General features: G+C 44.8%; 3 protein-coding genes across 6 annotated transcripts; 1 reads left to right on the top strand and 2 right to left on the bottom strand.

The window, feature by feature from the left end:
- Positions 1-14,755: 14,755 nt before the first annotated feature.
- On the top strand, positions 14,756-51,778 carry GYG1 (glycogenin 1). Of its 2 annotated transcripts, XM_036243407.1 has the most exons (8): positions 14,756-14,823; positions 16,753-16,888; positions 19,044-19,218; positions 19,452-19,614; positions 33,765-33,891; positions 48,555-48,774; positions 50,667-50,717; positions 50,985-51,778. In XM_036243407.1, the coding sequence occupies exons 1-8, from the start codon at positions 14,817-14,819 to the stop codon at positions 51,156-51,158; spliced, it is 1,053 nt and encodes a 350-aa protein (XP_036099300.1). In that variant the 5' UTR covers positions 14,756-14,816; the 3' UTR covers positions 51,159-51,778. The 2 variants fall into 2 exon arrangements, with proteins under 2 accessions (XP_036099300.1, XP_036099299.1); XM_036243406.1 differs by lacking the exon at positions 50,667-50,717.
- Positions 51,779-59,494: 7,716 nt separating this feature from the next.
- On the bottom strand, positions 59,495-118,965 carry HLTF (helicase like transcription factor). 3 transcript variants are annotated; one of them, XM_036242739.1, is made up of 25 exons: positions 118,765-118,965; positions 117,210-117,420; positions 109,253-109,419; positions 107,777-107,910; positions 106,882-106,979; positions 105,062-105,136; positions 104,693-104,884; positions 101,796-101,891; positions 98,496-98,571; positions 96,889-96,979; positions 95,082-95,161; positions 94,953-94,997; positions 93,001-93,087; positions 90,413-90,507; positions 80,915-81,058; positions 79,339-79,477; positions 78,124-78,259; positions 76,059-76,238; positions 73,033-73,157; positions 72,393-72,571; positions 70,047-70,172; positions 69,613-69,725; positions 69,098-69,278; positions 63,853-63,933; positions 59,495-61,475 (listed from the first exon to the last, which is right to left on the bottom strand). In XM_036242739.1, the coding sequence occupies exons 1-25, from the start codon at positions 118,782-118,784 to the stop codon at positions 61,323-61,325; spliced, it is 3,024 nt and encodes a 1,007-aa protein (XP_036098632.1). In that variant the 5' UTR covers positions 118,785-118,965; the 3' UTR covers positions 59,495-61,322. The 3 variants fall into 3 exon arrangements, with proteins under 3 accessions (XP_036098632.1, XP_036098631.1, XP_036098633.1); XM_036242738.1 differs by having other exon boundaries at positions 93,001-93,090; XM_036242740.1 differs by lacking the exon at positions 76,059-76,238 and having other exon boundaries at positions 93,001-93,090.
- Positions 100,368-101,558, bottom strand: LOC118617118 (small glutamine-rich tetratricopeptide repeat-containing protein alpha-like). Its single transcript, XM_036242742.1, is given in 3 exon segments — positions 100,368-101,035; positions 101,038-101,379; positions 101,382-101,558. Coding segments are annotated over 3 exon segments (939 nt in total). The 5' UTR covers positions 101,461-101,558; the 3' UTR covers positions 100,368-100,517.
- Positions 118,966-121,896: the final 2,931 nt, after the last annotated feature.

Raw genomic sequence — 121,896 nt, forward strand, 5'->3', positions numbered from 1 at the left:
GACAAAGAGATAATTTCCATAATAGGTAAGATGCTACCATACCCCACTAAGAAAAAGATCAAAAGTCCAATAGAAAAATGAGCAAAAGATAGAGAAATAAAAGAAATATAATTATTAAATATAAAAAGATAGATGGTATATTCAACTTCATTATAGTAAGAGAAATGCAAATCAAAACTACACTGAGATACAACTTTTCAAATATTTCATATATACTTATATGAGTATAAATTGGTATAAATTGTTAATTTAATAATCAAAGTAACCCGTGTGTGTGTGTGTGTGTGTGTATGTGTGCGCGCGCGCGCGTGCGCTTTACTCACTACTTCAACTTTTAGGAATTTTCACACATGCAAAATGTTCTATATACTGTATATGGTTTAAAAGATGTGGAAATACCTAAATACCCAAATACCCCATCAACAGTGGTCAGGTTAAATACACTATGGTATATCCATGCAATAAAGTACTATGCAGCTGCAAGTGATGATGATGATGATGATGATGATGTAGCTCTTACTGTTCACAACATAAAGTTCTCCAAACCATATTAAGAAAAAAAATAAGGTACCCTCAGCAAACCAGGAGCTGAGGAGAACTTCCTCCACTTGATAATAAACAATACAAAAAACTACACCTACCATTATCCTTAGTGGTGAGAAACTTGAAGATTTCCCATTAAGATCAGAAACCACAGAAGGATGTCCCCTCTTACTACTATTTTTCAACATCATATTAGAAGTCCTAGCTAATGCAATAAGATAATAAAAGGAAATAAGAGATTTACAGATGGAAAGGGAGAAATAAACTGTCTTTGTTTATAGATGACATAATCATTTATGTAGAAAACAAATAAAAAAAGACTCAAAAACTCCAGAATTAATAACCAATTATATCCCTGGCCAGCGTGGCTCAGTTGGTTGGAGTGTCACCCCATGCACCAGAAGATTACAAGTTGGATTCCTGTCAGGGCACATACCTGGGTTGCGTGTTCAATCCCCTGCGATCCCTGGTCAGGGTATGTACAGGAGGCAACTAATTGACGTATCTGTCTCACATCACTGTTTCTTTCTTTGTCTCTCTCTCTCTCTCTCTCTCTCTCTGTCTCTCTCTCTGTCTCCCCCCCTCCCATCCTCCCTCTCTAAAATCAATTTTTTCAAAAGCAATTATAAGGTTTCAGAATACAAAGTTAATTATACAAAAGTTGATCACTTCACTATATACTATCAATGAACAAATAAAATTTTAAATTAGAAAACATATTACTATTTACATTTGCACCCCCAAAAATGATATAATTAGGTATAAATCTAATAAAATATGTACAAGATCTATAGGAGGAAAACTACAAAATTCTAATGAAAGATATCAAAGAAAAGCTAAATAGATAGAGGTATTTCATGTTCGTGGATATAAGGAACACTCAGTATTGTCAAGATGTCAGTTCTTGCCAACATTATAGATTCGCCGCACCTGAATCAAAATCCCAGCAAGCTATTTTGTGAATATTGGCAAACTGAACATAAAGTCTAGATGGAGAGGCAAAAGACCCAGATAGCAAACTCGGTATTAAAAGAGAAGAACAAAGTTGGAGGTCTGACCCACCTGACTTCAAGACTTACTATAAAGCTACAACAATCAGCCCTGGCTGGTTTGGCTCAGGGTAAGAGTGTCGGCCCACAGGCCAAAGAGTCACATGTTCGATTCCGGTCAAGGGCATGTACCTCGGTTGAGGTTTGGTCCCCAGCCCTGGTCAGGGTCGTGTGGGAGGCAACCTCCCTCCCACTCTATCTGAAGATAAATGGGGAAAAAATATCCCCTGGTGAGGATTAAAAAAAAAAAAAAGCAACAGTAATTAAAACAGTGTGGTATTAGCAAAAGAATAAACCAACAGATCAATGGAATATAACTGAGTCCAGAAATAGAGCCACATAAAAATACAGTCAATTTATATTTGACAAAGGGGCAAAGGCATTACAATGCAGAAAAAGTAGTATTTTCAACAAATGTGCTGAAATAACTGAATATCCATATGCAAAAAAAAAAAGATTCTGTATACAGATCTTGCACCTTTCACAAATATTAACTCAAAATAAATCATAGACCTAAATGTAAAACACAAAACTAAACCTCTACCATAGGTGAAAAGCTGGATGACCTTGGGTTTGGCAATGACTTTTTAGATAAAACACCAAAGGCACAATTCATTAAAGAAAGAACGGATAAGCTGGACTTCATTAAAATTAAATATTTTTGCTCTATGAAAGACACTGCCAAGAGAATGAAATGATAAGCCACAGCCCTGGGCACTGTGATTCAGTTGGTTGGAGCATTGTCCCATGCAGCAAAGGGTTGCAAGTTTGATTCCCAGTCAGGGCACATACTCGAGTTGCAGGTTTGATCTCTGGTCAAGGTATATACAGGAGGCAACCAATCAATGTTGCTCTCTCCACATCGGTGTTTTTCTCTCTCTCCCTCTCCCTTCCATTCTGTCTAAAATCAATAAAAAACATATCCTTGGGTGAGGATTAAAAAAAAAAAGATAAGTCATAGACTGGGAGAGACTATTTGCATAAGACATATTTGGTAAAGGACTTATCCAAAATATATAAAGAACTCTTAAAACTAAACAGAAGAAAATAAACAAACCAATAAATAAATGGCCAAAGACCTTAACAGAGAGGTGGCCACAGAAGATACACTGATGCTAAATAAGAATGTGAAAAGATGTTCCATATCGTGTCATCAGAGAGGTAATTAGAAGAACATGACATGCACATGTATTGGAATGGCCGCCACCCGGAACACTAACACCACCAAATGCTGGCGAGCATGTGGGACAACAGGACTTGGACTCATCCCAGGGGGAACGCAGAACGGCACGGGCATGCTGGAAGACAGTTGGGCAATTTCCTACAAAACAAACATCCTCTTTTCTATTTTTTCTCTACTGGCCGCCTCCTGCGTGCCCCCCACTAGGGATCAGGCCCGCAACCTGGGCATGTGCCCTGACCGGGAATCGAACTGGCGACCTCTTGGTGCAGGGTCGACGCTCAACCACTGAGCCACACCAGCCGGGCACTAAACATACTCTTAACATAAAATCCAACAATTGCTTGCCTTGGTATTTACCCAAAGGAATTAAAAACTTATGTCCAGCCCAGCCGGTATGGCTCAGTGATTGAGCGTCTCTCTCATCATTGTTTCTATCTCTCTCTCCCTCTCCCTTCCTCTCTTTCTCAAATCAATAAAGAAAAAAAAATTGTTAAAAAAAACAAAGTATGGATGTGCAGACCAAAGAGTCCCGGGTTCGATTCTGGTCAAGGGCATGTACCTTGGTTGCAGTTAGTTCTCGGCCCTGGTTGGGGTTGTGCGGGAAGCAGCCAATCAATGTGTCTCTCTCAGATCGATGTTTCTCTCTCTTCCCTCCCACTCTGTCTGAAGATAAATGTAAAAATATCCTTGGGTGAGGATTAAAATAAAAAGTGTGGATTCTTGTATTAACCTCTGCCCTCCATTTTTCTTATTTAATCTTCACCTTGAACGTCCGTCATTAGTCTTGGCTTTTCTATCTGCCCTTTAAGGCCTTCACCAGTCTGCCTCCAAGACAGAAGGCGTGCAGGCTGGGGACGGCCTCCTGTCGGGTCAAGGCCGTGGCGGAGGCTCTGCCCTGGGACCTGCGACTGCGCGGCCTCAGGACCTTCTGGCGTTTTCCTCCTGACTTCAAAATGCATCCACATACCTTCTGTGGACAAATGCTAGGTCTTCAGAACCGACGTGTGCAGGTCTGTTGGACACTGTTAAAGGCGATTCCTCTGCTCGTCCCTGGGTACTTGGCACCTGTCTTACAGACATCCCCTGGTGAGTTTCGCGTCCGGTGGGCCAACACCTTCCAGATGAATTCAGTTCTAGCCCAGTAGCCCGGAATCGCTAATGAGTATCACTCAGGGCAGGTGGCTGGGCTTGGCCTCACCTCCCCCGAGAACGCGCTGGCGTCCAGAAAGGGCTGCCCTCAGCTGACACCCACAAAACCTGCCAAAGAGTTCACATGCTGCTTTTTAGATACTATCACCCTCCTGGGCGTGGGCCTGGCCAGAGCTGGGTGTGTCCTAAGGGTGCCCCGCCATGGGACGGGCTGGGCTGCAGCACTGTGTTGGCAGCCGGACACTGCAGGATCAAATTCTGGGGACAAATTTCAGCTCTGCAGTATTCCAGGGACCTCCTGGGCTGCACCAGGGGTTTTCCTGATGCACACTGGCCGAGAAGAATCCTCAGGCCACAGTCAGTCTGTGCTGCTCGGGTCGGTCTGGCGAAAGCCTTTAAACTGGTGACTGCAAATCTGTCTCCAGAACAGCTGTTCCCAGACCGGAACCCCTGCCTCTTGCCGGCCGGTCAAGGTCAACATGGTGGACACTTTAGTACAGCTCTAAGCTGCTTAAATGGAAATAAAAAAGCATCTCAATCATCCAACGAAAGAAAACCTGAACTATTTGGGAACCGAATGCTTATGGGGTCATCACAAGAAGATGCAAAGCTAATTAACTTGAGGGCTCCCCAGAAGCAGAAGTGAATGCAACCTGAAGCATGAGGGGTGAGCGCAGTCAGGGTCACGGTTGAGAACACGGGAAAGAGTTGATGCTTGTGTTATTATTTAGTATTATTTATTTGTATTACAACTGTAAATTGTATTGAAGCTTCTGCCCACCCCCGTATATTTAAGAGCCACGTAGGCAAATCAGAAGTGAGGAAGTAGCCTCAAGGACCATACTGATCGGTGTGGAATAATAAAAAATCACCTGTTCTCTAACATTTACCTTTAAAAAATGCTTCAAATACATATGCGGGGAAAAAACTTAAATATCCCTCAAAAACTCTAAGTACTAGGACTAAATAAATGTCTACTTCTATGTAAATACCTCTTCGGTTCGTGGATGATAACAGCTCGAGGTGTTCACAGCTCCGAGAACTACACGTCACCATCGCTGCCCAGTGTGCAAGATCGTGATGCTCAGTCGGTACCTCTCCTGAGAACATGCTGCTTCATTGCGAAGTGTGTTTTCAGAAATCGTCAGTCGTTATGTGAAGGAACACTGTGTGTACACACGAATGACAAAAATACCTCTGCACACAGAGCCATTTCCTGGCTCATAAAAGGCATGTTCACACACTGAAGGTAAACCGTTCCTGGCCCTCTCCGTCACTTCGTGTCCACGATGGAGCCAGCCCTCCTGCACACGGCTCTGGAAGGAGTAGATGACATCATGTGCACAGCACCTACTCCTTACTGGGCCTGATACTCATACGCTCTTAAAGTAAGTGTCTCTTCTCCTTCAACCAGAACTTATTTTCTCTCTACTTGGAGGTGAGATATTTTGTCCTCTGTAAAAGGAATCTCACACGGGTGGAGATTATTTTAGGAGTTTAGGACAGTCCAAGGGATGGGTAACCCTTTGTCAGATGACCCCGCCCTGCACCCAGGAGTCCAGGGCAGGACCTGTTCCCGGAGGGAAGCAACTCTGACACCAGATTCTCCAGGCACTTGGAGCGGTCTCTGCTCTATTTCACTCCCTCCCTGTGCTGCCTCCCGTGGCCACAAGTCTCTCAGCTCCTTCCCTTGGTCTCCCTTCTACTTGCTGCCCCTTTTCCTCCTTAGATACCCTCCTCCTTCAGCAATCCAATTCTCACCCCCATTTCCTCTGTATCACGAGAAGGGACTGGCATACTACTGCCCACACTCGCAATAAGGATCTCTGAGGTCCTAAACTCTGGGGCGCCCTGGGCTGCCCACTCAGACTTCAGTGAGGCAGCACCGCGTAAGGAGACCCAGGCACGCTCTCTAGCAAAATGACACGCGTGGTTTTCCAGCTTCTCCGAGGCTCAGTTACCCCACCTGTAACATAAGGACAACAATTGTGCATGAACTAAAGAAAGTCCTTTCCGCCTGGCCGTCAAGGGAAAATAAGTTATTTTTGTTTCCAAACACTGTGCTCGATAGACATCCCTCAGCCTCACCTTGGAGGTTCGGGGCTGGGGTTGGACTCATCAATGTGATGAGCCTGAGGGACGGGGTGGGGTTTAGTGACGTGAAGAGGGCTCAGGGTTGGGTGAAGGTCTCTGCTTCAGTTTTTTGTTATTCTTTAGCTGTAAGTTGAATGCGAGGAGGAGGAGGAGGAGGAGGAGGAGGAGGAGGAGGAGGAAGAGAAGAAAGGAGGAGGAGGAGGAAGGAAGAAGAAGAAAGAAGAGTAAGATCACACCTAGAGTCCCAGTGGCCCTGTGAAACTACCATGAATCCATCTGGATTACCTGATAGGCTGTTTTAAGGATCACATGAGATAATCCACAGAAGAGTGCTTTCGATGACACATGTATCGTGACCTAGAGATTTGGTGGCAATGATGTTTTCTGCTCTTCAGGCCAAACCCCTGCAAGCCTTAGATGGCTACGACTCGGGACTGGAACGAACCTTGGGGTCCTCTTGTCCAGTCCTTCTGAAAGGAGGCCCGAGAGCAACCGTGCTGGAGCCAGGCGGCGGGCACCGGCGGCCAGGGGAAGCGATGCCCAGCAACGCTCTCCAGCACGTACGTCCCTTCTCTCTCAACGCACAGTGAACGGACTCAGATCATCCCGGGCCATAACTGATTTTATATCAAAACTCTTAACTTCCATTCTTAGTGATCGCATCCAAATGTGGCAATGAACTTTGAAAGTTAACGGCCATCCTTATAAAGTTAAATAGACCATACTATACAATCCAGCAATACTGCTCCTTGTACCTACATATTCAGGCGGCTCGATCCATGACACCCAAAAGTAGAAGCGACCCACATGCCCGCTGCTAGGGAGTGGAGAAAGACATTGTAGCACCCGCGTGCAAAATAGTTCTGCTCAGCAACAAAAAGGAATGGACCACTGACACTCAACAACATGCGTAAATCTCAAAAGCATTATGCTAAAAGAAGCCAGACAGAAAGACTACATAGTACATGATTGCATGTATATAAAATTCTGGAGAAGGAACTCTATACGGACAGAAATCAGAGCTGTGGTTGCCAGGAGCCAGGGAAAGGGGATGGGACTGACCACAAAGGCACAAGAGAGAAGTTTTCAGGAGATTGTGGTGATGGTTATGTGACTGTATATATTTGTCAAAACTCACTTTTCTTAAAGAATTTTTTTTCCCTTTATTAATTTAGAGAGAGAGGAAGTGAGAGGGAAAAAGAAATGGAAACATCCACAAGAGAAAACACTGATTGGCCGCCTCCTGCATGCCCTCCACTGGGGATCGGGCCCACAACCTGGGCAGGTGCCCTGACTGGGTATCGAACCGGCCACCTCCTGGTACATGGGTCGTCGCTCAACCACTGAGCCACACCGGCCGGACAAGAACTATATACTTTTTACAAGTGAGTTATGTCATATACAAATTATGCCCAATAAAGCTGATTTTAAAGAAAAAGTAACTGCCAAAAACACTCTCTTGATTTTCAGTCCTACAATTAGCTAATTTAACCCATCAACTAAAAGATCACAAATATGTAAGTAACCTTTGAAAGGTTCAGAGTTAGAGGCCCCAGACAGCTTCCTTTTTGGCTGCTATCAGGTTGTTATTATGTAGAATAAATAACAAAAGTAAGATTGAAAGATCAAGCAATTACTTGGTCTTTTCAAGACTTTAAACTAATTACAGAAAGTTATTCCCATGTCTGGATCAGTCACCCTGCCTCTCTAATTTATGAAATCTTCATTCTACTGACAAATCACTACAAAAATCTCCAGAGTCACCCAAATTGAGCTGAAATTTCATCTTCCATGTTGTACTCCCACTAGAAACGTCCTCTCATTTAATTATTTACTAATTAATTCACATTCCTTCCCCACTTCCAAAGGATCTCAAACAATTTCATAAGTAAATTCGGCAAGGGTAATAATGGGGTACCCAGCTAAAACACAAGTAAACACAGAGTGGAGAGCCTAAATAACTACGGCTGCACATTCTGTTCTAAGGTTCTAAGTGGCCCAATTAATACACAACTCTATAAGATAAAGAAAAAATCAAATATTAAGGAGATGCAACCTTTCTGATACCAAGGCCAATATGGAAAATTTCTCATGGATCCTTCAAATACCTTGAACAGCATCTAGGAAAAGCCACAACAGTAAGTTTTCTGCGGCAGTCTTAAAGCCACAGAAAAAGTCAAAAACATAATGCATCTAGGGAGGGGAACGTGGTAGCTGGGGGAAGAGGTGGCAGGGAAGAGTTACTTTTCACTCTACATACATCCTCGCAACCTACACACATCACCAAACAGTGCTTAGTGTGTTGACTGGGGGGCAGTCAATTCCTAGCTCCACAAATTACGAGCTGTATAATGTTGGGCAAGCTTTGTGCCTCACCTTTGAAGTGGAGATTACAGACTATCTACCTCTTGATATTATTGGAAAAGTTCAATGATTTTATAGATATATTTATACACACACACACACAGAGCTTAACATCTGGTAAAGTGTTAGCTATTATTAATTACAATGCCAAAGTACAGTTTTGTAAAGGTTGCCCTGTGATGGGGCAAAACAATGTTGTTCCAAGTGTAAAGCTCAGTGATAATCATATTTTGGTCCAGAATATAAATTTAGAGTATCCAGCAGATATGAAAATCAGCTGCCCTGCCTGTGGTGCTGATGGAGCTAACAGACCTAATTGGTCTGAGTTTCACGTGTTTTAAATGGCAAAGCAGTTTTCAACTACTAAGCATTGTTGAAAGAAATTAAAGATCTACATCAGTGAGAAGACATACCATGTTCATGGATCAGAAGGCTTAAGCTGTTAAATTGTCAATATTCCCCAAATTCACATACAGTGGAATAGCAAACATCGAGAATCACTTCGTTCAGTATTTGTGCGCATTCTCTTTCAATAGTTGCCCTCAAATGTTCAACTCTTTCTGGTTTTGTACTGTAAACTTTATCCTTTATGTATCCCCATTAAAGAAGTCCAGTGGATACATTTTCTTTGTTCAAAGCTTAGTCTGGCTTCACCTGTTATTTCAAATCAGTTAAATGTGAAAAGGAGTGAGAATTAAGTGACTTATCAGCTGTTAAAATGTGTATCCATTTTGGAGGGACACCCTATATATCAATGGAATAGAATTGAGTCCAGAAATAGAATTGTTACGTTTACAGTCAAGTAATTTTCAACAAAGGTGCCAAGATAAGTCAATGGGCAAACAATAGTCTTTTCGACAAATGGTGCAGGAACAACTCGATGTTCACATGCAAAAGGAGGAAGTTGGAGCTCTCCTTCACACCATCCACAAAATCAGCTTACAGTGAATTATAGCTTTAAATGTAAGAGCTAGAACTACAGAACTCCTAGAAGAAAAGATCTTGTGTTAAGCAATGGTTTCTTATATGACACAAAAAGCACAAGGAACAAAAGAAAATAAATAAATAAATTAGACAATGTAGAAATTTAAAACTTTGGTGCTGAAAAAAAATTCTATCAATAAAGTGAAAAGTCAGCCCACAGAATGGGAGGATATATTTACAAAACATATATATATATATATATATATGCATGTCATATTTATCTAATAAGGGACTTTTTTCAGCAATATAAAGAACTTTTACAACTCAGTAATAAAAAACACCAGCCAAATTAAAAAATGAATAAAGGGTTTGAATAGACATTTCTCCAAAGAGGATAAGATATTCAAATGGCAAATGAGCAAGCACATGAAAAGATGTTCAACATCATCCGTCATCAGGGAAATGCAAATCAAAACCACAATTAGCTATCACTCCAAGCCCATTAGGATGGCTATTATGAAAAAGACAATAACAATATTGGCCAAGAAGTGAGGAAATTGGAAACCTTATACTAGTGGGAACACAAAATGATACAGATACTTTGAAAAACAGTCTGACAGTTCTTGAATTGTTAAACATAGAGTAACCATATGATCTAGCGATTCCACTCTTGGTGTATAGTAGGAGAAAGAAAAGTATATAGCCATGTAAAACTTGGACACAAATGCTCATTGCAATATTATTCATAATAACTAAAAAGTAGAAACTACCCAAATGTCCATTAATATGTTTACCCATGAGATGGATAACCAAAATGTGGTATATGTGTCTACTGTAATAAAATGTTATTTGGCAATTAAAAAGGAATGAAATACTGATACATGCCACAACGTGAAGGAGCATGAAAACATCATGTTAAGTGAAAGAAGCCAATCACAAAAGACCACACATAGGCTAATCTCTGCAGACCTCTCCAGAGACAGAACGTAGATTGCAGTTGCTGAGGGAAGGGAGAGAATGAGGGACTGCTGATGGGTACAGGTTTCTTTAGGGGTGATGTAAATGTTAAACTTAGATTGTGGTAATACTTGTATGACTCTGTGAACGTACTACAGAGCATTTAATGGTATACTTTAAATGTGTGAATTTTAAGGTATGTTAATTATGTCTCAATAAATATTTTTAAGGCAATATAACTAGTCACCAGGCTATTTGTGGAGCTTGTGAGTCAATGGAAGAATGAGCTACGTTAGGCCTCCCAGGATAGTATTTCTTGAAACTAAACTTCTGATTAGGTTGGACAGGGCTGTGATCCCTGGGAACCATTATGGGTACAGATTTTGTGTATTATCAATTAAGAGTAAACTTTTAAGTCATTAGTGAACTAGTTAGGTCCTGTGTCTGGCCAGATGTGTTTCACCTGTTTCAGGAACTGTCCGTGGGAACTGGTTGTGTCTTCGGCGGCAGGTTGCCCTGGGCTCTGGAATCTTTTCCAGGTCAGTTGCTCCCCCGTCCATTAGCGAGTGTGCTCAAGGGAATGCAAACTGATTTCAGCACTATCCTAAACAAGCCACGATTAGGGAGGTAAGTACCCTGCCAAAAAATTACATAATGCATTCCAACGCCAATTAAAAATTAATTTGGGACCAACCGTGCTGAATATACCCATTTAGCACAGGTTTAAAGGGTTAATAGTTATATGTACTCATGTAGAGTTGTTTGTTTTTAACATCAATCTTTTCTTTTTTAGACTCAGAAATTCTGATAGTTCCAATTTCATGGGGAAAATGAATGTCTCAAACGTTTGTCTCACTACAACATGTATGTCTATCCACTATTTTCGAAGCCTTAAAATCCAGAATGTTCGAACACCTCACTATTCAAAGTTGGTCCACAGCCTGGGCATCACCTGAGGGTCCACCCCCGAAAACCTGCATTTTAACAAGATTCCGCAGGCAAGCTGTGTGCATTACATTTTCAGAGACCTTGCTCTTATACCTAACTGGAGCTCAATGGAGAGCAGGCTCAGGAGCACTGGGCAGTGGGTCACTGCTGGTAATGTCGATTAAGACAACATGTAAGATGATTCCTAGACGTGACGATCAAGCTCCTGGATGGGTGGTACGTAATTCACTCAGACAGGGAATATGAAATGAAGACGACGAATAAAAAATGATAATGTAAGAAATATAGGAGAATATTCAGATTTTGGCAATCATGTATAATTATTATTACTTGGCACTTGACATCAAGACAATTTTTCCAATTTAGAGTAGAATGTTTTTATTTCTGTTTCTGAAACCCAAATATTTTAGTTTCAATATGAATCTTTCGTAATATATTGTTATGAGTGCATTGATTCTCTTTTGCATTTACTTGATAGATATCTCACATCTGCCCTACTGGTAGTATTGGTAAATTTCATTTAAAAACCAAGTTGAGCCCGGCTGGTGTGGCTCAGTGGTTGAGCATCGACCCATGCACCAGGGGGTCGCCGGTTCGATTCCCAGTCAGGACACATGCCCAGGTTGTGGGCCCGATCCCCAGTGGGGGGAATGCAGGAGGCGGCCAGTCGATGTTCTCTCTTTCTGATATTTCTATCTCTCTCGCCCTCTTACTTCCTCTCTCTCTAAAATAAAGGGAGGGGGGGGATATAGTGCTGCACAGCGTATACGTCTTCCTGTAAAGACTTCTGAACAATATGCTTTAAAGTTATTTGAATTTATTTTCTGTTAGAAAGCTTTAGATTACAAGTTTTCATCTTCCTCTTGGTTCCCAGTCATCCATAAGATTTTCTGTCTGGTTATGGATTAATGAAAGATGGCGATATTATAAGATATTATGAAAAGTTAGGGAACAGAATCTTTTGCCTAAACATTGCTGATTCACGTGCTCTGATAAGACCACTATTCGTGAATCGGTTTCTACAATTCATTCATGTTCTCTGACATGATTCTTTGGAAAATAATGCCAGTCTTCTGTTCAATTATTAAACATGTAACAGAATCACTGCACTTCAATTTGGGTTGGCATTTCAATATGTTATTTGTGATAGTCCAACCTATTTTATTTAGTTAAAAATATTATAAGCATACTCAACTGTCCTGAAAATAAAAACAAAATACACTAAAAAAAAAAAAAAAAGGAAAAAAAGACAACCCGTAAGAGTAGACTGTAGCAACCCCAAAATGTTCTTAATTGATTCAAAGTGGTAAAAGCTATAACCTTTTTGTTTCTGTGAATATGCATGAAACACGGGCATTCCAGAAGGCTGTGTCAACTGCTTTTATTCAAACACTCTGGGCGTGGAAAAGACAGGACCTTGTTCCTAAGGGAAGCTTCTGCTGTCCAGGCTGTCTTCACCTCTTAGCTTTGACCTTTTGACTCCAGCACCACACCCTGTGGAAGTCCAGCCCTGGCACTTAGGCTTCGAGTAGCAGGTGGTTAAGGGTCACTGATGGCAAAGAGGGCTCCTGGGTGAAAGATGGAAACCTTATTCTTCCAGGTCCACCTAAAAGGAGCAAATCAGACCTGGAGGCACCTTCCTTCTCTCCAGGCAGGTACCATTCAAGCACAGCCCTGATGTTCCTTGCAGAGCTCCAACTCTCGAAGCCTTTGGGGTTGAATAAGTGGAATCCCATCCATTGCATCTTTGCCCTCACATTCCCACTTCCTGCAAAGGTGGTTTATAATCCAAGTAACCAGGAGGTCTTCCCAAATAAATCAGTGTTCCCCATGTTATGGTGGAGTCGTCGGGAGGAAAGGGAAGGAAGGACAAGACAGTCTCCTGGGGAGTGATATTTAAAATACTGATGATTCTTGGGTTCCTTAAGATTCTGATTCAAGAGGTTTGAGCTTCAGACCAAATTTTTTTGCATTTTAGAAGGTGCCCCAAGCAATTTTGATGTAGGAAACAGTGATACAATTGGTTTGAGACCAGCAATACTGTCTTTGCGATAAATCACTTATTCTTAAGCACCTATTTCATGTTTTGTTTTGTTTTTTCTTTATTGATTTGAGGGAGAGAGGAAGGGAGAGGGAGAGAGAGAGAGATGGAAACATCGATGAGAGAGAACATCTACCTGCTGCCTCCTGCATGCCCCCCGCTGGGGACCAGGCCCACAACCTGGGCATGTGCCCTGACCAGGAATCGAACTGGTGACCTCTTGCTGCATGGGTCAACGCTCAACCACTGAGCCACAAGGGCTGGGGCTATTTCCTGATGTTGTCAATTTCCTGTTTGGCTTCCATTCAGCATTTACTGAGCAACTAGGGTTTGTGGAGAAGTGAACTACTGGCTGCTCCCGGTGCCTCTGGGCGATGCGAGAGCAGGGTGTGATCACATTAGAGAGCTATTTCTCAACTTCCTGGGGGGAAAGACAGATTCACCATCCTATGATTTGTGAAATAAATTAACCTAAAATGTACATTACCCAACCACAGTGACCAGCCTTCACTAACCTCCTTAGGACACCAGTGTCCAGAGATGTCTCAGTCTTGCCAGTGGGCAGGTCCGTTCTGTAACCAAACTGCCACCGTTCAAATTCAACCTTTTCCACTGACCTGAGCGGACCAGATAATTGTTCTGGCTCTGTTCTCATCTGTAAAAATAAGGATATAGCATCTACTTCAGTGAGTTCTACGAGGATTCAGCAAACACTTAAATATGTCATTGAGGTAGAGGGCCCCAGGAATCTAAGGAATCCACTTAAAATTCAACCCGCTTTTCTGCCAGAGCCACAGAACCATTGCGAGAACAGTAAGAAACGCTTCCAGGGGCTGAGTTGGGATCCTGGATGGAAAGAGCGGCATTCAACTTCGAGGTCATTCAGGTGAACTGCTGTCACTAGAGTGATTCGGGATTTGTCCGTCTGTTTGGTGTTTTAGTTCCCCTGGCCCTCGGCTTCCTTGGGAGTTGATCCAGCTGCTGCCACCCGCAAGTCGCCACCCAAACCCCGGCTCTGGGGGGGCGCGGCCCCAGGCAGGTGCCCCGCGGAAGGTGCGACCATGGGCCCCGCAGCCTGAGCCCAGGGGCGGAGGGCGCAGGAGGGCGGGGGCGCGAGGGGGCGGGGGCGCGAGGGGGCGGGGGCGGGGCGGAGGACGCAGCGGCCGCGAGGGGGACGGAGGGCACGGGACCCGAGGGGGGCGGGGCAGGGGGGCGCAGGAGGGCGAGGGCGGGGGCGCGAGGGCGTGGCGGGTGGGGCAGGGGGCGGGGGCGGGGCGGGGGACTGGGCGGGGGGGGGGGGTGCGGGGGCGGGGGGGGTGCGGGGGCGGGGGGGGTGCGGGGGCGGGGGGGGGGGACTGGGAGGGGGGCGCGGTCCCGCAGCCGCAGGGCGCCCTCCCCGGGCCGGCCGCGGCCGGCTGCCTGCGGGCCCGGGAGCGTGCGCGGCCACGTGACGGCCGCTATAAGAGCGCTCGGGGCGCACGCTCCGCTCCCGCCGCGCCTCCTCCTGGCCGCGCTCCCCGCGCGCCCGGCGTCTCCCTGCACCTACCTGCGGCCCCCGGGCACCATGGCAGGTAGGCGCCGCCCCCGCCCGCGCCCCGCGAGTCCCCGGCGGGGGGACCGCGCCGAGCTGCGGAGGCTGCAGCCGGGCGGGGCGTTTCCTGCGTCAGCGGCGCCCGCCGCCCGGGGACGCGCTGTGGGGCCGAGCGGGGCCCGCGGAGCCCCGGCCCCGCTTCCGCGCCCTTCCCCGCGCTCGGGAGGCCGCCGGCGGAGCCGCTGCGGGCCGGGGGGTGGGGCCGGCCCGGCTCCTGTCCCTCCCGGGGCAGCGGCCTGGGGAGCCGCCCTCCCGCCCGCGGGTGGCCCCTCCGCGGCGGGGACGCGGGCCCGCCGCTCCCTCCTGGTGGCCGCCCGGCGCTGGCGGTCAGGCCGAGCCTATTTTTAGGCCTCCGGGCCGGGCGTCGGGAAGCCGGGGCCGGGCGGGAGGGCGCCGGCCCACTTGTTGCCGGGAGCCGGGGCCGCGGGCCGTCTGCCGCGGGACGGAGGCCCAGGTAACCCCCCTCCCCGGGGCCGCGGAGGCTCGCGGGGTTCCTTTCCCCGGACCTGCGAGGACACGGCAGGTGGGGCCCGTCGGGGAAGGGACCGCGCCCCGCCCCTGCGTGGGGCCGACCCGGCCCGGTTTGCGAGGACCGGGGTCCCGTCCCGTGCCGCAGCCTGGAGAGCATCACCCTGCTCCCCAGCCCTGGAACCCCGCTTCACTCCCCAAACTTGTCTTCCCGACCTCGGAGTCCGCACGCTTGGAGCGGAAACACCCGTCCTGCCCCACGTTAGGACCCTTGGGGCGGACTGACATGGTTGGAGCCAGCACAGAGGGCGACGGGCTTGTCAGGTGACAGGTGTCCCGGGCCGGGGAGCTGGTGGCCCCCCAGGGGTGGGGAACACCGTCTCTGCAACCGAGGAGTGGGCTTGCCGGGAAGAAAGCCCCACCCTGTGTGTGAACCTGGCCCTCAGGTCAGGCTGGGGGCCCACTGGCCCAGCTGACAGCCTCCACTTTCCTGTCACCCCCCAGTGGAAATCCCGCTGCCTCCACGCTGGAAAATGGGCAAAGGGAGAATGAGGAAACCTAAGACAGTGACTTTGCAACAAAATGTCCCAACTCCCTGTGACCCCAAGTGACCCCTGCCAGAGCTTGATCCTCAGTATCCTCTACACTTGGATGCCCACCGATTTATGTTAAAACGCCCTCAGAAACAGAGTGTGCCCCAGAATAATGCCAGGGAAGGATGGGAAATCCTAACAGTGGGGCTGGTGGTCTTGGCAGGGTGGTTTGTCCAGCAGGAAGAATAATAATTCAGTTTGCCTTTGGTCCTGGCAATTAAGCGATTATTGGAGACAGGTGAGAGAGAGAATTCGCGTGAAATGTTAGGGGGCAGGGTGGGGGGTAGGTACCGCTTGTTTCTCCAAGGAAAACAAGGCATATCCCTTAGAGCTTGTGGGGTGATTCCCAAGTCCATTGGACAGCGATTGGCCACTATTTAGATAGAAGCGTTTAGGAGGCAAGTCCTGAGGAGGTGACATTTGAGCAGACGCTCACAGTGACTTTGAGGGGTGGTGGGTGGCCTTTGCTCAAGGTTGAGAAACTGGTATCAGAAGCCCAGGGCTTGGCAGAAATGTGAGCACCAGGATGAAGACTGTGGCCTCTGCCTCAGACGCTTGCGATTGGGGTTGCTCATTGGGTTTGCACTTGGCTGAAAACATTGTCGTGGTGCCCTGTGGGAGAAATAGAAATTGCGCCTCTTGATGTCTTCATTGCCGCCTGTTAATTGCCTCAGGTTCAGCCTCTGAGTGTTAAGCTAGTCTGAGTATTTAGCTTGTCTGGATTCTAAATTAGGGCAGACAGAGAGGAGCTGATTTTTGCCAATTTATTGGTTACAAAGGGACCTGGGGTAGCTCTTTCAAGGTAGGACATTGTAATGTGTTGTCTTGTTTTTTTTCTTTGTATTAAGATCAGGCCTTTGTGACACTGACCACAAATGATTCCTACGCCAAAGGCGCCCTGGTGCTAGGCTCATCTCTGAAACAGCACAGGACCACCCGGAGGCTGGCGGTGCTCACCACCCCACAGGTCTCGGACTCCATGAGGTGAGGACTCCCTGCCAGTGTGGAGCGTGGACATCCCTCCCATTCTGGCACCAGTGGGCACTGAGCTATACCCTCTTCAGGGGTGGAGCGCTGGGGGAGAAAGACGAGTTGCTGAAGGAAGGAGTCCAGGGTCTGAGACCTCTGTCTAGCTTTCGGGAGCTGTTCCACCCAAGCCCCCCTGTGCTGTGGTGGTCTGCCCCCTGCTCTCGCTGCTTCTAAGAGGAACGGACTGTCCCTTAGCAAGTCCTCTCGGTGGTCTGTGTGGGTTCCGTCTAGGCGGTCCCTTCCTGTGGTCACACTGCACATGCTCTCCTTTCCCGAAATGCAGCGGGGGCTGCTCGGTTTCCTGTTTCAAACCAGGGAAACCTCAGGTGACTTTGAAAGGAAATAGCAGGAAGGGGGATGGGGGGTGGGAAGAGATAAACCAAAGAACTTGTGTGCATATTTGTATAACCAGTGGGCACAGACAATGTGGGGAAGGCGGGGGGGGGGGGGGGGGGGGGGGGGAGGGGAGCGGGCAGGAGGGGGTCAGTGGGGCAAAAAGGGGGAACATCTGTAATACTTTCAACAATAAAGATAAATAAATTTTTTTCAATAAAGAAAATAGCAGTTTTCTCTACTGCCAGTTGACATTTGTAACCTTAAAGATCTTTATTTACGAACGAATGGATTAGTATATTTGCCAAAGCTCTTTCTGAATTTGGGATTGTGCTAGGAGAGTACCCTGAAGGGCACTAGCTGCATGTCCATTGGGTTAGTTCACTTTGATTCGTTGGAATTAAATTTTGAAGAATTTGAATGAACTACCTAGTTCCTAATACCAACTTTAAAAGTATCTGGGCACACTAGCAGCTACGATTGGGTTTATTTTTGCATTCTTTTTATCCCTCTTAGATTTGAAAACACCTTTTTTGTGACTTTTTCCAAGATGTGAGCACATGCCAAGGACCTCTGAAAAGGAGAATACATATGTATATAGCTCTCTCTACATACATATATGTGCACAAGCAACCTTGTTTCTAAAGGGTAATTTAGGAAAATGCCAGAAACTTTATCTCCTAGCCCTGGTCAGGAGGCTCAGTTGATTGGATTATCACCCTGTACACCAGAAGGTTGCAGGTTTGATTCCCAATCAGGGCACATACCTAGATTGCGGGTTCAGTCCCTGGTTGGGGTGTGTATAGGAGGCAACCGATTGATTTTTCTCTTTCACATTAACGTTTCTCCTCACTCTAAAAATCAAATTAAAGAAAAAAACAAACACATATCCTTGGGTGAAGATATTTTAAAAAGTGTATCTCCTACTGTGTATGTCCTAATTTGTAGAATGTTTAGTGAGGATGTCTATAAGAAGACAGATGTACTCATAGTTTCCTTGCTCTCCCCCACCCCATCCCCACATTTCCCTGCTAACCCCCCCCCCCACGCACCTTTACTAAGGTTAATGGTGACATCGGCCATTTCTTCCCAAAAAGATCAAGTGTACTGTGCGAGCTGGAACGTAGAAGTTTTGTCCTCCTTGTCTGAGATGATAAACGTTCAGCGATGATCTGTCTTTAGCAAATGTTTTAACTTAGGCTGAGTTTAGTGTCTTACCTAAGTATACTCCCCTGACCTCAGGGTGGCTTTCTGAAACAAACCTCTAGTTAACTTGGGGCATGGAGCGGTGTTGTATTTTACAACCCGAAGTGATCTCTTTGCCAGGAGTGCCAGGCTCACACAGATGCCGGTTAAACTGAGCCCTTTCACTTCTTTGGGACACACGAATTCCGGTAGTTCTCTGTCAAGTTCTTGAGCAGAAATGGTTAGTGACAGGCTTCATTGCAGACAGTCCATGTGCTGATTCAGCATCACTTGTGAACACCTGTGGCATCAGGAGGAATCCGTTCGAATGAGATACCACGGTTGAAAATAAGGGCTGTACTCTCGCCACAACTTTATTCAGCTTTGTGTTCTTTTGGTGAAGTTAGCTGCCCATGCAAATCAGCCTAATTTGTCCTGGAGTAAATTAGGACATAACTCAGAGATTGTTCTGTGCCAAGGTAACAGCTTGTTCTGCTAACGCATGGGTAGGTTCATAAGAATGCAGTCTTACGTTAGATGTCACTGGTTCTGAACAGATGCCAAGTGCCGGTTTTGAATTTTATTTTGACAGGAAGGTGTTAGAGACTGTCTTTGACGAAGTCATCCTGGTCGACGTTCTGGACAGTGGCGATTCTGCGCATCTGACCTTGCTGGAGAGGCCTGAGTTGGGCGTTACGTTAACTAAACTCCACTGCTGGTCACTCACACAGTATTCCAAGTGTGTGTTCATGGATGCAGATACTCTGGTGAGTGGCTCTGATGGCTAAAGGATGGACATGGTAGCCGTGACCAGCTGGGCGCCGGAGGGACGCGGCCAGGACTTGACAGTCAAGTTCAGATACAACAAGTGTGGGGTGATGAGGGAGAGCAGCTGTTATCTGGACGGTTCTGACCAGCGCAGACTGCACCCTTTGTGATGACGGCGCAGGGGGAGCTCGGGACATTCCTCTAATGCTTTGCTCCCTCCTCTTTGAATCAGGTCCTAGCAAATATCGATGATCTTTTTGAGAGAGAAGAGTTGTCGGCGGCCCCAGACCCAGGGTGGCCCGACTGCTTCAATTCCGGGGTCTTCGTGTACCGGCCTTCAGTGGAGACGTACGGCCAGCTGCTGCGCGTCGCTGCGGAGCAAGGCAGTTTCGACGGTCAGTGTCCGTTCCCTTCGTATCTGGCTCTCTCCTGGGGGACAGAGTTGCTTGTGCCTGGGACACAGCATCCCATGAGCACTCTGCTGTGCACTTTGGGAAATACCGTTGCGTACACACGCTCTTTTCCCTCTGGGTACATGAGAGGCACCTAACCTGGAGCAGGCAGTCTGCAGACTGGCCTTCACTGGTTTTCTCGCGTCTGAATTAGAGGATGATAACGGAACCGTGATTATTCCAGAACTTAGAGGACTGTGAGACAAATATAAAAAAACTTTAACAACTATCTTTAAACTCGAGTAGACTTACGTGCAAGACCTAACAGGACCAAGTATTGTCTCCATGGAACTTGGAGGAAGAAACCTAATAATTTGGCTCTGTCCTCTCGGGAGACGTTAAAAAAGGAGGTAGAACGTGTACGTGAATAATATTTGTGTCCACGTTCTCATTCTCTGTAATTACGGCTTTGCATCAGGTAGAGAGGTGTGTGCAAGGCCGAAGGGCAGACCGCTGGCAAAGTCAGCATCCATGTTCCGGAATGCAAACGTGTCTGTGGCGATATGGATACACAGGAAGGTTCTGACTACTTGTGATTTAGGACTTCACATCCTGTGGCGAATTTTGATCAAATGAATTAATAGGTATGCGTCCATTTCAGGACAGTCTCTAAAACAATAAAAAAAATAAAATTTTTTTTTTTTAACAAAACCATATACAACAAGACAAAACTAGTAGTTAAAATGCAAAAGCAGCTTTTAAAAAATTAGTGTTGATGAACCATTCAAATAAAAGGAAGATCCAGGGGGTCTAAGAAGAAGGACACACCCCAGGAGAAGCCCTCTCGCAGTGACTCATGTCAGATACTGGACATTGTGGCAAGGGGCCAGGCCAGGAATGCGGCTGGGCCAGAGCCAAGCTCTGCCGCAGACCAGGCCCCTCCCCCGCCCCCAGCAGACCTGAGATTTTCTGTGAGTACGTCTGTTGAAACCAGCAGAGACCGCCTTCCCCAGTGGCCATGAGGCTCAGGCCTGGGGGCAGATATGAGGATTCATTTTTATTATAAATCTAAACATCAAAATTTCAAATACAAGCTTTCTAAATTAAAAGATTAAATCTAAAGTTTGTGTGACGTTAAGAGATTGGAAGTTAAAGCATGTTAGTTCCACATAACACTGAAATCGGGCTTTTGGTGTTGCTCTTCACTGAAATTGAATTCTGTTCAGACACGAGGGTTTGAAATGTGCAGCTATGTGAAATGTTACTGAAAAGACTGAGGAAGTTTCAGCCTCACTGTGTGGCTAGTTTATGTTTGTTCTAGTTCACAGCCTGGGGTGATCCCCCTGCTAGGGGACGTTGGGAACGTCTGGAGCCGGTTGTGGTTGTCACAGCCCAGTGGGGAGGATGCCGCTGACATCTGGGGAGTGGAGGTGGGGGGCGCTGCTGGGTGTGCTGAACGGCGGGACAGCCCGCGCGGCACGGAGTTGTTGTCTGACCTAAAGTGCCAGCAGTCCTGAGGCTGAGGAACTGCTCTGTGCCAGGACGTTCCATGCTCCACAACAGGGAGCAGAAGTGTCTGGACCATAATAAATGGCAGCATCTGACATTCATCAGTCTAAGTAAGAAATGATGTGCTGAGTGTTCATTGTGGTCGGGGCCAAATGTAACTTCCTTCACTTTACTGACTTATTTTTTAACTCATACTCTTTTCCTTTCATATAAGAAGTGAAAGCCGTGTTAGTATGTGAACTCAGAACATGTATTCCTTATTTCTGCCCCTTACACTAGAAGCCACCGTTGCATAAAAGGAAGATGAGAGTACTTTTAGCAGAAGTCCCCTGTGTGTCTCAACCTCCCTGTGTGAGTGTAGCTTTCTTCACCTCCTCTCACTGAATTTGAAGGAAACAGTAGTCCTGCCAGAAGTTCAGTGTCAGGTCTCAGTTCCAGTTGCAAGTCACATTCCAAAGCAGGCCCAGTGGCCGGGCGTTCACGTGGTTGTGAGAGCGTGGAGAGAATTCCGATTCTGATGTAGAAGAGTATGAGACTGTGCTGTTGGGCGAGGAGAGTATGGATACCAGACAGCGGTGTGCCGTGGTGAGACTTTTAGAATGTAAATTAATTAACTGGTGGAGACCACCCTGGGTGACCTGCCTTGTTCTGAAATCAAGAGGTGCTAGAGTAGATGAATATGTGGTTAGGAAGCAGGGGCGTGTAAAAATGTTCAAGCAGACAGCACTTGCTGCTCTTGCAGCCAGAGGCAGACCCCACGGAGAGGTTTCCTCTGTAGCAGCAGGTTTCCAGACCTGGCCTTTCGGAGGCCGTCCGTATCCTCGCTCTTCGGTGGTGACGGGCTGAATTTTCACTGTTCCTAGAACCGCTTAATTGACAGAGTTGAAAATGTGTGCAGATGGGAACTTACAGTTCTTCTCGATGTGTCGTTTAAATCCCACAGAATAGAACAGGAGCTCCTGAATGAAGGGTGGTTTTCGCTTGATGTGTTGATAAGCTTTACTCATCCAAGAAAGTGAACTTTGTGGGAGCCCGCTCCTCTCGGGATGGGTTATAGGAGTCCCCCCTTATCCACAGTCTTGCTTCTGTGGTTTTAGTTATCTGTGGTCAACCACAGTCCAGAAATGTAGACCATGGAAAATTCCAGAAGTAAGCAGGGTATGTGTTGTGAGCTGCATGCCACGCTGAGCAGCGTGATGAAATACGCTGTCCTGCTCAGCTGAGTCACCCTTGCTCCAGCGTCGCCACGTCATGTGCATGACCCACCTTCAGTCACTTCGTGGCCTTCTTGGCTCTCAGAGCCCCGTGCTTCTGTTCACGTCACCCTTATTTTACTTCATAAAAGCCCCAAAGTATAAGAGTGGTGATACTGGCAATTGAGACATGGCAAAGAGAAGCCATTAAGTGTATGTGTGTGTATGCATGTACATATGCATATGTGTGTGTGTACGTACAGGAAAAAACAGTGTATAGGGTTTGGTACTATTTTTAGTTTCGGGCATCCACTGGGGTCTTGGAGCGTATCCCCTGCAGATAAGGGGGAACCACTGTACTATTTTATTGAATCCATACCTGTGTAACATAACGACTTACTGGACTTAATATTACTGAAGTATTTCTTTGTGAGCTACATCCTTTTTTTAAAAAAAAAAAATGTTTTTATTGACTTTTTAGGGAGAGAGAAACATCGACGTGAGAGAGAAACGTCGACCGGCCGCCTCTTGCAGGCCCCTGCTAGGTATCGAGCCTGCACCCGGGGCATGTGCCCCGACCCGGAGCCACACCAGCTGGGCGGCTGCACCCGTGTTAATGCGGCGACCTCGCCGCGCCTCAGGCTTACCATGCGGTGCCCGTTGTCTGGGTGTCATGCCACAGCGAGGTAAACGTCGTCAGACGTTTCCTTTCCCCGTCCCCTCCATTTCCTAACGTCCACAGGTATCTGCGCCCCAGTTTTCCTGACCGGAGGCTTCAGCCCCAGCATCGTAGACTGGCGTTAACGAAGGCTGGTTTGTGCATGACTGTGCCTGTCTGAATACCTTGCAGGTCTTGCTTAATTTCTTGCGTACATCAGGGAAGCTGAGGGCTGATGGGCCTGCTGGCCGCCCAGTGTGTGCAGCTGCGCTCGGGCTCTTCAACGGGAAAGAACGCGGCGGGCACGCTCCCAACCGCCGGTCCTCAGTCACCCCTGCCGTCAGCACCTCTGGCCAGGAGGACGCTCCCGACACAGCCAATCGTGCCGGGTGCCTTCACTTCCATCTGGTTCGGGTTTAGAGCCAGTGACTGCGTACCTGGTTTGAGGCTGGCATCTCATTTCCCATAGTGAAGGGTCTAAGTCCCTGTCCTGTTTGTATTTGTGAACTGTCTTCACAACTGCCACCTCACAGCTGAAGCTGCACATTTCCTGAAAGTCGAACAATAGCTGTTGTGAAATAGATGTAAACTAACATTTTACAAAATGTGACAAGATAAGGTTAACTTCAGGACTTGTTAACTGAGAGGGAGAGAGAGGTCATGACATAGACACCAATCAGCAGCTCTGTCTCCACACTCAGGTGCAGTGACACGGATGCACTTGATGCTTAATTGGAAGGATTCAGTCTGACTGTAAGTGGAGTCTACCTTTTCCCCTACGGCTCTGAAGTATCTAAATTAAGGAGCTTGTACAGTTGAAAACAGGAGTTTAGTGCTGAGAATTGCTGTCAAATTTCTGTATGTGTTATTTTCCTTTTTTATCCTCACCCGAGGACATTTTTCCATTTTTTGTACAGATAGAGTGGGAGGGAGAGAGAGGAAGAGATAGAGAGAGAAACATAGATGTGAAAGGGACACATCGAATGGCTGCCACCGCACGACCAACCAGGGCTGGGGACAAACTGCAACCGAAGTACGTGCCCTTAGCGGGAACTGAACCCGGGTCTCTCCGGACCGCAGGCCGACGCTCTAACCGCTGAGCCAAACCGGCCAGGGCTGTATGTGTTATTTTCAAAAACCTACGTTAAAAAGAGTAATTCATATTTTCCAATTTGTTTTTTTAATATTTTTTCTTTATTGATTTCAGAGAGAGAGGAAGGGAGAGGCAAAGAGATAGAAACATCGATGAGAGAGAACATCAATTGGCCGCCTCCTGCATGCCCCCCACTGGGGATCGGGCCCACAACCTGGGCATGTGCCCTGACCGGGAATCGAACTGGTGACCTCCTGGTGCATGGTCAACGCTCGACCACTGAGCCACACCAGCCAGGCCAATTTGTTGTTTTCTTTTTTTTTAAAAAGTCTTGGGATTCATTTTAGTCACCATAATCTAAGTACCCTAACTTTTTATTAGAGTAATAAAATTTTGGTCTGTGGTTGAATTTTCAAAAAGTAGAGGAGAAAGCAAGTCGGTGATAGAATATGAGATACAGTTTTGCTTTAAGCAGAATCCAAGCTCTGCCGTGAGTTCATGACACCCGTGTGCGCCATGCTCTGATTCTAAGTGGTCACTGAGACTCGAAAACTGTCTGCTGTTTGTTCTGTGCTTGGAGATGTTGAAAGCGAGGAGAGTATGGGAGGGCTTTGAAATGATTTTTAACAGAAAAGATTTGGTGCTAAGTTCACTTTAGTTCAAACTTGACTCCAGTGCCATTCCCTGATCTTTATGGTCAGTTAGGCTTCAAGCTGGACCTGCCCAAAACCGGAATGAAGGGCAGAGGTATTTCTAGAAATTACTGGTCCAAATAAATGAGCTCAGAAATTGAAGTCCGCCTCACTTGGTTTTCTGCCTTGATAGATTCGACCTTGATAGCTGCCTGTAGTAGTCTTGGCCCGGCTGCCCAATGCTAGGCTTCCTGTGGCCCTCAGGGTGTGTCATCAGTTGCTTTGAAAATTACTCTGTTGTCTTGCATTGATGTCATTTAGTCGATAATTTGGCTAATAAGTATCTTCAAGATGAGAAACAAAAGTTATAACATGTAACAGCAAAATAAAAGAGCATACACAAGTTTTTTTCCTTAAGAGCTATTTTTATCCCATTGTACCCAGGAGCATTTTTTCAACTTAGCCATCTGTTTGTCTAGCCTTGTAACCAGCAGAGATGGTGACCCCGGTGAGAAACAGGGAGGAAGGGACTAACGTGTTACATGTGTACGGGCTCTTCCGCTCATCACTTTACCTGCTTTTCCACGTACCTCTGGGCAGTCCTGGGAGGTAGTCATCCATTCCTTCCCTCGGGGGATCAGTCAGCAGGTATTTATCGAGGGCCTGCTGTGTAGCTTCAGCTGAGAACAGCAGCCCAGTGCCTGGGGCTCTTCCTGATCGTCCCCGCTGGGTGGTGTGTGTAGTCCTTTCTTCTTTCTTCTCTCCCACTTATCCCATGCTGCAGCATCCACGAACACATGTCCTTGAATGCTAGACAATGGAGGGAAATTTCTGTTACACTGGCCTTTTCAAAAATGAATTGCTTAAAACTCATTTCTCTGAGAGAGCAGCCGATGTGTTTCATATTCTGCAGATGAAGAAGCGGAGGCTAGCTCTTCTGTCTCTAAAGCCACAATAAATTAAATCTTTCCCTCTGAGCCACAGGATCTGGCAATACTTTATCTTTTAAAAGCAGTAGCACAGTTGATAGTCTTGCATTTTTTTATGGGTCTGGAAGTATTCTTGGAAATACCACTCTTTCCTGCATTTCTGTAGTCCACTTATTCAGTATTTCGAAAGTTATTTTAGCTTCTAATCTGGGGAAGATGCTAATTTTAAGGGCCAGGAATAGTCTGGCAAAAAATATGTAGACTTTATGTCTCGAATGCTTGCAGTTTTTGAGATCTTACAGTTAACTGCTAATTACACGATTATGTAATTATGATTCTGATAATTTAAGAGTGCTAAGGAAATATAGACCAGAAAGACCTGCCTTAGATTGAGAAAGTGGAAAATAAGCCAAGAATAAATGTTTCCTTGAATGTATATAATTAATTATAACTTGATAATTAAGAATCCTTTTTTTGCCCTGGCCAGGTGGCCCAGTTGGTTAGAGTGTTGTCCTGTGCACCAAAAAGGTTTCAGGTTCTATTCCCAGTCAGGGCACATACCTAGGTTGGGGTTCAATCTCTGGGGTGCATACAGGAGGCAACTGATTGATGTTTCTATCTCACATCAATGTTTCTCTCTCTCGTCTCCCTTCCTTCCTCTCTCTCTCTAAAATCAATAAACATATCTTTGGTGAGGATTTTTTTAAATCTTTTTTTTATCTTTATTGTTGAATGTATTACAGATGTCCCTCATTTTTCCCCCATTGACCCCCTCCTCCCCACTCCCGCCCTCCTTCTGCCTTTTCCCACACTGTTGTCTGTGTCCATTGGTTATGCATATAAGTTCTTTGGTTTATTTATTCCCATCCCCCTAACCCCCTTCCCTTTGAGGCTTGTCAGTCTAGCAGCCAATTTGTACTTCTTAATCCCTCCACCTTTTTCACCCATTCCCCCAACCCCCCTCCCATCTGGCAACCAACAAAATGTTCTCTGTATCTATGAGAATGTTTCTGTTCTGCTTGTTCATTTTGCTTGTAGATTCAATTGTCGATAGATATGTATTCATTGCCATTTTGTTTGTTCATATATTTTATCTTTTTCTTCAAAAAGACCCTTCAACATTCTATATAACAGTTTGGTGGTGATGAACTCCTTTAACTTTTTCTTGTCTGGAAAACTCTTTATATGGCCATCGATTCTAAACGACAGCTTTGCAGGATAGAGTAATCTTGGTTGTAGGTTCTTGCTTTTCATCACTGTGAATATTTCTTGCCACTCCCTTCTGGCCTGCAAAGTTTCTTTTGAGAAATCAGCTGACAGCCTAATGGGAACTCCCTTGTAGGTAACTAGCTGCCTTTCTCTTGCTGCTTTTAAGATTCTCTCTTTGCCTTGAACCTTTTGCATTTTGATGATGATGTGTATTGGTGTGGGCCTCTTGGGGTTCATCTTGTTTGGGACTCTCTGTGCTTCCTGGACGTGTATGTCTGTTTCCTTCACCAAGTTAAGGAAGTTTTCTGCCATTGTTTCAAATAGGTTTTCAATTTCTTGTTCTCTCTCTTCTCCTTCTGGCACCCCCAAGATGCGAATGTTGGCATTCTTGAAGTTGTCCCAGAGGCTCCTTACACTATCCTCATTTTTTTTGGATTCTTTTTTTTTTGCTGTTCTGATTGGGTGTTTTTTGCTTCCTTATATTCCAAATCAATGGTTTGCTTCTTGGCTTTACCTACTCTATTGAATCTGTGTAAATTATTGTTTATTTTAATTAGTGCCTTCTTCATTTCTTACTGTGCATCCTTCATTTCTGACTGGTCCTTTTTTATGCTCTTGAGGCCCTCACTAAGTTCGCTGAGGTTCTCACTAAGTTCCTTGAGCATCCTTTTAACCAGTGTTTTGAACTCTGCATCTGTTAGGTTGCTTATCTCCATTTTGCTTAGTTCTTTTCTTGGAGTTTTGTTCTGTTCTTTCATTTGGGACCTATTTCTTTGTCTCCTCATTTTAGCTGACTCCCTGTGTTTGTTTCTATGTATTACTTAATGAAAAGTATGGGGCTAGCTGAGACCAGATGCTGCTTGTTTGAAAGAATTTAGGAAAACCTGAAGCAGGATCCAAGACAGGCCAATCCTATGGTTAAGCAAGTGGCAACAGCTTGGGTGGGCCTGAAAGTTGGATGGGGCAGGGCCTCAGGGAGTCACCAGGGTGGGGCTACCAGTGTGAGCCAGGTTGCTGGAGTCCCAGATATGGGGGCTGTCTGCTGCCCCAGGGAAGGGCTCACCAAAGGAACAAAGGCCTCTGACAGCAGGTTTGTCTCAGAGAAAGCCCCCTCTCCAGCCCCTCACTCCAATGCCAAACAGCTCAGTTCTTCCCCATATGTCTCTGGTGCCTTTCAAGCTGCCTCCACCACGCTGGAGCCCGGAGGGTTCGAGCCCGAGTGAGTCCATTTGCAGGCCCTTTAAGGAGCTGCCTGGGGCTCCAGCTGCCTCAGCCTCCCTGAGCCTCAGTTCCTGCTGGTTTTCCAGCCAGAAGTGATGGGGATTCTCTTCCTGGCACTGGAACCCTGAGCGGGGCGCCTGGTGTGGGACGGGGACCCCTCAGTCCTCAGGGAGGACCTTCCCAGCCAAGGTGTCCTCCTGATTTTTATCTGCCACACGTGGGTGTGGGACCTGCCAGTCTCATGTGGCTGCTGCTTTATTCCCATGGTTGTAGGACTTCCATCCAGCTCGGGGTCAGGCGGTTCTGAATGATGGTTGTTCTGTAGTTTAGTTGTAACTTTGATGTGGTTGTGGGAGGACGGTTACCGTGTTACCTACCCACCACCCTGACTGGAAGTCCCTTTGAATCTTTTTTTAAGGTGGAAGAAAAAAGCTAGAACATAAAATGGTAAAAAAGAAAAACAAATCCATTGCTCTCGATTAACTGAGTCGAGGTCAGGGATGCAGTGAGCCGTGCCGGGCTGGAGTTCCCAGTGCTGGATTCGCCTGGGGCGAATCTGATGCCCTGAGCAGACCTCCCAGAAGTGGCCCAGCGGGGCCGTTTGTAGACGGGAACTGAGCTGAGCGTCCTTGGCGTGCTCCCTGTGGGCAGATGGTGGTGCTGCAGTGTGTTGTGGGACGTCAGTGCCAGGGAGCGAGCCACACTTCCTGCTCAGAACTTGTGTCTGGTATAGTATTAAACGTACTCTACTTTACATAATTTGCTGGATATCTGCCCCTCTGCCCCCTTATTAAATTGAGAACGATTTGAGAGCTGGACTGTATCTTACTCATCACCTTAGATATACTGTCTATACCTAATTTATATAATTCAGACATTTTCTATAGAAATGACATTTCTGAGAGTTCCATTCCCTGTCACAATAAAATAAAAAAGGAGTCATTCTCTAAAAGACCACCGGCCATTGCTGGTCACATGCAAGCAGACCGCCTGGGATCTCGCTGCGGATTCTGACTCCGCAGGTCTGGGTGGGGCTTATGGTTCTGCGGCTCCCCCCCCAGGCCGTGCCCGCTCCCCTGAGGCCGTGCCCGCCCCCCCCCCCGGCCATGCCCGCCCCCCCCAGGCCGTGCTCCCTCCCATTCCCCCCCCCAGGCCCTGCCCGCTCCCCTGAGGCCGTGCCCGCCCCCCTCCAGGCCGTGCCCGCCCCCCCCAGGCCGTGCTCCCTCCCATTCCCCCCCCCCAGGCCCTGCCCGCTCTCCTGAGGCCGTGCCCGCCCGCCCCCCCAGGCCGTGCCAGCTCCCGCTCCCCCCCCCCACAGGCCCTGCCCGCTCCCCTGAGGCCGTGCCCGCGCTGCTGGAACCTGCACCACTCGGAGCAGCACGATGCTAGGGGGTCAGTCCTGTGGCCGAAACACGGGGGTTCACAGTTCAACCAGAACGGGCCCCCCTTCCCGCCATCCACAGTAGGCAGGCCAGCTGCCACACACTTGGGAAGCGCACACAAGCTACACAAGATTAAGCAAGTGCACACATTTAAAAGGGCACTCGGTGCCATTTCTGTCTTACAAGATAATAGGCCCCTTTCTGACGCTGCGATATGTGCGTGGCCACCAGGTTCCCGGCCTGGTCAGAAGACCCGGAGAACACCGAGTGGTGGTGGGTTCTCCCCGGCACGTGGCGCCTGGTGGCGGGATGACACAGACCTGCTGTTTGTGTGCGTGATGGACGCCAGGGCCCCGCTCCCGCCCGTGTCTCCAGCCCTGGCTCGCGGGACCAGCTGCGGCGTGCCCGCTGGCCATGCTGGTGCCCGGACCTGTCAGCAGACACGGCTGCCTCGAGTTTGGCCGGAGCGGGTGTCCGTGTCGGAGACTCGGCAGCCCCACGGCCCGCGTGTGCGGCGCGCTGCCTGCGGGGCTGCGGAGGAGAGGGTGTGGGTGGCCGGACACCTGCCTGACGGGGTGAGCCCTTGGGAGAAGACGGTCAGAGTGCTCAACCTAAGTTACTGCAGAAGCCACAGACTTCTGGGTGGTGCTTAATTCTATTTATAATTCACAATTTTTGGCTAAAAGATGACCCTTTGTCACAGAAAGGTCAGTGGCCTTGGAAGTTTCATTATCTGGAGTGTCCTGGAGGGAAGGTCTCTGTTGAGAGCTGCAGGTTTGCAGATTGAATGGGCACCCAGAGTCCCCAGCCTCCTGCCCTGTCCTCCCTCCTCTTGCTTGTGCCGGGTCCCCTGTGCTTCTCAGCCTCCGAGGCACACGGCTGTTCGTACGGTCCCTGGGGGTGAATGGAAGCCGCCTTTGGGGTCCAGAGGCAGCCGGCCGGGCTCTGCGGGGTCCGCAGGTCCGACTCCTGTTTCTCACCGCCCCCCCACCCCCCACCCCCGTCCCCGTCTCCCCCCGGGACCAGGACATCCTCTTCTGCGGCTGCTGTTCTGACCTCCCGGCGTTAGATGCGTTTCTTCGCTGCGTCACATGGGGAAAACAGTTTAAACAAAATTGCTTAACAAAGTCTTACAGTTGGCAGAAGAAAGCAAGAAATAGGAAAAATACGATACCCAATTTTACAAAGTTCACAAAACAGAAAAATTACGTATGTTGTGGGGTTACATACGTATGTGGTAAAATAAAGGAAATCGAGACAATGACACATGAAATTCCTGGCTAGTGGTTATTCCTGGGTAGGGGACAGTGAGAAAGGGTTGAAGAGTCCACACACAGAGCTTAAAACACCTGTGCAGTGTTTCAGTTACATTGATGTTGGGTGTACAGAGTTTTGTTATTAATATGCTTTGTAACCTAAACATACATGTGTCCTTTGATAATATCATACTTTGTAACAAAAATAAATTAACAGTGTTTAGAAAGAAAATATCTTAACACAATGATCATTCTTGCCCCTTAATATGTTGTTATTTTAAAATTACAAACATATAACAATATTAAGGAAAAGACAGGGGGAGGGAACATCTATAATACCATTCCTCTTACATAGTAGTTACTTTTATTTTTCTTCCAATATGAATGTTTATGTTCTTAGTTGCAGTCACGCTATGTATCTTCATATTACACAATGATGATCTTTGTAGCCTTTGTTTTCAGGGCTGAAGGATATTGCCCTGAATGGTTATTGTAACAGTGTGCCAATCTTCCCTCTGTGGTGCAATAGTTAAGTTATTTCGGCGTTTCTGCTCTAACGGAACATCTTTAAGGTTCTTAAAACATTCGTTCCATAAATAGCATGCTGTGTGTAAAACATTCTATTACAGGCTAGAATGGACAGGGCTAAGCAAAACTCTGTCCTCGTGGAATTCAGACTCTAATGACTACTAGTTCGTGATTGTGTTCATTTGTCTATACAGCTGAAGTCTCCTTTTGTTCATGTAACAAGTGAGCATGTCCTGGTGCCATTGTTAGTGTCCTAGGACTTACAAGGGTCAGACTCCAATTTCTGATGAGCTGTCTGTCCATCTCTTCAGAAACGGGGCCGGTCAGAGCCTCCGTATGCAGAGAGGTTGCTCCGCAGATGCTGGCGCAGCAGGTGCCCCTGATCCATAGAGTTGATTGAGGGTGTTTGGAAAGGATGGGAGACACAGGGGATGGATAAGGGACACGGACTTTATGCCCTGATCTTACCACTTAGCTCCAAATGTTAAATAAATCTCCACATTTTTAAAGTTTATTTCAAAACCAAGAAAAACTAAATAGTAATGAACAGCCAGTTAGACGTGTTGTATGTTTAGAAAGGAACGGCCTCAGGGCAGAGCATCGTGAGGAGGAGAGTGGAGAGTGACTGTTGGACACACCAGCCTCGAGCTTCGGGGGAGCGGGACTCTCTCTGCCCGCCTCCCCCGCACAGGTCCCTGCCCCCAGAGTCCAGCTGCTGCGCCGCAGGGCAGCCTGTCGCGCTCACCTCCTGAAATCTCGTGCGCCTAGGGCAGACGGCACACGGGCTCTGTGGCAGGATGTGTTTTGAGGTGACTAGTGACCTTTCTGACTACTTGTGTGCGTATGATTTAGGTGTGTAGATTGTTATTTATTTTTTATTTCTTTCGAACGAACACCACAGTCGTCACTTTCCAAGGAAGACGTGAAGCCCAGGGACCCACAGGCTGAGCCGCACTGTGCTGACCCCGACCTCCTGGAGAGGGCACCAGGGGTGTCCTCAGGGCCTTCTGATGGGGAGCCAACAGTTGGGGGCTCCAGAACATAAGCCCATCATTCCAGTTTGCACTCTTGCTTTTTACTTTTTTTTTTTTAATCTCATCGTTCTTAAAAAGTCCAAATCTTTGCGAAAATTCAGGCCCAGTGTGGTCCAGTCCATGCCTACCTCTCCAGGACTCACCGCCCCCCCCCCCCATCTGCGGTCCCCTCCGCAGGTCATTCTCCGGGTCTTTCCGTAGTCATGTTCCCGCCCCCCGCAGGCCTGTGGCGTGTGCTGTTCGTTCTGCCTAGAACACTGCCCTCCCTGTCCCCTCATCCGAGTGCTCCTGTGTCCTCCCTGTCCCCTCATCCGAGTGCTCCTGTGCCTTCCCTGTCCCCTCATCCGAGTGCTCCTGTGCCTTCCCTGTCCCCTCATCCGAGTGCCCCTGTGTCCTCCCTGTCCCCTCATCCGAGTGCTCCTGTGTCCTCCCTGTCCCCTCATCCTGGTGCTCCTGTGCCTTCCCTGTCCCCCTCATCCGAGTGCTCCTGTGCCTTCCCTGTCCCCTCATCCGAGTGCCCCTGTGTCCTCCCTGTCCCCTCATCCGAGTGCCCCTGTGTCCTCCCTGTCCCCTCATCCGAGTGCTCCTGTGTCCTCCCTGTCCCCTCATCCTGGTGCTCCTGTGCCCTCCCTGTCCCCTCATCCTGGTGCTCCTGTGCCTTCCCTGTCCCCTCATCCGAGTGCCCCTGTGTCCTCCCTGTCCCCTCATCCGAGTGCTCCTGTGTCCTCCCTGTCCCCTCATCCGAGTGCCCCTGTGTCCTCCCTGTCCCCTCATCCGAGTGCCCCTGTGTCCTCCCTGTCCCCTCATCCGAGTGCCCCTGTGTCCTCCCTGTCCCCTCATCCGAGTGCCCCTGTGTCCTCCCTGTCCCCTCATCCGAGTGCCCCTGTGCCCTCCCTGTCCCCTCATCCGAGTGCCCCTGTGTCCTCCCTGTCCCCTCATCCGAGTGCCCCTGTGCCCTCCCTGTCCCCCTCATCCGAGTGCTCCTGTGCCCTCCCTGTCCCCCTCATCCGAGTGCTCCTGTGCCCTCCCTGTCCCCCTCATCCGAGTGCTCCTGTGCCCTCCCTGTCCCCCTCATCCGAGTGCTCCTGTGCCCTCGGAGCCTGGCTAAGGCGGCTTCCCCATGGAAGCCTTCCCTGCCCCGTGCACGCCTGGTCCCTGCGTTTCCTTTGCTGCCCTCCCTCCATTTCTGGGGGCTTGTGGATTCTTGGTTTGCTGGTGCCGCGCCCCCGCCCCTCCCAGGCCCTGGTGGAGACGGTGGCCGTGTCTCTGTCACCTCGGCAGTCCAGTGCCGGAGCAGCGGGCGCGTGGTAACGGCTCAGCGAATGTTCGTGGAGTCAGTGAAGTAGCGCGGGCACTGGCTACCCATAGACTGTCCTTCAGGGTTAACGTGGACTGTCTTCCTCTAAAAATGGAACTAGTATCTCTGTTTAAAGGTCTAGGTGTCTATTCTTATAAAATTACTGAACTGGCCTTCAAGTCTGTGACTCTTCATTTGTTTTTTTCTTTCAGGTGGGGACCAGGGTTTACTGAACATGTTTTTCAGCAGCTGGGCAACGACAGATATCAGAAAACACCTGCCATTTATTTATAACCTGAGCAGCATTTCTATATACTCCTACCTCCCCGCGTTTAAAGCGTAAGTGGAAACCGGTTCACTGTTGTTGAGGGGGTGCGGGCCGGGGGTGAGTTGAAGGTGGGGGGTTTGTCTGTGGGCAGTAATCGGCGGGGAGCTTTGCAGGAAGTCCTCGTGCAAGGAGCAGGCTGCGAGGGCAGGGGCCTCGGTGCTGTCCGTCCCGTGTGCGTGGAGGGACCTGAAGGGCATCTGGCTCCTTCCGGGGAAGGCTCCCCTTGGCTCCTGTGGTGCCCACCCCCTGGGGACTCTACGTCGTGGTCAGGAGCACCCTGGGCGCCGCCCCAGCTCGTCCACGGGCCAGCGTCAGAGTTGCAGCTCCCCCACCCGTGAGCCGGGGCGCCAGCAGCTCCCCCACCCGTGAGCGGGGGCGCCAGCAGCTCCTCCACCCATGAGCGGGGGTGCCAACAGCTCCCTCCCCTGTGAGTGGGGGGTGCCAACAGCTCCCTCACCGGTGAGCGGGGGCGCCAGCAGCTCCCTCCAGGTGGTAGCGGGGGTCAGTGCGATGCCCACCGCGGTGTGGTGTCCGCACCTAGAGGGGGCGGTGGCCTGGCTCCCTCCCTTGACGCCCCGCAGTAGCCTCTTCCCGGGCAGTCACTAGTTGCCGAACTTGCAGCTCAGTGGAAGGTGGACTTCTCCATCCCGGTGTCCCACAGAGGTGGCCTTGAGGCGGTCACGGGAGGTGGATGGGCAGGGCCTGGCCTGCCCTGGCGTTAGGTAACCATGAGGTGACCGGTCCCTTCTGCTTGAGGGGTGGTAGCACAAGAGTCATCTCTGAGGCCAGAAAGGTGGGTGTGTGGCCTTGCTCTGCGCTCACCGGCGGTACGGCCCCGCCCCGTGCCTCCGTTCCCCAGGTGCAAAGCGAGGAGGAGGAGAACAGCTCTCGGGGTTGTCGTGGGGATGAAGTGAGTTCGCTCACGTCAAGTGCGCAGTGGGCGGCCGTGGTTTTTGGCAGCATGCTTGCTGGGCACTGTCCCTGGAGCTGTTCTGATTTGGCACCTGATACAGCCAGGTGGTGACAATTGTCCCACCGTGAGTGCCCGGGCCCTGTCCTTCAGCCTCTGACTCACTGGGCTGAAACCAGGGAGATGATTCCGTTTCCTGAGCAGGTGCCAGGCTGCCAGGTGGACCCCGAGGTCCAGCCATGAGCCCGGAGCTCCCCACTGCGCCGGGCTTGCGCCCTGTCCGGCGTGGGCATGCCGAGCCAGCAGACAGTGCCGGTCACTCTCCCAGTTCAGCGTCCGGAGTCCTCTCTGTACGTCTCACCGAATAATGAGCATGTCCAGATTTTTGTGGCAGAAACGTTTCCTTTTCTGTTCTGTGTGGGCAGACTCGGTCCCATCCCCCAGATGAGGGGTACAAGTGTCCCGTGTTTTCCTCTCCAGCTGATCTCGGCGCACGTCTCCAACATGTGACCGTCTCCACTCTCTTCCCTTCCTCACACACACAGGAGACTCGAGCACCAGCTGTCGGCCGAGGACAGCGAACAGAGCAGGGCTCCCTGTCAAGGTGGAAAAGGAGGAGCAGTACCTGCCTCTCAGACCTCGGCCTTATAAGTACAAACCTGGCTTGCTTGAGAATGTCGGCCTGGTTTTAGAAACCTTGCCGCTCACACCCTGCCGGCTGAGGCGCTCCTGCAGACTCGAGCCGAATTCGTCCATAGTGGGCAGGGCTTCTGACTGGGTTCAGCTCAGCCATCAAAAAGGTGGGCGTGCGCAGGAGGAGTCTCTCCTCAGCAGTGTGAGCATGCCCACCGCCCCCTGGGTCTGCAGAGCGCGCATCTGCGGTGAATGCAGGGGACGCGACACCCTGACACCCACCCAGTTGGTCTTGCTTCTCAGACAGGGTCATCCCAGCGTGTAAAGATGCATGCTCTCCACGCCACGTGGCCCCGTGCCCAGCAACCCTTTCCCTGTGGTTCATGTGACACACATCTGATCGTCACCGCGCTGTCTACACTGAACACACGGCCTTGTGGCCGCAGCCTGGCTGGCACAGACCCGCTCGCGCTCCTTGTGTTTGGGAAAGAAAAACAAGAAGCAGGTGAAGCGGGGTCATGTGTTCAGGGGGAAGGTAGACCTGTTGGCTAGAACCATGGCCCCTCTCTCAGGAACCCAGTTTTTTAATGTCCCCTAAATGAATTTCTCAGAAAAACAGTTTGAGATCTAAATTACCAAAATGGTAAGGATGGCTCCAACTTCCTGGCTCAACCAGTGAGTGCTAATTTTGGAAATCTCCCTGGTTCACTGGCATAATCATAGTGTATCTGACGCCCTGGGGACTTTGGGAGCGACTGTGAGCCCGACATCAGCTGGCCCCTGGCCTGAGCCCGTAGCTCAGCCCGGAGGGCGGGCGGCGGCTCTGGTTTCTGGGTCAGACTGCTCGGGGCAGCGCCTTCCCAGCCCCTGCTGCCTGTGTGGGGACGCTGAGCCCAGACCAGAGAACCGTTTCCCTTCCCTCTGCCAGGAAAGGCTGCTGGTGGGGATTGTGTGTGTGTGTGTGTGTGTGTGTGTGTGTGTGTGGTGTGTTTTACAGAGATCCATCTCTAGACACATTTTTCCTTACAATTAAGGACTGACAACTCAGGCTGATAGTAAATTTCTTTTTTGCTTCAAGTTCATGTGGAATTGTGGACCCAGTCTTTGAAGCTGAAAAAGACTGTCCTGAACATTCAGGCCATGATAGCTACTCCACAAAGAGCCCCGTGGGCCTCTGGGAGCTCAGCACGGGTTGAAACCCCCCGCTGGGCTCCGAACACCGTGGCAGTCCCAGGACCGAGCAGCCGCATGGTCCTCCGGCCCGCCCTAGGACGGCAGGGTGCTGCAGGTGGGGTGAGAGGCCACGGAGCGGGCCAGAGCCGCCCGGGCTTCGTGGAGAAGGAGTGCAGGGTGGGTCTCACCAGCAAGGCTGTGAGCATGAAACCTCCACGGGGTGGGTCGGTGCCAGAACCTTACAGCCCCGGCTCTGGGAACGTGGCCTCCGTGATGTGAGAAGGTTCTGCTACAGGGTAGCTTGCTGTGCAGCAGACTGAAATGAACTTGAGCCATAAATGTAGCATGTCTGATACTTTTCTCTACATGCTGTTTGGGTGGAACAAAACATAAAGGAAATACAGTCGTTCTAACACTTTGAATGAATACTCAAACACAGCTTCTGAAAAACAATAATATTTCTGTAACCGAAGATCCTCGCTAACACAGCACAATCTGAGAACAAAAGGGCCCGGTTCAGTGATTTCTAAGTTAATCTGTAGGGTGTGCATTGAGAAACAAGTTCGTGAATGCATTCCCTACTGGTATTTCTCGCAGTACCTAGCATAACGTCTGGGAGACAGCCGGCGTTGGGTCAGTATTAGTTTATTTTACGTTTTCTCCATCCGGAGGGCCTGTTTATTGTATCCGTGTAGCATACGGTTTGGCTCGGGCATAGCACTAGACAAAAATTCATTAGTCTTTTTAAAATGAGTCACTTAGTTCCATTGTAGACTGTGTCGTATCCACTGGCCAAATGCTGTGTGTCGCACTGTGGGAAATGGGCCGAGAGCAAAAGTCAGGGGCTCTCTGGCCTGGCTCTGACCTGCCACACAAATTAACTGGGCAGATCGATTGACCACACAGTTTGATGTACCAGATAATTTCCAGGTAAACATTGTTTCCTCCCCTTGTATTGAGTTGAGCTGTGATGAGGCCAAGTCTCAGGAGCGAGGTCCAGGAACCTGAAAGATGTCTTCCCGCTCGTCCACCGTCCCCATGCCTGCGGGCACTCACGCCATCTTGTTCTGCAGAGAGGTGCCTGTTCACTAAGAGTGCATCAAACCTCTTTAAAATCAGTATTTTCCGAACATGAATTGAACCGTCATTGTCCTCGGTTCTCTCGTTCTTGTGTGTTTCTGATTCGAAGGTTTGATCCCCAAGGCCCTTGGCTCCAGCCCTCCCCTGACCACTGTCGTCGAAGCCCTGGCCTCACACCTCCGCGCCCCGGACCCCGAGGCCTTGCCGCTCGGATCCTTCTTCTCTTTTCAGCCGAGGCGGCCCACTCGCTGGTCCGTTCAGTCGGCAGACCCCGGACAAGGACAGGGCTCCACGTCTCGTCACCCTGGCCATCGTGGGGTGTGCAGGGCCGTGCGGTGCGTGGCACGGGCTGTCCAGGTTCGAGGGGTGAGGGAGGGTCGAGAGGAGAATGTGTGGATGTCTCGGTCCTTTCTGGGCGTCAGTGATACTCGTGGGGCCCACATGGTCCATTTCTCAGATGGCGTCGGGTCGTCTGACTTCATCTGTGAATGTTTATCACCGTCAGGTGCTCTGCCCTCACATGGTCCTGCTGCCTGCTCTGCTCTCTTACCTCGGTCCTCATCACCGAGGGACAGCCTTCTGCGTCAGGCCAGCCCGCCTCTAGAGGGCGCTCTGACAGTGGGCGGAAGGGTGCAGGGAGCGTGCACGGCAGAAGTCTGGCTGGGAAACGCCATCAATAGGAGAGGGTCACAGGACTGAGGGGGAGACACCCTTCCTCTGAGCTCAGACAGGTGGGCTGCAGACGGACGGCCTCACAGGTACATTGTCTCTCTTACGTAGAATTTCACATGCAACTCAACCAGCTTCTTATGAAAAACAAGATCCTCAGTGGGACGTGGGGGAAAGATGTCAAAGGTGACTGACATCTCGGGTTTGGGGCCTGAGCTTCTAGAACAAGGAGTTGCGTTCCCTGAGATGAGACAGACGTGGGGGAGGCAGGTGTGTGGGCAGTGATGGCGGGAGACGTTTTGAGCCTATTGAGCTTTGGGCGTGTTAAGTTGGAGAAGGGGAAAGTGTGAAGTACCGAGGTGTCAGAGTGGGGAGCTGAGGAGACATCTGCTGGGACATAGCAGTTGTCAGCATGTAAGTGATACCTGCAGCCATGAGACAAGGTGATGTGACCCGGAGTGAGTGTGATGGGGGACAGTCCTGGAGACTGAGCCCCGAGGCAGGAGGAGGAGGGGAGCAGGGGCAGGGGTCAGAGCAGACAGCAGGAGGAGGGGAGCAGGGGCAGGGGTCGGAGCAGAGAGAGGTCAGAGCAGACAGCAGGAGGAAGGGAGCTGGGAAGGGGTCAGAGCAGACAGCAGGAGGAAGGGAGCAGGGGCAGGGGTCAGAGCAGACAGCAGGAGGAGGAGGGGAGCAGGGGCAGGGGTCAGAGCAGACAGCAGGAGGAGGAGGGGAGCAGGGGCAGGGGTCAGAGCAGACAGCAGGAGGGGCAGGGGCAGGGGTCAGAGCAGACAGCAGGAGGAGAGGAGCAGGAGCAGGGGCAGGGGTCAGAGCAGACAGCAGGAGGAGGAGGGGAGCAGGGGCAGGGGTCAGAGCAGACAGCAGGAGGAGCAGAGGCAGGGGTCAGAGCAGACAGCAGGAGAAGCCCCTCAGGGCGAGGTGTTGCACAGGCCATGCAGAGAAACCCTGTGAAGGAGGAGGGGACCGATGTGTCTGTGTCCAAGGCTGTGAGGGTCCCAGGGGACAGCTGAGAGCTGTTCTGGACCTGGAACGTGGTGGTCACCGGTGCCTTTGGCAGGAGCGCGTCCAGGAGAGGGGCAGGCCTGCTGGACCCGGCCCGGGATGGAGAGTGGAGACCCCGAAGGAAGACTGTGCTGATGCATTTCCTCTCAGAGGGAGCGGAGAAACGGGTTGGAGCTGGAGGGATGGTTTTGTGAAGATGGAAGAAGTGACGGGATGTATGTGTATCGGCGCCGGTGATCACGGAGGGAGAAACACCACTAACGCAGAGAACTGAAGGGAAGCTTGCCGGAGGGGGTCCTTGAGTGGGCGGAAGGGGTGTCCTCGTGGAGGGGAGAGGCCTGGGAGGAGGCAGAGTGTGCTGGGTGCATGAACAGATGAATGAATGGCAGGCAGCCAGCCAGGAGAGACTGGAGACGACCTGCTGCGTCCAGGAAGTCTTCCTGGTGGCCTGGCCTTCTGGGCTTTCCCTGGCCTACTGTGAAGAGGGGCCAGCTGGTCGGCAGTGCAGATGACTAGGTCCCAGTCTAGGTGATTGCAGTCCAGGTGTGAGTGCTGACGTCCTGATGTCCAGAGCGTGATTGGCAGGCGTACTTAGCTTGAAAGGCAAGGAAAAGCAGGTGTGTCCCTGGTGGCCAGAGTGGTGTGCTGGGAAGCTGCTGCCTTCTACTGATGGACAGGCACCTGCCCATGGTCCTCAGTCCGCCCCACCAAGTCCCCTCTTCCCCAGCCACCAGCCCAGCCCTCGGGCACTTGGGCTTAGCCTCCCAGTCTAGACTCCGCGTGGGTGAGAGGAGGCCTTCTGACGAGAGAAGAGGAGGCTCGTGGGCTGTGAGGGGTGGGTCTAAGCCGTGGAGTGGGCATGCACCAGGGGACACGCCCGATGTGGGTGCAGGACGCTGCCCCACCGCCACGCCCCTGGAGGTCACGAGCTGTTCTCCGTGCGGGGGAGGAGCGCTGCACAGCTCCACGCAGACGGCCCCTGGGCCCTCGTGGGTCAGCTCCTTGGTCCTGAACAGTTCTGCCGTGTCCACATGCTACCAGCCACGTTTCTCAGCTGCTCACTAGCCGTGCACATTCTCTCTGGTCTTTTGTAACATCAGGTCACTGGGATTATTTTATCGGCTGCGTCAGCAGTGTTGCTGCTGGCTTGGGCTCAGGCTCTGCCTTGTGACCTGGACGTCTCCTCCGAGTTCCTAGCTGGTAAAATTAGAACACTTATTTTAAGAGATGTGTGCAAGCTGAGACAAATCCCCGTTATTGGGCCAGAGTGAGTGCCTCTCGGCAGTTCAGAGACAATTGAGGTATGTTCCCAACTTGTTTTGTTGTCCCTGGCCGGGTTCGGTGGATAAATCAGGCAGTGAGTCAGTGGCTCCTGGTCATCCTTGTTCTGGGCTGAGGTTAGTTGAGATTATCTTCTGCCATCAACATTCCTCAGGAGAAGTAAAAAACATTCCTCAGGCAGCAAGAGTGAGACATAAAAACAACCACATGGAATTTGTATCCAGTTCATTGAAACTCTGGATTCCACATTTGTCAACAAAGTGTCTTCTTAGGAAGGAAGGCGAGTGGCACCCGCCCTGCAGGCCGCTCTGCCCCATGGTGTGGGCACCGTTCTGGCTCACCTGAGACCCACAGACTTCGTGCAGGGTGTGAGCACCGTTCTGGCTCACCTGGGACCCGCAGACTCCGTGCAGGGTGTGAGCACCCTTCTGGCTCACCTGGGACCCACAGACTTCCTGCAGGGTGTGAGCACCCTTCTGGCTCACCTGGGACCCGCAGACTCCGTGCAGGGTGTGCGCACCCTTCTGGCTCACCTGGGACCCACAGACTCCGTGCAGGGTGTGAGCACCCTTCTGGCTCACCTGGGGCCCACAGACTTCGTGCAGGGTGTGAGCGCCATTCTGGTTCACCTGGGACCCACAGACTTCGTGCAGGGTGTGAGCACCCTTCTGGCTCACCTGGGACCCACAGACTTCGTGCAGGGCGCTGGTGCCAGGCCGGCCCCTCTCCAGGAGTCCCCGCGGAGACTCCTTATCCACCCGGCCACCTGCCCCCCTCCTGCCTCGCCTGCAGTCTCCCGTTAGCAGCCTCAGTGCCCACCCTCCCCCGCCCCTCCTGCAAAGGCCCTGGCTGGGCCGGCCCACACCTTCAAGTTCAGTGGTTCACCTGAGCCCTTGCATGGAGCCCTTGCTCTCAAACCCCCTCTTCTCCTCCCCACTTACTTCCACCGACCTCCCAGGTGTGTGGCAGTAATACCTCATTCCCCAAGAGATCCCGTCTCTTCCTGTGCAGAACCGGCTGACACAGGCTGGACCGGAACACCTGGGCTGGCCGTGACTTGTGTGTGTCCCCTCTCATGTATTTTGTGATTCGTTTTGTTGTGACGTCGGTAGCTGTTCAGAGTGTCCGGCACACGCGGCCTTCCACGGTCCTCCCATTGCTGCCCTCCTCACCCCTTCTGATGGGGGTGCCGCGCCCTGGGGAGGATAGGCAGGTCCAGCGCACTGCCGTCCTTCCTTAGTTTCTGTGTCAAATGGGCTTAGTAAAACTTCCTTAAAACCAGGATTGCCCGGTCTCTGAAAGGGCTGTCCAGGGGATACAGTTTTTCAGTTAGGGTAGAACGGGGAAAAGAAGGTAGTTTTGAGGAAGGAGGGTCCGCCCTCTGGCCCGAGGGCAACGTTGGTTTAGCATTAAAGAGACACTTGGAGACCGTGGATTCGTGAAGGCGGAGCCCAGGCCTGAGCCACAGTGAGATGCAGGGTGTGGACTGTCCCCAGATGGCGTTCCTATTGACTGGCACAGGGAAGGTGGGCCACATGAGGAGGTATCCAGCCTGCATGAAGCTGGTGCTCAGGGAGGCTCAGAAGCCCCTGGGCCCCTGGGGACAGGCAGAGCCCGAGGCTGAGGTGTGCGGTCGGCCAGCAGCAGACTGGGCCGCCTCACTGTGCAGGGTTGGTGGCATCGCAGTGGTGGTCTGCGGGGCTTGGACCTCTGTGTCCCTCCTCGGCAGGAGCCCTGAAGGCCAGTGCACGGAGTGAGGGCTGCAGGGGCCCTGTGACACTGTCCCGCCCAGGCCACTGCGGGCGCAGGCTGGGCCCCAGAAGCACCGGCGTCTCTCTGAACCGGATGCGGTGCCCCTTCCGGCGGCGCCAGCCGGGCTCCTCGCGGTCTCTCTGAACCGGATGCGCTGCCCCTTCCGGCGGCGCCAGCCGGGCTCCTCGCGGTCTCTCTGAGCCGGATGCGCTGCCCCTTCCGGCGGCGCCAGCCGGGCTCCTCGCGGTCTCTCTGAACCGGATGCGCCGCCCCTTCCGGCGGCGCCAGCCGGGCTCCTCGCGGTCTGTCTGCACCGGATGCGCTGCCCCTTCCGGCGGCGCCAGCCGGGCTCCTCGCGGTCTCTCTGCACCGGATGCGCTGCCCCTTCCGGCGGCGCCAGCCGGGCTCCTCGCGGTCTCTCTGAACCGGATGCGCTGCCCCTTCCGGCGGCGCCAGCCGGGCTCCTCGCGGTCTCTCTGAACCGGATGCGGTGCCCCTTCCGGCGGCGCCAGCCGGGCTCCTCGCGGTCTCTCTGAACCGGATGCGGTGCCCCTTCCGGCGGCGCCAGCCGGGCTCCTCGCGGTCTGTCTGCACCGGATGCGCTGCCCCTTCCGGCGGCGCCAGCCGGGCTCCTCGCGGTCTCTCTGCACCGGATGCGCTGCCCCTTCCGGCGGCGCCAGCCGGGCTCCTCGCGGTCTCTCTGAACCGGATGCGGTGCCCCTTCCGGCGGCGCCAGCCGGGCTCCTCGCGGTCTCTCTGAACCGGATGCGCTGCCCCTTCCGGCGGCGCCAGCCGGGCTCCTCGCGGTCTCTCTGCACCGGATGCGCTGCCCCTTCCGGCGGCGCCAGCCGGGCTCCTCGCGGTCTCTCTGCACCGGATGCGCTGCCCCTTACGGCGGCGCCAGCCGGGCTCCTCGCGGTCTCTCTGCACCGGATGCGCTGCCCCTTCCGGCGGCGCCAGCCGGGCTCCTCGCGGTCTCTCTGCACCGGATGCGCTGCCCCTTCCGGCGGCGCCAGCCGGGCTCCTCGCGGTCTCTCTGCACCGGATGCGCTGCCCCTTCCGGCGGCGCCAGCCGGGCTCCTCGCGGTCTCTCTGCACCGGATGCGCTGCCCCTTCCGGCGGGGCCAGCCGGGCTCCTCGCGGTCTCTCTGCACCGGATGCGCTGCCCCTTCCGGCGGCGCCAGCCGGGCTCCTCGCGGTCTCTCTGCACCGGATGCGCTGCCCCTTCCGGCGGCGCCAGCCGGGCTCCTCGCGGTCTCTCTGCACCGGATGCGCTGCCCCTTCCGGCGGCGCCAGCCGGGCTCCTCGCGGTCTCTCTGCACCGGATGCGCTGCCCCTTCCGGCGGCGCCAGCCGGGCTCCTCGCGGTCTCTCTGCACCGGATGCGCTGCCCCTTCCGGCGGCGCCAGCCGGGCTCCTCGCGGTCTCTGCACCGGATGCGCTGCCCCTTCCGGCGGCGCCAGCCGGGCTCCTCGCGGTCTCTCTGCACCGGATGCGCTGCCCCTTCCGGCGGCGCCAGCTGGGCTCCTCGTGGTCTCTCTGAACAGGATGCGCTGCCCCCTTCCGGCGGCGCCAGCCGGGCTCCTCGCGGTCTCTCTGAACCGGATGCGCTGCCCCTTCCGGCGGCGCCAGCCGGGCTCCTCGCGGTCTCTGCACCGGATGCGCTGCCCCTTCCGGCGGCGCCAGCTGGGCTCCTCGTGGTCTCTCTGCACCGGATGCGCTGCCCCTTCCGGCGGCGCCAGCTGGGCTCCTCGTGGTCTCTCTGAACCGGATGCGCTGCCCCTTCCGGCGGCGCCAGCCGGGCTCCTCGCGGTCTCTGCACCGGATGCGCTGCCCCTTCCGGCGGCGCCAGCCGGGCTCCTCGCGGTCTCTGCACCGGATGCGCTGCCCCTTCCGGCGGCGCCAGCCGGGCTCCTCGCGGTCTCTCTGCACCGGATGCGCTGCCCCTTCCGGCGGCGCCAGCCGGGCTCCTCGCGGTCTCTTTCCTGTTGGCTACTTTCGGTTGCTCCGCCCGGTGACTGTCGGGATGTTTTCGGGAGTCGTTGGGCACCTTCTCCAGCTCTCAGGCCGACCGTCTGTAGTCGGGGAGTCAATCCATGCAGGAACAGGTCACTCGCAGGCGGTGTCCTTACAATCCTGGGCGTGTCTCGTAGTATCAGCCAGTTGTGGTTAAGGACCTTGGCTTTGGGGCCGCAGGCCTGGGTGGACTCCCAGCCCTGCACCCACAGCGTGTGGTTCTAGATCAGCCATTAACTTCATGCTGTTTCCTCACGGAGCTGTTCTGGACACGAGCTGAGATGCATCATGCGATCGCTCACCAGCCGGCCTGTGCGAGCCCTCAGTCCACGGCTGGGCAGGAGGGGGTGTGGCTGCAGGACGCACAGTTGTGCTGTTCCGTGTCCCCGTCTCATGTACTCCTGCCTTGGCCCACCCTGTGTGTTAGACGTTACTGTTCCTAAGTATTCGCAAAGCGTCAAGGAGAGCAGATTAGAAAGGAGTCCAGTTTAGTCTCTAAAATTTATGTCTTAATTTGATGAGTATGACTGTATGACATCCACAGGTGGCCGTACTGGTCACTAGGACAGGACGGTGCTCGCGTCCAGGCCGGAGCCTGAGCAGGACGGGTGTCTGAGGGGGGAGGGAGCACTCCGCCCCCGGCGCCATTCTGCTGTAGCTCGTGGCCGTGTCGCCAGGATGGGGCTGCACCCTCACGGGGACATGGGTGGAAGGCTGTTACCATCCTGCCCGTCCTTCTCGGCCTCTGGTGAAAATGCCCTCCCGTGCCGATGCTCTGCATCCCGCAGTCCGAGCGCAGCACCGCCCTGGTGGCTCTGAGCTGTGGCCTCGCTTGTGCTGCTGTTACTCTTTTTATTGGCAGACTCAGCTCCCTGTTTGGGCAAAAGCCTCTTGGGCCCATGTGCCGAGCATAGTGCCTTGCACACCTGGTTTGGGCATTATTATGTATATCCTCTTAAGGATAAAATTGCAAGTACTTGTGTGAGACTGGGAGTGTGTAAAATACTCTGTGTGTATAAAATAAAAAGTTAGCTTGGGGATATCAGGTGTCCACTTCCTTTTCCAAAGAAATGCAGTGGGAGATGGTCCCCCCTAGGGGGGCTGATGGCAGGCTCACCCGTCCTTCACAGTGCTGCCTGGAGCTGGGGGCTGGAGAGGGGCGGGCGGGGGGGCGGCTGGAGAGACAGCTGTGGGTGTCATCTCTGCCCTCAGCAGCTGGTGGCTTCGTGTAGTCAGCCCCTGGGACCTCCATGAACACTGGTAAAATCTGTCTTGAGGACTGTTATTCTCAGTCATGTCTTTAAATAATTTGGGCCCAAACACAGTAAACTCTCAGATGATGACAGCTGTAGAAAGGTTCTGACGTTAACACAGAACAAAGAACTTGAGCAGGCGGGAGAGGTCACGTGGAGAGAACTGGCATTAGGTAGATCCGCGTGTCCCGACCAAACCCTCTGCATGCCTCTAGGATGAACCCACTGAGCTGTGACGTGCGAGCCCGGCACTCGGGCTCTGTCCCATGTCACCTTCGCTGTCACAAGAGGACGCTTGGTCAGGCACATCTGCTCGCCTCACGGCTGCCTCTCGGCTGGAACTCCTGTGTGACCCCCATGTGAGCTGTGCAGACTTCAAGGACATCCACCCCCTCAGCTCCCTGCCCAGTGCCCCGGCTCGGTGGCCTCAGCCTGAGCTCCTGGAGCCCTCACCGGTTCCCCTGCCTTTGGCACCTGTTGTATTCACTGATATTGTTATTTGGTCTTACGTTCATATCTTTCCTCCAAGCCACAGTAGGACTGATCTTAATTCTTACTGTGAAATGTAGTGTATGTCCCAGAGAGAATATACAAAAGATGTGCAGCTTTTTAAAATACCCACTACCCGAGTGACGAATGGGACACAGCCAGTACCTTGAGGCTCTCCTTTGTCCCCCCCCCCCCCCCCGTCCCAGCTCCCTCTCCGCCGGAGAACCAGTGTCCTGACATCTATACCGATCACAGTCTTCTCTTCTAACGGCGCTTTTTTTGTTTTGCGCTTATATACGTGGATTCATATGTATTCCTATTTGAATGTGTATGTATTTCTTTTCTCAGCATATTTTAAAAGTTCATTCATTTGCTACATGATGTGTGTAGCTGTAGCTTGTTCGTTCTCACTGCTGTATTGGGCTCCATGATACGAATGTGCAGACGTTGTCCTTGGACAGCAGTACAACGCGAAGGACCATGTGCTTTGGGCTTGATTACATGGGTCAGGCACAGGGGGCGGCTGTCAGAGTTTTAAAGTGAAGGGTGAGGTTTGCCTGTGAAATTGTGTGAGGGAAAATGTCTCCAGCTAATTTTTTTGCCAGAGAGTTGAGAAAGGGCAGAGATACATGAGCCTCCCCCTCTCAGTCCTCTGCTTTCAACCACCTGAGAATGTGGGTCTGTTTCTAGAAGAAGAAAAAGGGTAGAGCCCGGGCCAGTTTGGCTCAGCGGTTGGAGCGTCGGCCTGTGGACCAGAGTCCCGGGTTCGGTTCCCGCTAGGGGCTCGTACCAAAAAGAAAAGAAAAAAGGTAGAAACCTAAAAAGTCACAGAGCAGTTCTAAAGTGGGAAAACTTAATGAATTATTTTTTAATGAAAAAAAAAAAAGAATGGATCCATAAGCCTAGAACCTCAGTGACGTGCAGCAGTTGGCACGCATTCCTTGCCCGCGTGTTGGTGGCCGGGCTTGGACAGCGCCCAGTCTCAGCTGGGCGTGCAGCCGGGTCACCGGTCTGGTCCACACGGCTGCATGCAGCCCCGTTTTCTGCGGCAGGTTCACAGCTCCGCACTGAGGGGAACGAGACATACTGCTCCCTGGGGTGTGGCTCAGGGTCGGAGCATCAGCCGGCGGGCCAATGAGTCGCGGGTTCGATTCCGGTTCAGGCACGTACCTCGGTGGTGGTTCATCCCCGGCCCTAGTTGGGTCATAGGGGAGGCAACCAGTCTATGTGGCTCTATCACATCGATGTTTCTCTCTGACTCTCTCTCCCTCCCTCCCATTCTGTCTGATAATAAGTGGAAAAATATCCTCAGGTGAGGAATTAAATAAAAATAAAAACTGTTTTTCTGAAGGCACAGTGACACTTCTGCTTACATTCAGTGTCCAGAGTGTGACAGGCACCCCTCCGACCCCAGAGAGGGGTTAGTGGACAGCCCTCCAGGTCCAAGGGGGTGGGCTGGCCCCAACCCCCACCCTTGTCTTCTCATATACACAAAGTTAAATAAGGGCCTAGACAGTATTCCTGCCGCTTAGCGAAGGGACTGACGGTGAGGTGTGCACGCTGATGGACGGAACAGCCAGCGCGCCTGCGCGCCCCGACGGCCGGCCGGCCCAGAGCAGGGGGTTCTGCCTCCTGCACCCTCCTGGCTGAGCTCTGGAACATTCCTCCCCTTCCTTGCTGTGGCTTCCAGCAGTCCACGGAAGCGCTGGCTTCTTACTTGACCCTCTTTCCTCCTGTCCGTGCTGTTTGAACAGCTTCGGGATGGGCGTCACCAGAGTCCGATTCCCGCTCCCGCCCGGCCCTCCTGTCCCGTGTCCCGCAGTGGGAGGAGAGGCCTTACCCCCTGGGCCTGAAGGTGAGGCCCTGCCACAAGCAGCCTACAAGGCTTTAGGCTCGTTTAACTTTCCTGCCTCGGTTTCCCTGTTTCACTTGCCTCAGGATTTTCCTGCCTCTTCCTTGTCCTACAGCGAAGTGACTGATGCAGCCCAGCGCCCGGGAGGCGGGGAAGTGGACGCTCGCTCAGCGAGCTCACCCCGTGGGCATTGCTTCCAGTGGACGCGTGCCCGGCCCGCTCGCGGAGGGCGTCTGCAGGCGCGTGCCCACGGCGGGGCTTCCGGGTGTGGCACAGGCGTCTCGGACCCGAGTGGGTGACACGGGACGGTTCCTAGCGGCGGTGCCATCGCCGTGCGCGGGGGACCCGTGTTCTGGTTCACCGATACCTTTGCACTTTTTGTAGTTAACACAGTGGGACAATTTAAACAGATTTTGCGGCGTTTTTCAGGGAACTCGGTCCCTGGCAGCCACCGCTGTGGGGACGTCGCTCTGCCGAGTCCGCGGAGCCGATGCTGCCGCTGCGCCTCCGCCCTCAGCATCCACACCCTCCCCGTGTTTCCTCGCAGGTTTGGTGCGAACGCCAAAGTCGTGCATTTCCTGGGGCGAATCAAACCGTGGAGTTACACCTACAATCCTGAAACAAAAAGCGTGCAGAGCGAGCCCCAGGACCCCACCATGGTTCACCCCGAGTTCCTCAGCCTGTGGTGGGACATCTTCACCACCAGCGTCTTCCCTCTGCTGCAGCAGTTCGGCCTGGCCACGGACCCCCACTCGCACCTCACCGTGGTAGGTTCTGTTTCTCCCTCAGGGACTGATCGCTGGGTTTTCAAAGCTTTGTGTGCCAGGGGACGTGGACTGTTTGGTGGCATTTTAAACAGAGAGACACAATGTGTGGATGGAAAACGTGTCCATCTTAGTAGGGAGACACGTTACCAGCAAAGACTAACACAGAAGCAGAGTTTGGGTCAGTTTTCCTTAGATGTGAGGGCAGAGGAAGGCTTTCAGAGGATTCACTCTATAGCTGTGTGTTGTAACTATGAACGTCTTAGCCCATTGCCCCGCGACTATTCCTAAAGCAGCAGCTGCCATGTTTCGTGTTTCAGAAAATGCCAACATTTAAATAGAGCTATTTTATTTTTGCCTTCTGCTCAGAAGACTGTATTTTCAGTGAAAATTCAACATGAACATACAAATACTTTTCCAGGATTATTTTGGTTTTCCATGTTTGTATTCCTATATGGTTGTATAGGATCTTAAGAAAGAAGTAAAGAGGAAGGTGATGTACTCAGCATATTTTCTGAGGTTTGTTCTTTTGGAAGAATTGGAAAAGGGTAAGAAATGACACTTTGGGGAGGTAGCAGAGGGTAAAGGGGGATAAATGGTAACAGATGGAGATGATTGGGTGGTGAGCACACAGTACAGTGTACAGATGATGTGTTACAGACTTGTACACCTGAAACCTGTATAATTTTATTAATGTCACCCCAATAAATTCAATAATTTAAAAAAATTAAACCTTTATGTTACATATTAAGCTATAAAGAGTAGAACTGAAGGGGTGAATTATAATCAAGAGTAACTGATCAGTTAATTGCCTTTCTATAAGAGACTATAAGATTATAAGAGATTCTCCTCTTTGCTCTGGTAGAGACTTTGGCCATTTCACTTATTAGTGCGTGTAACAGAATACAAAAAGAAGAAGAGAAATAACTCAGCGCTCACATTCTCACTCTAACTGCTTTATGTGGACCGTGAACTAACCCTGCACAGTGCTTGGGACATCCTGGCGCAGTGAGCGCTCCAGACAGGTTAGCTGTTTCTGTTGAGCGACTAGTCTGTCCAGTACTGTTATTTAATATCCCCTTTTCAGATATTAAAGCTAGCCGAGGCGTAAAGAAGTTACCTAACTTCTCTTCATCATGTAGCAGACTAGTTACTCAAGAGCAGAACTGGACTGAAACCCAGGTCTGAGAGACTGTTACTCTTATGAAAATATGGTGAGCAGAGGACTCTGCAAGGGGCTCCTGTGTCATCCCTGTTGCAAGTGGAAGGCAGCCTTGGAGTTCCGGTGTATTTAAGTGCACACATAGACACTTACACATATGTACAGGTATAGCACCAGGAACAGGTAATCAGAAAGGTTGTTCTGGCGCCTTCTGTCAAAAGCAGTACCTATATGCATTCATCCACTTCCCTTTTTCTGCTAAGATTTCCAGTAGGAAGCGGAGATGCTCCCTTATGGAACGGTTGCAGGGAATTCATGTCTGGATGTAACAGGAAGCGAATGTAGAGTAGGTTTGCTCCATTTCCTGCATTTACCTTGTGCCTTCCACAACCCAAGGTCTGAAAATTGTGAACCAAAAAAGGTGAAGATGGGAACTGAGACAGTTGTTCAAAACTAAGCTGATTAAATGAACAGAAGCTACAGGGATAGATGCTGCATGGTCATGAGCTCGAACAAGCAGAGGAGTCGGGTGCTGGGTCTCAGACCGTTTAGCTCTTGCCTTTCTGACACCGCGACTGGCGTGTGTGGTCGGCTCCCCGCAAGGGGCCCTCGGACGCTTAGCCTCTCGTTCTGTTTAAGTTCTCCACCTTTCTGAGCCCACACAGACCGAGAATTTATCACGGAGCCGTCTTTCCTTGTCCATCGTCTTACACTTTCTAATGAACTGTTGCAGCTTTCAGACTTGGTCTGTACACTGGCTTTCTCTTGTGGCTTCTGTAGAAAGGTACGCAGAGCTTAAACATTAACCCTCATTACCTTGTTCTCCCAGTGTTTGCGCTCAGTCGAGAAGTCTTCGTTTCGTTAGGAAACAATCTCATGACCCTTGTAGTTCTGTGTCTTTTTTTGTTTGTTTCATGTAATGTGTTTCAGTTTTTGCTACTTTGCATGATAATTCATCCCGGCTTTTCTCACCTTCTTCAATGTGTTGCGTTCTCTAAAGCAGTCTGATTTCCAGCTCTCAAGGGGTCTCCAATTGTACTCTCCTTTCCAGGAAGATGTCTCGGGAGCCATGTCCCATCTGGCCCTGGGGGAGACCCCCGCGCCAGCACAGCCTTCTGTGTCCTCGGAAGAACGGAAGGAGCGGTGGGAGCAGGGCCAGGCCGATTACATGGGCGCCGACTCCTTCGACAACATCAAGAGGAAACTGGACACTTACCTCCAGTAGGCGCCGCGCCTTCCCAGGACACCTCACTCCACCGGCACTTTCCTCTGATACTTAGTGTTAGAGCTGGTCTGTTACAGTTGCTAGAGGTTTCACTAAGATTCATCGGGTAAGGGTGTTGTAGGCCGAAACAGGGTGAGGACAGGGCAGACATTATGAAGTAGCGGTTCTGTCATATGGACAGTGGCCTGTTTTTTAACCCTAGGCTTCTTCAGCTAACGTTCCAGATGTGCTCAGTTATGCCAGTCGCCAACATGTGTGGTAGGGGAAACCCAGCCTTACACTCTTACATGGCTCTGCCAGCTCCTTAGACGTGCTGAGCCGGCGCCAAGTCCGCGTCCCCCGAAAGGGGCGCCCTGCGCCAGACCTGCATTCTAGGCTGGCGGGCCCGCGGGTGGCTGCAGTTCTGCCTTCTGGTGAGGATGCCTGTCGCACACTGCTGAGCGACTCACGCCACAAGCGCCATTCCCCACTTCTCGCCTCGCCCGCGTCCGAAGATGCCCCCGGGTCACTCCTGCGGGCAGCGCGCCACGATGCTTTTGCCCGGGCTGCGTCCGGAAGCAGCGGTGTTCGCGACGGTGCCTGCGCTGCACCTCTATGACAAATAAAGACGTGTTGCCGCATCTCGCTTGTCTCATTTGGTTACGGATTTCTACTCCCCTTGAAAAAAATGTGTTGGGGCATTTCTCATCATTTCTAGAATTTGCCAGTATTTTTTAAACCCATGTAAGACTTAACACTAGAATATATGCTTTAAAAATTGGTTGCCAGATAGCTAAATATAATTAAATCTCGAGTCCTCCAGTGGAGGGGATAGATCTGATAGCTGAAAGTGAGATAAAATGGGACCCACACTGCATCTCCATAGTAAATGGTATTCTGATTTAGAATGTTATAACCTTAAAATCATCATACGTTCACTGTCAGTCTCTGAACATAGGCAGTAACTTTTCAAGGCTGTTAGAATCAATACTGGAATGTGTTCTGGTGTTTTTATCCGTGACTTAAAATGATAGAAATTGAAAGCATATTTCTTAAATGTACAGACTCCAGGTTGCAGGGATGGCAAGCTAGGGAAGGGTAGGGTGCAAAATGACCTTTTCACACTAAAGAGAGTATTCAGAAACCATTCTGTTGAAGAAAACAGGAGAGAAGACCAGTACAAGAAGAAACATGAAAGGCTTAGTTGGGCAGAAACTTGCGATGGCTTTTATGTGCTAACCTTCAGGGTCACCCCCTTTCCACCACACCTGTTGGCGACACAGGTCAGCCCTGTTCAGTAGGGTGTGGATGAACGAACAGGAGTATGGAATTCTAGAGGCAAGAATGACTGCAGACCACCTTGGAGACTGCCTGCGACAGGAACTCGAGAGGAACCTGTGGATTTACCCCGAATCGTGAAGGACAGATTACTCCTGAAAGGAGCTACAATTACTGGGACGGGAGGAGAATGGAGTGGCTGTGGTCTCCGCGCGCAGAAGGCTCTGCCAGACCAGTGCCTCCGGGCCGGGTGCTGCGTTCCCACGCCGCCAGGGCACTCCAAGCCCGTGCGTGGATCTCTGCGTGGGGGATGTGAGTCACATTCTTCCAGCGAGAACCCAGTGCACAGAAAAACACGGCCACACGGAAATAAATTTATCGCGGGGTAACTTGCAGTCATAAAAATCAGCTTTGATGTATGGACCGTCTATGTATAATCAGTTTCAAAGCCCTGTGTTGCGTTCATAACCCCAGTGGTCTCAAAGGTAAGTGTCTATTTCAAGGGAATACCTGAGCTTGTTCCAGAATCTAAGTTTCACATCAAACACAGTTGGAGCTGACACACACAGGACAGACAACAGAAGGGTTCCTTCAACAAGCATTTATTAAGTACCTACCGTATCACACATGTGACAGGCATTAGAAATACAGGACTGTACAAGATATAGTTCCTTATATTCTGGTAGGAGAAAGACAAAAAGAAACCAATATAATTACAAATTATGCTAGAATACACTGACAGCATTAACAGGCAAGATCCAAACTTGGGGTGGCCAGGAAAGACCTGCAGGATGATGACTGAGGCAGAAGGCGAGGTGCTGAGACGAGCAGAGGGAAGGAGATGCCCGTGAAGGAGCTGTGAGCGAGGCCTGAGCAGGCAGGAAGTCGCTGCGAGGCCAGGGTCCCAGACAGGCGCCTCCAGCCGGTGAGGTAGGAAGTGGCTTTGTCGGTCAAGGTACGGACGGACTTTGGATTTTATTTTAAATTCAACAGCAACTGATTTCAGCCTTCTTCATGTACTTTATATCTAACTTTTTATTAGAGAAATTATAAATACATACAAAAGCAGAAGAGTATAAAGAACCCTCATCACCCAACAATTGTTTCATCTATATCCCCACCAACTGCCCCTCTCCCCCACAAGACTACTTGGAAGCAAATCTCATATAAGAAATTGCATGTATTTCTATGTATACGTGTATATATATATCTTTAAGACAATAAGAACTTCAGAAGATTATTACACCAAAAAACGATTAATTCCAATGTCTCATTATTTTTTGTTTTATTCCCACTTTGTTCTATCAGGATCTAAGTAAGGCCCACACAGTACAGTTGGCTGATACACCTCTGGTAGTCTCTTCCCTTCCCTTCCCTTCTTGTTCCTTGTTTCCTCACAATTTGTAGAAACTAGATTGTTCTGTACTCTCCCACATTCTGCACCTTGCCGACTGCAGTTTGACCTGTTTCCCTGTATTCTATTAAGGTGTTTTGGGGAACAATACTTGACAGTGGTGTTAGCTACTTCCGAATCACTAGTTACCTTCTTATAGTAATTGCTATTGATGATCATTACCTAGATACATTATTTCATTAGGGATTTCAAAATGGTGATACTCTTTTTTTTTTATCCTCACCGGAGGACATTTTTTCCATTTTTTTTTTGTTCAGGTAGAGTGGGAGGGAGAGAGAGGAAGAGAGAGAGAGAGAAACATCGACGTGAAGGGACACATGGAGTGGCTGCCACCCACACGACCAACCAGGGCCAGGGACAAACTGCAACCGAGGTACATGCCCTTAGCAGGAACCGAACCCGGGTCTCTCAAACCGCAGGCCGATGCTCTAACCGCTGAGCCAAACCAGCCAGGACCAAAATGGTGATACTCTTATTTATTAGATGAAATATTTCTATATACGTCCATTCAGTAGTACTTTGGTTATCCTGAGATTACATATATATGGCTGGATAAATGCTTGATTCTGTCCTTCATTCCCAAGTATGCAAAATAAGGAATTGGTTTCCTTACGTTCTCCAAAGGTAACCATGGTGGTTTTGTTATAGTGTCATTATGAATGAGTACATTTTAATATAGTTTTTTTCAACCCATTGCAGTTATTCTTAACGATGGTCTGATTGTCTTCCCTCTGTGACTTACATTTTAAAAACACTGCGTTTTGCAGCTGGTAGGAGATAGTTTACATGGGGACATCGTTGATGGGGAGGCTGGTTTCTTGTGGTCCCGGAGAGACTGGTAAAACCCAGCACCGTGTTCAGCAGCATGAAGGCAGCCAGGTTGCTGACGGACGATGTGAAGAGGAAACGGTGAGTGAAGGTTGGAGGCTGAGCAACGAGTCTCCGCCCGGCTGCTCCTGAGGACACCGGACTCGGGTTGTAAGTAGTTTCTCAGGCCTCACCGCTGCAGACTCTGACTCGGCAGGTCCTGAGCTGAGGCCGCACACGGCATCTCCACCTCAAGTGACAGCTGAGAGCCACTCGATACATGAAGGACACGTTGAAGTACAAGGGGTCCGATGCATAGCAGAGGCATGTGAAGAGGTGAGGCGGCTGCTTGTAGCATAGCGGGGGACTCAGCTTCCAACCAGTGAGGCCACAAGAGAATCTCAGCTCCGAGGGACAGGAAACAGCGCAAATGACACCTATAAACATCACTGTGTCTCGTTTGCCTTTTTAATGGCACTGCGACGTGGGGCATTAAGCTGAGTAAGACTTGCCTTGAATAAAACAGTCTGCCATGGTTGGTTTTTTCTCTGCTTATTGTTACAAATACAAAAATGGATTACAACCCACTTTTATGCTTGGGTACGTTATTTGATGACTTCTCTGAGTTTCAAATAGTGAAATTCAATTTCTAAGTACAAATAATCAGTAAGAAAGCAAAGAGGGGAAAGACAGTATTAATTAGATATTTACATCTCAATTCTATCAATCCTATAATGGACATACACTGACCTCATTTTGCAGATGGTCAGAGAATAAGAAAAGACAGATCTGACTTAGATTCAAATTTGTGTGTGCTCCAATTCCAAAGCTAGTGAAGCTTTAAACAAATGTGTGGTCCAAACGGTAAGCTCGTAGAAACGGGCAAAGATCAGAGAAACGTCTGTGTACAACCAGAAATACAAGTGCCAAGTCTGCGGAGTGACGACAGCAAGGCTTCCATCATACTAGCTACATGTAGATACGGACTGGCCTTGCAGCAGGACTTGGGAAGTGCCTTTCACAAAGCCTCCTGCTAGGCTTTCCTCGACAGGCTGCCTGACACTGAGAGAGAAATAAATGGGTGAGAAAATCCGTGAATAGAAATTAAATGGTGTTTTGGCTTAGATACGATTCAGCTTCGCGATGTACAGCAAGCAGATAGTGATGACGATGATGAGAGTGTAGGAACCTAAGGACTTGTCTATACATCAGCCTGTGGTAAAATTGCTTGTCACACATCATCTGCCTCAAGTCATATATCAACAATGTTGAGAACTTGCAGAATGAACTCTGTATTTGAGTTACCCTGTTCTCAGTCGCTGTATTGTACTTGAAGAGGCAAAGCTTCACTTGTATGACCAAGCTGTGACAATGTGACACTCAGGGTCAACACAGCCTTGGAGGGTTAGGGCTCCTTAACATCTGTAACTGTGCAGCTTAACTCGGTGTACTTATTCTGTGTTCACTTGTAAGTTTTTGAGGTTTCTTTCATGATGTCCAGTCTATCATTTACCACTTCTCATGACTGTTTGCCTGGGACAAAAATAGGAAAGAGTCAAATGTTCTAAAACAGGCCTTCGAACGAAGGCTAGTCCCTTTCTGAAGGCTAGTATGTTAGCTGGTCAGAAACCCACCTCACTCGGATCCCGGGTGAGATGACAGAAACCTAATCTTCAGGTGGCTAACACTACCTACTGTGGCCGTGCAGTGTGCAGTTCGAGTAATTACCTGGATTTTGGAACTCTCCATTTATATCAGAAGAGATCACAAGATACGGTCTTTTTTTTTATGATTGGGAAATGATATCAAAGCAAATAGAGGAGATCAAACCTATTACTCGGTGCTAATTTTTACATTTACTTTACCACCTTTTGTTCCTATTTTTTTTTTTTTTTACACAACACAAGATAAAACTACAGTGAAAACGTTTACATAATTTCTTATTTTAAATAAGTATTCGGTGAAGGCTGTGACCTTCGGAATCAGAGAGGGTGATAAGTTTACCATAGAAAATAGCATGTCATAAAAGTGTCAAGTTAGGAGGCTGGAAAGTCACCAAACTAAGCCAACATTTCTTTTCCTTCCCTGATCTACCAAGCACTTGCTCTCGTTAAGGTAAAATGTTAACTTCATGCAAAGCTGTACAAGTACACTACAGAATCTTCCAGGGAGCCTGAACACCAGGCTCACTTAGCACAGCATGTGAAAAGGCAGCGATGACTCAGATTACGTGTTTTGTGGAGGTGACCATGCACCCTTATTGTTGCATCCGTGAACAGTGGTGGATGTAATCCCCTTCAGATTACGTGTTTTGTGGAGGTGACCATGCACCCTTATAGTTGCATCCGTGAACAGTGGTGGATGTAATCCCCTTCTGCTCTGAGACAACTGTGCCTGAACACAGCTCAGGTCCATGTCTCTAGAGTAGCTCCATGTTTCATCAGGGTCTTTCATTCACACACCGAATGTGGATGTTTACCTTAACTCTCCTCACACCAATATCTGCAAGACAAACACCAAGTCTCCTGCACTGGACCATTTCTCATGAAATATTTAATTTACCTTTTCAACTACTGATACCAGTGCAAAAAAAATTTTAACCTACAATGTACTATTAGGGAATAGCCCTTCCCTCCCCTAACAAAAAGTGTAAATTAGTGGATTCAGGCAGCTGTGTCTTGGGCAATTTTATCTACCTTTATGTTTTATGCTAAAAAGATAGCAACTGAATGAAAACCTTCCTAAAACATGAGACCATTATCTCTGCTCTAGTAAGTAGAGCACATATTTAACACTATACCCCTTTGATGACTCATCACTTTTGATCACATTACCCTCTTGGAATAGTCGAGACTGGGTTTCATATGTGCAACAACATACCCTACCATTTGTTTTATCCACCTCTCTAAGAAGTCATTTTGACATCTGCTCTTCTTAATGTGGAAGTCCCAATGCAGCCCAGTCTATTATGAAGTTGTGGATATCGGGTTCAGGTTAATGGAGGTGGCCTGCACCACGCACATGAAATTATATACATTAAAGTTTCATTTTCACATAGAAATAAATTTACAAATTTAAAATTAGAAATAGGTTTAAAATTGTCAGAACATTCTTGATTAGGAAGGTTGAGCAGGGAGCTGGAACAGACACACAATACCCCCCTTTTTTTTCTTTATTAATATTAGAGAGAGGAAGGGAGAGGGAGAGACAGAAATATTGATGAGAGCAAACATCGACTAGCCACCTCCTGCACGCCCTGCACTGGGGAGCAGGCCCACAACCTGGACATGTGTCTTGACTGGGAATCGAACTGGACCTCTTGGTGCAGGGTCGAGGCTCAACCACTGAGCCACACCAACCGGGCCACAATATCCCCTTTTTACCATTAAAAGATCTGATTGGGAATAAGGCATACAAAAGGAGTAAATGTATATGAAAGGAGTAAATTATCATGGCTTTATGTAGAAGACTACTGCCCCTTGTGACCACACAATAGGTAGAAGCATATCCACAGAAAGAAGCATTATGCCGGCTTACAGTGGGGTTCCCAGTCCAGTTTCCCAGGGAAACTGCAGGGAAGCAGCCCAGTCATTCACAGCTGCTAGGATTCTTGGCTTTTTATTCAGAAATACCACACAAATGAGGCACCAAATCTACAATGTAAGAACATGGAAGAAAGGTTACTATATACTTACTGAATGAAAGTAATATTACATATTTTGCAAATATTTTCAAGTTAATATAGTTAATAATTTAAAGTTAAACATTTGAGTCCTTGTTAATAAGCCAAATATAAAATTGTCCTGTTTTTTTTTTTTTTTTTAATCCTCACCCAAGGACACTCTTCCATTTTTGTTCAGGTAGAGTGGGAAGGAGAGAGAGGAAGAGAGAGAGAGAAACATCAATATGAAAGGGACACATCGAGTGGCCACCTCCCACAAAACCCCAACCGGGCCGGGGCCAAACTGCAACCGAGGTACGTGTCCTTAGCGGGAACCGAACCCGGATCTCTCTGGACCACAGGCGGACGCTCTAACCGCTGAGCCAAACCAGCCACGGCTGTCCTCATGTTTTTAAGGAATCTTCCAAATCCCAATGAATAGAACTTTGGCAAGTATGATAAATGCAGATAAAACACCCCAGTGCCCAGAAAACAGATGCTGTTGGAGGATAATTTCATTGGTATTCATTCATAATAAACAGAAGATTATTTTTTGATTACTTCCAATCCTAGAGCTGTAATAGAGCAAAATCTACAATTCAGAATGTTATTTAGTAATACCACTATACATAGGTATTATAAGTATAAAAATAATTGGAACCAATATTTTAGAAGATCAAGACATTTAACATAAAAAATATAAACAGTCAGTGGTTAGAGCGTTGGCCCAGGGACCAATGAGTCCCAGGTTCGATTCTGGTCAAGGGCATGTACCTCAGTTGCGATTCGTCCAGGGCCCTGGTTGGGGTCGTGTGGGAGGCAGCCAGCTACTCGATGTGTCCCTTTCATGTCGATGTTTCTCTCTCTCTCTCCCCCTCCCACTCTATCTGAACAAAAATGGAAAAATATCCTCGGGTGAGGATTAAAAAAATATATATATAAGCTATGATTTCTAAGCAAGAAATGCAACGAGTTAAATTGAGCAAATAAAAAAGGTGGTAGGAATAGGAGTATTCTGTTACCAATAGTACTTTTTATGTACTGTCAGTAAAAATGAAGTATGTAATACAAACATCTTCACAGAAGTATAATATTTAAAGAAAACATTAAAATTACGGCACTGAGGGAGCTAATCAATTTTTGAAACTTTTATTGATTTTAAATTTAAACAAAATTCAGTTTGAACCACAGGTGGGAAACAAAGCCTTCAAGATATTTCTAAAGCTATTATCCTACATAATAATGAAATAGAATTAACAGCATAGCATAATGTGAACTTTTCAATCCGTGGTTGATGTATTTTCATAGGATGACTTAAACTTATTTTTTACTTAACACCACTTAACAGAACTATACAAAAACAAAGATTTTAAATGACCTGCCACATTTATGAAGTGTGCACAAATCAAGCGTGGACACGTCTGGTGAGGGAGCAGGCAGCCTGCCCCTCGCGCGCGAGAAGAGCCGGCCGTGTGTCATGCTGACTGCCGGACACTCACTCTCTCCGGAGCACGGGCACACAGAGAACCCACGTCCTGCATTTCGGGGGTCTGAGCAACCTGATGCTGTGTGTGGTGCTAGTCCTGCAAGGTCAAGAACTCCCCCACTGCCCCTGAGGCTAGTGGACCAGCCCTAAGCTCAGGTCCCACAGCTGTCCCTGTGGCTAGGTCTTCTGGCCCTTCCTCACCCGCCTCACCTGCTGCCCGAGAAAAGGAACTAGGGAAGCTCTTGCTCTCCAGCCCACTGTCTCCTTGGAGCAAGAGACGGGGCCCAGAAAGGAGGGCTTGGCTGCTAACGGTCAGCGCAGGCCTGGCGTGTGCGCAGAACACAGCACTGCGCGGGTCTCCTATCCTGGCCACGCCCCTCTAACTCGGCAGGTGAAACACCAGGTGTCCTCAGGTCTGGATCGTCCGACATAAAGCTTCTCCTGTTACAGTAATTAACCTCTTCTCTGGATTAAAAAGTAACAAAAAGATGATTAACTCTGTAGACAGATGAAGGATGAATTACTGAAGGTCCAAACACAAATTCTGATTCTAAACAGAAAATTTCCCATTCAGGATTAAGATGGCTTTAAGAGTCAAATAATTTTGGAGGTCATCCAGCCCAACTTCCATCCAGATATCACACCTCTCACATATAGTAGTCTTCTGAATTATAAAAATGTATAAAGTTATTAAAAAAAAAACCTACATAAATAAAAATTATCTATATATAGAAATATCTATTCAGCAATTCCATAATTTAAATATTCAAATCAAATTGGGTAGAACTGGTTCCCTTTCACCCCGCAGACCTTATTTACACACTGACCCATCAGTTACATTTAAACAATGAAGAGTACCACCTGATAAAATGAATAACACAGTGCTCTAAACAGTCCCTAATTTTTTCATGAACACAAAACTGCAGGTCACTTATATGAATTATATCTCAATGAATCTGTAAAAAAAAAAAAATTACAAGTAACTTACTAACCTGGACTTTGGTCTCTCATTTTTAGGTTTGGTTCTGGAATGCAAATATGGTTTTTGAAGTCTAATGAAGTCAATCTCTTCTATAGTCTGTGTACACATGAATCGCTTACAGGACTGTTGAATCTACTGCATCACAAATGGGAGCATTGGTGGAAAACCAAATGTGTCTAACATAGAAAATAACTATTTGGTCAAAAGTATAAAAGGTTTTTTTACCTTATCTGAAATATGAAAAGCCGAGTACTTGCAAGATATATGAAAATACTCAGCAGAGATATATGAAAAGTTGGATAACAAAGTAACTTTTTTCTCAAAAAAATTATTTTAGGCCACTGTATATAATGGAACTTATTGCTATTTGAAATATCATTAAAAATAGGTTCATATATAGAAGAGATTATGTATCACTAACACCGCTTCACTGATATAAAACGATATGCCTCTTTCAGAAGATATACTCACTAGACCGCATTTCTCAAACTGTATTTTCCTCATTTTCAAAACGTCTGTACATATCTGGTCAAACTGATCTCGCCCCGCCCCGCCAGTCACAGATCGATCAGAGTTCTGATCTCATTGATCTTGGCCTGCTTCACCCCCCCAGCGGGCGTGCTTCTGGTCCCGAAGGCTCCGGCCGCGAGCTCTCTCTTCGTGTTTTGTATCTTCAGCATATTTTCTTCAACAGAGTCCTTCACAATAAACTTTAAAAGAAAAAAAAAATTAAATTGGGTAAGTACTTTTTATGTCACAGTATTTAAAATCTTAAAAATAAATGAAAACTTGGGAAGATAAAAACGTGGTCTATGGTCTTAAATATTATGTAGCTTTCAAAAATGGCCAATATAATCTATTAGAAACTGTTTGTCCCCTTGCCCTGAACATACAGTGATAATATGAAAACACAACAGAGTAACCAGAGAGGAGATGCTGCTTTCCCTTACCACTCAGGATGGTTTCCTGACGTAAGGACTATGGCTGTGATGACAGAAGTTAAAAACCTATCACACAAATACATGTTACAGGCGGCTCTGTAATTGGAATACTAGCAAAATAAATTTATCATTATATTTTAAAAACAAATTGAGATTTCCCCAGAAATACGAGCCTTTATCTGGTGTAAATCATAACATGAAAAAATTAAAGTGATCATCTTAAAAGATGTTTAAGAAGTATTTAATAAAATTCAACAATTATTCCTAATAAAAAAAAATCATTATTAACCTAGAAATAAATAAGGCATCTACTAGAAACTTACTGAAAACAACATATTTAATATAAAACAATAAAATCATTCCCAACAAAGACAGGAACAAGTAAAAAATGGTTACTATCACTACTGCTATTCAACATTATCTAAGAGGTTCTGGTGCTGTAACAATTAGTTGTGCTATAACATGTTACTGAAATAAAAAGATCCAAATAAATGGAGATACTATCTCAATTCCTATATACAAACACTCTTTATTTATAAAAAAGACAGCTCTCAAATTAATCATAAATTCAATAAATCCCAAACAAGAATTCTTAAGAGATTTGGATCCAAAGTTCAATTCAAGAAAGATGAGTGCACTTGCCCTACTATATATCAAAACATACTTTATAAAACCATATAATTATAACAGTAATATTGTCCAAGGAATAGGAACAAAAGAGATCAATGGACCAGAGTTCCTAAGAGACCCATGTATTACGGGTTAGTTTACGATAAAACTGAAATTTCAAATCAAAAGAAAAAAAGGATGGACTTTTCAAAACAACTGATTATGAAGCAAATGGTCCTTAATTGGAAAAAATATATAATTAGAATCATATCATAAATCATAAACAAAAACAAAACATTTCAAAAATTCAGAAGTAAATATAAGAGATTCCGTTTTAAATGTTGAAATCATTCTGTTCTAAGCAAACCTTAAATACCGAAGATATAAAGAAAAAGGCTGACATGTTTTAAATCATAAAAATTTTAAAACTTTCTCATGAGAAAAAGCACATAAAGCTCAAAGACAGGCAAGGGCCTCACATAAACCATGTCCAATATACATAACAAAACATAAAATCAGAATGTATATAGGAATTCTTTATACCCTAAAATTGTATTTGTACTTTCTGAAACTAGGCAAAAGATATAAACAAGCAATTCACAGAAAAAATATCAACAGAGAACAGATATGTGAAATTATGTTCACAGTCTCAGGTAACTAACTGCACATTAGAAGGGAACTTTTTTGACCATCACATAAGAATAAATTTACATCATTCTCATGCATCATAAAGTCTATTTTGAAAACAACATGAAAGTTATCTAATAAAAAATTCAAAATCCAGAATTATGTTTTCTTAACCTATCCTGAAGAAATACCTGTATATATTGCACAAAGATGTATGTAATAGAATGTTCATTATGGCACTGTTTATATTAGCAAATAAATTATGCCAGGTAAATCAATTAAGATGTATCTATATGCAGGTATCAAAAAGAAGGAGTTTGTAGAGTAGTCAGAGACAGGAACCAGAGGGTGGTTGCTGGGGAGCAATAGGAAGAAATAGTGAGATGTTTAAGGAGGACAGAATTTCAGTGTGAATTGAAAAAGTTCTGGAGATGGTGGTGCAACAATAAGATGAATGTATTTATTACCACTGAAGTGCACATTTAAAAGTGTTTTTAAATATTTTAAATACTATGTTAAGTATATCTTACCACAATAGAAAAAAAAGAATAGGTATGAACTAAATGTACTTATATGGTAATCTCCAACATATACTGTTAAGGGGGAAGAAAACGTTGCAAAATAACAAAGTATAATCCCATTTATCTTAAAAGAAATTTTTAAATTTACTTTCTTGTTGAGAGTATTACAGGAGTCCCCCGACTCTCCCCTCTTGCCCCCCACCTGGCTCCCACCGCAGGGGTACACAGTAAGTACGAACACACGTAAACAGAAAAAGGGATCCGAATAGCGTGTGTTGAGCTACTGATGGTGATTTCCTCTGGAGAGGAGAGGCGACCTTCCTATCTGACCCTGTGACCTCATATCCCAACTCTGCAACCCAACTGTAGAGCAGTCGGCTCAGACTCACTTTGGTGATGACGACCTCTTGCTTCTGGCCGAGCCTATGGCACCTGTCGAAGCACTGGTCCTCGGCAGCGGGGTTCCAGGCCTGCCAAAGGGACGGAGCCGCGTTAGTCCCCGTCTCCGCCAGCTCGCACTTCCGTCTTCACTCACCTTTTCGTTTTTAAATCCTCACTCGAGGATGTTTGCGAGGATGTTTGCACTGACTTTCGAGGCGGGGCGGGGATGGGGAACATCCACAGGAGACAGACACTGACTGGCTGCACCCCATATGCACCCTGACCGGAGACCGAACTCACAACCAGGATGTGTGCCATGCCCGGGAATCGAACCTGCAGCCCCTCAGTGTACAGGACGATGCTCCCGCCAACTGAGCCACACCAGCCGGGGCCCATTCACCGTTCCTGACTGAAATTTGTCTGCCTGAATTTAGATACACAGAAGGCACACAATGTAAATGATTGCTGACTAATCACATAACTTTCAGGATTTTTTTCCATTTTCAAGTTGATCTATGCTTAACAGAGAAGAAAAAAGTTTACATAGCCTCTTAAGTAACTTAATGTTTTTTTTTATCCTCACCCAAGGACATTTTTGCATTTGTCTTCGGATAGAGCGGGAGGGAGGGAGGGAGGAAGAGAGAGAGAGAAACATCGATGTGAGAGAGACACATCGAGTGGCTGCCACCCACACTCCCCTAACCGGGGCCGGGGACAAACTGCAACCGAGGTACATGCCCTTAGCGGTTACCAAACCCCGGTCTCTCCGGTCCACAGGCCAACACTTTAACCGCTGAACCAAACCAGCCAGGGCAAGTAACTTAATTTATATCAGAAAAGACGTAATTGGGTCCATTTATGAAAAAGTGTCTTCTTCTTTTGCTGGTCTTTGGTTATTTTTCTTTCACTTTCCTCCACTCATTAAATAAAAGTATAAAAAATATTTCAGGAGTAATCAAAAGTCTGAAAAATTATTTAAGTCTTTGTCGATGCAATTTTCTGTATCTATATTTGAAATCACTTTGACTTTGAAAGTGAACTAAAAAAGTAACATTAGCTCTAACATAGGCACTATCACAGAAACTGTCTTATGGTGCAGAATTAAATAATGAATCAATGAAAAGGGAAGAATAACCAAACTGATAGAGAGTTCTGCAGTCTAGACAGGCAGGAGTCAAGTGGTGCTGAAACAATACCATGAACTGTCAGGGCAGGGATCCTTAGATTTTAAATCTAAACTATAGATGATTCTTGAAACTGAAAACAGATGTTTTGGGGGAAAAGAACATTTACTTATACAGCAAATACTACCTGAAAATGAAAACAATTACAATTCCCTATGTAGATAGTAAGTTTATAGAATAATTTATACTTATGGTTTTATTTTCTTCTTTTTAAAGGTCTCTTAAGATCAAGGAAAAAGATTTTACTACTAACCTGCCTTGGTTTGTTTTGGGTATAGAAGTTAGATTTAAGGACACACTCAGCTTATGCTTTTCTGAAACTGACAGATAATCATATTCTGTGAATACTTTTTTCCATTTCACACTGGACACATTTTGAAACCACTGTGCCAGAGCCCAGGTAAAACGTTCCTTTCCATTGCCTGTATCTCATCTAGAGGCTCTCTGGTGAGCTGACAGGAACACATCGAGCCTGACACTCAGGAAGCACATTTATCTCAGGATAGTACAGCTCTGAGAGCTCCGTTCTCACAAGTGGTGAAGACATTCCCTCTATCAAAGCTCAAAATGCACATCAAGACAACCGTAACTCTTTTACAACAAGATTAAAGACTTTCATGAGCAAATTTTTCTGATTGAATCTTATTTTGGGGAGACCTGGCTTTTACTTTAAAGTTAGAAACAACACTTGAAAGCTTGAAATGTTCACACAATTTACTATAAAACTGCTAAGCCCTGACCAGTATGGCTCAGTTGGCTGGAGTATCGTCCTGTATACCAAAGGTGGTGGGTTCGATTCCTAGTCAGGGGTGCATACAGGAGGCAACGATCAGTGTTTCTCTCTCACACTGACGTGTGCGCTCTCTTTCCTCCATCCTCTCTCTTTCTCAAATCAATCAAAAAAACTATATCCTTGGGTGAGGATTAAAAAACTGTTGGCCCTGGCTGGAGTGGCTCAGTGGTTAGGATGTTAGCACATACACCCAAGAGTCATGGGTTTCATTCCAGGTCAAGGGCACACACTTGGGTTGCAGGTTCAACCCCAGCCCCAACTGGGGTGCATGCGGGAGGCAACCGATCAATGTGTTTCACATCCTCACGTCGATGTTTCTCTCTCTCTCCCCCTCCCTCCTCCCTCTCTAAAAACAAAACTCAATGGAAAAAAATATCCTCGGGTGATGATTAACAACAACAAAAAAATTTTTTTAAATAAAAGTGTTAATACGCTCCCTATGTTCATAGCAGCACTGTTTACAATTGCTAAGATCTGGAAACAGCCCAAGTGCCCATCAGTAGATGAGGGGATGAAAAAGGACCTCTTACCCTTTGTGGCAGCATGGAGGGGGCTGGAGAGCACTATGCTAAGTGAAATAAGCCAGTGAGAGAAAGACAAGTATCACATGATCTCACTTATACGTGGAATCTAGTGAACAAAATAAACAGACGAACAAAATAGGTCCAGAGGCAGGGATGCAGGGAACAGCCTGACAGCTCTGAGAGAGAAGGGGAAGAGGGTGGGCAGAGAGTAACCAAAGAACTTCTATGCGTGTCTGCACAATCCAGGGACACACACAGTGTGGTGAGGCCTGAGGTGGGGCAGGAACTGAGGGGAAGGGAGCAACAGGTGAAAAGTGGGAGACATCTGTAATACTCTCAACAATAAAGATAAAATAAATATATTAATTAACTGCTAAAATATATATATATATTTTTTTATCCTCACCCGAGGACATTTTTCCATTTTTTGTTCAGATAGAGCGGGAGGGAGAGAGAGGAAGAGAGAGAGAGAGAAACATCGATGTGAAGGGACACATCGAGTGGCTGCCACCCGCACGACCAACCAGGGCCGGGGATAAACTGCAACCGAGGTACATGCCCTTAGCGGGAACCGAACCCGGGTCTCTCTGTACCGCAGGCCGACGCTCCAACCGCTGAGCCAAACCGGCCAGGGCGACTGCTAAAATATTTTTAAAACTATAATTGTTAAAGGGTTTAGTCTCATAAACTTTACAATACTAATTAAATTACTCTATTTGGTATTAATAGCCTCTTCTTTATCAAGTACTAAGATTATAACTAAAGAATAAAAAATTGGGAATTCATTCCAAATATCAGCCTCTCGAATTTTCATTGGGTTAATTAATATGTAACTTAATCTGTAGTTACAGTGAATATTTATATAACCGTAAAATAATAAAATTAGCAAAGACTTAAAACGTCATTCACAGAACGCAGGCGAGAGAATGCAACAGACCGCTGCCACCCATGGCGTCAACATGAACCCTGGGTGCCTGAAGATGGCTCTGGCTGCAATCTAACTGGGAAAGTCACCCTCAGCTGAGGGGGGAGGGGTACATGCATCAGCGAGAGCGCCTAACCAGAATTACTCAAATTTGCACCTTAGTAAAATTTCTTTGTTATATATTTTCTCAGTTTCAGGCAACAAATAAAACAACAAATCTCAGATCTGTGGATGCACAGAAACAAGCCAAATGTGAAGCTGAGTTTGTCTGGAGCGCGTCCAGCCCAAAGAGCCCTCTGTGCAATTAGAAAAAGGTGGGGGTGCAGCTCTAGGTCACACAGTTTGGTGGGTCAGGTTGAGTAGATTTTAGCTCCCACTCTGCTCCACAACCACAAGTGACTGCACTGTATTAGACACACAAGTTTCCCTCACACGTTCCATTAATGGTGTTGTTCCTAACAGTGAGGCTGCACCATTTGCACGAGAACAACCAAGGGTCTCTATAAAAATGCAGCTTCCTGGGTCTCATTCAATAGCTTCTAGATCTCTGATGACAGAGGTCAGAAAGTACATCCTGCCTCTTTTACACTACTTGAAGTTTGAGACCATCAGCACCATGATGGTAGCTACTTCGTCTTATCTCATTTATAGCCCGATTCCCAGTGCCTGTTAGAGTCCTGACACAAAGCAGGATCTCATTATATGTCGGATGAATGAATAAAACCACTAATTTTTTTTAATGTTTTTTTTTTTTTAATCCTCACCCGAGGACTTATTTTTTTTTTGCATTTATCTTCAGAAAGAGTGGGAGGGAGAGGGGGAGGACGAGAGAGAGAGAAACATCGATGTGAGAGAGACACATCAACTGGTTGCCACCCACACAACCCCAACCAGGAACCAGGGACAAACTGCAACCGACGTACGTGCCCTTAGCAGGAACTGAACACGGGACTCTGGTCCACAGGCTGCGGCTCTAACTGCCAAGGCTTTAATATGTTTTATTAATTTTTTCAGTGAGGAAGGGAGAGAGAGACAGAAACATCAATGTGAGAGAAACATTGATCAGCTGCCTCCCGCATGTCCCCCACTGGGGATCGAGCCCACAACCCAGGCATGTGCCCCAACTAGGAATCAAACCAGGACCAGTCCATGGGATGACGCCCAATCCACTGAGCTGCACTGGCCAGGCGAAACCACTACTCTTAAAACAGTAGTTAACAGAGACGTATTCTGTGTACGGAAGAGAAGCAGAAAAGCACACAGTGCTTAAGGACACGGACTCTGACACTGGGCTGCATATTACTAGCTGTCTTACGTGAGGCAAGTTATTTTGCTTCTCTCTGCTTCAATTTCCTCAACTGAAAAACAGGGATAACAACAAGCTCTACCTCTTAGGGATGTTGTGAGAATTTCACCTGATATATGTAAAACACTTAAGGGAGAGCCCTTGATATACATTTAATAAGTTGTTATTTATTCCTAAAGTTTGCCTAAGGCATTTTCAAAATCAACTATAACTATAAAGGTATTTACCAAATAGTTTTTGTTCTTTCTTTTTTAAAAAATGTTTAAAATGTTTTTATTGATTTTTTTTAGAGACAGAGAAAGGGAGAGAGAGAAACATCAGTGGGAGACAAACACTGAGTGGCTGTTTCCTGCATACCCCCTGGGGATCGAGCCTGCAACCAAGGCCTGTGCCCTGAGGGGGAATCAAACTGGGACCTCTCAGTCCATGGGATGATGCTCAATCCACTGAGCCACAATGGCTGGGCTCTTTATTTTTTTAATAGAAGTAATAACATACCGAAAGTCTACAGAATTACTTACAGGATCCATTAAAAACACTCGAGAAGCTGCAGAAAGATTCAAACCAACTCCACCTGCTTTTAAGGACAGAAGCATTATAGTTGGAGATCCTGCTTCAGTGTTTTGAAAACACTGAATTGACTCAACTCTTTTCTTTTGGGCCATTGAACCATCCAAACGAGTAAACACAAATCCAGAGGCTCTAATAATGGAGAGGACAAAAGAGACAAGTAATATTTCCAGTACTATAAACACTACAATGTCTTTACTCAACTAATTCTCTCACTCATTTACTTTGACAAATATTTACTAACCATCTAATTCAGTGTCAGACTCTGCAGTCAATTTTTTTCAATAAATTCAGACTTAATCTTTAAAATTCTATGCTCCCAGGAAATATTTCTTATTGTGACACTGAATGTTATTTTAGGTAGATAAAATAAATAAAAGTGATAAAACATACGTATTTTCTGTTATCCAAATCAAAACACATATAAAAATCCTTTACTGAAAGTGAGAAACACTGTGCAACTTACCTGAGTGGTGTTTCTATTAAAGACAGAAACGTTGTAAACTGAGAAACAACTAAACTCTTTATGTTGGGGTTCTTCTTTCTTAAGTCAATCAATGCATGCATTAGGGCATTGATCTGGGGAAAAAAATTAGGACACCCATTAGATTCCATTTTGAATTGCCAAAATGCATCCAAAATTTTTTATTATGAAGAGAAAGGTACTACCGTGTTATTTCCCTAAAGTACGAAAGTAGACTACCAATTTTTAAAATTAAGACTGAAAGAATACTATCATAATCTGAAACCTCTTTCCTCTGAAAGTCACCAACAGAAATAAAAAAGCCAATAATCACCAATGAAGTATAACAATCAAATGACAGAATTAAAAGCATAATTATTATTTTTATACATGGTATTCCTTTACAGAAACATAAAACAAAAACTCGAACACTGCACCTTCGAGCTGGACGTCCACTCCATGTTGGACTTTCTCTCAGGGTCACATGCCAGTTCTTCTGGAGGACATTCTAATAAATTGTCTCCGTGTATATCATTTCTGCATAAAGGGCATTTAGCATGTGGCTACATAAGAACAAAGTATGAGAAACAATTATCAGAAGAATAGAAATATAAATTTACCTAACATTTTTAGAAAACATTATCAATTCTATATCTCTAATAGCCAGGATTTCATTAAGCCTTCTATTAGATTCATCCATTTGACACAAACCCATCCTGCTAAACTCCAAGCAGATGTGAACGTTCTAATGTGATGAGTGGGGGTGGGTAATAAAAAGAACAGGTGATCTAGTGATCTTCACTAGCATCAAAGACTTGAAACAATAAATTCTACACTATCTGCAGATAAGTAAAGAAACCATGAGTAACCATTTCTTGAAACTAACTACAATATAACAAACCAGCTGGAACAATTTAGAAGAAAAAAGAAATTCCTTAATGGCTTGTAAAGCCAGTTGAGATCTGTCATTCAAAGCAGTATCTGTTGTTGTCTACTTTTACCAAGGCATGCTAATAAAATACGATTATCTCTTCAATAACTACAGACCAAATAACATTATAAGAAAGATTCTGAAACTAAAACAATGTTGGAATTCAGTATAGTGGGGTTACCTTTAAGGAGGAGGGAGAGGCTAAATGATTGGGAGGGAATAAAAGGAGACATAGGTAGTAGTTATTGGATGTGTTTACTTCATAATTCACTGAGCTATACAATTGAGACTTGCACATTTTTTTTTCTATATGTACATTACACATCAAAAATGTCTTTACTTATTAGGGGATAACATCCAAAATTTATAAACAACTTATAAAACTCAATACCAAAAAAACAAGCAATATAATTAAAGAATGGGAAAAAGACCTAAACAAATACTTTTCAAAAGAGGACATACAGATGGCCAACAGACAATATGAAAAGATGCTCAACATCATCAATCATCAGAGAAATGCAAATTAAACCACAATGAGATATTGCTTCACACCTGTCAGAATGGCTATCATCAGAAAATCAACAAACAACAAGTGTTGCCGAGGGTGTGGAGAAAAGGAAACCCTGGTGCACCGCTGCTGGGAATGCAGACTGGGCAACCACTGTGGAGAGCAGTATGGAGTTACCTCAAAAAATTAAAAATGGAGCTGCCTTGTGACCCAGCAATTCCTCTTCTGGAAATTTATCCAAAGAAACCTGAAACACTACTTTGAAAGAGTATATGTACCCCTATGTTCATTGCAGCATCATTTATAATAGCCAAGATTTGGAAGCAGTTCAAGTGCCCATCAGTACATGGGTGGATAAAAAAGCTATGGTACATTTACACAGTGGAATACTACACAGCTATAAAAGAAGAAGATTTTACCCTTTGTGACAGCAAGGATGGACCTGGAGAACATTATGCTAAGTGAAATAAGCCAGAGAAAGACAAGTACCATATGATTTCACTCATATGTGGAATTTAATGAACAAACCTAGCAGAATAGAGACAGACTCATAGATAGCACGCAGAAAACTCTGGTAGTGGTGTTGGGTGTGCTGAGGAATTGAACAAAAAAGAAAAAAAGAGAGAGAACCATGGACAACAGTGTGGTGATGGCAGGGGGGTAAAGGAGGAATGGGTGGAGGTAGAAGAGGGCATAGAGGGTAAAAATGATGGGAATATAAAGTTTTTAAAGTATTTTTAAAAATTCTACCTCAGTTGAAAAACTGCTTAAAGGATTATATCACTTCAGAAAGTTCTACCATACATAACCCTCTAGATCTCATTAATACCATTGACAATAGCCAAATGCAGCAACTGAGCCCCTGAAATGTGGCCAAGGCAAATGTAGATGTGCTATAAGTGTATACAATATCGCTGAAACTTGAACTTTAATTTTATTAATACAATTTTAAGTTAAGAAAATAATACAAAGTACCTCATTAGTAATTTTTATATTTTAGATGTAATGGATAAATAAAAAGAATTAACTTCATCTGTTTCTACTAAAAAAAAATAAAATTACCTTTGCATCTCATAGTATTTATTTATTGGACAGCAATGATGTAAACAATCAGAACTAGGATACTGACTGCGAAACATGCCACTGAAAATATGTCTTTTTAGGTTAAAAGGGTTTAATGACAATACGGATATCACCTATTGAAACAATGACATAATGAACCATGGAGGGTGCATTAGTAAGTTCAAACACACAACTCTTACAGTCTGTGAGACTCGAGTCCCACACACTCAGAGCGGGGGCGTGCCTCCATCCACACGGAATCTGCACTGGGCTGAGACTGACCTGCTCGTTCTGGATGACTTGGCAAATGCAGGGTTTGCAGAAGACGTGTGCACAGTGTGTTATGACAGGAACCGTTAGCGAGTCCAAGCAGATTGCACATTCTTCATCAGAACCTGAGCTCAGAATTAACTTCATCTTCCTTATTAACTTCTTTCGTAGTTCTTCAGGTGTATCATTTCCTAGAGAAAAGGCTGAAAAATTAATTTCAGAGCAAAATTTGTAATATGACTACACAAGTTAAACTTCCTTATACAGGAAAAAGTTTTGCTTGGGTACTTTTAGTCTTTTTCTATTATAGACAAAAAGCACGGTTTAAACTTGAAATTTTAAGAAAAATTCAGAAGCTAAAATAGTAGCCAACCCACATAATATACCTTACACAGAAGCATCACTATAACACAATCTGCACGTACTACCACAGAATAAAATCGACCCAAGAGGATCGATGAGTGGAAATCATGGAAGACCTCATTAATATCCCACATCATTGGTATGAGGATTTTGGGTATATTCCCAGTTGAGTCCTATATTAAAAACAATGTCTGTTTGACACATAAACTAAATTTAGGCCATATGAAAATCTCCTTCTGATTTGAGTATCGCTAAGAAAGACAACGTGCAGACCAGCCCACTCACCGACCTGAGGGAGCAGCAGGAGACACTGCGCTTGTCAGAAGGTGGGTGTGGCAGCAGATCTGACGCAGCCTCAGCAGCAGGCCCAGGACATCTGCGTAGTGCGCCAGGACTGTCCCTTCATTAAAATACCTACAGGTAAAGATGCTGCATGTTACAATGGCTCCCGTTCTAAAACAGTGGAATAAAAATGACACTGTTCTCTTCTCTGAAAATCACATCAAAACAAAAATAAAAAACAGAAAAGCAAACTCTGTCTTTAATGAAACCAGGAGAGATTTGTAAAAAAGCAAAATATATGAGAAATAGCTGCCAACTGAAGTATAAGTCACACAGAACGACGTGGGGAGACAGGACCGCGGAGCTCCACAGACCCCCCAGAGCACAATTCTCCAGAACAGACCACACGCCTCGGTGAAGCCAACTTCTCTCACGTGCAAACAAAGCCAGGTGCCGCCTGGCGGCTTGAATTTCCCTGGACAAGTTTACCCCGAGGAGGAGGGAAGCTGAGCAAGGAAACACAGAAAAGACTATGGGCACAGCATTCCACACCGTAAGAAGCCTTAAAGCAGCGGTTCTCAATCTGCGGGTCGTGACCCCTTTGGGGGTCGAACAACCCTTTCACAGGGGTCCCCTAAGACATAACAGTAGCAAAATTACAGTTATGAAGTAGCAACGAAAATAATTTTATGGTTGGGGGTGGCCACAGCATGAGGAGCTGTATTAAGGGTCGCGGCATCGGGAAGGGTGAGAACCACCACCTTAAATCTTCTGATCTGTCATGTGAGCACAAGTAAAACCTAAAAGAACTCGCATGTAACTCTGAGGCATAACTCAAAAGGGATATTTCCTTCTAGTCTGGGGCACAGCTATGACCCCGTCCCCTTCATATGAATCTCTTGCAAACACCTAGTCCAGAAGAAAACCGAGACATTCGTATGCAAGTCACAGTGAGCAAAGAGCGAGAGAGGAGCAAATGGCAGTGCGAGAAAACTCGCTAGAAAATGTCGTCCCAGAGCCAAAACAAGCATGGCCAAGGGCACTGCTATGATATGACACTGCTCGATGAAACAGTTCCTCCTAACAGCAGGACAACACACCGAGAAGAGAGATGAGATGGGCTAGTTCGGCTCGACCAGGAAACAGAGAAGGGAGCTATCAGAGAAATGAAAGCCAGCACACAAGAGACTGGCTGCTGGTAAAGACGCAGGAAAGAATGTGGAAAACAGGACTGAGAAAGCAAAATTAAACAGAAAGATGTAAAGAATTAGAATAAAATAATACCTACAGAAAAATAAAGAACATCCAACATACATAGAGAGAAACAATAATGGAACAGAAAACACTAGTTAAAGAACTTTCCGGAAAAAGACCTCGAATCCATAAATTTAAATGGTACATGTTACAGAGCAAACCAAAAGAGGTCCTGTTCAAATCGCTGAATTTTAAATAAAAAAATAAAATAATGGTTTTCCACAGAAACATTCAATATGTTGGATGGAGCAAAAGTAGGTTGACAATTATGAGAATGCAAAACACAGAGTTTATCTTGTATTGTTATTAATTATTGCATTATTTTCCATACAAACTAATCAGTTTACACCAGTAACTTCTGAATCACCAAATTAAATAGGCTTTTCTAAATGCCTGTACTACATGACACTACTGACCTTTTTAAAAATGTATCTTTATGTTGAAAGTATTACGGATGTCCCGCTTTTTTCTCCCAGTGACCCCCCCCCAACCCCCTTCACCACACTAATGTCTGTGTCCAATGGTTATGCATATAAGTTCTCCGGTTCATCTCTTCCCACCCACAATCCATTCTTTCTTGATTATGCTCTTTCCTGAAATTCTATAAGTTTGCTCTACTTTCTTCATACTTCTCCCCTTGACAGAATCTCCTACAAGTGGCTTTTCTTATTTCTTGAGAGCTTGTTTGGAGGTTCTAGCAGGGGAGTTCTGCTACTCAAATACCCTTGACCGAAGACTGGTCCTCTCCTCTGCGGGGAAGGTCGTCCACTTTGACCAAGCACACAGCTTCGGGAGGGACGCACATGGATCAGTGAGGGAGGAGGGGGACACCCGCCTAGCCAGCCAGATCAGCCAAATCAACCCTGGCGATCAATGGGATGACAGATGTCACAGCCAGATCGCCTTCACATCCTGCTTTTCTTATTTCTTAAATGTGGACAGTCCCCAAGTTTTGGTCCTAAACAGGCTTACTTTCCCTATATAGATACTTCTCTCTGTGTTTTTATCTACTCCCATGATACAGTCAGTAGTAGAAGCAAGGTATTCTGACCAATATTCAGAACTTGCCTATTCATGTAAACATTAAAATTTTCCCTAGTTTAAGAAATTCCTCAATCAATTAAAAGTAATTAATTATTTAACTTAAAAAAGGGAAAAAAAGGCCCTGGCAGGGTACTCAGTCAGTTGGAGTATTGTCCTATATGCCAAGGTTGTGGACTTGATCCCCGGTCAGGGCACATACAGAATCAACCAAGCCTTGGACGGTTTGGCTCAGCAGTTAGACTGACGGCCTGCAGATGGAAGGGTCGTGGGTTCGATTCCCGGTTAAGGGCACATACTTGAGTTGCAGGTTTGACCCCTGGCCCGGTTAGGGTCATGCAGGAAGCAGCCAATCAATGTGTCTCTCTCCCATCAATGTTTCTCTCTCTCTCTCCCTCTCTTTCTCCCTTCCACTCTAACTAAATATCAATGGAAAAACATCCTCAGGTGAGGATTACCAAAAAAAAAAAAAATCAATGAATGCACAAATAAGTGGAACAACAAATCAGTATTTCTCTCTCTAAAATCAATAAAAAAAAAAATTTACCTAGTAAATTACAATACTCATTCACTTCAACTATTAATTTGTAAAAAGTAGTTTAAGTATGGTTAAAGAAGTAAATTTTATTTCAGTATACTTCAGACTTTATTGCTCACAGATCTTAAAAATATTATTCAGTTAAGTGAGAAACAAAGAAAATAAAAATTATTTTCTAAAGTGGCTTTCTTTCTCCATACCTTCCAATAGTATCTCTGCCCTCATTTTTCACAGACTGATAAATCTTTCTCTCTTCATCTGAAAGTGTAATGTGCTGAATAAATACTTTACGTTCTGGTAACTCCAAAACGGGTTTTCCTTTAATTTTGCTTGTCTTTGTTCTTCTAAGTGTAATATTTTTAATTAGGGACTGTAAACGCCTAGAAAATAAAAGTTATATAACTTGTTATTTCTATATAAGTTGATTAAACTAAAACAAAAAAAGAACATTTTAAGCTATTAGTGTTTTATAACTTTAGTAAAGAACTTTTTAAAGTCTCTTATTTGGGCTCTTATCCAATATGATAATCACAGACATATTCTACAAATAGAAAATTATAGCAACAAATGCAGTAATATTTGCCCTCAATACCTGTCACAATTTAATCTTTATGTTCTTCTCCCCATTTTTGTTTTAATTACTAACACTTTTACTTCTCAATTCTTCAGCTATATCACCCGTACTCAATATACACATTCTTATAAGCACCTATCAAGGCACACAGTAAATTTTATAGAGAAATAAAAAAAAGTACCCTGGTCAGTTTGGTTCAGCAGTTAGAGCGTCGACCCACAGACCAAAGTGTCCCAGGTTCGATTCCAGTCAAGGGCATATACCTCAGTTGCTGTTAGGCCCTGGTCGGGGTCGTGCGAGAGACAACCAATCAATGCGTCTCTCTCACATCTATATTACTCTCCCTCTCTCTCCCCCTCCTACTCTGTCTGAAGATAAATGGAAAAATATTCTCAGGTAAAAATTAAAAAAGAAATGGAAAAAGTAACAGGATGTGACAATCCAGAAGAGAGATAAATGCTTTCTAGGTTCTATAATTTGACACTCCCCCTTTTCAATATCAGAACAAGAGGAGGCACACCAATGTTTTAAGAAAAGGTTTTTCCTAACACTGAAACATAAATACAATTTCTTAAATTAGAATTTAAATAGCTGGTTCTAAGGAATCAAATAGACGGTATTGCAAGCTAGGCTAGTGGGTTTTGAACTTTTTTCACTAAAACCCACAGTAAGAAACACATTTTATTTTACTCCACCCAGCAAACATATAAACAAACACACATACAACAGAAACAAACATTCCACAAATACCATGTGTGATGCACTCTGCTTTTTTCTTAAATCTTCTACTCTATTTCACTTTCTTTATAATGTTAGTTGCTTTCTATTTTTATTCTCACCCGAGGACATTTTTTCATTTTTTGTTCAGATAGAGTGGGAGGGAGAGAGAGGAAGGGAGAGAGAGAGACAGAGAAACATCAACGTGAAAGGGACACATCGAGTGGCTGCCACCCGCAGGACCCATCCAGGGCCGGGGACAGACTGCAACCGAGGTACACACCCTTAGCGGGAACCGAACCCAGGTCTCTCTGGACCGCAGGCTGACGCTCTAACTGCTGAGCCAAACGGGCCAGGGCTAGTTGCTTTCTTTTTAAAATAATTTCACAACCCACTAACCCTCTGTTTGAAAACCAGTATTCTAGGCAAAAAACATAAAATACATTTATTAGCCTAATACCTTGTAAATGGCTATCACCCAGCTGAATTTTATTTATGTTCTCAACTTGTATCTGTCTCCACCAGAAACAATTTTTCTGGTAAAAACCGTGTTGATGCCACCGTACATCATTGCATCGTTCAATCTCCACTATATGAAGCTATACAAGATAAATTATGAAACTTGAGTGCATTTTGGACCCTCAGCGCATATTAAGATTTTTCCTGTTACTATTAAAATCTATTAATGGTGGTTTTGGGGTAATGGCAACATACAAAGACCATAAAGTGCTACCTTTTCTTTCTGTTTGACTAGAATCATGGGAGGGGAGAGTTTATGTCTTACTGGTAGTTAGAAATCTTTATCTCCCCAAACAAGAATCACTAGGTTCTGAAAGTCAAAGGCATGAAGCTATGAATACTTTGTGAAGAGGAAAGCCAACAGCCAAGTTAAACAGTAATCAAAGTGGAAATTGCTTCAAGCTGCTAACGGTTACTTTTAGCTAATATTAATCAGTTATCATGAAATTACTTACCTAAGTCCACCTTCGTCTCCCATTGTGACAGGACGCTGTATTGTTCTATGCCACCACTCTCTATCAAGAAATGGTTTCAGTTTTAAAAAGGAAAGAAGAGACCACAAGTCCTTTAAAGAATTCTGAATTGGAGTACCTAAAAATAACAGGAAATTGTTACAGTTAGATAACCAGAATATCTAATCAGTACAGCCATCTAGCTGAATCGAGACAACATGTGAAAATGGACACTATCAAGCTGTGACTATAATCCCTTGTTAGAAATATACACAATTTCAAAACACAGTTTTGCTCTAATGCTTAGTTCTCATTTTCCATACTAACAAAGAAAAAGACCACGGACCCAGTAAACTCAACTTTCTCCTTATCAAAAAGAGTTGTTTATTTGATTTTTAAATCAACAGCACTAGCAAGAAGGCAGAACTATTTTGAGTTTATATTCTCTTCCCCATCCTCTAGTGAAGCAAACAGACTCCAAGATGGGAAGTAGAGAAATCAAGATTCCGAATGGAGGATTAAAGCGTCTAATGAGCCCGGCCCGTGTAGCTCACTGGCTGAGCATCAACTCATGCACCAAGAGGTCGGCAGTTAGACTCCCAGTCTGGGCACGTGCCCAGGTTGTGAGCCCAATCCCTCTTGGGGGCAGCCAATCGAAGTTTTTGTTCATCGATGTTTCTTCCTCTCTCTCCCTCTCCCTTCCTCTGTCTCTAAAATCAATGAAGAAAAAATATTTTCAAAAAATAAATAAGCCCTAGCCAATTATGCTCAGCGGTTAGCGCACTGGCCCGTGGTCCACAGGGTCTCCAGCTCGATTCCCGGTCAAGGACACACGCCTGGATTGCAGACTTGATCCCCGGCCCTGGTCGGGATTGTGCAGGAGGCAACCAATCCATGTCTCTCTCTCTCTCTCTCTCTCTCTCTCCCTCCCTTCCACTCTGCCTAAAAATAATGAAAAAATATCTTCGGGTGAGGATTAACCAAAAAATTAAATAAATAAATAAAAATAAAGTTTCTAATGAATCTCCAAGGTTCAAGGATAGGTCTAGTGGGTGCCCATAAATTGAACAAGTCAAATATTTTATTAAATGATTTCTATGATTAATTTTGGAACAGTCTTTATATTCACTTGAAGTTTACAAAGTTGCCTCACTAACTTACTTAATAATACATATTTGGGAATTAATTTTTTTTAAGTATAATACTGTAATTCATTACCTGTCAATACCCATCTTCTTTCTGCTTCTAGACAAAGCACAGCCTTAGTCTGCTGAGCATTGGGATTTCGAATGGCATGTCCTTCATCCAGGATCACTCTTAGCCACCGTATGCTATGTAATGGACTATCACCTTTCATCTGAAATAAATGTTTCACATGAATGAAAAACAAGAAAGTAAAATAGTATTTAATGTAATTTGATATGTACTAAGAGTTGTTATTATTCTCAACATCAACTTACTATGTGATAGGTACTGCTTTAAGCACTACATACATTGAATCATTGGACATTCACAAGCTTATGAAGTCTTACTCTTTTTACAGCTGAGAAAATTGAAGCACTAAGATGCGAAGTATGGAGCTCAAAGTGCCACAGCTCAGAAGTAGCAGAGCTAGCATCTAAACACAGCTAATCTAATTCTCTTCTGTGATCTTGGCTCAATACACTGAGCCACTCTGTCTCAGATTAAAACATACTGATAATATAAAAATTATCAGTTACAAGGATTATTATTTGAATATAACATAACTACTTTCTTTTATGTAAATGTTCTTACCACAAGATTGAAGTTTTGACAATAAAGTATTTTCAAAAACATTTTAACTTGCTTTGGCCGGTTTTCTCAGTGGTTAGAGCATCGGCCCGTGGACCAATGAGTTGCAGGTTCAATTTCAGTCAAGGGCACAATTGCAATTCATCCCCGACCCTGGTTGGGGTCATGTAGGTGGCAGCCACTCGATATGTCCCTTTCACATCGATGTTTCTCTCTCTCTCTCTTCCTCTCTCTCCCTCCCACTCTGGCTGAACAAAAAATGGAAAAATGTCCTTGAGTGAGGATAAAAAAAAAAAATTTAACTTAACGACTGGAATTATAGGCAAACAACAATTAGATTTCTAAATAAACTGGGAAACTCACAAATTTCAGCTACAAAAAAGCTTATTTTTGAAACTGACACAATCAGTCCAATCATTGTGATAGAAAACAAAATTCTAGAATATTCAAAACAAAGTTCATGTACAAATTGTTATATAGACGTAATTACAATTCAAATTAAAAATTTTAAATTCAAGTGCTCTAAATGGAAAATATTCCTGAATTAATATTTAAAGAAAGGCCAATCTTTTATTTTTGGCAAAATATTAAATCATAATTCCTATTTACTATATATTCTTAAGTATTTAGAAAGAAAAAAAAGAGTATAAATTTTAGAACACTTTAGAAACCTGAAGCATATTTATTTTCTCTTAATCCTCACCTGAGGATGTTTATTTGCACTGATTTTTAGAGAGAGTAGAAGGGAGTCAGGGAGAGAGGGAGGGGGAGAGGTAAAGAAGAGGGAGAGAGACAGAGAGAGAAACATCAATGTGAGAGAGACACACTGATTGGCTGCCTCCCACACACACACCAACTGGGGCCAGGGATCAAACCCGCAGCCCAGGTACATGCCTTTGACCAGGAATCAAACCTGTGACCCTTTTGTGCATAGACCGACGTTCTAACCACTGAGCACCACCGGCCTGGCTAAAGCATATTTCTTAAACTTCTGAAAGTCTCTGAGTATCAGCATACTTACTCCATAGTCATGAGTTAAAATATTATATGTAGTCAAAACAATATCCTGTTTTGAAAGCAAAGTCGGGTCTCTAATACGATCAGGACCATAATAAACATAAAAATTCAAGTGCACATCTGATTTTATATGTTGTCCAAACTGGTCCTAAAAGAAAATTGGAAATATTTTAAATAATGAGCAGATTAGTGTCAGGTTTAATATATGTATAAGAAGCACTGTCTTGGTAGTGTCACAAATCATACTACTAAAATGACAAACTCAAGTTTCATGCAATCTAAAACTAAAATAGCAACAGTGATAATAGTACTAATATTATTTTACTGTCAAGAAAACTGGCACATATACTATAATACATTACATAAATTTTGCCTGGACCTACCAATTAGCAGCCACTTTAAAACAGTAATTAATTTTTTAAATTTAATATTTTAACACACAGGATCTTTAATGCTTCCTCCAGTTACTTAGTAGACTTAAAAATATCAAAATTAAACCGTAAAAGAACAGCAAACAGCATTTTCAAGACAGCAGGCAAAGATTCACACACAGTATCCACTTTCATTCACTGCAGGCCTGCTAGGTGCCAGGTATGAAACAGAAGGGTAGTGCAGCTAAAAATAAAAAGTAAGAACTGGTCCCTGTTCTCCTTGATAAAAAACTTAAGGTTTTTTTTTTAAACATGAAAACAATATATGTGGGTGAGTCCAAGCCAAACACACACACACACACACACACACACACACACACACATACACACACACGATTAGAATAAAGACGGAAGACTCCAAGAAGAAACAGCTAGGAAACCATTTAGGTCAGAGATGATGAAGCCCTAAACCAGGATGTCATAAGAACAGAATGAAAAGAACAGGTGTGGCCCTGGCTGGTTTGGCTCAGCGGTTAGAGCATCAGCCTGCGGTCCAGAGAGACCCAGGTTCGGTTCCCACTAAGGAAATGTACCTCGGTTGCAGTTTGTCCCCGGCCCTGGTTGAGTCGTGCAGGCAGCAACCACTCAATGTGCCCTTTTCACGTCGATGTTTCTCTCTCCCTCTCTCTCTCTCTCTCTCTCCCCCTCCCACTCTATCTGAACTAAATATTAAAAAATGTCTTCGGGTGAGGATTAAAAAAAAAGAAGAAAAGAAAGAACAGAAGGAACTGGTGGAGCTTGAGGACTAATTAAATATGGATTATCTTCATAAAAGATAATCCTGTGTGATAAAGAATCTACCATAACTTAAAATGACTGTCTAGGAAAACTGTGATAAAGACATAGGGAAGATTAAAATAAAGAAGGCAAAGCAGGTATAAAGATAAGAAAGAGATAATGAGTATCATTTTAGATATAAAATTTTGGGTTACTACAGAAAATGTGAATAAGAAGTGTATTAGGAAAATGTAATATTGGCCTATAATGTAACTGTAGATATGGACTTTAAAGTTTTCAATAGACAGTACATGAAGCTACAGAAGTGGTTAAGATTTTCTAAGGAGAACACGCACAGTGAGAAAACAGAGCCTGCAGAGCACCAATACATAAAAGAGCAGGCTTGCGGATTCAACATGGCAGCAGACTACGTGGAAGCTACACTCACATCCTCCCGGGAGCAAACTGGAATCACAACTAAAGTACAGAAAAATCAAACTGAATAACCAACTCAAGATTAGGTGGAGAGAAGCTTATTACAAAAACCTTACAGAAGAAGCCACATGGCCCTGGCCGGTTTGGCTCAGCGGTTAGAGCATCGGCCTGCGGTCCGGAGAGACCCGGGTTCGGTTCCCGCTAAGGGCACGTACCTCGGTTGCAGTTTGTCCCCGGCCCTGGTTGGTCGTGCGGGTGGCAGCCACTCGATGTGTCTCTTTCACGTCGATGTTTCTCTCTCTCTCTCTCTTCCTCTCTCTCCATCCCACTCTATCTGTGCAAAAAATGGAAAAATGTCCTCGGGTGAGGATAAAAAAAAAAAAAAAACAGAAGAGGCCACATGAAGACAGGTAGGAAGTGCAGAAGCGTGAGAGGACTGGCTAGGTTCTCATGGTGGCAGCTGATGTTCTGGAGGGATATGTCAGCTGCAGGTGGTTCCCCCTGAAAAATCTGGGGTCTAATCCTCAAGCTGGGCTCCCCAGCCCAGACCACTAGAACTGGGAAAGGCGTCCACATAACACTTGGCTGTGAAAAGCAGCAGGGTTTCTGACTGCCAAGGAGAGACAACTAAAACGCGCGCACCCTCTTAGAGAGCCAAACCACAACATTTTGTTCACAGCCACTCACCCTGGGCTCTGGCAGAGGGAGAGCAGAGTGGACTAGACCTGTATGAAGAGAGACAGGGGTTGGTGGCTCTGGGGAGAAGGCTGAGCGGTCAGTTACGAGGACCCCTGTGCTGAGTCATTCTCCCACATTGCAGAAGCCATTTTTCTCAGGCAGAGCACTACCTTCATGCAGCATCTGCCTGGGGCAAAGCAATAGCCCCACCCACTGCTATCCCTCTTGGCCCACCCTATAGCTTAAGCCCAGCTGAGAGTACAGCCCGAAACTGTTCAAGTGACTGAGCCCAACAGACAGCCTGCAGGCAGAGACAGATCTCTGGGTGCTTTGAATCTTTGCCTGACCTGCTCCTGGGACCAGTGCTAGTAAAAGTAGACCTTGGTGCACAGTTTGGTCCTTTCTACATGCACCCAGGCTCAACAGAGGGAGTCACAAGCTGTGGATCACTGATAGCTCCAAACAGGCTGCCCTAAGCCAGTCACAAACAACATCTGACAACTGGCCTGCACCAGAGACCCTCTGAAAAGGTCCAGAACTAATACAACCAGTGGCCAGTTCCAGACAAGAACAGAGCAGGATCCAATAAGCTTCACAAGTAGCATATCCACAGGGATATCTTGGCAGGCGCCAGACCCTGCTGAGCAAACTCTGCTTCATGTGATCAGCACCTGCACAGCAGCCTGCATATTGTGTTGGGGGTTGAGCCTCACCACCAGCCAGCCTGAGGGTCAATCCCACCCACGAATGGTACAACAGCAATCAAGACTCAATTACAACAAGAGGACCCACATAACACACACACAAGAAACATTCTTAGAGCACCCAGCTCAGGTGATCAAGAAGACTGCATCATTAGGCCCCACAGGTCACTTACTACATAACACCACCCTACCAAGACTGGAAGTCAAAGCAGATCTACCTAATACATATGAACAAACACAAAGAGGCAGCCCAAAAGAGGGAGACAAAGAAATAGGCCTCATGAAGGAACAAGAGAATTCTCCAGAAGAGGAGCTAAAAGAAACGGAGGTAATTTATCAGATATAGAGTTCAGAGTAATGACTATAAGGATGCTCAACAGCATGAAAAAAGGATATAGAAACCATAAAAAAGTACGATTCAGAAATGAAGAATGTCATGTCTGAGATAAAGAATACACTAGAAGGAATAAACAGTAGGCTCAATTAAGCAGAGGATCAAATCAGCGATTTGAAAGACAAGATAGAAAAAAAACACCTAATCAAAACAACAAAAAGAAAAAGAATTTTTAAAAATGAGGATAGTATAGCCCTGACCAGTTTGGCTCAGCAGTTAGAGCATCAGCCCGAAGACCAAAGAGTCGTGGGTTCGATTCCAGTCAAGGGCACGTACCTCAGTTGCAGTTCAGTCCCCAGCCCTAGTTGAAGTCATGAGGGAGGCAATCAATTGATGTGTCTCTCTCACATCGATGTTTCTCTTTCTCTCAGAGTCTCTCTCTCTCGCCCTCTCTTCTTTCCTTGCTCCCACTCTATCTGAAGATAAATGGAACAAAATCCTCGGGTGAGGATTAAAAAAAAAGCGAGCATAGTTTAAGAGACCTCTGGGAAAACATGAAGCATAACAACATCTGCATCATAGAGATACTAAAAGAAGAAGAGAAAGCAAGGGGTTGAGAACCAAGTTGAAGAAATAATGACTAAAAACTTCCCTAATCTGGTGAAGAAAAAAGACATACAAGTCCAGGAAGCACAGACAGTCCCAAACAAAATGAAACCAGAGGCCCACACCAAGACACATCATAATTAAAATGGCAAAAGTTAAAGACATATTCTTAAAATCCACAAGAGAAAGGCAGTCAGTTACCTACAAGGGAGCTCCTGTAAAACTGTCAGGTGATTTCTCAACAGAAACATTTCAGGCCAAGAAGAGATTGACATGAAATACTAAAAGTGATGAAAAAGCAACGACCTACATAACCAAGGCTAGTTTACCCAGAAAGGCTATCATTCAAAATTAAAGGAGAAATAAAGAGCTTCCCAGACAAGAAAAAAACTAAAGAAGTTTATATTATAAGAAATGTTAAAGGGCTAATTAAATGTTAAGAAGAAGAAAAAACAAACAAATTGGACTACATCAAACTAAAAAGATTTTGCACAGAAATGGAAACCATCAACAAAATGAAAAGATCACTGAATGTGAGAATATATTTGCCCATACATTTGATAAGGGTTTATAAAAAACTTAGAAAACTCAACACCAAAAAACACTCAAACAATCCTCAGAGGAAAGGGGATGGGAGATTGGGAAGAGGTAAACCAAAGAACTTAAATGCATATGTGCATAAATAATGGACACAGACAATAGTTTGGGGAAAGCAGGAAAGGCCTGGGAGTGGGGAGGAGGGGGTCAATGGGGGAACATCTGTAATACTTTCAACAATAAAGATTTTAAAAAAAAAGGGCCAAGGACCTGAATAGACACTTCTCCAAAGAAGACATACAGATGGCCAACAGACATACAAAATTGTTCAACATCACTAATCATCAGAGAAATGCAAATTAACACCACAATATCACCTCACACCTGTCAGAATGGCTATCATCAGAAAATCAACAAACAAGTGTTGGAGAGGATGTGGACAAAAGGGAACCTTTGTGCACTCTTGAAGGGAATGCAGGTTGGTGCAGCCACTGTGGAAAGCAGTATGGAGTTACCTCAAAAAATTAAAAATGGAATTGCCTTATGACCTAGCAATTCCACTTCTGGAAATACATCCAAAGAAACCCAAAACACTAATTCAAAAGAATATATGCACCCTTATGTCCATTGCAGTGCTATTTACAATAGCCAAGATTTGGAAGCAGTTCAAGTGTCCATCAGTAGATGAGTGAATAAAAAAGCTGTGGTACACTTACACAATGGAATACTACTTGGCCATAAAAAGGAAGAACATTTTACCCTTTGCAACAGCATGGATGGACCTGGAAAACATTATGCTAAGTGAAATAAGCCAGTCAGAGAAGGACAAGTACCATATGATATCACTCATATGTAAAATCTAATGAACTTAAATGTAAAATGGAGACAGGCTCATAGAGGAGGCAGGCAGCTCTGGTTGAGGGTGGGAGTGGTAGGGGTGGGTATAAAGGAATTGAGCAAAAAAGAAATAAAAAAAGAGAACTGATGGACAGGGACAATAGTCTGGTGACTGCGGGGGTGAAGGAGAGGGTGGAGGAAATGTCAGAGGCAAGAATCAGGAAAAGCCCAAGTCCTTGATGACATAACAGAGCTGCTGAATCAACTTAACCACTGAGCTCACCCTTATTCTGGACTTCCAGCTCTATAAGATGCTACACTTCCTTCATGATTAATCCATTTGAATAGGTTTTCTCTCTTGCACCTGAAAGAATCTGATACATCCTTTATGCCCATCTGATGGGGTTGAAAATAATAAGAGGAATTAAGAGTTTAGAAAAAGAAGACCTATTTTGTTTATAAAAAACCGCCTTATTATCACTATCCTCTTTTATGAGGGTGGGGGTGATTGCTCAGATACCTCAAATCACAGCATGTCAAAATTAGAAGGGTTTTTAGAACTTGTTCTTCTCAAGAACGTTTTGTCCTCCCAATCCACACTGCGCTCCCATCACCTTCTATATTTCAACATTGTGTTCTGTTTTCTTAACAGAGCTTACTACCATCTGAAACTACCTTTTTGTATTCTTATTGGTTATCTAATTGTTCCTGCTGGAACATGAACTCCCTAAAAAAGGAAGCTTATCTGTTGTAGTACAGCTTTCTGAATCATACTTTTCCCAATCACCCTTATAAACAGAACCCATATAGCGAGGGCTGTGGCAACATATCTCGCTTACAGAGCCACATTTTCCGGTCGACCTTGGTGATACAAGTAGCCAGTTAGATGTAAAATATAATTCTGTGGAATTTTTAGAAAGCTCTTAGCTGGAATGGGCTCTCTTCTGCCATTTTCCCATCCTCCTACCTATGTGACGCAATGATTGGAGTTGCTTTAACCATCGTAGGACTATGAGGTGACACTGATGATGAAATAGCATGAGAACAGCAGACCAGCTTTGATTTGCAGGTCTCTGGACTTGCTTAATGTAACATAAAGAAATAAATCCTTTACCTTATTTAAAAAAAATAAAAATAAAAAATAAAGATCAGGCTTATGCTTCCATCTACTGGGAGATATGACATGATTTCTGGGATATTATTCAAAATGTTCCAGTAGCCCTGGCCGGTTTGGCTCAGCGGTTGGAGCGTCGGCCTGCGGTACAGAGAGACCCGGGTTCGGTTCCCACTAAGGGCACGTACCTCGGTTGCAGTTAGTCCCCGGCCCTGGTTGGTCGTGTGGGTGGCAGCCACTCGATGTGTCCCTTCACATCGATGTTTCTCTCTCTCTCTCTTCCTCTCTCTCCCTCCCGCTCTATCTGAACAAAAAGTGGAAAAATGTCCTCGGGTGAGGATAAAAAGAAAAAAAAAAATGTTCCAGTAAAAAAAAAAAAAAGAGAGAAAATTTTAAAATTCTTGAATCCTGATGAGTAAATGAAGATTTCATTAAAATTTATCATAATGTTTAAAAATATATACCATGCTTTAAGGGGGGGAAAAGGCAGACTAAATAGGAACCACGGGAGAAAAGTAGAGGTGGAGAAAAACAGTGGTCAGCAAGATGGGGTAGAACACAAAATTATGGGAGAGACCAAAGAACATCAAAGTTTCAGGAAGAAATACAAAACCAATTTAAAATTTTAAAATGTATGTTCATTCCCTCTCTTTACAAGGTTTACAGTCAGCTTACAAAACAGTGGAACCAGATCAGGGCAGAGGAAGAGAGGAGAGAACTCCCTGGACAGGGAGACGGTGAGGTCACTGAAGGCCTCACAAAGTCTCCGTAGAGGGGAGGAGCAAAAGCTGGACCACTGTGGGCTTGAAAGGAGAATGAAACCTGAAATAGTAAAGGCAAAAAGAGAACAAAGGATAAAACATGGAGGAATAAAGATGAAAACACAGAAAATGTTATCAAGAAATCTGGCAGAAAAGAAAAGGAGAATGAAACCAGTGTAGAAAACTGGATCGGTGGAACTGCCTTGAAATGGAACAGAACATATTTGTGGAAGGTTTAAACTTGAAATAGAAAAAACTAACTCTTCTGGAGAAAGAGAACTATAATATTGAGTTTCTAGTCAAAGTTCTAGGTTATATGTCTATGTGTGAATAAAATAGGTGCTATTGTTTCATTTTACACAGGGAGGATAAATTCATGACCTTAACATCCAGAAACAGTGGTGGAGGTGAGACTGGCACCTGAACCCTTTAACTGGGTCTTGCCCACGCACGAAGACAAACAAGCGGAGATAAGATAGTTCTGGCCTGCTCATTCGGGTGCCAGGTCATTTACTTGGGGGCCAGGAAGATAATAGCTTGTTGAAAGATTATAAAATTCTAATTCTTGGCTAGAAACCCCTATAAGCCCAACCCCCCCCTCATTCCTTTAGAAATCAGCTTTTCCATAACATAGCAGGCAAGATTTTGCCAAGGCTTCCTTCCTGACGTTTACATTACCAACACTTTTGTTGCTTTCTAAATATAAAATAGTAAAACACTGAGTACCCATTTTTATTTATTTTTTTAGTGTGAATTCAACCTTCCTCCTCTTTTCCTTCCCCTTTTTACTGAATTTACTGAGGTGACCCTGGTTAACAAAATCATACAGGTGCGCAGCTCCACAGCACACTGCTGTGTGCTCAGCACCAGGAGTACCCATTTTTTAAATACATATCCACACTGCAAGATCTTAAGAAATCAATTCTGTTGTTTAAACCTCCATTAATACTTATAAACCTCCCGGTGAAAATGCCTTTCAAGTACCCGTGGATTGCCTTTCCCATGACAGACAACACATTAAAAGAAAAGGCATAATTATGTTGGAATTAAAAAAAGAGCAAGAGAGAACTAAAACTCATTTTGGTGCAGAGGGAAAATGGTACACTAATCACAAGAAGGACTAATTTAAAAATAAATAAATACAACAAAACTTACAATAAAAAGATAAATCAAAGAAAGCAAGGCTAGCCCAGCCAGTGTGGCTCAGTGGACTGAACGCCATCCCATGGACTGAGAGGTCCTGGTTTGATTCCCAGTCAGGGCAGCCAATCGATATTTCTCTCTCTCTCTCCCTCCCCCTTCCTTTCTCTTTAAAAAAATAACTAAATAATAAAAACATTATAAGAAAAAAAGCAAGCAAAGCTATATAAAGTCAAAAAGACATTACAGAAGTCATGAACTTTGACAATTAGACAATAACTACTAATCTTTTCCAATGTAATTTAGAGAATTAGTGTAGAAACCAGATTACAATGAGTTAAGAGGTTAGTAAGCAAAAGTGAAAATTAAATCCCAAGAGGTATGACAGTGAAAGAAAGTAGCAGAGTAGCAACTTAAATGTAAGACAATCCAGAGAAAGTATTTAAAAATGAAAAAGATCTAAGTATGTGTCACCAAGGAGTCACAGGGGACAGGCTGAGTAACCAGGCAGGGGAAATGACAGATAAATGCAGAGGCCAGAAGAGCTGGACTCTGATGAGGACTGAGGTGCTGGTCTCACAGAGAGCAGGGCCCCTCCCCGCTCTCAGACGAGAGGGGAGCTCACAAGAGGAGCAGATAATCTTAGAGGTGACAACAGGAAGTCCGTATCCAGTGGTCTTTATGTTTACAGCGCTTACAACAGAGTGTGTAAGAGTATTGTCACTATTCCATTACAACATGCAGCATGAAGCTCAAACTGGACAGGAAACATAGCCAAGCTGCTCCTTACACATAACACATAAAGAGGTTCCATTCCAATGCAATGTCTTAGAACAGCCACGCAATCTGGAAGAAAGAAATTGTTCTGGCAGGTTGCCTTAAAAGCATAGGTTCTAGAGTTAGAATGTTGGAGATCATTTCCTAGCTCCATCATTTATTAGCAAATTACTTAATTCTCTGTGATTCAATTTGTTCACCTGGAAAATGAGAACAGTTGTAGAATTAAATGAGAAAATCTATAAAAACAAATTAGGGACAAACTGAGCACCTAGGAGCTCACTACATGTTACAAGCTGTTATAAAACAAGTGATGCCCTGGCCAGAAGACTGCTGAGTGGTAAGAATCGCTGGCCCACAGGCCGACGCTCTAACTGCTGAGCCAAACAGCCAGGGCTATTTCACATTTTTAAAAAGCTGTGAAGACTTACAATCCAGTTGCTTAACACAGAAAGTGGACAGATGATCAGTGTTGTTCTTGGTCTCTCTACATCAGTTTTCTTTGAACCCTCCACTGCAGATGCTCCTGAAAAAATAAATCAATGCACTAACATTAGGGGTTTTTTTGCACAAATATATATGAAGTCAATAAAGAAATAACAATAATGTGCCTCTATGAAAAAAGAAATTAGGAAGAACTAAAATGAAGCAGATGGATTTCGCTTCCAGTTATGATGTAGTAATAGTAACTAGATTTTTACCTTGCCACTTTAAACAACTAAATATCTAGATAACAACTATTCATGGGGGAGATAGAAGATTATGATTGGAAGGGGGCACAAGGAGGAAGTTTGGAATATCTATTGATATTCATTCAATTATTCATTGACGTGAACATTTGTTTTGTGCAATTTTCTGAATTTGTACCATAGTTAATGTGGTAGCCAGACACCAAGATGGATCCCAGTGACAATCCACTTCCTGACAGTCACAACCTTGTGTAGTCCCATCCCACACTCTACCAGGGCTGGTCTGTGTGACCAACAGGTATCTCAGAAGTGATATATCAAGTTATATATTAAGTTATAAAAAATGCAGCTTCTCTTCCTCAGAAGCCCGCTCATGCTCCCCCTCTCCCTCCCCCACTCTCTGCCTCCCTCTGATCACTCCCTCTGAGGGGAGCCAGCCGCCATGCTCCCAGGACACTCAGGCAGCCTATGGAAAGACACCCTTTTATTTTCAAGTCCCTTACTGGGGAGTATTTACATTATTTCCAATATTTCACTAAAGTAGTGCATCAATGAAATCTATTTTTTCATGTCTCCTTGTACATATCTATAGAGTTCTAGGTGGTCTATCTTTAGCTTCATGGTATTTGGTCTGGCTGCTCTGCACTGTGTTCACAATCCCACCTACAGTGCGCGGAGTTCCTCATGCTCGTGTTGCCTACCCTTTGCGCCGAGATCTTTAATGTTGGTAAATATGATGGGTGAAACCGTGCAGTCTCACTGTTCCTTTCATTTGCATTTCGCCAATGATTGAATCTATATATATTTTCCTATGTTTATTGGTTATTTGCGTTTTCTTTCCAAGAATTGTACATTTATATTCTTAGTGGCTATTCCCCTGTTGTACTGTATTTTTCTAATTGACTTATAGAGGGTTCTTTACATATTCTAGATATTAATCCTTTGTTAAGTTATACTTATCACAAGTATCTTCTTCAGTCTTAACATTTTTCAATGTTTATCATGCCTATTGATGCGTGGAAATTTTAAATGCTGTTGAATTTAATTAAACTTTTCCTATGCCTTTGTGTATCTTATTTAAGAAATTACTATTGACCGCAATATATGTCTTCTGTCTCCAATCACTGATTTTTGTTTCTATTCTGTTTCTCTTCCAGAAATGTTTATTTTGATTTTATCATAGCTATGATTTTTTTAAGTTTCTCTCCTGTATTAGCATTATATGTCTGCAACAGAAATGGATTTTGTGCGTGAACTTAATTCTATCTCAAATGAATTAAACATTTCTTGAAATTCCTAAAATTAGGGTCAAAAATAATATGAATCCCTTCATTTTCTATTCCTAGACCAAAAGTTAGCTCTTTTTCATCATTCTGTGTTAGCTCAAATATCACCTTCTTAAACAGGCTCCTTCGGTCAATCTTTATTTCACGATCCCCTTTAGTTTACTTTATTTCTTTAATCCTTATCTGAGAATATTTTTCCATTGATTTTTAGATAGAGTGGAAAGAAGGGAGAGAGAGAAAGAAACACTGATGTGAGAGAGACACATCGATTGGTTGCCTCCTGCTCGACCCCGGGGTTGGGGATTGAACCTGCAACCTAGGTACATGTCCTTGACCGAGAATCGAATCCAGGACTCTAAAGTCCATGGGCCGATGCTCTAACCGTTGCAACCAGGCAGGGCTAGTCAGTCCCCTTTATTTATTTCACAGCACTCATTACCTATAATTATGTGTTTATTAATTTTATGTTTTGCCCATTATTAGGCCTAAGTTCCATGAAAATGCATGTGTCTGTTGTATCTGAAACATGTAAAATAGAGACTATGATACAGACAGAGAAGTTGTCCCAAATCTCCTTAATCCTAGTTCAAGCTCTTTCCATCTCAAATATTTATACTCCTAAGCAGTGTTGTTTTCCTATTACAAAATACAAAATGTAATAAATAATAATCACTAACATTCTTAAGTGAAAAGCAAATTCTACTTATACCAAGTAGTAAATCTTTATTATAATTTTAATTAATCCAAACTAAATTAAGTTTTTAAAGCAGCCATATATAGGTCTGTGCCTTCACTAGAAGAAATAGCTCTGCTACTGAGATGACTAAGAGACCTCCCATCAATTTCTGACCTAACTAAAATAAATAAAAAATGGTATTGAACAGAAATCAAAACACTTTTTTTTTAATGGGAGTATGTATTTTTTACTTTCTCTACTTTCTAAACTTCTTATAATATGGTTTTGTAACTTTTCTCATTTAATTTTTTATTGAAGAAAAATAAGCAAACAAAACAAAAGCTAAAAAAAAAAACAGATTTACTGACCTTTTTTCAACATTTTCTTCTTTGTTGCAGGGGTAGGTGAAGTAAGTGCACATGCAAACTCTGTATCTTCTTTAACCTTAGAAGATCCTGCTGAAGGAAAAACCACAAAATCATTAAGATATCTGAAAACATTCTCTCCTGTGCTTAGTCACAGGTACTTTCTGAGGATAGAAAATAGAATACCACTTCCATACTACCTTAAGAGCAGCCCTGGCCGGTTTGGCTCAGCGGTTAGAGCGTCGGCCTGCGGTACAGAGAGACCCGGGTTCGGTTCCCGCTAAGGGCGCGTACCTCGGTTGCAGTTTGTTCCCGGCCCTGGTCGGTTGTGCGGGTGGCAGCTACTCGATGTGTCCCTTCACATCGATGTTTCTCTCTATCTCTTTGTTCCTCTCCCCCCACCCCCCACTCTACCTGAACAAAAAAATGGAAAAATGTCCTCAGGTGAGGATAAAAAAAAGAGCATATATTATTGAAAAAAGAGCCCTGGCCGGTTTGGCTCAGCAGTTAGAGCATCGGCCTGTGGTCCAGAGAGACCCGGGTTCGGTTCCCACTAAGGGCATGTACCTTGGTTGCAGTTTGTCCCTGGCCCTGGTTGGGTTGTGTGGGTGGCAGCCACTTGATGTGTCCCTTTCATGCTGATGTTTCTCTTTCTCTCTCTCTCTCTCTCTCTCTTCCTCTCATTCCCACCTACTCTATCTGAACAAAAAATGGAAAAATGTCCTCGGATGAGGATTAAAAAAAAAAAAAGAATAAAAGAATGCCTGGTAAAATTGCCTCTTCTGATACTAAGTATATCTTCCTAGCTCAGAGAGGGTATGTAGTTATTAGTGATAAACTGTTACTTTTCCTGAGGAAGAGATGTAAAAGCAGAAGCCATATGCAAAGTGATTCAGCTCCCAGGTAAAAGGAGAATTTTTTTTCAAGGAAACAGTTGTCTGACTTCCAATGAAAAGGATGCCAAATTTTCAGTTCAATCAATGGTGAGGAGTATTTTCCAAATGCAATTCGATTTCTCAACTAATTAGAAATATAATATGACCTGATTTAGCGGAAAAGAAAACACTACGTTTTAAAGATATAGGAAAGTCCAGCCATTGTGGCTCAGTGATTGAACATCAGCCCATATACCAAGAGGTCACCAGTTCGATTTCCGGTCAGGACACATGCCCAGGCTGTGGGCCTGATCCCCAGTGAGGCGCATGTAGGAGGTGGCCCATCGATGTTCTCTCTCATCGATGTTTTTATCTCTCTCTCCCTCTCCCTTCCTCTCTCTCTCAAATCAATTAAAAAAAAAAAAAAAGCCCTGGCCAGTTTGGCTCAGCGGTTAGAGTGTCGGCCTGCGGTCCGGAGAGACCCGGGTTCGGTTCCCGCTAAGGGCATGTACTCCGGTTGCAGTTTGTCCCCGGCCTTGGTTGGTCGTGCGGGTGGCAGCCACTCGATGTGTCCCTTCACGTCGATGTTTCTCTCTCTCTCTCCTTCCTCTCTCTCCCTCCACTCTATCTGTACAAAAAATGAAAAAATATCCTCGGGTGAGGATTAAAAAAAAAAAAAAAAAAAACTTTTTAAAATAATATATAGGAAAAACTAAAAATACTCATTATTCTTACATTTGTATGAAAATGTGAAAAATAATTTCCAAGAATATACTCCCACCCTACTTTTAAAATCACAATTTAGATAGATATGAACAGGGCTTTATTGAAGTCATTTTATAAGTAGTAAAAAATCATTTTGTTTTGCTTAAAGTTGATTTAAATATTTTCTCTTTTATTTTGAAACTGTTCTTTCAATTTGCCTCATTCGATTAACACACCTAGTAAGTTCCATGAATAGTTCATATGTAAACAAGACTTATTACTAAATAATTCTAAGTTTGAGAGATACAAATAAATGAGGTTTTTCTTTAATAATTTTTAAGTGCAGATTATAGATAGTGAGATGTGTATACATACCTTTTATTCTGCTTTTGGTCTCTGATTGTGCATTTTTCAGTTTGCCTACAAATAACCAAATATAAAATTGCTCACACAAAGAAATTAGAATATAAAGCATAACATCAAATCAAATCCATTTCATATTACCTTTCATTTTCTGTGGCAATTCACTAGTTTCAATTTCCTCTGAATCGCTGCTTTCAGTATACTGGACAGCAGTTTTTCTTCTAAAATTAAGTATATACAAACTTTTAATCAATCCAAAACAAAATGATTATAAATAATAACCTGTTTAATAAATGCAATACAAATTCTTTTTTGTGTTTCCTGTTTATATTTTGAAAAAAATGCAACTGAAACTTTATTTGACAAATGAAAGTCAAATTTGTTAAAAGCATTTTGGTTTTTTTTATTGTTAAATTTATTAGGGTGACACTGGTTAATAGGGCCATATAGGTTTCAAGTGTACATTTCTATCATACATGATCTGTATATTGCATCTTGCTTTCATAACCAGATGCATTTATGATACAAAATGCACTGCCATTATTATTAAAATAAGTTTGAAAAAATTACCCATTCTAAAATAGTAGTCATTTCAATACTGAGTTCAATTCAATTAAAACACTTCTATAAAAATAGAACAAAAAAGAAATGAAAGAAATGACTCGTATCAAGGAAAACACTTCCAATATAATGAAATAAGCAGCTAAAAGGAAAAAATATAATTCTTTCACAATAAAAAATTTTTAAGTTTTGTGTAGAAAAGTACAGTACAGTGGTTAACCGCCCAAGAACAACGGGCTATGGAGTCAGACCGCACAGATTCAAACCCCCACTGTGCCACATACTTGCTATGTGACTCCAGGTAAGATGTCTAGTCTTCAGCACCTCAGTTTCTCCGTTTGGAAAACAGAAACAAAGACACAGCCACCACTGGGTCACATCTGTCGTGCAAACAAAGCCCTGGAACAGTGCCTGCTGTGCAGTGAGAGCACATGCATGAGGTGTGATGTGTGTGTTGGCTGTTTCTACTTTTTCCCACGTCCTCATTGTTATTATTTCTATGTCCTTTCATCTGATCTGGTCCACCTAATAGGCTGTTAACCAGTTTCCTGGTCAGCTCAGAGTTGTAAGATTTGATATTTGAGAGGAAAACTGAGTCCTGGTTCTGTGCTCAGTACATGCAGGTTTCAATGATAAAGAACAATTAACAGAGCCCCAGCTCTGCATCTCTGTTGGTGAAACAGCTAAAGACACTCAGAGCTGAGGTCACGCAACAAGTACTGACGGTGGACACAACACAACCAAAGCCAAGTGTTTACATCTGCTTCAGAGGCAAATAGCATCTGCGATGTTAGCAGATTCAGACTGAGATCAGAGAGACATTATGTTTTAACGACTGTTCCCTCTAGACGACATTAACGTGATACTCCCCACAGATGACCTCATCATGTCTCATCCCCACTAACGCCAAGTGAGGAGTGAGATGAGCAAAGAGGGCAGCATCCAATAAATGTCAGTTTCATGTCCTCAGATTCATAAAGCTCTTCTAGAGTTTAACAAAAATAGAAACCCAGAAGCTAGATCTTAGATCCTGTATGAAAGAAAAAAGGGGTAGAAAGAGGATTAAAAATGATCAACGCACTGGTGTGCTAACAAGCCTGTGGAGGTAAGTCAGCAGCATGACTAACTAGCCATTGCTGCCAGTCACCTTCAGACAAGTAAAAAAAAGTTACCAATTCACTTATTCTATAGATTACTACTTTTCTTCACCTGTAAAAGGAGAAGAGTCTACCTGCCTAAGTCACAGTGATTTTTGTCAGTTTCAAATAAAAGAATGTATTTAAAAGCATTATGTAACTCAGATATAATGGTCATCTCTCCTATATATAAAAAATGGAGAAAGAGTTTAAATAAATATATTACATATAATCAAACCATAAGAGTTTACCTTTTGGAGCGGAAGCTACACAATTCTGACTTAGGATATTTATTCTTTCTCTTGACATCTGAAATACTGGGTTCTCCGCTACATCTAGATCCTTCCATTTCAAAGAAAAGGACAAATATACAAAATATTAGTAAATTCTTAGACTAGTAGTATCTTTCTTAAAACCCTGGTTTTCCAACTCAATACTACAACTTATTTTTTAAATTTCTTTATTGATTTTCAACTTCTCAGTATCTTCATTCCTGTTCTTTCAATCAGCCAGCTACTCTACTTGTTTCTTATCGTAGTTTTTTCTCACTAAAAAGCACCTTCAATTTTTTTGTACCCAGTATTTTCCCTGTAGTCACCCAGGCAATGTGCACAATGACTGGACTTCCTGCTGTACCAAGGCAGCTGAGAGCTGCTGGAAATAACAGTGAGTAGATGGCATTACAAATTTACATTTTCAAGTCTCAGCTGTCACCTCGTGTCACTTAGCAACTCCTTTATGTATCAGTCTCCCTGCCCACTCACCAGAATGATCTACACTGGACCTTTGCCTAGATTTTTAACCCCTTTTACTCCCAGCAGATAACGTGCATCATGTTACAGAGAAAATCAGATGTCATCCTCTATAAACTCCAAATTTTTCAACCATTTTACTCCCTCAAATATCTCCATTTTTCCTGAACCATACTTTTCTTTCCTTCTAATGCTAACTCATTTGCCTATTCTCTTGATCTCATTTCCTCCCACAGGCCTACAAATTGTATTCAAAATCTTCCTATCCATGGATTTCTCTCCTTTTGTTATCCTCACTCGAGGACATTTTTACATTTATCTTCAGATAGAGTGGGAGGAAGAGAAAGAGAGAAACATCCATGTGAGAGACACATATCAAGTGGCTGCCACCCACACGACCTCAACCGGGGCCAGGGACAAACTGCAAAGGAGGTGCGTGCCCTTAGCAGTAACCGGACCCAGGACTCTCTGGTCCATGGTCCGACGGTCTAACCATTGAGCCAAACTGGCCAGGGCCATGGATTTCTTTCTTAAACAAAAAAACAGGCCAAATAAAGAAGTCCTCAATTCTGCAACCCTTTCCAACTGCTTTTTTCTGTTTATCTCTCCTATTTCAAACATACCAAAGTACAAATAGCACACCGTTGTATTTCCAATTCTTCACCTACTATTACTTTAAAATATTTTCAGCCTGTTCTGCTCTAACCAATCTTCAGAAATTAATTTTGTGAAGTTTTTAATCCAGCCATATAACTACTAAATCCAGAGATCTCTTTATTTATCCTCTGACTTCAGAATTTGTTTCCAACCTAGCTTCCTCATGTGCCGCTATCCGTGCACATCACATTATAAATACCATGTTTTTCAGGCCTTTCACAGGCTATGTTTCTCAACGAGAAATGCTCTTCCTCAGCTCCTCTGCCTGGTATACTATCACCCAATCACCACCTCCTGGATGGAGTATTTCCTGACTATCAGCCCTCATGAACTTCTTCAGAAAAAGAGACAGAAAGTTTTTGTACAGTGCAGAGCCAGAGCTGGAATTACATAACTAAATTAGAAAAATCTCGATGAAATATGGGGTCATATTCAAAATTAAAGTTTACCTTTGTTTAGTCCATCTGTCTTTTCACTGGTATTGTTCCCTCCAAGTTTCACAGATTCACCGTTAATACTACATTCCTGGATGAAAAGACATTTCTTATGGTATTGCTGTCAGTTTTAAGTAAGCTTAAAATGCATCCTATTTTATATTCCTTTATTTTACATAATAAAGACTGTTTAAATCGTTACCCTACCCTGGAGCAAAGGAGAAAGGTGCATTAAGTGAAACAAAAATTACACAAATTGATTAAAAGTTTTTCACAGGTACTATGAAAAAGAAAACTAGCTGGTCTTTACCTTTCAAAAGGAATACAAAAGCAAACCTCAGTTATAAATGGCACATTAGTTACTAGGAGAAACATTCATGAAATGGGAGGAGTCACTATGGGACTAAAAGAAATTCTCAGACTACACACTCAACACGAGCCGTCGGCAAACACCAGGTCTCTCACGAGGCTGCCCTCGCCGCCCTCTCCCCTCACTCTGCCAGCATTTTCCTGTCAAGCGGACTTTTCCTCTTCCCTCCACGTGTACCCTTTTGTTTCAAAACGCATCAATGTACACGAGTACAAAAACTTCATAACAGTAAAACATCACACTTCTTCATGAGAATACTTTTAACTGAGTCCAGAAAGGAAGGGCTCCTCCCATCTTATGTCTAATTCTTGACTTGATTCTGTAGGTAGGAATGACAAATATAATGGGGTTTAATTAAATTAATTCTTGCAGTTTAAAAAGAAAGGTAGGTGATGTTGTTGTCATATTGTAAATTAAAACCTCAGAATGGAGGGCAGGATTGGTGGACAGGAGTACAAGTAATTTTTGCTGAAAATTAGGGCTAAGAAAATATATTTAATTTTTGTTTTAAAAAACATAATTTTAAACATGTTATAAAATCCCATTACAGTTAGGATTTACTAAAAATGTGGTTAAAAGAAGATCCATCCCCTTCTAATGGAAGAAAAAGTTTTACTGATAATAGATAAGTTTTAAATTGATAACTGACTTTGAAGCTGTAAATAGTCTTAGATGCTATTCTTTCATTTTAGTAACTAAATGTGAAAAGAACAGGATGTAAAGCATTGGACTATTCACAGTAGGGAATTGAATCTCAGATGTTAATAACAGAGTTAAACTCCCAATAAAAGTACAAAGAAGGAAATGCAACTAAGTACAGAAATTAATAAAACAGAATCTCAATAAGCAGTGGCAGGAAACTGGTGTGCAATCTCTTTGAAATCTAAAATAAAAATTTTGCTTTCATTTTAATAACATTTATTTTTTTCATAAAACAAATTCACTTTCATTCTTAGAAATATAAATATAGTAGGCATACATATGTTATATATATAAGTATATATAAATTAAATGTCAAAAGTCACCCATATTCTCATCACTAGGACATAATTATCACTATTAATGGCACATACAGTGTATAACTTACACTTAGACATACATAAAAATGTATTTACAAAATGAAGACTCAAACACTATACACAGATGTGCACCTACCTGGCCCTGCCACCCCCCTTTTTAACTAAAAAGTATCATGAAAGAATTCTTCAAAAATAGAATTCTGTAGTTTTGTGTAACAGTATTACATTTTATATCTACATTATAATTGAACTGTTACCTTACTGAGAGGTAGTATTTCATTTTTAATTTAAAATGACACTATGGGGAGGAGGACTTATACTTTTATCTTTGGAAAAAATACATTTCTGGTAACTTTTTTTTTTTTTTTTCTAGAAAATACTTTAGTGACTGGGTTTTTGGAGATCGGTGCTGGTCTGCGTTCACAGCTTGCTGGCTCTATTTCGATTAGGGTCCGGGAACCATGAGGGAGTACAAAAAGGGAGGAGAGGGTGAAGGGAAAAAATAAAAAGCATAAAAATCCGTCTCATGCAGGTCCAATTTTTCTTTTTCTTTTTCCCTCTCTGGCAATCCAATGGGAGAAAATGGCAGAACGTGTGGAGGATCCAGTCAGCGGGGAAGAACCCAATGGCACTGGAATGGGTGGGTGGTCATTCCTGCTGGTCATCATTGCTGGCACTGGGCGTCCGACTTCGGATCTGACTTCGAAGCTGCTCAATCAACTCTGGCTTCTGCTGCTGCATCTGCTGAGCGAACTGCTGGCCAGCCTGGATGAGACTGGCAAGGTCATTCTGCGAGGGGCTGGTGCCAGGAGTCCCCAAGGGGTTGTGGCTGCCGGAAATCATCCCAGACATGAGCTGCTGAACTTGGGGGTTGTTCATCAGGTTTGATGCCATGCTCATGAAGCCAGGGTTGTTCAGCAAGCCCGCGATGTCAAAGCTGCCGACCCCTCCCGTGGGACTGGGTGTGTCTCTCAGCTTTAGTTCCGCTATCTTGAGATTGGACTTGTATGTTTCGTTGTCGGGGTCCAGCTCCAGGGCCTTCTTGTAGTAGGCCACGGCCTCCGTGTGTTTGTTCAAGCTGGAGAGCGCCAGGCCCATGCTCCCATATGCTTTGCTGTAGGAAGGGCCTATGCAGATGGCCCGTTCGCAGTCCTGCACGGCCCCGTGTAATTCCCCAATTTGCTGTAGGCTGCAGCTCCGTTACAGAAATAAACGGCGTTTGCAGGATTGAGCTCGATGGCTTTCCCGTAGAAGTGCACGGCGGCCTCAAAGTTCTCAACTTTCATCTGTTCATTTCCTTCAGTTTTGAGGCGTTCTGCCTCAGCTGAGTCCTCTTCCGAAGGTGGGGTTCGCTCGGGACTCCTCAGGTTCTGTGGCATCTCCTGGCCCTTGCCTGCTGCAGCTTCAAACATTTCTGGAAGAGTCTGAGGAAGTGCAAAGTCGCTGTCTTCCACTGTCACCCCAAAAGCAGTCTCCAGGCACTGGATTGCAACTTCCAAACTCTCCTGGCATCAGATGAGAGCCCTCCGTGCCGCAGCTGGTCATGTAGGAAGCGGATGACGGCACAGGCCAGGCGTTTCTTGTTATCCATCTTGAGATGGGAAGAGATGATGTCCAGGGCTTTCAGGATCTCTCAGGCAGCCGAACCCCGACCTCTGGTAACTTCTTTAGGCAATTTCTTTAAAATGGCATTATTGAGTCAAAGATTATAAACATTTTCAAGGTTATTGATACAAATTACCAAAATGCCCTCAAGAATCAGGTATCGATTTTCATTCTTATCAGCAACACATGAGAGAGGCCACTCATGACATCTCTAAAAACACTGCACATTATCAATTTTTTGGCAAATATTTCTTAATAACCAAATTAAAAGGTTTAACACTAAACCAAAGATTTCAGAGAAAACATTTACTAAAACTTTACCTTCTTCAGTTGATTTTTTTTCGTTCTTTCAATAGGAAGAGGTTTACCATCATGGAAGTTGGTGAGAATTACTGCAATAGCTGTAAGAGTTTTGCCCTTTAAAATGTTTTTAAAAGACAAAAGGTCAGAATCTAAAAATCAGTTGACCAGAAAACATTACAAAACCAATTTTAAAATCAATTAGGCAAATATCAAACAGCATTCAAAGCCACAGAAGTATACTGATTATTATATTAAATAATTTACATATTAATGAAAAACGTGTCATTAAGTTAAGAAATACTTTCCCACATTGCATTATTAGAAATCATTAAATGATTTAGTCTTATAAAATACTATAACCATTTCTGAGAAATGTCATTTTATTGAATGACTGCTGTTCTAAGATTTTACATTTAACCCTGAATTAATAACTTTATCATGAAACTACAACTTTTGCTTGCTATATAATTCAAAGCTAATTTAAAAGTATTAGTAATCACCCTGGCCAGTGTGGCTCACTCAGTGGTTAGAGCAGAGACATGCACACCGAAGGGTCTCGGGTTCAATTCCCAGTCAAGCACACATACTACCTGGGTTGCAGTTGATCTCTGGCCCCACTGGGACATGTATAGGAGACAACCAATCAATGTGTCTCTCACATCTATTTCTCTCCCCCCATTCCTTCCACTCTCTAAAAATCAATGGAAAAAATATACTTGGGTGAGGAGGACTAACAATGAAACAACAAAAAAATAAAATTAGTAATTCCAATATACACATGAGATTACCATTTTATGAAATTTCATTTAAATATAATTCCAACACTTAAAAACTACAAAGAACATGACATATCTTACAGGTTTTTCTTAAATGAAAACATGCAATTTTTTATTATTTTCCATAGTTGAATTTATAATTAGCAACACAAATAAATCTCTGGGAATTTTAAAGCAGTAAAGCAGCAATTTTCAAAGAAGTATTTTCATAATATTTCTAAGGCTTTATCTGTAGTAATACCACAAAAAGCAATGGTGGGCAAAACTGCTAGGGCCTTAGCATGAAACAAAGCAGGCAGTACTACTTTCTCACTCATACTGGTTATTGTATTAACTGCCACATACACTTAAAAAAAAAAAAATTTTAATATCAGTTACACTTTAAGAATGTTAAAAACTGTCTGGCCGGTGCGGCTCAGTGGTTGAGCATCAACCATGCACCAAGAGGTCGCTGGTTCAATTCCCAGTCAGGACACATGCCCAGGTTGTGGGCCGGATCCCCAGTGGGGGGTATGCAGGAGGCAGCCAATTGATGTTCTCTCTCACCCATGTTTCTATCTCTCTCTCCCTCTCACTTCCTCTCTCTGTAAAATCAATAAAGGAAAAAAAAATTTTTTAAAGAATGTTAAAAATGTTCTTGAAAAAGTACACATTAATTTTATTAAATCTTGCCTCTTAAGTACACATCTTTTAAAACAGTCTATATAACAAGATGAGAAATACATAGAAAATACTTCTGTTGATACCAAAATATGAGGGTTATCTAGGAAAAAAATCACTGTGAGACTGAGTTCAAGCTCAGCTAATCGCCATGCATCACCACTTGTTCCTGCATCACCACTTTTACTTGAAAGAATGACCAACAACTAGTTGTTCATGACAGTGGCAAAAATTTTCCTGAGAAAAATGAACAAAGTGAGGCTATAATCTTCAAGGGAAACAATTGGCAGCATTTGTTCTTAATGATAAAACTTCAGCTTTCAAGCAAAAATCAGAATATTGGAAAATTTGCATCTAATACCATGAACACAGAAGCTTTCCAAACTACAAATGCCTAATAAGATCAGCAGTATTATTAGTGAATGAAAACTTTTGATATAATATAATGAAATGCATCAACATTCGACAGATCTGTATAACTCAGTGAACCAGTATTTTCCAAAAGGACAATGCCTGATGTTATAAAATCAATGCATAGTAAAATATCCATCTAATTCAATGTGCAAGCTACATTAATGGATTTAAATAGAGTATAAGAAGTACACTGATAAGATTTTTAAGTTCCATAGTATAACTACTAATCTTTAATAAACTAATAATACTTGCTTCATTTTGTTATTATATCAAAGAACATTATCTATAGTTCTGTAAAAAAGCTATTAAAACACTCCTCCTTTTTCCAACTACATATTTGGGTAAGGATTAAGTTTCTTTATATATTTTAACCAAAACACATACCAAAACATACTAAATGAATAAGCACATACAAAAATTCAGATGTCATCTATCAGCCCAGACATCAAAGAGATTTACAAAACTAAATGTCAGTCGTATCAAAATTGCATTTGTTTTAGAATACTTTTTATTTAAAAATATGCTCTTCATGTTAACAAGTAGTAAGTTTATTAACTGTTGTTTTTAAACTAATAATTTAAAATTTCTGTTTGATGTCTAATGTTAGAAATACTTATGGTATTTATACTAATAGATACTACCCACAAAAACAAAGCTCTTTGGGCTCCTCAAGAGTTTAAGAGTGTAAACAGTGACTAAGATCAAAAAGTATAAAACTGCTGGTGTAAAAATCATTGATGTACATTTAATACTCTGCATATCATAACATTTGTGAAATACTACAAATAATTTTATGTAACACTGTCTTTCTTTTTTAAAAAAATTGAGAAACATGTTACTATCATTACACTAATTATTTTAATAGTTTCTTAACTGTACCAAAAAAAAAAAGCTTACCATTATTTTAAGTGAAAACCACAGGAAAAACAGTGTTCTCCACTGAAAGTGAAATCTAGTTCCAAACTGGCACCAACATACTCCTATCTCTATCTATTTCAAAATTACTTTCTATAAAATCATAATTACAAAATAAAATTTTAATATCTCAAGAAAAAGGATAATTACCAAACCCATATCATCAGCTAAAATTCCTCCATGAACATTTTCTGGTCGATCCTTCTCAGAAAAGTTGGTTATTGTGTTATAGTACAAGTCATTTCGCTGCTCCCAGAATGGTGGAAGTTCTCTACTGTTTTCCCGAGAAACCATCCAAGCTAGAGCTTGTTTTTGATGTGGAAGCAATGGTGTTTCAATAGCCTAAAAATTAAAGAAATGTCATAAATAGAGGCACAATAAACCCTTTCTTTTTCCCCCACATAGAATCTGGAAAACAGCCAATCTTATGATAAAAAAATGTATAGATTAATAGTATACACACATACACACACACACACACACACATATATTTTTTAATATAAAATACTGGCTAAGTACCTCAGCTGGTTCCATTTCATGAGTTTTATCATCTTCTTTTAAATCTTCAAACAATTTGTCAAATTCTGTTTTAAGCTACAACAAATAGTAACAAGAAACATTATGAAACAAACCAATTAAAATAATAATTATACTTAACTCAGAAAAGTCAAATCATTTAATTAACTATAAAAGTTGAATAACAAAGTTAAATTGTTTGAGATACTACACTGCTCAGTGAAGTCAGAATGAATAAGTGGTTTAGGTGTAAAAGGTAACTGTGTTATAGTCAGAAAAATATAGAATAGAGTTGTAAATCTTGGGTTTCCTTAACAGCTCTGTCACAAATAAACCTATATATAACTTTGGGCAAGCCTGGAGGGTGTAGCTCAGTGGTTGAGCATCGATCCATGCACCAAGAGGGCAACGGTTTGATTCCCAGTCAGGGCACATGCCCAGGTTGTGGGCCCGATCCCCAGTGGGGGGCATGCAGGAGGCCGCCAATCAATGTTCTCTCTCATCGATGTTTCTCTCTCTCTCTCTCTCTCTCTCTCTCTAAAATCAATAAAGAAAATAAAATGAAATAACTTTGGGCAAGACACTTAACTTTTATGGCCCTCTATCTTATTTCTGTAAAATGAAAGGAGTGAACTAGATTAGAATGTTGCTACGGTTTCCTTCTGCCACTGAAATTCTGTGATTCTATTACATAATTCTATTCAAATGCATCTTGGTAGATCCTACCAGGTACATTTGATTTTTTTTTTTAGTCAATAATTTTTTATTTATTATTACTGCAGCAAACCTGCTGTGTGCCATAAAATATTGAGATGAGTTCAATCTTAGGCTAATTTAGCTGGTTCTTTAAATTGATCTAGTCAAATTTTATATCAACATATATGTGCTATAATTACTTTTGTAAATAGTACATGAGTACATAGCAAAAGCCCAGAAGAAATCAGGCCAAGTCTAAACAGTTAGGAGGTAACCTAGACAGAGGCTCAAGCCCTTCTAACAATGGGCAGGAAAATTACAGTATATTACAACCATAATATTAAAAAAGCTAACACTGCCCTTGCCAGTTTGGCTCAGCGATTAGGACACCAAAGGGTCGAAGGTTTAATTCCAGCTGAGGCATGTACCCGGGTTCCAGGTTCAATCCCCAGCACCTAGTCCAGGTCATGCAGGAGGCAACCAATCAATGTGTTTCTCTTTCATCTATGTTTCTCTCTCTCTCTCTCTCCCCCCCCTCCCTTTCTCTCCTCTCTAAAATAAATAAATAAATAAATAAATAAATAAATAAGCTAACACTGATGGGTAGAGACAAAAAAAAAAAATTGATGTTATTTGTAGACTGATCTGGATTATTTTATGTCCTATTTTACCCCAAAGTAATTCAGCATAACAGTGTCCTGAATTACAAATCAGAAAAAGTGAGAATTAGAGTAATGCCAAAGAACTGAAATTAATTTTTTTAGCACTGTATTTGCAAACTTACTGAAAGGAGTAAGTTTTAAGCTTTAATTTTTTTTAAAATATTTGCATATTCTAAAAACTTCAAACACTACAAAAACATCACAACATTCTAATACATCCCATGCATATACAGCAATGTATGTGTTCTAAATGTATGTATGAATGTGAGTCCATGAATATATTCCCTATCACTGACCTCTTTTTACATATATTTTTTGTAATATATATCCTATTTATTCCACGTTTTGTAACTTAGCAATATATCTGAAGATCACTAATGCCAGCACATACATGTTTATCTTATTCTTTTAAACATCACTGTTCAACATTTAAAATGCACTTTAGATTACAAAACGAAAGCACACCTGTTCAGTTGTCAGCTGTACTGCAGCATGAACCGGCATACTATAACTCGGTCCAGCTCTTCCAGAGCCCCAACCACTTTCCAAACTGAATCCAAAAGCTATAATTTACAAAATGAAAATTTAATCACCAAATGAAATAGACTGCCTTTTAGTAAATAGCTTTTAAAACTTGTGAAATAAGCTCCATTAAAAATATTCCTAATATATTTAAAAGTTTTTAGCCCTGGCCAGTGTGGCTCAGTCGGTTGGAGCATCATCCCATACACTGAAAGGTCACAGGTTCGATTCCGGGTCAGGGCACATACCAGGGTCTCAGGTCTGATCCCTGGTCAGGGTGCGTGCAAGAAGCAGCTGATCAATGTCTCTGTCATATCAATGTTTCTCTCTCCCCCTTCATCTCTCTCTAAAATCAATAAAAACACATCCTCAGGTGAGAATTTTAAAAAAAGTTTTTTAAAAGCTGAATTCTATCATTCAAATAACACATTATTAAAATAATTTGAACAAACACTTACCAAATAAATAATTTTTTCCCGTTCCCTATTGTGAGATTCTTATTGTCTATATGTAATTTATCAAAGAGAATGTTTACGATCAAGTTTTCCAGATACTATCATTAAGGGAATTTGAGGGAGGGACTATAGGATCTCCTTATACATTTCAGGGTGTGTGTGTGCGCGCACGCATGTGTGTCAAATCTCCTATGAATCTCTAGTTGTTTCAAAATAAAGAGAAAAAGATTCAGGGATTTTCTTAAAAACTCCAAAAAACCTATAACTTAGAGCCTTCAGCGTAAATTAGTTCAGTCAACCAAACATTACTTAGGAGAATAAATGTGTACAATTTCTACATTCTTACAATATCAAAATAATAGTAAGTAAAACCCTCAACTTACTTTTTGGTGCAGGACCCAATTTAAATCCATGTTTTTTCAATTGATCTAAAACTGCTTTTCTATTTTCTTCTTTTCCCCAAAGAGTCATATGCAATGGCATGGTAAAAGCGTTGTTTGCACCAAAAGGAACTACCCTATTGTATTTAAGAAGGAAAAAAGTGAGAAATTAAAAAGTGTCCATTTTTTACTCCCATTAAGAGTCTGACTATTAAATATTCTAAGTATTACATTCAAATTTTGCATGAAGTAAGATAGGGAGGAGCTAGTTGGGCAGAGTAGAAAGACAGGAAGATGACGGGATAGGATCAACGAGAACCAGAAGACAAGGGTGGTTTTCTGAACAGAATGCCAGAAGAAACTGAGAAGACAGGATAAAGCAGTGTTTAAATACAAAGATAGCCTATAATCAAGATTGTAAGATAAGTAAAAACAGTACGTTTAACTGAAAGGGTAGAGCTTTCATTAATAGAAACAAGCTAGCAAGCTATTCTGAGAATGAGGAATGATTTGCAAAAACTATTTCTGATCCACTTTATTCTCAATGTTTGAAAATCTCAATGAACTGAGAGAGAAGAAAACAAGTACATGAGTAAAGTGAAAAGGCACTGCTGAGCCTTTATTTTCCAAACTCCCTTTTCCTACCCTAAACATTCCATACTTAAATTCAGGTCACAACACAAATGCCTGCAAAAACTGAGTATGCCCTGGAGAAAGCTGCAGCTGCTACAGGCAGCAGTCAGCTGCTGTCATGTGGAAATGAGAGATCAGATCACCAGATCTTCCATTTGTCAAGAAAAATCTTCATAAATAATTTTTATATTTGGGGGGTGGAAATAACATATATAAGATGTAGGCTATCTAGAAATTCAAATATTGGAAATTTTTTTAAAATTTTTAAACACTGTGTAGGCAAAATGAAGCTCACCTATATCTGATCACAGGCTACCAGTTTTATAACCTCTGATTTAAACAAACACTGCCAAACTCCCAAATCTATGCACGAAAAGGCTTGGCGAGATAAAGAGAACTTCCTAATATTTAAACCAGGGGTGGAGAACATGGGCCTTAATCAGCACCAGCTGACACCACAGGCCTCACCCGGAGAAGCAGCTCTAGCCATCACATGAGGGGTGGGTTAATTCAACGTCCGACCAAGACAGCAGGCTAATTTTTAAGCTGATAATTTTGTATGGCCCACGAATGATGTTACAAATATCCAAATGGCCCTTGGCAGGAAAAAGGTTCCCCACCCCTGATTTAAACCAAGTCTATTTTTCTCCAAGGTAATAATAATTCAACAGAACAGTGAGAGAGTCGCTAGGGTAGTACAGGTAGATGAGAGGAGAATTAAAACATTTATTAAATACATACTAAAGGTTTCGTGATAAAAGTTGTCAGACAACTATACAGACTCTTAACAAATTCAAAGATTAATACACCTCAAAATTATTAAAACTGAACTCAGAAATACATTACCCTTCCACTTGTGCCAGTTTGTTGTCCATGATATAAGCCAATGCAGCCGCAAGATCTTTCTTTAAATGGCCAACCTGATTTCCATTCACATTGTTTACTTTAATTGCATTCTTATCATAGGGGTTATTGGGCTCTCGTTGTAATGCAACCATTTCATTATTATTAACCTAACAAAAAAATGAACAGATAATATTATAAATAACAAACATACAAAAATAGCTTTCTTCACCATACTTTATTTGGGATTTCCATTCATCTTTTAATGCTTACTGAGAAACACTGCATAAGAAATGTGTAGTTTGTTGGACTCATATCTTTATAGAAATATTAAAGAATATGTTTAAATGATTCTTTCATTCTATTGTTTTAATTTACATTCATTGGGAAGTTAACAAATCCTTAATATCTAAGAGACACAATCAAAACCAAACAACGAAATCACACTATTTAAAATTTTCAACATCATAACTTCTGAATATTGTGCTGCCAAACACTGTTGTAAGTATGTTACATAGATTGACTTGGTAGGTACTATTTATTATGCCCATTTTACAGATGAGACAATAAAGCACGGAAAAGTTAAGTAATTTGCCCAAGATCACAAAGCTAGTAAGTAGCAGAACTAGGATTTGAATCTAGACAGGCTGGTTCCTAAGCTTGATCTTCAGACTCTAAAAAGGGGAAAAGACATTAATCAGGGAAAACGCATTAACCGTAAGTGAGAATGGAACTGGAATAAGAAAATATAGATTTCAATTCATGCCATTCTGATTCCATTTGATTAAAAATGACCTGAGGATGACATTATCGAAAAGAAGAGTTAAGAACTTCAGAAAATTCTCTTCTCCCTAAAAAACAGTGAAGCCCAGCTACTGTGGCTCAGTGGTTAAGCATCGATCAATGCAACAAGAGGTCACCGGTTCAATTCCCAATCAGGGCACATGTCCAGGTTGTAGGCCTATTCCCCAGTGGGGGGCATGCAGGAGGCGGCCAATCGATGCTGTCTCTCATCAATGTTTCTATCTCTCTCCCTCTCCCTTTCTCTCTCTCTAAAATCAATAAAGAAAAATTGTTAAAAATTAAAATTAAAAAATCAATGGAAGACCAGGCAAATATTGTCAAAACCAACTTTTTTCGGAACTCTAAAAACTATAATGTAAGGACTGCAGAAACAAGGAGTGTTAATTCAAGAACAGCTGAATATCCATGCCCTAGTCCCGTCTCCAGCTCTCAGCTACATGGCAACCTTTAAAAACAAAAACCTGCTGGGATTCTTGGTGCAGCCTAGCAATAATCAGAGTGCACAATGGAGCAGAATCTTTCAAGATTTATTTCCAAAGAATGTCATTATTTGACCTGTATGATGGTTCTCTAGTAAATGCCACCCCCTCCAAAATTTTCAGAGCTATTTTTATTTGACCTCTGAGCTCACACAGTATAAAAACCCTCCTCCCTTGGGTGGGAGTTTGTCAAAAACAATTATACATGTAGTGGTAACAGTTGGGGTAAAGAAAAAGCTGGGAAATACAATGGCCAAAGGGGCTTTGAAAAATTCCAACATATTCCTGAGACGCTAGGAGGCCACAGGCGAGCCTGTGGCTGTGCGCGTGCCCAAGGCTGTGCGTGTGTTGAGGAGAGACCGGAGAAGGCCCTAGAGCTCCCTCAGCTCTGGCTGAACTCGGAGGTCTGAACAAGCAGGAAGTGAAGACTAAGGAAGAGTTGTCCACTGCCTGGCTGTGCGTGCCCCAAATGCACACAGATTCTCTCAAGACTGGGAGGTTTACTGGTTCCGATACAATCATTAGCTGGCCACCAAGCTAACCAAGAACAGACATCAATGGCCACACACAACAAAGAACAGATTTTACAGGGTTAATTTAGAAGTCATTAAACAAAAATAATTAACAAAATCCACAACAAATATTCCTGGAGAGGGGAGAAACCTGATTTCTAGAGTTGTCACATTATTATAAATGGCCACTTCTCAACGATAACAACAAAGAAACAACACATGCAAAGAAATGAGTATGGTTCACTCACAGGAAAAAAAACTGTTCCTACGGAAAAAATATCAACTGTTCCTAAGGAAATAGAGATCTGTGACTTATTGAAAAAAACTTTTTATTTCTAATCTTAAATTTCTTCAAAGACTTAAAGCAAACCATATTCTAGGAACTAAATGAAATCATGAGAACTGTGTCACCCCAAATAGAAATTCTGGGGTAAAAAGTACAATAACTAAAGTTAAATTTTCACTGAAGAGGCTTAATAGCAAATATGAGCGGGGAGAAGAAGAAACAAAGTTAAAGATGACAGGTCAACTGAAGCCCTGGCTGGTTTGACTCAGCAGTTAGAGGGTCTGTGGGTTCAATTCCCAGTCAAGGGCATGTACTTGGGTTGCAGGTTTAACCCCCGGCACCTGTCAGGGTGGTGCAGGAGGCAACCAATCCATGTGTCTGTCTCTCCCTCTCTCCCCCTCCCTTCCTTCCACTCTAAATATCACTGGAAATTTTCCTCCGGTGAGGATTAACCAAAAAAAAAAAAAAAAAAAAGGTCAATTAAAACTATAGGTATCCCCATCTTTCTAAAATTTGAGTTAATTCCACTTCACTTACATTAAGACCTACATATTAGTACTGTTTTTGCTAATTGAAAGATTTCTGAAGAGGGTTTCACTTTTGAAAAAAGGCAAAAAGCAAAACCAGCAATTAGCGTTTGTTTTGCCATGAGCTGTTCAAGAGGCAGTGTGCACCGCCCAGCAGTGTGCACTGACCAGCGGCGGGCTCCGAGGAGCGCGTGCACCGACCGGCGGTGTGCACCGACCAGCGGCGGGCTCCGACCAGCACGTGCACCGACCGGTGGTGTGCACCGACCAGCGGCGGCGGCACCGACCAGCAGTGTGCACCGACCAGCGGCGGGCTCCGACCAGCACGTGCACCGACCGGCAGTGTGCACCGACCAGCTGCGGCACCGACCGGCAGTGTGCACCGACCAGCGGCGGCACCGACCGGCAGTGTGCACCGACCAGCTGCGGCACCGACCGGCAGTGTGCACCGACCAGCGGCGGCACCGACCGGCAGTGTGCACCGACCAGCGGCGGCACCGACCGGCAGTGTGCACCGACCAGCGGCGGCACCGACCGGCAGTGTGCACCCACCAGCGGCGGCGGCACCGACCAGCAGTGTGCACCGACCAGCGGCGGCACCGACCGGCAGTGTGCACCGACCAGCGGCGGCACCGACCGGCAGTGTGCACCCACCAGCGGCGGCGGCACCGACCAGCAGTGTGCACCCACCAGCGGCGGCGGCACCGACCGGCAGTGTGCACCGACCAGCGGCGGCACCGACCGGCAGTGTGCACCGACCAGCGGCGGCACCGACCAGCAGTGTGCACCGACCAGCGGCGGCACCGAACCGGCAGTGTGCACCGACCAGCGGCGGCACCGACCGGCAGTGTGCACCGACCAGCGGCGGCACCGACCGGCAGTGTGCACCGACCAGCGGCGGCACCGAACCGGCAGTGTGCACCGACCAGCGGCGGCACCGAACCGGCAGTGTGCACCCACCAGCGGCGGCACCGAACCGGCAGTGTGCACCCACCAGCGGCGGCACCGACCAGCAGCGGCACCAAGCTCCTTCCCTGGGCACCCGCACTCAGCACCTCCGCATCAAGCCGCCGCAGCTTTAACTATCTGGGAGCATTTGTGCTTTATCTCAATTTAATTTGTTCGTCATTAGCAAGATGTGTCCTAAGGTATCAGAAAAGCCTAATGGATCTTGTAAGGTTGTTATGTTTAGTGCTAAGCTGGATGTAATTATGCGTTTTGATCAAGGTTAACAAAATGGACATCGTGTGTGCGTTGAATTTTGGGTCTGGGAACGCTCAAAAGTTTTTCCAATATAAATTAATGGTTATTGCTATGCTGCTTTAAACTGTTCCTGTTTCCAAAAGATTTCATAGGAATGATCTACTTTTGGATAACAGGGGAAACCTGTGCCGAATCTGAAGAACAGTTATAGAGTCTGAGGAACAGAACGAAAAATAATATAGAAACATGAATATGCCTAGAGGCATTTGGCACAACAATAAGCATATTCAGAAGAGGAAGAGAAAAGGGGACAAAAGGATATTTGAAGAAATAATAACTGAAAACTTCCCAAATGTGATTACAAACATTACTCTACATATCTAAGATGCTCGAATTCCAAGTAAAATAAACTGAAAGAGATCTAAACCCAGACAAACCATAATCAAGCTGTGGAAAGAATCTTGAAAGCAACAACAGAGAAGCAACTCATTACACAGAGGATAACCTCAATAACATTAACATCTGACTTTTGTCATCAGAAACCATGGCAGCCAGAAGACAGTGGAATAACTTGTCAAAATGCTAAAAGGAAAAACTCAAACAAGAATTTCATATCTGGCAAACTAGCCTTCAAAATTGAAGAAGGAATTAAGTCATTCCCAATAAACAAATACTAAAAGAATCTATCATTAGCAGACCCGTACTATAAGAAATATTAAAGGGAAACTTTCAGGTTAAAATAAAAAACACACTAGACAATAACTTTAATCTACATGAAGAAATAAAGAGCAACAGTAAAGGTAATTACACAGGTAAATATAAAAGACTATACATTTTTCTTGGTTATAACTTTTTTCCCTTATCTGATTTAAAAGGACATAAAACAAACATAATTCTGTGTTGAGGAGCATACAATGTATGTATGGAATTATATACTTAAATGTAATCTAACTCTGGGAATGGCATATTTAAATTAAATGAGATGTAAATCAATTTCAATAAAACTGAAAAAAAGTTTAAAATAATAAGTATGCAAAAATAAATACCTCAAATTTTATTATATTTTTTCATAATAGTGATCAACTCAAAAACGTCCACCTATAAGGAAATAAGAAATACAATACAGACTTGTATTGATGTGAAAAGATATTCCAAATATTTTACTAAGAGATAAAAGGTGACCACTATAATAGGCATAGTCTGATCTCATTTCATTTATACATAAGATGGTTTCAATTTACATGTCTATGTTCACAAAGTGTGGGATGCATGACAAAGGGAGTAAGTTATGGTTCTGGACTGTGGACCGTAGGGACATGTAAGCTTTTTCTTTTAGCCACTTTTTAAATTTAATTTTATATTTCCATCACCACTTATCTTCCCTACACTCTCTTCTACCTTCTACCTCCACCCCCCCCAAATCACCCCACTGTTGCCCATGTCCATGAGTTTTCCTCTTTTTTTTGCTCTATCCTTCCATGCCCCCTGCCTCCCCAGCACCCCCGAGTCTTTTAGCCACTTCACTTAATGAACATGCATTACTTATAAAATAAATACACATTTTTAAAAATAAAAAAAGTAATGATTACTTTTAATCAGTCCACATTTTTATTAGCTTACCTGTATCACAGAAATTATCCTAAGATCAACAAATAGTGATTGTTCTAAGCTCAATAACAACCATAATCTAATATTTCACAATGGCTTAAAGTAATTTAGAAAACGATGAAAGTTTTTTTTTGGGGGGGCACAAATCAGAAACAAGGAAGCGCAGAGATGGATATGAGAGCTAGAGAACCCGTGAATATGAAAGCAGCTGATAGATTTCAGGAAAAAAATTAGAAAAGAAAAAGTATGTCAGAATTAAAGACTAAGATACAAAGAACACAAAAGTGAACAGACCTCGTGAGAAACATGGCAAGGGAAATAAATGATGAAAAACAGAAAAGTGAAAAAATATGATAAAAAGGATTTCAGAGGAATTAATAGAGAGATTAGATTATGGTTGTTATTGATCTTAGAACAATCACTATTTGTTGATCTTAGAAAATTTCTATGATACAGGTAAGCTAATATATATGTGGACTGATTAAAAGTAATTATTACTTTTTTTTGCCCTGGCCAGTTTGGCTCAGCGGTTGGAGCATCAGCCCACAGACCAATGAGTCACGGGTTTGATTCGGGTCAAGGGCATGAACCTCGGTTGCCGTTCTTGCCGTTCCTCCCGGACCCTGGCTGAGGTCCTGAGGGAGGCAGCCACTCAGATGTCCCCCTTCCACGTCGATGTTTCTCTCTCTCTCTCTCACCCACTCTATCTGAACAAAAATGGGGGGGGGGGGAGTCCTCGGGTAAGGATTAAAAAAAAAAATTATTACTTTTTTTATTTTTTAAAGTGTGTATTTATTTTATAAGTAATGCATGCTCATTAAGTGTGAAATGGCTAAAAGGCTCGAGGTTCAGGGGGGTCAGAGGATCCAATATAGAGAGAGTTGAATAGAGCCCCTGGAGAAAAATAATCTTTGGAAAATGCAAACATTTAACACCATAATTAAATAGAATTTTATGAAATAGAAAAAAATGACTCATAAAACAGTCAACACTAAAATATACCTTAATAAAATTATTGGACTGTCACGATAAGGAAAATATCTTTGAGTTATCCAGGCAAAAAAAAAACTCCAATTCACTTATATGGGGGGAAAATCATATTGGCAGAAGAATTCTACCAGGAACATTTCATGCAACATCAAGATATCATGAAGAGAAAATATGGGTCAAGGATTTTTTATATTCAGCCAAATACCACAAGTATAAACATCACAAGTTCGAGCATACAAAAACTATTGTTCCTTCCTAAGGAATCTTCAACACAACACATTTCCAATCACAAAATGGTATTAGAAGTTCTGATATAAAGAAAATATTGGAGAATGAAAGAGATAAATCCAGATTATGGAATTCTTTCCCAAGGAATCTCCTGAAGAACATGCTTCAGACAATGACTTGAAAAACTTCAACGTAAGAAAAATATGGGGGAATAGAAAAACTGACAAATCTAAAACTTTCCTTAGAACAGACAATTTATTCATCAAATCAGTAACATGAAACAAAGGGGGCTGGGGGGTGACTTACAAGATATAACTAAATGTAATATACAAATGTTGTTTTGATTCTGATTTGAAAAAAATGAACTATAAAAATACATTTTTAAACAATCGAGAAAACTGATCATGGATTAGTTATTAGCTATAGTCAGAAATTATTAATAATTTTGCTATGGGTGTAAAGTGATAGGATTTTTAGTATAAAAGGACAAATAAAAAAGAAAAAGAGATGAAGCAATGTGTAAAAAACTTGTTAACTGCTAAAACTAAAAACAAGCATATGGAGTTTATCGTATTATTTTACTTTCAATGCACTTTTGAAATTTTTCATAATCAATTAAAAAAATAAAACTAGAAGTATATCATGCAGACTGAATACAGAGGTAGTATAGACAACCATAACAAAGATAACTATTTACCAGAGAAAGTTATATATTCTCCACTTCTGTCTGTATACCTCTCTCTCTCAACACACACACACACACACACACACACACACACACACACACACTGCAGAGAATAGAGATAAAGACAAATGCTGCAAGAAAAATTGGTAGACAAAGAGTCTCAAGATAAAAGGACCTAAAAATAGACAAAACCCTTATCTAGAAAGAGTTGATCTTCCTAAATTAAAAATATTAAAGTATAGAAATGTGCTGAGGACCAAAGGGGAGAAAGCAATGGACTGACTTGGAAGTCATTTTGTAAATGTACCACACAGTTTCTGTGGTTTTGGGCAAATCATTTAACCCTCCTGAGCTTCAGTTCTTCAGTTATAGAAAAGGGATAACAGATGCCATACAGACCTCAGAGTCAATGTAGCCATCAAATGAGACCACACAGGAAAAAATGCTTTGTATATCGTAAGTATGATATAAATGTAAAAGAATATTAGTCATTAGACATTTATCTCTTGACCAGATATATTTCAATCACTTAAAGTTAAAAAAAAAATGAAATGCACATATCACCTTCTAATTCTTATTTTGTAGGTTAATTCCATAAATATATGACATTTTAACTTAATATCTAATGTTATACTCACTACTCCTGTGTAATAGCGTAGTCCAACTACATGACCTCGCAAAGTTCCAAATAAAACTGAATCTAGCTCTTCATCGCTAGTTAGGAAGTCATCTGGAGGGAAAATATCTTGGAATTCAAAACGGGGAAAGAAAGTTGGATATGAGAGGCGTGGAAAATTTCCATGGACTCCGCCGTACTGGACAGTCTGCAAGTACTTCCAAACAGGATCTCTATTTTTTTAAAAAAGGGAGAGGAAAATAAAGTTTAAGTATTTCTCAAAGACCATCCTATATTTATAGGACAACTGTTTTCTCACCCTCTTTTTCAACAAATTAAATCTTATGCGGGACCTGCTGTATAAGATGAAGACTGTTACTCTAGACAGAGCAGGATTGGGGTGAGTGGAGGAAGCTTCCAGGAGCCCTACCTATTCAGTAATGGCTCTTCTACCCACCGATGTTTAAAACGAAACCCCCAGGCCCGGCTGGTGTGGCTCAGTGGCTGAGCGTCCACCTGTGCACCAAGAGGTCGCCAGTGCGATGCCCGGTCAGGGCACATGCCCAGGTTGCTGGCCGATCCCCAGAGGGAGTCACGCAGGAGGCGGCGGCCAATCGATGTTCTCTCTCATCGATGTTTCTCGCGCTCCCTCTCCCTTCCTCTCTCTAAAAAAAAAAAAAAATCAATAAAGAAAAAAAAATTTTTTTAATAAATAAAATGAAAACCCCAACAAGCGTTCAGAAATATTTTTCCTAGTGATCATTTCAATTGAAATGTACGTGATGTCTGGGACTTTATATGCCAAGTGTCAACGGCGACTGAGCCAGGAAAGACCTGCGCACAGAGCAGCAGTTTGTGCATCTCTGCGGATAAAACGTCCAGCATCCATTACTCTCATCCCTTGAGAACAGGGCCCTTATTTTCCTCCAGGCATTCAAACCACGCCACCCGCGGAGACTGACCTAAAGCCTCCCACTCCCGCTGGTTCCGGGGTCAGCTCGGCCCCCCGATGCATCACTGTTTCGGGGATGCGCTTGTAAACCTATTCGGGTGCTGGAAAGGACGGGGGAGGTCGGCGGGGGCTTCCGGGACGTCTCCACTCTCCCGGGAGCGGGAGAAGGTGCCCCCCGCGTCTCCCCCGCAGGCCGTGCGCGGCGCGCCCAGCTCCCCTGCCCGCACCTCCTGCAGGTCTGTGCACGCGCCGAGCTGGGAGCTCCGCGGGGGCAGCGGCGGGGTTAGCCGGCCCCGGCTCCGCGCACAGCGCCTCGTGCGCAGCGGGTACCCAGTGGGCGCCTGGCTGGACGAAGCGCAGGTCGGGACCCCGGCTAAGGGCTGGAGCGGTGAGCCCGGGCCCTTCCCGCCCCCCACGGCCCTGCCGAGGTCTCCCTCCGAGGCCCCGACACCGGGCTCGCCTGAGGATCCTCCCTCGCCGGCCAAGGCGACGCGTGTATTCCTCCCGCGGACACACGCGCAAACACCGCACGGGAACCGCAAAAGGGATGCTGGGGAAGGTCAGGTTCGTGCGGGGACACCGCCAGGCCGTTACCCCCGCGCCCCACCCCCTCCACCCTCTTCACCTCTTGAACATCCAGGACATGGCGCTGGGTGGGTGTGAGGGTGGCGCCGGGGCGCCCCGAGTCGCTCTCGAGCCGCCTGGACGCGCCTCCCTGCAGGGCCCGCGGCCGAGAAGCCCGGAACCCTTGCGCGGCGCCCGAGGACGAGCGCACTGCCGGGAGCTCCGAAGCCGCGAGTCCAATTAGACGTCGACGCCGTCTCCTGCCAGCAACAATCTGAGGAACCGCCGACGCTTTGTGACTGGCACTGGGAACGCCCAGTCACAAGGAGGGACCTGCAAAGGCGAACCAATCAGGGTACGGGAGGGAGGGCAACTCCGCCCCGCGCAGCGATTCAAAGGCTGTGGGCGGGGCCCCGGCGGCGGGGCTGGTTTCATCCGGGTTCTTCCCGCCCCCTGAGGCGGATGCGCGGGAAAGTCACGCAGCGAGCGCGGCGCCTGCGATGCCCGTCTGAGTCCCCGCCTGAGATCGAGGGGACAGCAGTCCTGTGCGCTGTGCTCCCCAAGTCCGAGCCTCGGTCCCTTCTCCAGGCCCCGCCTCATCCTGCCCCTCATTTTCTCCTCGTCTGACGTTACGTACAATAGGGTCTCCCCGGAATGAACCCCGCGACGGAGGAGCGTGCCCGCGAGGTGGTGTCCCCGCCTGCGGCGGACCTCGCGCGGTCGCCCCACACTTCAGACCCCGTGGGCCGGGCGGGGACACGCTCTGGGTTCAGGGGCTGCTGGAATTCAGACTTGGGGAGAGCCCCCCACCCTGTTTCCCGCTCGGAGAAAGCTGGTTCCCGTGGGGGGAAACCGTGCAGTGTGGGGGCGCTCGGCTGACCGCCCACGTGGTGGGGCGCCAGCACTTGGTCCCCAGGCTCCAGGCTGCGTGCGAGGCCCAGGCAGCTGGTGGGCCTGGGCCCCTGTCGGGGGCGCGCTGCGGGCCCCAGAAGCTGCGGAGACTGGGCTGTGGGCGGGTTGGGGGGCCGGAAGCTCTTTAACTGGGGCTACGGCAGCCCAGGCTTGGAAGCTGGGGGTCACTGATCTGCACCGGGGCTCGGGCACCGTCCAGAGAGAGCAGCGCTGCCCTGTGGCTCCGTGGCCGAGCGGGGCCCCTGCACCACGTGGTGGCAGGTTCGGTGCCGGCCGGCCCGTGCGCAGGCTGTGGGCCCAGCCCCACGGGGGGCGTGCAGCCGGGCCAGTGCGTGCACGCCCGGGGGGTTTCCTCCTCTCCCTCTCCCTCTCCCTCAAATCGACAAGGAAGAAAAATTCTTCAAAAGGGAGACTTGCAGGATGAGAGAAGAAATGCACTTGTGAACGTGGACCAGAGGGTGAGAGGTGGCCCCTGACTCTGGTTTTCAAGAGTTTTCCGTGATCTGAAACCAGCACGACCCGTAAGCGTGGATCCGCGGTGGAGTGAGCAGTCAGATTTGCAGCAATTTGTTACTTCATTTTCCTAAAGAGAAGGGAGAGGAAGACAGGGGCATTTCAAATCAGCATCATGGCTTTCTTCTGGGAGTGTTATGAGTCCAGTGGCAATATAGTTCAATTTTTGGGGCACCCGAGTCTGAAGTTCTTGGAAAATGTGGCAGAAAATGCCCCGATTGGAAATGTTCTGTGTGTGAAATCAATGAAGAGGCCACACTCGTTAGACTAAAAGATAACATTTAAATGTGCAAATACAAAACTTGAGACCTATGTGTAAGGACTGTCCCATCATTAAAGAATCAAGATGGAATGACGTAAAAATGTGCGATGAAAGTCAGCATTTTTGTCCATCTCCTCGCTATTTTTCATCTCAGATGTAGCTGTTGAACACTCTTTTTCGCTTAATCGTTCTTTTTTATTTTTAACACAAAGTGCAGTTTGTACTAGTTGGATTAAAATGTTACAACCGAACTATCACCCTAGATAATGCGTTCTGAAAAATGAACATTTGTAACTGAAAAAAAGAACGGGAACTAATAGTGTGTGTGTGTGTGTGTGTGTGTGTGTGTGTGTCGGACTGATGATTGAGGAGGAGAGCGGTCCCAGGAGCATGGTGAGGAAGGCAATGGCCAGATTACACAGAAATTTATGGTCTGTGGCAGAGTTTGTACAATCTGATCTAGGCTTTAAAAAAAAAAAATCACTCTGGCATTTCTGTGGGAACAAGAACAGAAGCAGAAAAACTGGTTAGTTGATAATAGGAAACAGTTGTGTCCAGGAACGAGCTGATGGTGGCTTGGAACGGGGAAGTGATGGAAATAGGAGGGCCCATGGGGTTTACTGATGGATTTCAGTGTGGGTGCCATGATGGGGAATGAATAAAAAATTCCTATAGCCACCCACCTCCCAGTCCCAAACACCCTTTCTCATCCTCCCCCATTTATGCAAATTAATCATGTCACTCCCCTGCTTGATGCTGAGAGCATGAAATCAAAGAATCATATGTGTGATGTGGTTCTTTATAATCTGTCCCCTACCTCCCGTTCCTGTCACTTCCCAACCCGCCCTGCCTATAACGGCCTTCACTCACTTTTCTAAAAATTACGAATGTGTTCATGTGTAACCATAAGGCCATTTTCACACCCAATACAATTAATAAATCAGTCCTTGGTGTCTTCTAGTAACTAGTTCATAATCACATTTTTACAGTTGTCTCAAAAAATGTTCTTTTATAGTTTGTTAACAAAACAGAATTTTGAAGTGCTTGGCACCAAGACAAAAACAAAAAGCAAAAAAACTTTAAGAATCCGAATTTCCAAAAGTCTGCCTTCAATACAAAAAACCTCCAAGTGTATGTCATAACTAATAGATTTTGGAAGAATATGTGATGCTGTAAGACCTTGCTTGTTTGCTTTCTTCACTCAAAAGGAGAGAGAAACAAAGCTCAATGAAGAATTTTCGCAGAGTACATCTCCAAGTGGATCCCGGGGAGAGAGCCTGAAATGCCAACACTTCGAGCCAACCGCCACAAAAGAAGGATGATAGGCAGACCAGCAAAGTTTCTGGAGACCGCAGAAGAAAAGGAAGCCGTGCCTTGTTTTTCAGAGAGTAGCCTCAAAATTCTGCAGACCTTAGAAAGAGAGCCTCAGAGACCAGACATGAGTCAGGGCAGTCAAGGAGTAAAGGCTAGTGAGGGGGCTCTATTAAGGGACCCCAAGACAGCCTT

Source organism: Molossus molossus, unplaced genomic scaffold (genome assembly GCF_014108415.1).
Source record: "Molossus molossus isolate mMolMol1 unplaced genomic scaffold, mMolMol1.p scaffold_m16_p_5, whole genome shotgun sequence".
NCBI lineage: Eukaryota > Metazoa > Chordata > Mammalia > Chiroptera > Molossidae > Molossus > Molossus molossus.

Excerpts from the sequence above, each read along its gene's own strand:
- GYG1 (XM_036243407.1), top strand. Across the intron at positions 16,889-19,043 it reads CAGGTCTCGGACTCCATGAG|GAAGGTGTTAGAGACTGTCT; the intron begins GTGAGGACTCCC and ends TTATTTTGACAG. Across the intron at positions 19,219-19,451 it reads TCATGGATGCAGATACTCTG|GTCCTAGCAAATATCGATGA; the intron begins GTGAGTGGCTCT and ends TCTTTGAATCAG.
- HLTF (XM_036242738.1), bottom strand. The coding sequence starts at position 118,784 with ATGTCCTGGATGTTCAAGAG. Across the intron at positions 96,980-98,495 it reads GACAGATGGACTAAACAAAG|GATCTAGATGTAGCGGAGAA; the intron begins GTAAACTTTAAT and ends TTGAAATGGAAG. Across the intron at positions 69,279-69,612 it reads TTAATAGAAACACCACTCAG|AGCCTCTGGATTTGTGTTTA; the intron begins GTAAGTTGCACA and ends CTCCATTATTAG.